This window comes from Muntiacus reevesi, chromosome 20 (assembly GCF_963930625.1).
Source record: "Muntiacus reevesi chromosome 20, mMunRee1.1, whole genome shotgun sequence".
Classification (NCBI taxonomy): domain Eukaryota; kingdom Metazoa; phylum Chordata; class Mammalia; order Artiodactyla; family Cervidae; genus Muntiacus; species Muntiacus reevesi.
This window is the reverse complement of record NC_089268.1, coordinates 26,463,414-26,607,592: the sequence shown is the minus strand read 5'-3', so window position 1 is coordinate 26,607,592 and position 144,179 is coordinate 26,463,414. Positions and strand designations below refer to the sequence as shown.

Sequence of the window (144,179 nt, the reverse complement as noted above, 5' to 3'; positions counted from 1 at the left end):
GGAAAAGGAGTGATATTGAAATAGAAATAAAATTGGAGGAAGTAAATGAATAAAATACGATAAATCCTAGCTCTACCAGTTATATAACGTTGAACAATTTTTTTACACCATCCTGACTATCAGTGTTCTCCATACAAATATTTATCTTATCCTTAAGAAAAATGACATTTATTTTTCTAGCTTGCTGGGTGAAATGAAAATAATGTTCTGGAAACGTTTTGTACAATGTACAGGTGCTCATTAAATGCCAGAGCTGTTTCTTCTGAGTTATGGGTACTTGGCAATTTATTATATTCCTTCTCAACTTTTCTGTATCTTGAAAATTTTTTATAGCAAGAAAAAATTTTAGTTCCAGCATCTTCCTTTTTTGGTCTTTGCTTCTTTCTGATTTAACCTATAATTTTGTGAATGAGGCTGGAGAAAGAGAACGTTAACTCTAAATGACTAAGTTGTCTCCACAAGGATTTTCTTAAGGGATGCAAGCAGATGAAACATGAATTAGGAAGTTCTCAACTCCACTTTGCACTGAGATGTGTCACATAAATCTGAAATGCAAAAGTCCAGATTAACAAAAGCAATTGTTTGCCTTTGTCCCCTGTCTTCTGGGACAGCTGCCTAGGATCCACACTCCGTGGTCTCCTTGCCTTTGCATATACACCCCAACCCGGAAGTGTGGGCTGGATCTAGGGTGTCACGTCTAATAAAAAGGATGCAAAAAAGGTGATGGGGTGTCACTTCTCAGATTAAGTTATAAACAACTGTGACTCTTCCTTGCTGGTTTTCTTTCTCTCTCTGGCTCTGCTCACCTGCTTGCTCTGGTGAAGCAAGTGTCCATGTTGTGAGCTGGACTATGGAGTGACCGACAAGTAAGGAACTATAGGAAGCCTCCGGCCAACAGCCAAATGTGTGAACTTGGAAATGAATCCATTTATAATTGACCTGGAGATGACTGCAGCTCTGCTGACACCTTGATAATAGAAAGCCTAAATCACAGGATCCAGATAAGCAGCACCAGATTCCTGACCCAGAGACTGAGGGATGATATACATTGTTGTTTTAAGCTGTCAAATGTCGGGATACTTTTTTATACAGCAATACACAACTAATATACCCATGTCTTTACAAAAGTAATCACTGTAGAATGTCTGTGAAGATCTTCTATGGATTCAAAATAAGACTTTCCAGAAATCAACTTACACTCAATTTTTTGGAGAGCTCTTCTATTGCAGAAAGCATATTTATATATGCTTTATAGGAGTATATAGGAGTCACACTTACCACCCAAATCATTCTTATAAAATTTAAAGTTTAAATTAAAGTCACTTTACTGAACACCTGAAACTAACACAACACTGTAGGTTAACTATACTAAAGTAAAAAATTTTAATTTAAAGTTACCTTAAGATTCTCCTTGTCTATTCATTTTTCCCAGGCAGTGTTATAGTCCCAGTTCTTTTACAGTAGGAGAAGGGAGAGGAAGAAGGAGGAAGACAAGGAGGAAGAGGAAAAGGAGGGGAAAAAAGAAGAAACAACCAGAGAAGGGAAACAATGAAGCTTGCATGCCAAAAAGATTCACTGAGAAAAGTAATTTCCTACATTGATGCTTATTCTCTACCTGAATCATGAAGAAACCTCCTGAATCTTCAGGAACAGTCAAAATTTCAAATCTTCTGCTCCGCGTTCCCTTAGGTCTACCTGTACTTGACAAATCACGTGTACTGATTTGATTTGGAAATAACGGGTCTCTAAAATCCTGAATTGCTCTTGAACTAGGCTTGTGTCATTGGCGGGCACAGTATATCAACTTGCCTATTAATTATTCAGCAAGTTCCTCTGATAGTTTCAGCACGCTGCTATGACAGCCAAAAAATGAGTGGAATCTTACAGAAGCATATAGTATATTTGGGGAGACTGAAAAGCATATATGAAGGTACAGAGCAATCAATTAAGTGGCTTCTGGATGCAAGAGATAGCTCAATATTTTGAAAAAGGAAGATATCTTTGAGAACTAAAGAAATCTGAGGAGTCTCTATGGGGCAGGAGGAGGACTTGAGATGGAATGAAAGAAGAGTTGACTTCAATTTTGCTCTTCATGGGGTTCCCTGGTGGCTGAGACAGTAAAGAACCTGCCCGCAATGCAGGAGAGGTAAGAGACGTGGGTTTGATCCCTGGATCGGGAAGATCCCCTGGAGAAGGGCATGACAACTTACTCCAGTATCCTACTACAGTATTCTACTGTGTAGCACAGGGAACTCTGCTCAGTGCTATGTGGAAGCCTGGACGAGAGGAAGTTTGGGGGAGAATTGATACATGCATATATGTATGGCTGAGTCCCTTTGCTGTCTACCTGAAACTACCAAAATATTGTTCATCTCCAGTACAAAATTAATAGTCTAATAAAAAATAAATTTAAAAAATTATATTTCACCAATTACTATTTAATACCGTGCTGCTCACTTTGGGTTTAAGTGCAAAGCTTCAAGACAAAATGGAACCTCTAACTTACTTTGCAAAGGAGATAAATGACAGAAGACATCTGAATTTTTAAGAACCTAGAAGGCTCGTTTCTATTACTCCTAATTCAACTCTCACACTTCACCTGGTGGTGTTTAAGACATTTCTATAAAGAGAAAATATCTCACCATCTCCAGAGACTTCAATATTCTTTTATTCCAGAGAAACCAAAATACTTCTTATTTTTACTAGTTGGACATATCTTCCCATTAGCTTATTGTTTGTTTCTGTCTTGCTTTGTTTTTCACTGATTGATTTTTTGAAATCAGTTTCATAAAATCCTCTGAGCAATAGCCCCCAAATGCAGTGCTGCGTTTAATCTATTTCTATGACAAAGTAAACTGTTTTCCTTCATATTTCAAGTGTAAATGTTTTCTTACTGTCTTCATCCCCTATATTCATTTCTAGGATGTTATTACTCATGAAAGCTCTTTCTCATTACAGAAAATGAGAAGCACAAACATCTTGGATCTCCTAAAGTAGAATCATGAGAATGTTCCAGAGTACATGTGGTTAGATTACAGATAAGTCTTCTACATGTAAACGTACACATTATAAGAAACTGGAATGGGGCTTGAATTTTATTTTCTTCCAGAATTTGTGATCCCATTCTCTGCATTCTTCTATTTCAGAATTTAGAATACTGAAGGAGAACATTTAGTCAGAAACTGAAGGGTTAGAGACTTTACCTTATTTGCAAGCTAACTAGTAAGGCTGCTCAGAGAAGGCAATGGCACCCCACTCCAGTACTCTTGCCTGGAAAATCCCGTGGATGGAGGAGCCTGGTAGGCTGCAGTCCATGGGGTCGCTAAGAGTTGGACACGACTGAGTGACTTCACTTTCACCTTTCACTTTCATGCATTGGAGAAGGAAATGGCAACCCACTCCAGTGTTCTTGCCTGGAGAATCCCAGGGATGGGGGAGCCTGATGGGCTGCCGTCTATGGGGTCGCACAGAGTCGAACACGACTAACAGCAGAAACAGCAGTAAGGCTGCGATGTACGGTTTTATATACGAAGAAAGATAGAGGAATATACACCCTTTGGACACAGACAAAAGTCTCTATTAATAAGAAAGAATATAAGAAAATGAACATCCAAAGCAATATCTTACATCAGTTCCTAAAGCCCCAGTCCCCACAAGGTGACACAAGTGGGGACCAGATGTCATATAGGCAATCACTGGAGTGCATCACAAGAGAGAAATCCCCCAATTAGGAAAAACTGATTTTTTTTTTTTACTATTTTATTTCTTTTTTAATAACTCAATGGTATTCTTTACTATCTTTACAAAAACAAAAATCTCCAGCAGGAAAAAACTGATTTATATAAGGCTTCTGCCGACCTGCCCATTGTCCCCTTCAGAGGAAGAAAGAGGTTTTATTTTTCCTCTGGAAGGTAAGCAAATTGCTCCAAGGGGAGGAAGACTTTTTACTAACCTGGAAAGGATCTGGGGAAGGAGACATTTCTAAGCTTTCATATCTCTAGCTTCCAAGGTCATTTGCTCTTCAGACATCCTTGAACAGATGGTCCAAAAAGTATGAGAAATACCACAAAGAACTGCCTTCCAAAACAGATAGGGCTGGGGATAGAAGTGAATATTGCCTCAAGAAAGCAATTCACCCCCAAGAAAGCCCCCAAGTCTCAGGACTGTCTCCCAGAACAGCCCACACCTGCAGGCTCTGGACTCTAGGCTGCAAGTTCACGTCCCAACACCAAATCAGGGAGAAGCCAAATCCCAAAACCTGATGGACTTATCAGCTGAAAACCAGAAAAGATCTGGCAGAGAGGGGGAAAATCTAAATACAAAATCAACAGGACAGAAATTAGAAAAAAATCAAATAGTAACTGGTACTTGGGAGAGAACCAGATAATTTTCTAAGCTGATCTGAATGCCTCATTACTTTCTTAAAGGAGATGCATGGCCTCAGACAAGGCAGGGATAAAGTGGTTTAAAGTGCTTACACTGTTGGTGGGAATGCAAACTAGTACAGCCACTATGGAAAACAGTGTGGAGATTTCTTAAAAAACTGGAAATAGAACTACCATATGACCCAGCAATACCACTTCTGGGCATACACACTGAGGAATCCAGATCTGAAAGAGACACGTGCACCCCAATGTTCATCACAGCACTGTTTATAATAGCCAGGACATGGAAGCAACCTAGATGCCCATCAGCAGATGAATGGATAAGGAAGCTGTGGTACATATACACCATGGAATATTACGCAGCCGTTAAAAAGAATTCATTTGAATCAGTTCTAATGAGATGGATGAAACTGGAGCCTATTATACAGAGTGAAGTAAGCCAGAAAGATAAAGAACATTACAGTATACTAACACATATATACGGAATTTAGAAAGATGGTAACGATGGCCCTATATGCAGGGCAGAAGAAGAGACACAGAAGTACAGAACAGACTTTTGAACTCTGGGAGAAGGTGAGGGTGGGATGTTTCGAAAGAACAGCATGTATATTATCTGTGGTGAAACAGACCACCAGCCCAGGTGGGAGGCATGAGTCAAGTGCTCGGGCCTGGTGGGCTGGGAAGACCCAGAGGAATCGGGTGGAGAGGGATGTGGGATGGGGGACCGGGATGGGGAATATGTGTAGCTCTATGGCTGATTCATATCAATGTATGACAAAACCCACTGAAAAATAAAAATAAAAATAAAATAAATAAATAAATAAAGTGCCTATCAGTTTAGACAATATCCCTAGAGTAGAGAGATTGCTCAAAGAGCCTTCAGGTAAAGCCAAAGGAGAAATAATATTATCCAAGATGGATTCAGAGGGGAAGAGAATTTATCCTGTAATGTGCCTGTCCACAGACCATACGGTCAGACTAGTTATGTAGACAGTCCTTCCGCCAAAAGGAGCTCGCATCAGTAGGCCCCTCCCCAGCACAATTATGATCAACTAAGACACTTCATTAGCATATCTTCATTTCTCAGGGTGAAAAACTGGCCTGAAATGGGACAAGCTATCATTGACACCCCAACATACCAATCCATGGATTGCTTAGAAACATCAAAGTGGTTCTCTGACAAGAATAGCTTTGAAACTGGGCTATGCTTTCAGCAACAAATCACCGAGTGTTCCTGAAAAATTAAAAGCTTCTTGTCTGGGGAAGAGGTATGACTTCTATTTTCTAACTGAGGTATTTTCTGGCGTTCTGGGGAGGCAAACAGCCAAGATGCAGTCTCTTCAGGCTTTCATTTGCTGAGAAAAATAGCCCTTCAGACTCCTTGTGATATTTTGGGAACATTAAGCTGAGTAAAATTTGGGGTCATCTAACAGGTTAATGATCCAAATCATTAAACTGACTACACTAATCTCCCTTCCCACAAGAACAATGTCAGTCACTTGACTTCTTAAAATGAGGACACTGGGAAAGAGAAGCTGAGATGGGAAAACTCTGGACAGCTAGTATGCTCTTTAAAGTTCACATACTAATTTGAGAGGAAGAAAGTTTACAGGGGTCTTCTCTCTTCATGCAAGCTATATATTTTTATATCACACATTTTAAAAATTATATATATATGTTTCGGCATAAATATGTATAATTAATAATTTCTGCAGAAATTATATATATATGCAGAAATATATATATATATATACATACATACACACAGTTATATCTGAGTCTTTGCAACCCCATGGACTGTAGCCTGTCAGGCTCCTCTGTCCATGGAATTTTTCAGACAAGAATACTGGAATGGTTACCATTTTCTTCTCCAGGGGATCTTCCAGACCCAGAGATCAAACCTGCATTCCTTGCATCTCCTGCACTGGCAGGCAGATTCTTCACTACTGAGCCACCAGGGAAACCCCCAAACTACACTTGATCTTAGCCAAAAGGTCCAGAAGCTATATATAGATATACAAAACTTTTTGCTTTGCTTTTAGAATACTAGGGCTATAAATTAAGCATCAACTGCTTTGTTTATTGTCCACCTCTCTTGTAGCTAAATTATGTTTTATTGACTCTGATTACATTAAGCTCCCTTGGTAAACCAGCCATTATACCTTTGCTTGTATATCTTTACTGCATACAATGCTGTATTCACAATCCTCCCAGTCTTCTAACCTTTAGAAATATTTACTGAGCCTTTATATTATTCAGACTCAGATTTTTCCATGGGTATTGTTCAATCCCGGAGAAGGCAATGGCACCCCACTCCAGTACTCTTGCCTGGAAAATCTCATGGATGGAGGAGCCTGGTGGGCTGCAGTCCATGGGGTTGCACAGAGTCGGACACAACTGAGTGACTTCACTTTCACTTTTCACTTTCATGCATTGGAGAAAGCAATGGCAACCCACTCCAGTACTCTTGCCTGGAAAATCCCATGGATGGAGGAGCCTGGTGGGCTGAAGTCCATGGGGTCGCACAGAGTCGGACACAACTGAAGCGACTTAGCAGCAGAAGCATTGTTCAATCCTTGAGATCTGGGACAAGGTTAAAAGTGTTAGAAACAATGCTTCTAAGTCGTTACCTTTCCCTATTTCCTATGTGTGTTCAAACCATTAACTCTTAAGAAAATATTTCTCCACTAAAAATAAGATTTCCCCAGATAAGTTTTGATGGTTATCCAAGGTGGACAAACCCAGAGTAGCCACGAGCAGGTCAGTCTTAACACAAAGGACATACCACAAATGAGTGGTGATTCTACCCTGGAAAATAAATTTCTACCAAGAGCAGTGGTACTCAGGCATCATCCAATATTATAAAAGAAGGAAATCCTGCCTCTCAAATAAAATCCAGAACCTCTAAAGTTCATAGCTGGGAAGTGAAAATCCAGATAGGAAAGGTCTCGGGGAAGTGACTTGTGTTATTACTACTATTGGTGGGCAGAATCCTAAGATGACCCCTGAACAGCGTGTAATCCCCTCTCCTTGGAGTATGGTAGAATTTGTGAATATGATGAGATATTACTCCTGGGATAAGGTTATATTATATGGCACAGTGGACTTTTTAAAATTATATTACATAAAATTTACCATCTTAACAATTTTCAAGTGAACAGTCCAGTAATGTTAAGTATATAAACATTGCTGTGCAACAGATCTCCAAAACTTTTTCTTTGTCTTTCTTTAATATTTATTTATTTGACTGCATTGAGTCTTAGTTGTGGCACGTGTACTTCTCTCCAGCTGTGGCATGCCAGCCCTAGAGCACAGGGCTTAGCTGCCTTAAGGCATGTGGAGCCTAAGTTCCCTGACCAGGGATTGAACCCATGTCCCCTGCACTGGATGGTGGATTCTTAACCACTGGGCTACCAGAGGAGTCCCCAGTCATCAACTATCTTGATTTCAACTTCATCTTGATTTCAACTGAGTCCTCAACAGAGGACTCAGTCAAAGCTTTTCAGACTGCTGACGTACAGAAATGGCAAGATAATAAATTTCTGTTATTTTGAGCTGCCAAATTCATGATATTTACTACACAGCAAGAGAAAACTAATACACCTTGATCACACCCTCCTCTTTCAATGAGGTCATTTTAATCACTGAGGCCATTAGCCAACTGGACTTCATGGCTCCTTTGTCCTATCCAAAGTTGAGACTGAATGAAACATTTCTCTCTTTTTCTCTTTTTTTAGATTGCATTTATTTCTTTGTTTCTGGCTGTGCTGGGGTCTTTGTTGCTGAACATGGGCCTTCTCTAGTTTCAGCAAGCGGGAGCTACTCTCTAGTTGCAGCGCAGGGGCTTCTCACTGCAGTGCCTTCTCTTTGTGCGGACCACCGTCTCTAAAGCACTCGGGCTTCAGGAGCTGTGGCACGTGGGCTCAGCAGTTCTGGCTCACACGTTCTGGAGGGCAGGCTCAGTAGTTGTGGCCCATGTGCTTGGTCTCCCCACCATGTGGAATCTCCCCAGACCAGGGATCAAACCCATGTCCTCCGCATGGACAGGTAGACTCTTAACCACTGGACCACCAGGGAAGTCCTCTCTCTTTACTTATGTTTAGGGAGAAACTTTTAAATCAATCTATAAAGTTTGTGATAGGTAATATGTATACAAGGTTCGCAAATCAAACTATGTAAGAGCACGTATACGTCTCTCTCGGCCACTGTTACCCCTCATCGCCCTTTGCAGGCGGTCATCTGCAAACCCTCTCCCCAGGGAGCCATTGCTACTAGCTTCTTAACATCCCTCCTGAGTTATTTTAAATGTATATATGTGACCAAAAAAAAACTGTTAATTACTCCCAATATCAATTCTGTTCTTCTCAGATAGCAGTAGAATTTTTATTGGAGCAAATGAGTGCCAGGAATAAAAACTACACAGCCCAGGGTTCAGTGTAGCTAGGTGTGCCCAGGTGTGGCAGGTTCCAGGAATCTTCTTTGCCCATTGTCCCTTCTTCTTCTCATCTTCCATCCCACTGCCTGAAAGGGGATGCTCCCTTGGACCAAGGACAAGGCCATGCCCCAAGAATGGAGGGCAGGTAAGTTAGAAGGAAACTAGCCCTATGAGTGTGTCAAGTAACAGGGCCCTGTCTCCATTCTGGAATACCTTCCTCCAGATATTTACAGGGAAAAATGATTTTTTATCTTTTTTTTTTTGCCACACTGCAAGGCAAGTGGGATCTTAGTTTCCCAGCCAAGGATCGAAACTGCACCCTCTGCATTGAAAGCACAGAGTCTTAACCACTGGACCATCAGTCCCTCAAATTTTATCTTTTTTAAGCCACTGTTCTTTTTGAGTATTATCACTTGAAGCTAAGTCTGCTGCTGTTAAGTCACTTCAGTCACCTCCGACTCTGTGTGATCCCATAGACAGCAGCCCACCAGGCTCCCCCATCCCTGGGATTCTCCAGGCAAGAACACTGGAGTGGGTTGCCATTTCCTTCTCCAATGTGTCAAAGTGAAAAATGAAAGTGCCTTAATTCCTTAATTGCCTTAATTCTTAGCTAATACAATATTTTTAAAACTATGAAGGTTAAGTCTCCCTTACCCTTTCTGTTACCAAAATAATAGAAGATTACATAATTCAATATCACATTGTTCCATATTTTGCTTCTTTGACTTAAGGACTTATCTTGTAGGTCTTTCCATTTTGTATTGCCAGGGAAGACAAGAAGTAGATAGCACACTACAAACAGGTGTTTAGGGAAAAATAACAGCACTGTTTATAAAGATTTGGGGAGGCTCAGAGAAGGCAACGGCACCCCACTCCAGTACTCTTGCCTGGAAAATCCCATGGACAGAGGACCCTGGTAGGCTGCAGTCCATGGAGTCGCTAAGAGTCGGACATGACTGAGCAACTTCACTTTCACTTTTCACTTTCCTGCATTGGAGAAGGAAAAGGCAACGCACTCCAGTGTTCTTGCCTGGAGAATCTCACGGACGGAGGGGCCTGGTGGGCTGCCGTCTATGGGGTCGCACAGAGTCGGACACAACTGAAGCGACTTAGCAGCAGCAGCAGCAGCAGGAGAAATCAATAAGGGAAGAGGAAGCCATGGTGGGAAGCCACTAGTCAGCTTAGGCCTGAAAAGACAAGTCAATGGACTGGTTGTAAGAACTCAGATTTAGTGCTACAGGACAGGGCTACCCAACAGAAGTATGGTTTTTGATTAAAAAAATAGCTGCTTCCAACCTTCACCTCAGCAGGGAAGGAGCCTGAGGAATATCTTAATTGCTTTCTTCCTATTCTCCAATCTCCTGCTGGTGCCTCCTATTTCCTGAATCCAAGCAAAAGCTAGAGGGCCAGGAAGTTTGGTTGATGCGTTTCACAGAGTTCACCGCCCTGGAGCCCAGAGCAATATGGAGAAAGTCAGAGTGCATCAAAAGGGAAAAACAGGAAATATATAGTGCTACTCACCCATGTTACTCCTCAGCAGTTTCATTTGTTTAGAAGAGAAAAACTGTCCCCAACATGGGGAACATAGAAAGTCCCCTCAGCTACCATGCATTCATAAGGTAATATTATTCAGTCATATTCCAATATATTAAACTTCAGCCACTACATTGCTCTCCTAAATGAGCAATTTAAATAATCCACAGGGTGATCAACAAATTCAATGCAATTTCTATCAAAATTTCAACTGTTTTTTTTTTTTTTTTTTTTTTTTTTTTCAGAAATGGGCATGTTGATCCTGAAGTTCATATGAAAATGCCAAGGATCCCAAAGAGGAAAGAAAACCACTGAAAAAGAAGACTAAAGTTGAAGGACTCACATCTCTTGATTTTAAAACTCATTACCAAGCAATAGTTATCAAAATACTATGCTACTTTCATAAAGATAGGTATATAGACCATATATATATCACTGGGATATTAATAGATCAAAAGTCCAGAAATAAACCCATACATTTATATTCAATCAATTTTTAACAAAAGTACCAAGACCACTGAATAGGAAAAGAATAGTCCTTTCAAAATGTGATCCTGAGTGAAGTGACTATCCACATGGAAAGAATGAATTTAGACTTTTCCATCACACCACATACAAAAACTAACTCAAAATAGAAAAAAGATCTAAACAAAACAGTTGAACCTATAAAACTCTTAGAATCCTTTTTGTAAATCTCTGAGACTCTGGAGTAAGCCACAGCTTCTTAGATATGACACTAAAAGCACCAGTTTTAGAAAAAATAGATAAATTGAGCTTTATCAAAATTTAAATTTTGCTGTGTGGCAAACAATACCATCAAGAAATTGGAAAACAAATTCATAGAATGGGAAGCAAGATCTGCAGATCATATTTTGGATAAGGGTCTAGTATCTAAAATACATAAAGAGCTCTAATGATACAACAACAACAACAAAAAAAAAATTCCATTAAAAAAATTGGTAAGAGTGTGAATAGATATACAAGTGGTCAGTAAGCATATGGAAAGATGCTCAACAATAGTCATTAGACAGGAAGTTTCCTGGTAGTCCGGTGGTTAAGACTTTCACTGCAGCAGGATCTGGGTATCATCCCTGGTAGAGGAACTAAGATTCTGCATGCCGCACAGCCCAGACACACAGACACAGACACACACACACACACAGAGTATGCAATTCAATGGTTTTTAGTATACTCATGTATTGTACAAACATCACCACTATCTAATTCCAGAACATTTCTGTTATCTCAAAATGAAATCCCATACCTGCTAGCAGTTTCTCCCAATTTCTCCTTTCTCTAAACTTTGTCAATCACTATCTACTTTTCATGTAGACAACCCACCTTTATTAATTTGTCTATTCTGGACATTTATATTCATATAAAAGCAATCATACAATATGTGGCCTTTTATGACTGCCTTATTTTACTTAGAATAACATTTTTAAGCTTCATCCCTGTTGCAGCATGTATCAATATTTCATTCCATTTTAAGGTTGAATAATATTCCATCGCATGACTATACCACATTTTGCTTATCAGTTAATCAGTTGATTAAAATTCATATGTTGAAATTCTAGACTCCAGGGTGACCGTCTTGGGAGGTGGAGCCTTTAGGAGGTGATTAGGTCACAAGGTGATGAGTACCTTCATAAAAAAGGCACCACAGAGATCTTTCATCCCTTCAACCATGTGAGGGCAAAGCAAAAACACACTGTGTATGAACCAGAAAGTGGGCCCTCACCAACCTCTGAATATGCTGAGGCCATGATTTTGGCCTTCCTGGCTCCCTAAATTGTGAAAAATAAGCATTCATTGTATAAGCCATCTAGTTCATGGTATTTTTGCTATAGGAGATATAATCTCCTAGCCAAACCTCATTCCTATAGTACTTTGGTCTTTGGGGGTTTTATTTTGACCGCTCAAGTGAATACCCTGGGTTTCAAATAGAGTCTCCCTCATCTCCACTGTGTGGCAGCAAATGGCATTCTCATTATTAATTGAGAGTCATCTCCCCAAACAGTAGAATCACCTCTTCTCTGTCTTTTTGAAATCAAGACATAGCCCAGTTTGACTTTCAAGGAGCCCCATTTGATGATAAACAGGCATTGGGAACATATGTGAATACAAGTAAACAGAAATCAAAGAAATCAAGCATAGACTTTGAATGAAAATCTGTATATTCATTGGAAATTATAGCTGTAACCATTAAGTTGACTTATTTATTTGATGTTTTGAAAATTCCAGTAATTATTTCTGCAATGAATACGGATACTACATAGAACTTTAGTACTTTGATGTTACCTGGTTTTCTTTTTACTTTTGCAGAATTTTTATTTTAATGTGAAACTCTATATAACAGAAGAAAGAGTGCTAATCTCAGTGGCTTTCATGATTTGCCATGGAGGTAAAATCTTATAAGAAACCCATTTTATTTTCTTTTCCATTTATTTTTATTAGTTGGAGGTTAATTACTTTACAATATTGTAGTGGTTTTTGCCATACATTGACATGAATCAGCCATGGATTTACATGTATTTCCCATCCCGATCCCCCCTCCCGCCTCCCTCCCCACCCCAGGCCTCTGGGTCTTCCCAGTGCACCAGCCCCAAGCACTTGTCTCATGCATCCAACCTGGGCTGGTGATCTGTTTCACCCTTGATAATATACATGAAGAAACCCAATTTTAAAAACAATGTATAAGAAAAATAAATAAATAAATAAAAGCAATGTATAAGGACACAAATGAACATATCTATGAAACAGAAACCGACTCACAGACATGAAGAACTGACTTGCGGGCATTTCAGTCAATCCGAATGAGGTGCTTGAACCGACAGTCTATTATTCAGAGTGAAGTAAGAAAGAGAAAAACAAATATTGTATATTGATGCTTATATATGGAATCTAGAAAGATGGTACTGATGAACCCATCTGTGGGGCAGCAATGGAGATGCAAACATAGAGACCAGACTTGTGGACATAATGGGGGAGGGAGAGGGTGGGACAATTTGAGAGAGTAGCATGGAAACATATACATTACCATGTGTAAAACAGATAGCCAGTGGGAATTTGCTGCATGACACAGGGAGCTCAAACCTGGTACTCTGTGACACCCTAGAAGGTTGGGATGGGGTGGGAGGTGGAAGGGAGTTTCAAGAGGGAAAGGACATATGTATATCTACAGTTGATTTATGTTGATGTATGACAGAAACCAACACAATATTGTAAAACAATTACCCTCCAATTGAAAATTAATAAATTAAAGAAAAAGAACTGACTTGTGGTCACCAAGTGGGTAAGGGGTAGGAGAGGAAAGTATTGGGAGTTCAGGATTAGTAGATGTAAATTGGTATATATAGGATGGATAAACAACAAAGTCCTACTGTATAGCACGGGGAACTATATTCAATATCCTATGATAAGCCATAATGGAAAAGAATATGAAAAAGAGTATATATATATATATATATATGTATAACTGAGTCACTATATTGTACAGCAGAAATTAACACATGGTAACTCAAATATGCTTCAATAATTTTTTTTAGAAGCTGAAAACAATGTTTAGTTTTCATGAAAAATTGGAAAAAAATATGCACAGTTTTCATGATCAAGTAAGATTTATCTCAGGAACCCAAGGTAGATTTAGCACTCAAACATCAATCAATATAGCTAGCATTTGATGATGTTTTCTGTTTTTAAAAAATAAAGTTTTTTGGTTCATTCAGTGAATGATTTATTGAAATTTAAAAAAAAAAAAAAAAACAGGAACCAAAAATGGGCCAGAGCGAGGAGGTCTCCATTTTCAGTTTAACAAGACTGCCTGACTATGTGACCTAGAAAAGCATTTCTTCCTCGGATAACTAGGCCTCCAAAATCCTGAGTCTAAGGTTACAGAGATAGAGAAAATTTTGAAAGTGATTTCTAAGGAATAATGAGAGAGGCCATTTCTATGTCTACCCTTTGGTTCTTTGAGCCCTGGTTTCTGACTATAACGCTGGGTCAAGGCGAGTATTACATACAGCACCTCAACTTTCAGTAGAACTTCTACCATTCTTTCAAGGTATCTGCTCTGGGTGATAGACCACATAAGACCGGCACATTCTGAGAGTGTTAGCCCAGTGGGTCACATCTTTGTCTTAAGATGTGACTCAGGTCAGGGTCAGGGCTGAATCAGTACTGTGATAACTGATAAAATCTCCTTTCAGCCAAACAAATGCCAGGAGAAGGATTGTGAAAACAGAAAGTAAATCCATAACCTGAATATGTATCTGTTCATCAGGAACAGATTGCTGCCTTCTCTGTGATGAAAGGAGTCTCACGTAATCAGCCTGTACCAGATACCTAGCTGACCCCTCGGGAATGGACCATGTGAGGAGCTCACCTTGGTGTCCGCTATCAATAGGCTGAGCACTCCAGCCATAGTGACCACGTCGCCTGGGTGGGCGACATCCCCGCTGCCACGGTGGTGTTGTACACTGCCCCCTTGAGCAAGAACAGGAGTGACTGGGGAGGGGGGATGACCGACCTGCAGAGCAATGAGCATCTCGTCCCCCAGATTATTGAGAAACTCCTCTGCAATGCATGACCTTTGCAGAGCTTTCGCTCGGGTCAAAAATAATTTCACATTCTGTGTCCACTCACCCCAGATAACTCTTTCCCTGGATTTCTTTGTCCCCAGTCTTGTTCTTTCCCTGAAAAGCAGACCCATACATTAACCACTGCCTGTAAACTAGGATTGATACAAACCTAAGATCATTTCTTCTCCCGCGCCAAGTGGACAACCAAACGTCCACCTGATGCTCCTGTACACTGGGAAAATTTGCCCTGAGCACACTTTCAGGGCTACCTCTAACCGAGGCTGAGAGTGCAGTGTCTGAATCTGCTGATGTCAGCAGGCCCAGATGTGAAGCCGGCCCGTGTCTTTACTCCTCTGTTCACTGTTCCTAGGGAATCCCCAGGTGGCCCAAGGCATAAGCTGAGTGGGAGCTAGCAACACACTAGCCCAGGCATCGTGGAAGTCTGAGCTGCCTTCCAAACCTCCTCCACCTGGTCTTCCCTATTCCACTCCCATTTAACGTTGGAAGGCTGCCGCACACGTCCAATCTTGTGATTTTGTGACTCTGACAACAAGCAATCCATGGTAGGTAATTTGGGACATAGAGTTACCTGCCACAATCAGATAGTCATCCAATCTTTACTAAGTCCCAGGAATAATCCAGGAGCTGCTTCTCAAAGAGGGAACAGTTGTCCAAAGGGACCACACCCCAACCCTGTCACTCTAGGGACCTGGGTTGTGATGCATTCCCTGATCCTACCAGAGGCTCACTGCAGCATCCCCATCTGCCACAGACACTTCCAAAGCCACCAGGTCTGCTGGGTTATAAGGCTCAAGTGGCAGGGCATTGTATACCATAGCCTCAAGCCTCTGTAGGTCTCTTCTCAACAGGGGGATCACAATGACATTTTCGGTTTCCTCATGTTAGAGCCAGTATTTAGTAACTCCAGGAAGGTCTGGGCATAAACTTTTCCTGTTGCATCACCACTCAATAAGTGACTGCAGGTTTCTCCATGGAAGGTTTGTGGCCACATTTCTGAGTCCTTCTGTAATAGGTTTTAGGTCCTTCTCAGTCAAGCGGCTCCAAAGCCTGTGGATTGTCTTAGATCTGGAAACTGAACAAGAGACCAGGGCAGATGTCGGCCTACCTTTTCAAGAATTTTTTTTTTTTCTGCACATCAGGTCAAGCAGTACCTTAGAAGTCTGTCCATCTATTTCACTCCTAAGGGTACCACAATTGGCCACTATCACAGATCCCTAGAGGTCCTTATTTCCTGTAAAGAGCCCTCCTGGCTTGTTGTCGTAATGTACCCTCCTTGTCTGTTGTTGCCCCCTTGCCTTCCATGTTCCCAGATTCCATTATCCTCACTGCAACATCTTCTACCCTCATTTCCAGTCCACGGAGAACAGCCGCCTCAGGACTTTCAGAGATGCTGGTGCTCCTTTCACTAAGAATGTACTTCCTAAAGTCTCAGGAAACAAGCCTTCTGGAGCTCTGGCTGCCAGTGGCTGTGTTCCTCACCCAAAGACCATGCTCCTACTGGATAGTGTTCTGGCAACCTTACCCCCCACCCAGGTGGGGAAGCTGTAAATTTCCTGGGGTATATGATTAACAGGGAGATTCCCCGCTGGCTCAGCAGTAAAGAATCCACCTGTAACGCAGGAGACGCTGGTTCAATCCCTGGGTTGGGAAGATCCCCCGGAGAAGGGCATGGCATCCCACCCCAGTATTCGTGCCTGGAGAATCCCAAGGACTAAACACCCTGGCAAGCTACAGTCCACAGGGTCACAAAGAGTCAGACACAGCTGAAGCAGCTGATGACGCACACATCATTAACAGGTGGCTTTGTAGATTGCACATAAACAATCCATGGAAGCATTTCTCTCTCCGTAAGCCTTGGGGCTCTCTGTACAGAATTCCACAGAAATTACAACATATCACTCTCAGTGACTGCATGTTGTTGATGAGTCTAGACTTCAATAAATGATCACCACACCCAACGAGGGACGGTGCAGAATGCCAACGCTGGCGACAGTGAGAAGCTTCCTCTACAACTGAACCTGGGAGGGGGGCAATGTTGCCAGAACCCTACCCAGTAGGAGCTATGGTTTTGGGGAGAGGAACACTGCCACTGGCAACCAGAGCTCTAGGGAAGAGAGAGCCAAGGAACCAATGCCTGCTGATAATTCCCCTGGGCCTCAACAATGGAGGGAAAGGGCAATGGGGCCCAGTAGATCCATTCAAAAAACCACAGCCTTCCAGGGACCAAAACGAGGCAGAGAGGGTGAATAGTGAATTTGGAGAGGAAAATAGACAATATTGAGTACATATGTCAATGTACAAAGAACTTCCTTTTTAACAGTTGCATAGAATCTCACTGTAAGAATATACCAGTGAGCTGCATGTGGCCAGGTCCTCTGCTGATGGATATTTAGGTTGTTTCCAATCTTGTTATTATAAACAATACTGTTATGGATACTGTACTGTAATGTGATGTAACATAAATAGTGGATAATATCATGAGTAACCTTGCACATAGGATTTTTTATTGTGGTAGAATATACCCAACATAAAATTACATTTTAAGTGTATGGTTCAGTGACATTAAGTACACTGACATTATTGTGCAACCATTACCACCACCCGTCTCCAGACAGTTTCATTATCCCAAACTGAAACTCTATACTCATTAAACAATAACTCCTCATTCCTTCCTCCCCAACAGGCCCTAGTAACCATTATTCTATTTTCCGTCTCGTCTCTATATACTTGACTACTCTAGGTACCTTATATAAGTGGGGGAATATAATGCTTGTCCTTTTGAACTGTGCCGTTTCACTTAGCCATTTATTTATAAGCTGTGTATGTGCATATGCTTAGTCACTCAGCATGTCCGACTCTTTGCAACCCCATGGACTGTAGCCCGCCAGGCTCCTCTGTCCATCGGATTCTCCAGGCAAGAACACTAGAGTGGGTTGCCATGCCCTTCTCCAGGGGATCTTCCCAACCCAGGGATTGAAACCAGGTCTCCCACATTGCAGGCAGAATCTTTACCAGCTGAGCTACCAGGGAAGCCCATTTATAAACTAGTTATGGCTAATGTCACTTACTTCATTGAGCCAGGGTTCATCCATGTTGTAGCATATATCAGAACTTCATTTCTTTTTAAGGCTGAACAGCATTTCATTGTATATATGAATATGTGATATTTTGCATATATGTTAACAGACAAATGATAGAACTGAAATTACTGGATCCAAGAATATATACAATCATAATTTTTATGTTTATTGCTGAATTACACCCTCCCCCACAACCCACTGAAGAATTTGGACCAATTTATACTCTCATCAGCAATGTAAAAGAGTTATCTGATTCCCATATTCTTGCCAACATAGTGTGTTGACTTTTGGATGCTTGTTAACTGGATAGATGAAAGAAAATAAAAGATAAAAAGATGGTATTAGAAGTCTCTTACTATCAGTGAAGTTGAGGATGGCACGTTTTAGGTGGGCAGTGGGGGGAACTTTCAAGTACTAAATATTTACTAAATATTAAATAATGCCTAAAGGAAATTAGAAGAGGGCAATAAATATTTTAAAAATTCACCTTAGAGAGCAAAGATTTTTTATGCTTTATTTGCAGGCTTCTGATTGTTCTATACTCCAACCCAAAAGGACTAGCACAACCCACAAGGCTTTCACACTGGTCCCTGACATTCTACATGGGGGTCTGTCAACAGTGGCAAGTGCCTTCTGGGTGGTCCCCACCAGGAATCCTTTTTTTAGATATCTGATCTTTCTAAGGGAGAACGAGTGCGCTGCTCCTTTCTAAAGCCTTCTGTCATGACTTTGGTTTCTGATCTGAAAAGCACACCATGACCAGGTAATTGATGCCATCAGCCTTCGAGGGAGAGGAGGGGAGTGGTTGGCAGCAGCTTCTGTCACCCCAGGACGACAAGGGTGATACTGCCAATCTAGCTGATAAGATGCTATCATCTTTCTCAAGGCTGCTCACAAATCTGTCCAAAGCTGGACACGAACATAGATGCAAGAGGTTAACAGGGTAAATGTGTCTTAGCTGGAATCACAGATAACCCTGGCAGAGCAGTAATTTCATATCCTGTGTTTCCCAAACTTGCTTGTTAATGAGAATCATTTGGAACATTTGTTAAAAATCCAGCTTTCCAGCCCCTTTCCTTGCAGATTCTGTTTTAGTAGGTCAGAAAGTGTGAGCAGCATGTCCAGGTCACATGACTGGTGAGTGGCAGGGCCAAGGTGCCATGAATCCAAAACCCCACTCTTACACACTCTTACTATCTACATTTACTAGCCTATCATTTGTTGTTGTTCAGTCACTCAGGGTGTCTGACTCTTTGAAGCCCCATGGACTGCAACATACCAGGGTTGCGTGTCCTTCACCATCTCCTGGAGCTTGCTCAAACTCACATCCATTGAGTTGGTGATGCCATCCAACCACCTCATCCTCTGGTCTATCATAGATATCTGCTATCATAGACAGTAATTAGGTAGATAACAAAGTCTATTACTTGCCCAATTACTATCTACATGTGGGCAAGACACTAATAATAACAGCCATTTACAGAGAGCGTTATATTTCATGAAACAATTTCATACCCATTATTATTTAATACTTACAACCCTATGAAATTGATAAAATTATTCCCAATTTATAGAGGCTCAGAGAAGTCAGGTGATTGGCTAAAGCAGGGGTCACATATTCAAATGCCTCTAGAGACCAGGCAATTTCATCCAGTTTTTAATTATTGATTATTTATTCATCTCTTTAGCAAGGAAACATTCACTCATTCATCCATTTAAAAAGTACTTACAGAGTCCTGATGACTGGGCACACAGTGGTGAATGGTTTAAAATCTCTGCCCTCATGAAGCTTACATTTTAGGAGTAAAAACAAACAGTAAGCAATAAAGAACAAATAATAGGCTCATTTTAGATTGTGGTAAGTGCTACAAAAGCAATAAAACAGGGCTTTTGAGTTGGAAGGTGGCAGAGGCTTTGCATAGGGTAGTCCAATATAGTTGCCACTAGCTTGTATGTGTCTATTGAGCATTTGAAATATGGCTCAGACATGCTAAGATAAGTCATAAGTCAAGATACACACTGGATTTTGAAGACTTAGTACCAAAAGAGAATGTAACGTATCCTAGTCACAATTTTTATCTTGATTACAAGTTGAAGGGATATTTTAGACATACTGGGTGAAATAAAATAGGTTATTAAAAATCATTTTCACCTGTTACTTTTGACATTGTGTATATGGCAAGAGAAAAACTTAGAATTACATTTGTGGCCCCCATCGTAGGTCTTTGAATGGTGCTGACTAGAGGAATCAAGGGAAGCAGCAACACTAGAGCCAAGACCTCTGTGAGGAGGAGGCAGCTGTAAGAACTGAGAGAGGAGTCTCTGCAAGGGAAGCTGGTGAAGTCCAGGGGCAAATCTGTAACAACAGGGAGTGAAGGAGTGCAGACAGAGGAGAAAGTGTGTGCACCACAGCTATTCCAACTCAAACTATGAGACACTGTGATGGACACCAAGGGAGTGGCTGAGTTATTTTCTCCCTGGGCCAGCCTGGTGTTTTTGCTGTTCAGTTGCTAAGTCATGTCCAGCTTTTTTCGAACCCATGGACCACAGCATGCCAGGCTTCCCTGTCCTTCACTATCTCCCGGAATTTGCTCAAACTCATATCCATTGAGTTGGTGATGCCATCCAACCATCTCATCCTCTGTCATCCCCTTCTCCTCTTGCCTTCAGTCTTTCCCAGCATCAGGGTCTTTTCCAATGAGTCAGCTCTCTGCATCAGGTGGCCAAAGTATTGGAACTTCAGCTTTAGCATCAGTCCTTCCAATGGATATTCAGGGTTGATTTCCTTCAGGATTGACTGGTTTGATCTCCTCACAAGCTAAGGGATTCTCAAGAGTCTTCTCCAGCACCACAATCTGAAAGCATCAATTCCTTGGCCTGGAGAATTCTGTGGACAGGGAAGCCTGGTGGGCTACAGTTCATAGGCTCACAAGAAGTCAGACATGACTGATCCTGATGTAGGTCATACCTTTCCCATCCTTAAGAGGAGGGAACCAGATCAGCCGGATCAACTCAGCCCACTCTGTTGAGGAGCTGGGCAGCAGTCTCCCTCAACTCCATCACACAGCCAGGAAAGATTTGGGTGATTTTCTTTTGCTTCCAGATCCCACATTCTTTCCACTTAATCTATTTGGGACAATATATCCCTTTGAGAATCTGATGAAACCGTGGTCCATGTCTTGGAACTGTCATGGCACCTGTGGGTGTGTCCTTTAGCTTGCTAATGTGTTACAACAAGCATATATTGAGGTTCAGGGTCTTGTGGAAGTTGACATTCAGCCTGAAGCAGTTTTGTCAGGGTTGGAAATCAGTGGTGGGCACCGACATCATTTGAGTGACAAGTTTGGTGAGAGTGGAGGGGTAAGGATCACAAAGAAGCAAAGGGAGCGCCTGACTAGTCTAGATGGTTAGAGAGTCAGTAACTCAGGGAATCAGGCTTCCTGGGTGGTTCAGTAGGTAAAGCATCCACCTGCAAAGCAGGTGTTGCAGGGATGTGGGTTTGATCCCTGGGCTGGGAAGATCCCCTGGAGAAGGGCAAGGCAACCCACTCCAATATTCTTGCCTGGAGAATCACATGGACAGAGAAGCCTGGTGGGCTACAGTCCATAAGATCACAAAGAGTCAAACACAACTAAAGTGACTACACACGCAGGCAGGCAACCCAGGGAATCACCTTCTCTGGGTTTAGTCACAGATGGTTAAGTTGCCATTCTTAGCTGCAATGGCCTCTTCTCCAACTTGGCCAAGGAAAGGCTCTGTCCAGTGCAACAAGGGGACTGTGTGCAAACCCCAAAAGACTTTTGTGCATCAGGAAGAGGGGAGTTTAAAAACACTGAATTAGCGTAGCTGGGCTCATCCATATGCCACTTTTGTGTGAGACCCTTGGAACGCAAAGGACTTGAGTCACTTTGAGGATGAGGGTGGAGGTAGAAATGCACTTTTTTTTTTTTAACTTTTCAGGGTTTTTTGTTATCTTTGGGGCGGGGGGGGGGCGCATTGTGCGTATGTTTTTTGTTGTTTGCCGGGAGCCGTTATGGGGGGTCCCACCCATGACGAGGTCATGAAGAAAATACCGGGCAGGCAAGGCCGTCTGGGACCCCATCCATGAAGAGGTCATGAGGAAAAAACCTGACAGGCAAGGCTGTCTAGGATAAGGGACCCTCCAGGTTGGCCTTGGCCTCTACCCCACCCTATATCCTCCCCCCTTTTCTGCTGTTGTTCTTGTTTGCCCTGTTGCAGATTCTTGTGTTACCTGCCGAGAGCTCTCCTGCTCCTCTTTCACTGAATAAAGACCAACTTAAAACCCTAATTAATAAATCTTCTGGACGCTGGAACCCTATGAAGGGGCCAAAGATGAAGGAAATGCTTCCATTTAAACATTTTGCTGGCATTCTGGCTTGTTTGATAAATGTGTGATCTCATTGCACAAAATGCTCTTGATCGTTCTAAACATCCTAAACACAGTAGGCTAACAAAAGAAACTATTAAGCATAGGCCCCTTCGTGGGGTGAGAAAAGCTCCACAAATATAGCCACAAATGTGCCTAATAGAAAATACTTTAGATAGAGATTAGCTGGCGACTTCTTGCAGGTAGTTAACTTTTAGACTAAGAGCCTGTTTTGTGCCATATCTGCTGTTTTTGCAGTCCTTCGCATTTCTGTTCTGTAAAAAATGTAATCCTATCTAGTTCCCATAGAGATGACGCTTATTAGAAAGAAAATAGATTAATTATAAGAAAAACAGTGTCGGCTACTGAAGTTGCTTAAGTCACACCAGGTGCAAGCCATAAAATGTTAGCAAGCCTGAAGGCCAAATGATAAGAAAGAATCTTGTGAATGAAAAAGTATGTGGGTGACATCCAGTTTCTGTTGAAGGTCAAGTTGTTGTAATGTTTTGAGATGACCTGTGTATAAGCAATGTGCACTTCCCCCAAAGATGTTGTTAAGGGTATAAAGGGGCCGTGCAAAAATAAACTTCAGACTCAGCCCCGAGCTTTGTCTCACTCTCTCTCTCATTCACCGACGCTGTTCATCCTGAGGGTTCCCCTGGATCCTGCTGGGGCTGGACCCCGGCAGTTGTTCCTCCCCTAGTCTGCCTGGCTAAGACCACAACCTGAAAATTGTGGTCTTGACATTCTCACTGACCCGACAATACAATCTGTAGTTATCTATAAACACTCCTCTGAGCACTTTCCCAAATCCTTGAGTCCTTCCAATCACTTTACTTCTGAAATATCTCTAAACGCCTTAGAAGTGTTACTTCATTTCCAGAGACTTCCTAATTCAGATCTCCAGCAACACACACCATAGTCATCAATCTCAAAAGTTTCTTCATTGTTTCCAGCTCTCCTCTCCATCCAATGTGTCATTCACCTTCTATCAGAATCACCTAAGACACAGACCTGATCTTATCACATCCCCAGTGAAAATCCCTCAGGGTCTCCCCATTTTTTTATCTGATAAAGTACTCCAAACCCTCAGCACAGAGGCACAGTCTGCCCCAAGACCTTCTTCTGCCTCCTTCCCTCTCTGGCTCAAGTCCCTGTCCCGCCTTTGAGATGCCAGAGAGTTGCCATGTTTCAACTGTTCTCAGCACTTTTGTTGCTCCATATGATTATTTGTATGGTTCCCTCTGCATTATGCCTTCAATCCTTACACCTCCATGTCTGACCAGCACTCTTTGCATACTTTCAACTTGAGCTTAACTGCCCCTTCCTCCAGAAACCACGGCAAATTTTCAAGACAAAATAAATCCTTCCCTCTAGTCTGCTCCCCAGGCCCATCCCCCTACTGTAATTCACATTGCTTTGGTCTTTATTGAACACTGTAAAGATATCATTTGCTTAAATAGTCATCTGTCCATAGAATTCTCCAGGTGAGAATACTGGAGTGGGTAGCCTTTCCCTTCTCCAGAGGATCTTCTCGACCCAGGGATCAAACCTAGGTCTCCCGAATTATAGACAGATTCTTTACCATCTAAGCCACCAGGGATGCCCTTTATGAGATTATAAAATCCTAATTATGAAGTTACACATATAATTCGACACATAATAATGTACTGCCTCAAACTATTTCCTTTTTCCTTATATCTTCTCCTTCCATCTTAGATTGTAACCTTAAGGAATCAAGTCCTTCTATTCCTCCTTAACTTTTGCAGCTTTTGTGATGAACCTAAGTTATCCTTTTATTCGTAAAGGATTGATTAGATCACCTAATGGGTCCTGTATCTTGATATAACATTTGATCATTATAAAAACAAACAGGAGGAACCCAAGAAATACATTATACTGATTATACAAGGGCTGCTTAGGTGGTGTTTATATTTAAGAATTGAATAGTAATTACCTTTTTTAGGCAGAAAAGGGGCATAGAATCAATGAAGATCCTCCTTCTGCATGCTCCTGGTTAGCTATGACCTACTAAGTGCCCAACACTGGTCTAGGCACCAGAGATACAATAGAAAACAAAGCCACATGAAGGCCTGCCTTCTGTGGAGCCTGCAGTCCAAGTGAGGAGACAGCAAACAAAGATGTATATGGTACCATCAAGCGGCAGTGATGCTAAGAACCAAAGTACCACAGTCCCACAGTTAACAATAACAGTGATGATATAAAGCTGGTTAAGGAGCTACAGGGTGATGAAAGACAGTGATATTTAGGAACAACAGTCAGAGAGACCTCTCTAAGGGGTTGTTAATGTGTGCAGGAAACACTGCTGGAGGTCCCCAAGACTATCCTCACCAGTCTTAAGAGGAAAACTCTACAGTATATATAGTTAGAGCTCAGAGTATGGCCAAGGACAGGCAGATGACATTGTATGTCTGATAAAGGAAAAACAGCTAAGAAGATCAGTGGAGGGAATTCCCTGACTGTCCAGTGGTTAGGACGATATGCTGGCACTTCAGGGGCACGGGATGAATCTTAACCACTAAGAAGCGAGAGATGTGCATGCAAGTTTACCACTAGTGCCATCTGGGAAGCCCTCAAGGACTGGAAAGAAAACTCCCCCAATTTTGTCTCTCCTGCAGTCGACTCAGAGGCCCAGCTCCTCCCTCCCTCTCCCTTCCCTTCTCTCCTCATCCTCCAGTCTCAATGCCAGCCCAACCACCAGCTGAGTCCCTTTGCACTTTATTACGAAAGATCAGCCAGTGAGAACTGCTGTGTTGCTTCACAATTTTGCTGGCCTTACCTACCCTTTACTCCTCACCCTCAAGTCCTGGGAACTGCAATTCCAAATAAAGAATCAGCACTTTTTTTTTTTTTTTTTTTTTGGCCTCTGACTGCTTTCTAGAGGATCTGGGATAAAATGTATCTTAAAACAAAAAAACAAGCCTTTTTTAAAAAAATAAAACAATTGCCCTGTAAGGTGGTTTTAGGAAGAATTATCAGAAATAGATGAGGTCCTGTGTGTGTGTGTGTGTGTGTGTGTGTGTGTGCATGTGTGTCTACATTTATGTGTACACATGCTCACAACACATGAGTGTAACACCAACTTTAATACCTCTTTTTCATTAAAAAATAATAAATGCTGATTATCATTGGTTAAGCAATAAAAGAATCAAGGCTGAAAAAAAAAACCCTTGTACAAACATACATACACACACACCTTTCCTTTTGCAGACACATATGTAATTATATACATAATTTTGTGCATGAAATATCCAGAGGATATTAATAGTGAAAATACTGGGTCAAGAGATAATGCATGTTAGAAAAGTGTTACAATAAAAACATGCATATATCTCTTGACCCAATATTTATTTATCCTCTGGGTGTTTCCTTGTAGTTCAGCTGATAAAGAATCTGCCTGCAGTGCAGAAGACCTGGGTTCGATCCCTGGATTGGGAAGATCCCCTGGAGAAGGGAATAGCTACCCACTCCAGTGTTCTGGCCTGGAGAATTCCATGGACTGTGTAGTCCATGGGGTCACAAAGAGTCAGACATGACTGAGCGACTTTCACTTCACTCACTGAGTATTTCAAAACATGCACCACCACTCTCACCACTACTATTGAACATAGTTTTGGAAGTTTTGGTCACAGCAATCAGAGCAGAAAAAGAAGTAAAAGGAATCCAGATAGGAAAAGAAGAAGTGAAACTCTCGCTGTTTGCAGATGACATGATCCTCTACATAGAAAACCCTAAAAACTCTACCAGAAAATTACTAGAGCTAATCAACGAATATAGTAAAGTTGCAGGATATAAAATTAACACACATAAATCCCTTGCATTCCTATACACTAACAATGAGAAAACAGAAAGAGAAATTAAGGAAACGGTACCATTCACCATTGCAACAAAAAGAATAAAATACTTAGGAGTATATCTACCTAAAGAAACAAAAGACCTATACACAGAAAACTATAAAACATTGATGAAAGAAATCAAAGAGGACACAAACAGATGGAGAAACATACCGTGTTCATGGATTGGAAGAATCAATATTGTCAAAATGGCTATTCTACCCAAAGCAATCTATAGATTCAACGCAATCCCTATGAAGCTACCAACGGTATTTTTCACAGAACTAGAACAAATAATTTCACAATTTGTATGGAAATACAAAAAACCTCAAATAGCCAAAGTAATCTTGAGAAAGAAGAATGGAACTGGAGGAATCAACCTGCCTGACTTCAGACTATACTACAAAGCCACAGTCATCAAGACAGTATGGTACTGGCACAAAGACAGAAATATAGATCAATGGAACAGAATAGAAAGCCCAGAGATAAATCCACCAACCTATGGACACCTTATCTTTGACAGAAGAGGCAAGAATATACAATGAAAAAAAGACAACCTCTTTAACAAGTGGAGCTGGGAAAACTGGTCAACCACTTGTAAAAGAATGAAACTAGAACACTTTCTAATAAATGTAAGACCAGAAACTATAAAACTCCTAGAGGAGAACATAGGCAAAACACTCTCCAACATAAATCACAGCAGGATCCTCTATGACCCACCTCCCAGAATATTGGAAACAAAAGCAAAAATAAACAAATGGGACCTAATGAAACTTAAGAGCTTTTGCACAACAAAGGAGACTATAAGCAAGGTGAAAAGACAGCCTCAAATTGGGAGAAAATAATAGCAAGCGAAACAAGAGACAAAGGATTGATCTCAAAAATATACAAGCAACCCCTGAAGCTCAATTCCAGAAAAATAAATGACCCAATCAAAAAAATAGGCCAAATAACTAAACAGACATTTCTCCAAAGAAGACATACAGATGGCTAACAAACACATGAAAAGATGCTCAACATAACTCATTATCAGAGAAATGCAAATCAAAACCACAGTGAGGTACCATTACACACCAGTCAGGATGGCTATCCAAAAGTCTACAGGCAATAAATGCTGGAGAGGGTGTGGAGAAAAGGGAACTCTCTTACATTGTTGGTGGGAATGCAAACTAGTACAGCCACTATGGAGAACAGTGTGGAGATTTCTTAAAAAACTGGAAATAGAACTGCCATATGACCCAGCAGTCCCACTGTTGGGCATACACACCGAGGAAACCAGATCTGAAAGAGACACGTGCACCCCAATGTTCATCGAAGCACTGTTTATAATAGCCAGGACATGGAAGCAACCTAGATGCCCATCAGCAGATGAATGGATAAGGAAGCTGTGGTACATATACACCATGGAATATTACTCAGCCATTAAAAAGAATTCATTTGAATCAGTTCTAATGAGATGGATGAAACTGGAGCCCATTATACAGAGTGAAGTAAGCCAGAAAGATAAAGACCATTACAGTATACTAACACATATATACGGAATTTAGAAAGATGGTAATGATAACCCTATATGCAAAACAGAAAAAGAGACACAGATGTACAGAATAGACTTTTAGACTCTGTGGGAGAAGGCGAGGGTGGGATGTTTTCAGAGAACAGCATCGAAACATGTATATTATCTAGTGTGAAACAGACCACCAGCCCAGGTTGGATGCGTGAGACAAGTGCTCGGGCCTGGTGCACTGGGAAGACCCAGAGGGATCGGGTGGAGAGGGAGGTGGGAGGGGGGAACAGTATGGGGAACACATGTAAATCCATGGCTGATTCATGTCAATGTATGACAAAACCACTGAACTATTGTAAAGTAATTAGTCTCCAACTAATAAAAATAAGTGGAAATAAAATAAAATAAAAAACGTGCACCAAATTCTGCAGAAAGAGAAGAATGTGGCAGAGGATGAAATGACTGGATGGCATTATTGATTCAATGGACATGAACTTAGACAAACTTCAAGAGATGGTGAGGGACAGGGAAGCCTGTCGTGCTGTAGTCCTTGCAGTTACAGAGTCAGATACAACAGAGCAACTGAACAAGAAGAATATGAGAACTTCTATGACAAATAGATGCTGAGGACTTCCTTGGTGATTCAGTGGTTAAGAATCCACTTGCCAGTGCAGGGGACACCGGTTCAGTCCCTGGGTTGGGAAGATCCCCTGGAGAAGGAAATAGCAATACTCCAGAATTCTTGCCTGGGAAATCCCAAGGACAGAGGAGCCTGGTGGGCTACCTACCGTCCATGGGGAGGCAAAGAGTTGGACACGACTTAGCAACTAAACAAGAGCTAATCACCAAGAAGTAATGCACACAGCATAAAGCATGACAGCCTGTGTTTGTAATCAAGAAGACCTGGGCTCAAGTCTTGGCTTTGCCATTATAGGCTCCATGACCTTGGAAAAGCCCTTAACCTTTCTTATTCTACAAAATGGGGATTATCATTCTAGCCACCTTACAGGACTGTGATGAAGATGAAACACGGTAAAGAACATTACGGTGGTTAACACAGCACCCTGAATGTTGACATATTTGATTAATTTAGCTATTATAATTGATTAATAGACAGCTATTGCTACTCTTCTTCACAATCATCTAAAGTAAGGTTAAAGAACTCTGAAATCCACAAGCTGTAGTTACCCCTAACCTCAAAGTACTTATGCCCTCATCTTCTGACTTACCTTGGTTAACCATATCTCAAGAAGCAGGTCACAGATTCAGTCCTAAGGCATTCAGATTCAGAAGTTTCCAATTTTAGAGAATATTTCTCTTTGGTATACTCTACAATAACATATTTTTCTGGCAGAAATTGAAGCACTTTTGAGAAAACACTACACAGCAAAACAGTGATTAAAACAAGAAATGTTTAAAACACACACCCAAGCTTTTCTGCTTAAATTAGCTCTAAGAGTATTTAACGCCTACAACAGACAATTGAATTGACATGGGGTTGGGGGGCGGCTATGGATTTGGAGATGTTGGTAGTTGACATCAGAGTTAATTTCAGCTAATCAGGCTGTTCTTTACAGGACAAAAAAAAAAGTCTTTTCTGAAATTTCAGACACATGTCTTTAATTATTGACCCACCTTAGTGAATTCCACAGATGTCAGTGAAGTTTAGAAATGATTTTTCCCTCTTCCCAGCTGACTCTGATAAGAACCTATCAGAGTGGCCATTTATATATAGTTTTCTAGAAACACAATTGAAGTTGTAGGTCTAGGTTACACTGATGTGGCCACAAGCAATGTTTCAAAAAAGAAAGAAAGTGGAAGAGATGGTGGGTGATTCACTCTTTTAATTTCCTACTTCCTGAATGCACGAGTCTTTACTCCTAGCTGCAGCCAATCTTGAACCCTAGAAACAGCTGGGTTTATATGAATATGAATATGACTGCAGCAACTGGAGATTCTGAGCATTTGACCAAATGAGGATAAATTCTGTGAAAGTAATATTTAAGGCCTTCATAGACCACTGCATGGGTATATTTAATGGGAGGGCCCCAGGTGGGTCCAAATCTTTTATGAAACAGCTTCTGGCACAACTTAGAATCGCTCATTTCTATCCAGTCTTGCATTAGAATAATCAAACTATACACTAGACTATTGAAATGAATGTATATGCACTAGGATACTCTAAACAAAATTGGAAAAGTGGCATAATTCTCCCTCCTAGGCATCTGCTGTACTTAATGAAATGGGGTCAAAGGTCCCATGCTGACCAGACGTTAGGGTTCTTGTATCAAGTAAATGTGTAACAGAGGGAAACACAGGCAACTCCAAAGTACAAGGCATTTATTGTTTAAACATTAAAAAAACACAAAATTTGCTAAGCAAAATTACAGTGAAAATTTAGTATGTTTTATATTTATAAACATACATACATACATGAGCTTCCTCAGCAGTAAAGAGTTTGCCTGCAACATAGGAGACCTGAGTTTGATCCCTGGGTTGGGAAGATCCCCTGGATAAGGGCATGGCAATGCACTCCAGTAGTCTTGTCTGGGAAATCCCATGGACAGAGGAATCTGGCGGGCTACAGTCCATGGACTTGTGAAGAGTTAGACATGACTGAAGCAACTGAGTATGCATGCATGTATATATGTGTATATGTATATACACATACTAAAGTAAATGTGTATAAATTATGTTTTTATAAACAAAAGAAAAAAGGAAGGCAATAAAATAAAACATTAATAGTGAATTGTGATAGCATGGGTAGGTTGGGTTATTTTCTTCAAACTTTAACATTCTACAATTCCAGTTTTCTACAATGAATCTGCATTACTTTTATAAACAGATACATACAAAAAGAAAGTAGAACTTTTTTTAAACTTAGATTCTTAAGCCAAACAGTTGGAACCAGCATATATTTCAAAGAAAACTCTTATACACTGTTGATGGGAGTGTAAATTGGTGCAGCCACTACGGAAGACAGTAGGGAGTGTCCTCAGAAAGTTAAAAATAGAACTAGCATATGATCTAGCAATCCCACTTCTGGGTATTTATCCCAAGAATACACAAACACTAATTTGAAAATATATATCACCGCTATGTTCACAGCACCACTATTTGCTATAGCTAAGATATGGAAACAATTGAATGTTCATCGACAGATGAATGGATAAAGAAGCTGTGGTAAAGCGGTGCTCTGTGACATCCTAGAGGGGTGGATGGGGTGGGAGGTAGAAGGGGGTTCAAGAGGGAGGGGACATATGTATACCACAGCTGACTCATGTTGATAAATGGCAGAAACCAACACAATATTGTAAGGCAATGATCCTTTAGTTAAAAATAAATGTCAAAAAACAACAACAATAGAATAGAATAAATAGAACCCACTGGCCAAAGCAGGAGACAGGTTTGATCCCTGATCTGGGAAGATCCCACAAGCCTCAAAGCAACTAAACCTGGGCACCACAATGAAGAGTAGCCTACACAGCAATGAAGGCCCAACACAGCCAAAAATTGATAAATGAATAAATAAATAAAATTATTAAAAATGTCTAAAATATCAGCTAAGCAACATTAGAGCCCTCAATATAAAAGGAAGACAATGATTCGCTCTCAGTATTATAGATTAACAAATCAAACTGTCCTTTAATATTGATCTTGTACCTTTTTTGTCACCCTGTTTATTTAACTTATATGCAGAGTATATCATGTGAAATGCTGGGCTGGATGAAGCATAGGCTGGAATCAAGATTGCTGGAAGAAATATCAATAACCTCAGATATGCAGATGACACCACCCTTATGGCAGAAAGCAAAGAAGAACTATAGAGCTTCTTGATGAAAATGAAAAAGGACAGTGAAAAAGTTGGCTTAAAATTCAACATTTAGAAAACTAAGATCATAGCATCTGGTCCCATCACTTCATGGCAAATAGATGGGGAAACAATGGAAACAGTGACAGACTTTATTTTCTTGGGGTCCAAAATTACTGAAGATGGTGACTGTAGCCATGAAATTAAAAGGCGTTTTCTCCTTGGAAGAAAAGTTATGACCAACTTAGACAGCATATTAAAAAGCAGAGACATTACTTTGCCAACAAAGGTCCGCCTGGTCAAAGCTATGGTTTTTCCAGTAGTCATGTATGGATGTGAGAGTTGGATTATAAAGATAGCTGAGCACAGAAGAATTGATACTTTTGAACCGTGGTGTTGGAGAAGACTCTTGAGAGTTCCTTGGACTGCAAGGAGATCCAACCAGTCCATCCTAAAGGAAATCAGCTCTGAATATTCATTGGAAGGACTGATGCTGAAGCTGAAAGTCCAATACTTTGGCCACCTGATGCGAAGAACTGATTTCGCTAGAAAAAGACCCTGATGCTGGGAAAGATTGAAGGAGGGAGAAGGGGATGACAGAGGATGAGATGGCCGGATGGCATCACTGACTCTATGGATATGAGTTTGAGTAAGCTCCAGGAGTTGGTGATGGACAGGGAAGCCTGACATGCTGCAGTCCACGGGGTTGCACAGAGTCGGACTTGACCGAGCGACTGAACTAACTGAACCTTTCTTGTCAATTTGAACATGCATCCTTTACACAGTTGTGCAATTTTGGTTCCACCTTTTATTTTTGTTTTTTTGGCCTCATCACGTGGCATGTAGGATCCTAGTTCCCTGACTAAGGAGTGAACTCGTGCCCCCTGCAGTAGAAGCTCTGAGGCCTAACTGCTAGACCTCCAGGGATTTCCCTGGCTCTACTTTTTCTTAACCTTCTAGTTAACAGTAATGTTTTTCCATTGCTACATTATCTTTTTATAAAATGTCCATTAAATGACTGCACCACAGCCATTGCCTAAGTCATTGATGCTCAGGGCAAATTGAACCAAACCTATTGAATTCAAAATACAGCTGACCCTTGAACAGGGAGGGAGGTAAGGCAAACTGATGCCCCAAAGTCCAAAATCCAAACATAACTTTACAGTGGGCCCTCTCTAACCCAGCTTCCTCTGCATCCTTGGATTCAACCAACCTCAGATCAATAGTACTGTGGTATTGACTATTGAAAAAAATCTGCCTTTAAGTGGACCCATGCAGTTCAAACCTGTGTTGTTTGAAGGCCACCTACACTGGGAGTTGAGCTCAAGAACCCATTTTTGCTTTACCAAAAGCACTCACCGAGTTTGGGTATCAGGGAAGGAAACAGACACAAAGGCCTGCCCTTCCAGAGTCAAAATGCATCAGCACCTTTTCGCTTTCTAGGAGTTTGACGCTCCTATGGAGGTATGCCCCGGGCCAGATGTTAAGTGTCTCTGCTTGTAGCTTCAGTCCTGTCCTCTTACTGGAAAGAAATGTATGACCTCTAATAGCTAAAGAAGTTTGACACGGCCCTTCTACCCCTTTCTGTTAAACTTGAGTCTGCATAAATCTGAGCTTCAGAAGAAGTTTTGGAATTTCAGGGAACTAATTAGGGCAACAGAGAATGAAAAAAAGTGTGCAAAATTTTGACAGCAGGGTACTGAGTCATGTGGCCAGAATGAGGTTTGTGGAGCTGAAAGCTGCACGTTTAGGCCTGGTTTGAGACCAGAGCAGAGGATTTTGGGAGAGGCCATTTAAGTTTTGGATAACTGAGAGTGTTTTGAGGTTTTTGAGGAGGAAAAATAAGATTCTACCTGGATTAAGAAGTTACTTTGGCAGTAGTGAGAAGGAATCACCAGATGGGAAGAAGATGAATCAGAGGGTGTTTACACAGGTCCATAATGAAATTATGGACCCATAGCTAGTAAAAACAGAATGTCGTGGCTGCAGAAGGAGAGAATTCATGAAAGTGATGAACATCTGGGAAATGTTTGATAACATTCATTATCTTAAATTCAGGGCAGGGGCTTCCCTTGGTGGTCCAGTAGTGATGACTCTGTGCTCTCAATGCAGGGGATACAGGTTTGATCATTGGTTGGGGAACTAAGATCCTGCATGCTGCTTGGCACAGCCAAAAAAAAAAAAAAATTCAGGGCAATAAGCAGGCTTTTGACAGATATGAAGAACATAATGAAAGCAATTTTGGATATTTTGTACCAGTTATCTAGGACAGCACAACTCATATCATTTATGCCAAGTAATTATGTTCAATTCAGGTCAACCTGTATTTCCAGAGGTCCTACCACTTGTTACGTGTTAGAGATCATACAAAGATGAATAAGACAAATCTTGCCTTTAATAGCTTTCATGCTGATGAAGTGAATAAATACAAGCAATGATAAAAGGTGAAATACAGTATTTTATGAGAGGTACAGGAGCCATCCAGACCTGAAGAAGGAAAAGACTCTATAGTCCTTTGGGGGTGAGCCCTAATGGTTAGAATAGGATAGGCTAAGAAAATATTTTTTTTAATTAAAAAATGTTTGTTTCTTAAATACCAAAAATATCTATTGAAATCATCAAATTCAGAGACATCTAGTAAGTGTTAACTCAATGTGCACCCAAGTATGATGAATATACTACCAAAATCTTAGTGAATTTATTCCTAGGGAATGACATGAGATGTGTAGGTGAAAATACTTGCCTAAAAACAGTGAAGAAAAACATTGACAAAGATTATTTGGGATACTTGGACATACTGTAGACTATGTTTGAAATTCCTAGGTGGCTCAATGGTAAAGAACCCGCCTGACAATGCAGGAGATGTGGGAGACTCAGATTTGATCCCTTGGTCAGGAAGATCCCCTGGGAGGAAGACTTGGCAACCCACCCTGGTATTCTTGTCTGGAAAATCCCATGGACAGAGAAGCCTGGCAGGCTGCAGTCCATGGGTTTGCAATAATCAGACATGACTGAGTGAATGAGCCACAGACTTTACTTATAGAATGGAGATGTGCACACTTTGGTGATCTCTCATTTCTGCTTCTGAATGATCTGAAATACCAAGTCAGTAGGCTTTCTCTGGCGCAGTCAGTTTCCAGGCAGCTTGCCAGTTGAAGTCAGTTTCTCTCTCTCTCTTTTTTTTTCCCCTTGACTTCACTGCTGGGCATGTGGGGTCTTAGTTCCCTGATCAGGGATCACACCCAAAACATGGAGTCTTAACTACTGAACCTCCAGGAAGTCCCCAGGACAGCTTCTTTAAATGCTTCAGTGACTAATGGGAGCACTTGCACAAACGTCTTTTGCAACTCCTAGATTTTTTAGTACTACTCTTTTTAGTTTATTGCTAAAAACGAATATGCATTTTCTTCCAAACCGTCAGCGGCAAGTTCTCCGATAAGTGGAACGTGAGAGCCAGGCTGTGCAGCAAACTGATCAGTGCCCATCTCCTCCCACACGCCAATCTTCCTTTTTCTTTCCCCCTGGAAAGAAGTTCATGCCTGGTGGAGTCTGGTACAATTACAAGTAGTGCATATTTGTAATTGTAAATGAAAACTTTTTCATTTTTCCTTAGAATATCCGATCGTTGCCCCAGAGGAAGCAAATACTCCCCCAGCATCAAGTACTACAACAGCTCCCGCTCTTTCTGACCACAAACGTTTATGTTTTCAACCACACGCCTTCTTCTCTCCTCATCCTTTTTTGCAGTTTCCCTTTTCTTTGCATAGTAACTAGCTGCTTCCTGTCTCCCAGCTGGGCAGTATTTTTTTTTTTTTTTCATATCTCTAGTATCATAAGAGTTAGGACTGTGGCCCATGATTCTGTTGGCTCTTTTTCTTTGTTGTCGATGATAACCTTTGTCTTGTTTTCATCGTCTGTGCTTTATTTACTAATTCTGAGGTTGGCTTCTAACAGCACATCATCATTAATTGCAGAGTGAGACAGCTCAGGAAGTGTGACTCTGTGTCCCTTCAAGAGAGGTGATGGATCATCGTTTTCAACTTGAGCATTCTCTGACTCAACAGGAACACCTGTATTCTCCTGCTTTTTCTCAGGATTAGGAGGGTGACTGGAACCGCCAGCCACAGCAGACTTCCCAGCATCTCTCAGCCAAAGCCGCTGCCCTGTCCCAGAGTGGGTGCTCAAGATGACCTAGGATCGGGATAGGATCTACTCAGCACGGAGTGTTGATGTTGTCTGCTTTTATCTTTAAATTTTTTTATTACAGTCACATTGGCTTATAACATTGGTTTATAACTCAAGTTTCATGTGTACAACATTATATTCCACTTCTGTAACATGCCCTATAGCATGTTTTCCACCCCAAATTTATTGATAGTTTCCATCCATCACCCACTGTTGGTAGCCCTCTCACTTGGCCCTCCCTCCCCTCCTCCCCTCTGTGCCCCTTCCTATGTTGTAACCACTACCCTATTCTATGTTTGTTGTATTCTATTTTGTTCCTATTAAAGTTCTAATTAACATTACTATGTAAATATTCACATGACTTTAGGAAGATGGCTTCTTGTCAAGAGACAAAGACCAAGAAACAATACAAAACTATAACTATTAATTTTGCTCATAAAAATCAATGACTACAGTAACTACTACCATAAGTTTAGAACCCAGAAATGTCCACATCAGGACAATTTAGTGTGCACACACTGTAATCACATTACATATAATATCACTAGAGCTTTCCCAGAGCCACTCAAAAAGCTAAGGAAACTTGACATTTATATGATGTAGTTATTACTAGAATAAAGGGTTTAGATTATTCCATAGTCCCTTAGTATCTCTTGTTGAAATGTATTCTCTAGCATTACAAATAAGAAATGAGTCAAGAAACTTGCTAATTTATATAATAGTGATTTTTCATAGTCTCCTGTTTTGCGCCATATCTGTAAGGTTAATCTCAGACAATAGAAGCATTTAATAGGAATGCTTCTTCCCCATGCCTCTTCATTTCTCTGTAATGCTCACATTTTCCATTGAAGTGGGAGGTGATGGATGCTAGAATCATTATCAAGTTAAATTAAACCAGTTGTTACTTAAGAGACTCCAGTCAAAGCGGATGATTCTCTATTTTCAGATAACTACCTCTAATTCCTACATGGTCAAGAGCAAATATAGCCATGAAAGTGAAAGTGTTAGTCACTCAGTTGTGTCTGACTCTTTGTGATCCCATGGACTGCAGCCCACCAGGCTCCTCTGCCCATGGAATCCTCTGTCCAGGCAAGAATACTGGAGTGGGTAGCCATTCCCTTCTCCAGGGGATCTTCCCGACCCAGGGATTGAAACCCCGTCTCCTGCGTTGCAGGAAGATTCTTTACCGTCTGAGTCACAGTCATGGAATGTCTTAAATAATGGACAGAAATAGCTTTCTTTTCAGAACTGACAAACAGGAATAACTCACATTAGTAACTCAAGGACTTGTGATATCTAAAAACATAATGCTAAGTCCTAGCCATGATCTGACACAATAGAAGTTAAGGGTAAAGTCCCATCAAAGACACAATTTTCATTGAGATTAGGATGTGGGAATTTGGATAGTATTGAAAATATACTCCTTACTCACCCCCTCCATACCAGCAACAAAACAACAACGCTATAGATGGTTGGTCCAGGTACTAAATGCTGATAACTATTGAAATAGTCAGACAAGGATATAATCTTGGACCTTACAGAGATCTTTAAAAAGAACCAAGCTACACTAATCTAAAAACAGCAATAAATATAAATAGAGAGGATAAAACTTATTTGGTACAAACAGTTTAGCATTTACTATGCCTCTGATTTCATTTGCACAGAGAATATCCCTGCATTTTTTTGTAGAGTATTGAATTCATATTCTAGGCATAGAGAATGAACTTTTCTTCTGTGAACTTGAGTTTTCCCCCCTATATTCCCAGGGTTAGAGTCAGTTTCAGCCCAACTCAGATGAAATCTCACTTCTGTAGATGCCTACATCATTCTGCACAGGCTGGACCTGGTATGCAGCCCCGGTGATGGCCATCCTTCATCTGGGACAAGCTCAAAGACCTGGGCTCTTTCCTAAACTGTGTGGAGGGCTGTAAGGATGTGCTGGTTGTTGCTGCTGTTCAGTCGCTCAGTCCTGTCCAACTGTCTGCGACCCCATGGACTACAGAACACCAGGCTTCCCTGTTCTTCACCATCTCCCAAAGCTTGCTCAAACTCATGTCCATTGAGTCAGTGACGCCATCCAACCACCACACCTTCTGTCATCCCCTTCTCCTCCTGCCTTCAACTTTTCCCAGCATCAGGGTCTTTTCCAATGAGTTGTCTCTTTGCATCAGGTGGCCAAAGTATTAGAGCTTCAGCTCCAGCATCAGTCTTTTCAGTGAATATCAGGGCTGATTTCCTTTAGGATGGACTGGTTGGATCTCCTTGCAGTCCAAGGGACTCTCAGGAAACTTCTCCAACCCCACAATTCAAAAGCACGTGCTGGGGTCAGGCTCAAATCCCTGAGAACCCACAAGATCAGCCCTGCACCAGTTCTGGGTCTTGGGTCTCACACTGGCTTCTGAGTGTCAGACAATGTCCAATAGTGGAATTTGTCTTAACTGGTGTCTCTCCATCTACTCCCATACGATTTGTTCTCGGGGCTAGTGCTCATTCTGTGTTTGGGTCAGTACTTGCATGGCTTCTGCATGGTTGAAAACCTCACAAATAGGACAATGTTGGACACATGAAGACAGTCATTCTCCAAGAACATTCTTAAACTTAAAACAGTACAATGTTTGGAAAAGTGAGTTTCTTTTCTCTTTTTATTTTGGCCATGCCACTCAGAAAGCTGGATGTTAATTCACCAACCAGGGATCGAATCTGTGACCCCTGCAGTGGAGCCATGTAGGCGGATCCACTGGACCACCAGAGAAGTCTGGAAAAGTGGGTTTCTATAGTTGAAGTATCAAGGAGTCATAACAAGTGAAACTTCTCACAGTTTTACGCAAAAGATCAAACATGTGGCACTGGTAGAAATAGCCCCAAAGCTTAAGCTTCTCTCCAGAAGCCAGAACAGATAGAAAGCATCACTATGGTCACAGTGAAAAAGAATCTCATGCTTGTGATTAACATTACTTGTGCCTCACCTATATCTCTCACCTCACTTGAGCCTCTTGCCTCAGATTAGAGAGCTCTGTCACACTAGGTACTCATTTGATCCCATAACAATTAAGGAACATTACACTGGGCTTACTGTCAACTTATCCTGTTACAGTAAAGGAAATACTATCTGCAGAAGGTTCTCATTTCAGCCACAAAGGAAGCCCCACCTATATTGAATCTTACTGTGCACGCTCTCCTTCCACCCAGGCTTTTCCTCATATGCCTTTTTATACATAGCATATTCCACCAAATTCTAAATTCTTGGGTTCATCAGTATCTGCTACCCTCCTGCTCTCCCTGTAAAACAGACATCCTGGTGTCATGGACATTAGTGAAATCTCCATCGCAGAAATTTACTCATCTTCCCCCAGGGCTCCCAATTGTTTCACCTAGTGCCATCTAATAGAACATAAGGAGAAAGCCACTTATATAATTTTAAATTTTCTAGAAGTCATATTCTGTGCGTGTGTGTGTTTTTAAATTTAATTTTAATTGGCGGATAATTGTTTTAGAAGCCATATTTTTAAAAAGCAAAATCAATTTTTCAAAATGCACTGTGGTAAAGTATACATAAAATTCAAACTTTAACCACTTTTAAATGTACAGTTCAGTGGCATTAAAGTACACAGTATTGTGCAACCATCATCACTGTCCATTTCCAGAACGTTTTCATCATCCCAAACAGAAATTCTGTACTCATTAAATACTAACTGCCCATCTCCCTCTTTCCTAGACCCCTATAATCTTCATTCTACTTTCTGTCTCTATAAATTTGACTACTCATGTGAATGAAATCATATAATATTTTTCCCTTTGGCTTGTTTCACTTAGCATAATGTTTTCAAGGTTCATCTCTGTAGTACCATGTGTCAGAACATTATGCCTCTTTGAGGCTGAATAATATTTCACTACATACATCACATTTTGGTTATTGAGTCATCTGTTGACGGAAATTTGGGTGTGACCATCTTTTGGTTATTACAAATAACACTGCTATGAACATTGGTACACAAGTATCTGTCTGGATCCCATTTTCAATTCTTTAGGCATATTCCAGAATTAGTGAAACCAATTCTAAAAATATATTTTGCTTAACCTAATATATCCAAAATATTACGATTTCAACATGTAATCAATAGGAAAAAAGGAGATACTTTACAGTATATTTGTGTGTGTGAGTTTACAAAATTCAAGGTATTTACAGTACTTCTCAATTCAGATGATAAAATTTTCAGCAAAAACTGATCTCTGTTTACATTTCATAAAATTTACAGCTGAAAAAGTAAGATTCACATACCCACATTGTTCTAAATATACTTTGTATGTGTGTTAAGTCGCTTCAGTTGTATCCGACTCTTTTCGACCTTATGGGCTGTAGCCCACCAGGCTACAGGGATTCTCCAGTGGTTAGCTATGCCCTCCTCCCAGGGATCTTCTGGACCCAGAGATCAAACATGCATCACTTTACATCTCCTGCACTGGCAGGCAGGTTCTTTACCACTAGCGGCACCTGGGAAGCCCAAAATATACTTTAAAACATGTAAATTAATTAAAATGAAATAGAATTTAAAATTCAGTTCCTCGGTCACATTTCAAGTACTCAATACCCACATGTGGCCAATGGCTCCTATACTAAACAGTCGCAGGTCTAATCAACTGAGTAGAAACGCCTCTCTTTGACCCACTCAGTCTGCTCCATCCAACCTTACTCAGCCTCCTTCCCACTATTTCCCAACAACTGACCCTGATCATTAACTCAAGAAATATTTAATGAGCACTGACAATGGGCCAATTATTGTGCTAACCACTGGATATAATGAGAAACAAACCCATATCTGCACAGAGCCCAAAAACAGGTGGGGCCAGCAGACACCAAAAACAAGCTATAGTTATAAACTTTATGGGGGGGGCGGGAAAAGGTGTGATTACAGGACAAGCAGATGTCAAGAGAGTCACATGAAAAACAATATCTTAAAAGTTTTGATAAGTACCTGGAGAAAAAAAAAAATCTGAAAGGAGTTATAATAGTGGGCTTTATGTAGAAGAGAAGCTTCTCCGAGGAAGAAACTGAATCTGAGAAGGAAGGACAGATGAGTTGGGAATAGAGAAGAGAAGAAGGCAAGGTAGTAAGGTGACAGGCAGGGGGTCAGTATGCGTGAAAGGCCTGGGGTGGAGAGAAAGCTCCAGCTCCGTGAAACAGAGATAAGGACGGTGCAAGTACAGACTCTGTAGCCCTGATGGGGAGGTAAGTTCAACCCAGTGAAGACAGAGGGGCAGATGGGCAGGTAAGCAGGACCCAGCTTGTACAGGTATTTATATCAAAGTAAAGATTTGAGATTTTGTACTAAATGCAATAGGAAAGCTGTTAAAAAAAAAAAAAAAAAGAGACGTGTTTAAGAATTAGGCTGCATATAAGTTAAATTGTTGGACTGGCATTTCTTTCTATTTTTTTAAGATTTTTTTGGATGCAGACCATTATTAAAGTCTTTATTGAATTTGTTACAATACTGCTTCTGTTCTATGTTTTGATCTTTGGGGCATGAGACATGTATAATCTTAGTTCTTAGCTCCCTGATCCCCCTGCATTGGAAGGTGAACCACTGGACCACCAGGCAAGTCCCTGGCATTTCTTTAAAGCCCGCCCTGACTGTTTGGTGAAGAAAATTCCTGACACTTCTGCTTGGAGCCTAAAGAACCCTTCTCTCCTTCTTCAACCTTTTGCCCTACAATGCTTGGTCAAAGCTGAACTGTAATTCTTGCCTCATATTTATCTATTGTCATTGTGTGTACTGCCTATGTTTACTGTTATTCATTCATACACTCAGCTCATTAACGCACCTCACTCTAATTGCAATCTTTCCCAGTTGACAAGAAAAACTTCTCACCCATTTTTTGTGTATGCATAGCCTGGAATGTGGAGCAGTCAGCCCCCACCCTGACAATTGCTAAATCAGCTTGAGGTCAAAATCGAATCATAGTTTGCTATTTTCTCCAAAAATCATTCTGTGACCTAATTAACTCTTTGATCCAACTTTTCTGTACTATGTTTGCCACAAAGACTGAAGGTCCTGAGCAAGATCTGGGCAGTCCTCCCGCATTCGGGATGGCAATACTTAATTATAAAAAGCGCTTTTGTTTCAAGTCAGGCTAGGATAGTAAAAGGCATCAGCTCACATGTGACCTAGTATTTCAGAGCTTCAAGGAACTCTCTCCTTCTATGTTTCAAAGTTCTGGAACAGAAACTCTGTACTTCACAGAGTTTGCAAGCAATGAAAATCCAACTCTAAGAAGTGCCAGCACTGGACTAGATGTGCCAACCTTAGCTAAGGGCACCAGAAGTGTTAGATTCCTTTCTACTTTCCATTTATTGTGGATTCCATCATCTGGGGGTGAAGAAGTGTAGAAAGAGCCCAGACTTTGTGACATACAAACTGACTTTAGCCAGATTAATATCTGAGCCTGTTTTGATGTCTAAAGCAGGTGATAATATCTATCACTACAGACTGGTTAGGGGGATTAGGTGAGAAGTGAAAGTATCTAGTAGCATTTGTTGACAAACTGCTTTCTGTGCCTTAAGGTTTTGGGTGAGAGGGAGGAGAGAGGGGGAGGAAGGAGGGAGTGACCTTTGCCATCAACAGAAAAGCCACTAGTTTGCCTCTTAATCCTTCACCTAATGGTGAATAAGACATTACGGTAGATAGTTCAGAAGAAAACCAAAAGCCCATTTATGAAACATACTAGGAGAGATATTGTCAACATCATCAATTTTTGAAGATACAAAAATAAACGTAACTTTACCTGAACAGAAGCAGCCTTTTGTTTTACCCCACTTTCAGCAGCCTGGACAAGCATTAGCAAAGTCTACGATGCAGGCTAATTCCTGGGTTATAAAAGATGACTGTGAAAGATGCCTAAGGACTTCAAGCTTCTCCTCTAGCCCTTCTCTAGCATCACACTTGGGTTGAGCTGCCCAAAGACATGTTTTCTTGTTCATTCATCTTCCCGTTTTCTCCCACCCCACGCAATTCCACCCAATGGCCCATCTCAGGACTGGGAGCATCCTCTGTGCCAGTCTGGATGCTCCTCAGGGCTCTCTGGGTCCAAGGGGCATGGGACCACTGCAGTCAGGACTGAAGTAGGAAACAAATGGGACCCTGGGTCGGACAGCTGGTGTTTTGTCAAGTGGAGTAAAACAAACTTTCTTCTTACCCAGATACTCCAAGAACAAAGAGAGTGGCAGAAACCGAGCTCTGCTGAAGTAAAGAGATAAGATTACCACTCCTGAGGTCAAGGAAAACTTCCTTAGGCGCACATCTGTGGTAAAGTTCCATGGGGATCAAAATGGGAGAGGACACCACCCCATAATAACGGTGGACATACCTCCACAGGCTTCTGTAGTGGGATCCATCTTAGCAAAAAGATGCACACACATGTTGGCAAGTGTCCTAGGACTGGTCACGTGTGAAAAACAAATAAGATAATTGGTCAAAGGTAAACAAAGACCCAGAAGGATTATTCTATACGAGGGATTTAAAATACCTCTTTATTTTGCTACTGCTGCTAAGTCACTTCAGGCGTGTCTGACTGTGCAACCCCATAAACGGCAGCCCACCAGGCTCCCCCGTCCCTGGGATTCTCTAGGCAAGAACACTGGAGTGGGTTGCCATTTCCTTCTCCAATGCATGAAAGTGAAAAGTGAATGTGAAGTCGCTTAGTCGACTGTTAGCAACCCCATGGACCTCAGCCTACCAGTCTCCTCCATCCATGGGATTTTCCAGGCAAGAGTACTGGAGTGCGGTGCCATTGCCTCACCTCTTTATGGGACTACCCTAAAGATCCACTAGTTAAGACTCTGAGCTCCCACTGCCCGGGGCACCGTTCCATCCCTGGACAGGGACTAAGATCTTACAAACCATGTGTCTCAGCCAAAAAAAAAAAAACAACTTTTTTTTTTTTTTCAAATGTCTAACTGGGAAAATGAAATCCTTTAAAATAAACATGAAAATCATCTCTTTACTATGTTCCTCCTCACCAGAGAGGATGCCCACACCCTTTTTCTCGGAGTATGTATTTCTGTCTTGCTTCTGACTTAAATAAATAAACTGCTTGTCTGTGTGCTTTCCCATATGTTGCGCTGTGTCCCTAACAATAAACTTTGTACGTGTGTCTGCAGTGTTTGCCTCTTTGAAACATTTTTTGCTTTAGGGGGGGTGGGGAGGGTGCGGGAGGACGAGGAGGCGAGGAGAGAGCCAGAGACACTTTGTTTCTAGCCTCCAGCCCTGGAGATCCGGAGGCTAGGATTCCTGACTTTCATCCAGGATGTCCATGTTCAACTCCTAAGAAGGGATCTTAGGGTTTCTCTTGAGGGGCTGGCTGCTGCGAGATGAGGACCACTTTCCATTCTTCCTCCGAGGCCCTGACTACCCTCAGAACCCAAGACCCCGCCTTCCAGGCAGCGCCGCTCTCCGCCGCGTCACCCCGAGCCTCCTCACCCCCACCCAAGTCCCCGCAGGGTCACCGAGGGGCGGAGGCTGGCCACTGCCCGGGAATGACCCCGGCCTGCTCGAGCCCCGGCGGGGAGAGGACGAGCGCGCGCCGGGCGCGGCCCCGCCCACCGCCAGATGCGGCGCCATGGGCGCGCGGTGATTGGCGGGCACGGCCGCTGGATGAATGGGGTGACCGCGGCGGCCGAGCTGGGCGGGGGCTGCGGAGGGCGCCGGGCGGGGGCGGCACCGCCCTGCGCGGCTGCGGGCAGTTAACGGTCCCCACGCCCTGCGAGTGGAGGAGGGGTCCGGGACGGGCTCTGGTCCCCGGGCCGGGTGAGGGTGCGGGGGCCCGGAAGTGATGGAGGATCGGGAGGGGTGCGGTCCAGACTCGGGGGCGGGATGTTGGGGTGGCGGAGGAAAAGCCGCGCCCGCCCCTCTGACTGGCGACACAGCGCCTGTCCACCCCCCGAGGATCCCTCCTGGAGGCTCGGAGCACGTTGTGTAAAGATGGCTCGGAGCCCTACGGAGGAAGGGCTATGTTAGGAATCCATGTCCGGACACGCAGCGTTTTTCCATCCCTCCACCAGTACCCTGTTTTGACTTCACATTTTACACTGGGTCATCCAGCAAGTGTCTATGGAGCACATACTTTATGCCTGGCACACCCCAGTGAACAAGGAGGACTTGTTTCTGCCATGCCGAAGTTTAAAGGCTAGTTGGGAAGGGAGGGATAAAATTAGCAAGCAGAACGATCGCAGGTTGTGTAAAGTGCTGTGAACTCAGCGTAAACTAGTGGCCGAGGCAAGAGCGACTCCTGAGACGGGACTGATTTTAGCCGGGGTAATAGGAGAGACCTATCTGAAAAAGGGTTTTTTAAGTTGAGACGGGAAAGGGGGAGATGGGCAGTCTTTTAACTACAGCCTTTGCAAAGGCTCTGCTGCCTCAAGACCCTTTTCTCATTCTCTCCAATATCTGAATTTCTGTGGCACCTTTTAAAGCCCTTCTTAAGGTACATCATCTTTTATTTTTAACCAAGTATTGCAGTTTTATTATCTCAATTTTTGGCACACACCATGTTCTCTAAAAACAGTAAGTATCAACGTGGTATCCACTGACTTTCAGATACCCTGCAAAATGCCCCAGTTAATTTAAAAAGTGAACAGGCTATTCATGAATGTACCTTGAATATTCATTTTTTTCTTTGTTACTTGTGCTATAGCACCCCCTAATCCCTAATCTATGGGAATTTTTCCTGATTTATTTAACTACAACCCAACTTTCCAGGCTTTCATGCTTTCAGAGCTTAGTTACTTCTTAATTGGCTGATCCAGTAAACTGAATGGGTACACTCATTAGTGAATGAAAGTACAATACATTATTCTTACCATATAATGTTTGTGTTTGTTTTTGTGCTTGTGTGTTAATAGTAACCTGTAATGCCTCAATTCAAAGTTTTTGTTGTTCAGTGGCTACCTCGTGTCCAACTCTGCAAACCCATGAACTGCACCATACCAGGCTTCCCTGTCCATCACTGTCTCCCAGAATTTGCTCAAACTCATGGCCACTGACCCAGTGATGCCATCCAACCATCTCCTCCTCTGTCTCCCCCTTCTTCTCCTCTTGCCCTCAGTCTTTCCCAGCATCAAGGTCTTTTCCAATGAATTGACTTTTCGCATCCGGTGGCCAAAGTATTGGAGTTTCAGCTTCAGCATCAGTCCTTCCAGTGGGTATTCAGGATTGATTCCTTTGGGATTGACTGGTTTGATCTCCTTGCTGTCCAGGGGACTCTCAAGAGTCTTCTCCAGCACCACAATTCAAATGCACCAATTCTTCTGCACTCAGCTTTCTTTACAGTCCAGCTCTCACATCTGTACATGACTACTGGAAAAATCATAGCTTTGACTATATGGACCTTTGTCGGCAAGATGATGTCTCTGCTTTTTAATATGCTGCCTAGGTTTCTCATAGCTTTTCTTCCAAGGAGCGAGTGTCTTTTAATTTCCTGGTTGCAATCACCATCTGCAGTTATTTTGGAGCCCAAGAAAATAAAATCTGTCACTATTTCCACATTTTCCCTAACTATTTGCCTTGAAGTGATGGGACTGGATGCCATGATCTTAGTTTTCTGAATGTTGAGTTTTAAGCCAGTTTTTTCACTCTCCTGTTTCACTTTTATCAAGAGATACTTTTGTTCCTCTTTGCTTTCTGTCATTAGAGTGGTATCATCTGCATATCTGAGGTTGTTGATATTTCTCCCAGCAATCTTGATTGCATCTTCTGAGTCATCCATCCCAGCATTTCACATGATGTACTCTGCATATAAGTTCAATAAGAAAGGTGACAATATACAGCCTTGACATATTCCTTTCCCAATTTTGAACCAGTCCCTTGTTCCATGTCTGGTTCGAACTGTTGCTTCTTAACCTGCATACAAGTTTCTCTGAAGTTTCAGAGAAACTTGTATGGTGGTCTGGTATTCCCATCCCACAAGAATTTTCCACAGTTTGTTGTGATCCACACAGTCAAAGGCTTTAGTGTAGCCAATGAGGCAGAAGTAGTTGGGGTTTTTTTGCAATTCCCTTTTCCTATGATCCAACAGATGTTGGCAATTTGATATCTGGTTCCTCTGCCTTTTCTAAATCCAACTAGTACATCTAGAAGTTCTCAGTTCAGGTATTGTTGAACCCTAACTTGATGGATTTTGAACATTATCTTGCTAGCATGGGAAATGAGTGCAATTGCACTGTAGTTTGAACATTCCTTGGCATTGCCTTTCTTTGGTATTGGAATAAAAACTAATTCAAAGTAATAAATAAAAATTGGAGGCACTTAACTAACCCCCTGACTTGAAAAAAATGTTTATTGATGTCAGAACGAAAATGAGGGTCTCTTTCCAGTAACCCCTCATTCAATGCAGTAGCAGCTTAATTCGTTTCCAGGATGGCCTCTCTTGATCGCTATCTCCTCCTTTTCAAATGTGGCAGCCTCTCCCCATATGTGTAAAATTGTTTTGTGTGATAACAGAAAACTATAATGGGAAAGGCAAGCTCTTGCAACTGGAATATTGACCTAGTTACCAAAATACTAGGCATACCTAAATTGTTCTGACAAGTAAGGTAAATAGATTTTATTTCAATTCTTCTGTCTCTGATTTCTGTTTTTAGAAGTAAACTACTGATGTTATCTTCATGTGCACGTGCTCAGTTGCTTCCGTCGTGTCTGACTCCTTTGCAACCCCATGGACTGTAGCCCGCCAGGCTCCTCTGTCCATGGGGATTCTCCAGACATGAGTACTGGAGTGGGTTGCCATGTCTTCCTCCAGGGGATCTTCCCTACCTGTGTCTCATGTGCATTGGCAGGCAGATTCTTTACCACTAGTACCACCATAGGATGCATATCTATTGGTTTGTAACAATTATCTCAAAACAGTGGCTTGAAACAACAGTTTTTTGGGGGTTTTTTTCTTTTTTCTTTTCTGTCAAGCCACTTGGCTTGAGGGATCTTAGTTCCCCAACCAGGGATTGAACCCAGACCAGAGCAGTGAAGCAAAGAGGAAAAGGGGGTGACAGAGGATGAAATTGTTGGATAGCATCATCGACTCAATGGATATGAGTTTGAGCAAACTCTGGACGATAGAGAAGGACAGGGAAGCCTGGTGTACTGCAGTTCATGGGGTCACAAAGAGTTGGACATGACCTAGCAACTGAACAAAAACAACAATATGGCAGTGAAAGCGCCAAGTCCCAACCACTGGACTGCCAGGGAATTCTCACATTTTTAACTCAAAGCTTCTATAGATGAGAAATCAGTGTGTTGCTTACTTAGGTGGGTTCTCTGCTCTAGGGCTTTTCACAGACTATACCCAAGATGCCCACAAGTCAGAATAAAAGATGCCCTCAGAGCCTGTAATCATCTCAAGGTTTCAGTGGGTAAGGATCCACTTCCAAGCTCACCCAAGTGGTTGGTGTCAGGATTCTGTTCCTTGTAGACTGTCACATTGAGGATTTGAGTTCCTAGTTGTCTATTGGCTAGAGGACACCCTTAGTTTCTTGTTATGTGAGCATTTCCAACATGGTACTTGTTTCAAAAAAGCCTGCAAGTCAAGAAGCTATATTTATTTATTTGGTGGTGCTGGATCAAAGTTGCAGCTCACAGGAGCTTTGATCTTCCTTGCAGCATATGGAATCATTTGGTTTTGGCATGCAAGCTCTTAGTTGTGGAATGTGGGATTTAGTTCTCTGACCAGGGATCAAACCTGGGCCCCCTGCACTGGGAGCTTGGAGTCTTAGCCACCAGACAATGTGGAAATCCCAGAAGTCACTTTTTTCCTATCTAATCTTGGAAATATCATTCCTTCATTTTTGCCATGTTCTTTCTCTTAGGAGCAAGTTACTAGGTCTAGTCATAGACATGAATATCAGGTTCCAGAGATTACTGGAGACCTTTCAGAAGCTGCGTACTACATTATGAAAGAACATTTAACTGCTGAAATAAACTTGGGCCTTCCCAAAGTCTCCCATGCGTATCCTGAAACAGCCTACCATGTTTTATTTGATGTCTTTATCAATAAGAAAGTAAACAGTCTTTGGAAACCTTGTTCAGTAAACATTCATTGAATATCTACTATGTTTCTGGCATAGCATAATGCTAGAGGAACAAAAATAAAGGACACATCTTCTGGCTTTAAGGAAGAGAAGTATAAGCAAATGATTACAATACTAACATTATAAGTGATAAAACAAAGGCCTGTACAGAATGCTCTGATTACAGGGAGAATAGGAAAAACACATTTTGTCCTAGGTCACATCAGAAAGTAAAAAGGGTGCAGGAAGTTGCAGAGAAAAATGAAAAGATTAGATACAAATTAAGACTATGTAGAAATTAATCTTACTGATCAGAAAAATACACAAATAACAAGATATTATTGTACTTCTAATTTTCTAGACTTTAAATAACTTTATGTGTACAGGGTGCCAATCTGACAATAGGATGTATTCATTCTATTGAAATACATCTGATGCAAGTCAATGCATCATTTAAACATTCAGATCAGAAGACAATACTGCAAAACCATTAAACCCGAAAGGGAGTTGACTGAGTAAACTGGACATTAGGGAATATATGAAAAAAAATTTTTTTAATGTGCTTCACCATCAGACGCCAAGCAATAGTTTGCAGACATAACTGCACAGCAACATACACTTGTAGATTTAATTTGAGACTTAAGATGCCACATTCATTCTCAAGGAAATTTGAGTTTGTGAAATGAAATGGCATTGCCAGTTTTTGACATGTAAGAACACGTCTAGCTCTGTGGGTACACAAAAGGAATAAATTTTATGATATGTTATGCATAAAACTAATACATTGCATAACCTAGAATAATTAAACCAATTATGGCTAATGTTTGGGAAACTTGTTTTATAAATGTCAGAATTAGAGCAAAGTATATTCTGTACTATATCACCAACATCCAAGCCATCTAGAACACTTCTAGAACCCACTGCTCAAGTAGGACATAGTCCACACAAACATGCTCTTAACAACAGAACCACATCACTGCTCTTTGCCAGTTGCACATAGTTTTTAGCTAGAAGTGTGGTTATCGTCTGCTTTTGTCTCCTTTCTAGAATTCTTTAGCTCTTTCATATGTTGTAGAATGAAATATATCAATTAAGACATTTCTCTTTCAATAACCAGAAAAATAAAAGACACATTGAGAAGCTTTCCTGGTATAAGATCATGTCTTTAGCATAGCTGAGCTTGTAAAGAGGTTGAGGACTGAGACCTGAATTCAATCTTACTTCTGCACTAACTGCCTTTGTAACCTTGGGTGTGTCACTTAAGTCTTTCCTGGCCCACTTTTCTCATCACATTATGGTGCTGAAAGGATAAAAGGAGAGTGTAAATGGAAAAGGTTTTAGAAATGTATGAGTAGTAAAAAGAGAAAGAACTGGTACCCAATTTGACTCATCATCTAAATGATTACCATAACAGTCTCTATTTCAAGAGAAAGTACTTGATATTCAAGATAACTGATACATTTATAGAAGAATCAGTCAACCAGTCAGTTCAGTCGCTCAGTCGTGTCTGACTCTGTGACCCCACGGACTGCAGCACGCCAGACTTCCCTGTCCATCACCAACTCCCCGAGCTTACTCAAACTCATTTCCATTGAGTCAGTGATGCCATCCAACCATCTCATCCTCTGCTGTCCCCTTCTTCTCCTGGCTTCAATCTTTCCTAGCATCAGGCTCTTTTCCAACGAGTCAGTTCTTCGCATCAGGTGGCCAAAGTACTAGAGCTTCAGCTTCAGCATCAGTCCTTCCAATGAATATTCAGGACTGATTCCTTTAGGATAGACTGCTTTGATCTCCTTGCAGTCCAAGGGACTCTCAAGAATCTCCAACACCACAGTTAAGACATCCCAAATTCATACCAATTTAAGACAATGGTATGCCTTTTTCATCACAACCAGAGATACAGTCTTTTATCCTCTTTTAAAACGGTGCTTTTAAAAGGTTAGGTATTCTCTTAGAATGTGTTAACTTCTCAGATTTTTTAAAATTTTATTTATTTACTTATTTCTGGCTGTGCTGGGTTTTCATTGCTGCATGTGGGCTTTTCTCTGGTTGTGGAGAGCCCCGGGGGCTACTCTCTAGTTGTGGGGCTCGGCCTTCTCATCATGGTGGCTTCTCTTATTGTGGAGCAGTGGCTATCAACACGTGGGCTTCAGTAGCTGCGGTTCACGGGCTCTAGAGCACAGGCTCAATAGTTGGGGTGCACGCACAGGCTTAGCTGCTCCGCGTCATGTGGGATCTTCCAGGACCAGGGATTGAACCCATGTCCCCTGCACTGGCAAGCAGATTCTTAACCACTGGACCACCAAGGAAATCCCTAACTTTTCAGATTTTAACATTTCAGAAAGGTGGCAGGAAAAAACAGAACAGAAAAATAATATCCATCGACAGTAATTTTTAAAATTATTGTACTTGGTATTTTTTTTCTTAGACTTCATTTTTGGCCAAGTGGTACCTAGTACAAACATATCTTACGGATCTGCATTTCAATTTTCTATTCATTTGTTCCTCAATTTATCCACTGAATAATTGTAAGTATTACCAGAGGTCCTACCAGGTGCCAAGCAGTGTTCCAAGTGCTGAGGTTTCAAGCAGTGGTGAAGAGAACAGTCTGTGCTCTCAGTAAGTTAATGGCATGAAGATAAAGAAATATTAAAAGTGAACCTATGCTATGTCTGACAATAAGTGCTAGGGAGAGGGAAAAAAAAAGAGGAAAAGCTTCCAGAATGGGGGAGGCAAAGAGGGAGATGTTACAAATTTAGAGTGATCAAGGAGAACTCCCCAAAAAGGGAACGTTTATAGAGATCAGAGTGAAGCCAGGATGCAAGACTCGGAGATTTCTGGGTTATATTATTCTGGGCAGGATTTTGCTGATGCATGGAGATAAGATGTGAAAGAGAGAGAGAGAAGTTAAACATAACTCTAAGGTGTTTGTCTTGAGAACACCCCAGGGGGAGCAAGTCTGGGGAAAAACCAAGAGCTCATTTTTTTATTATTCTCAGTTTGAGATACCTTTTAAACAGACACCCAAGAGAAGGAGTCATTAATAGGCAGTTAAGAATATAAGTCTGGAATTCAGGGGAAAGGTCCAGGCTGGAGAAAATACATTTGAGAGTTAGCAGATTATAGATGGAATCTAAAGCCATTAAAGGGGTAGTGATAACATCACCTGGGAAGTAAAGATAAAGATGAGGACACAGATCCTTTCTTTCATTATCCAGTTGCTCCTAGAGAACTAAATATTCTAAAATGAAGTGGAGAAGACAAGACCAGAGAATCCAGAAATAGTTTAAATTGTTTACATTCGGCAGATATTTATGAGCATCTGCTATTTGCCAGAGGTTCTGCTAGCTGTTGGGTAGCAACATGGTAGCCAGGCCTGGGCAGTCCCCTCCAGTAGCTCACATCCATCAAGGCAGGACTAGAGATAAATCTGGGTACATGTTGGCCAGCAATAAAGAGGAGTGGCAGCAAAGTAACAATGGAAGCATAGAGCTAATTCCAAGGTCTGAGAAGGAAAGGAAACTGCCTTTTAATCTCTCTCCAGCAAAGACAAAGCAGGCCAATGGGAACCCCAGCAACAAGATAACAGAAAACACAAATTAGAAAGGAAGAAAAAAGTAGAATCACAGGGAAGAAAAACAAAAGGCAGAGATTGAATAGCATCACCCTTAACTATAAACTAGCTTACCAAAGTGAAAATATTAGTCACTCAGTCATGTCTGACTCTTTGGGACGCCATGGACTGTACCTTCCAGGTTCCTCTGTTTATGAAATTCTCCAGGCAAGAATATTGGAGTGGGTTGCCATGTCCTCCTTCAGGGGATCTTCCCAAACCAGGAATCAAACCTGGGTCTCCTGCATTACAGGCAGATTCTTTACCATCTGAGCTACCAGTTAACTAGCTTATACCTGGCCTATATTTTAATCAGAATTCAAATGTCCAGAGGCAAACAAGGGCTTATATTTTATTACAAAGGACAGGTTTCACTGAGTTGTGCAAATACCTTCTCAGCACATATAGTATTTCATCTTTAAATCAAACAACACTCCTTCAAATGGTATGCTGGTGAAACTTTCAATCATATTTCCTAATTCAACTTCAGATGCTGTAACAATAGAAAAACATCTCCAATATTTCTCAATACTGAAGCAACCTTCTGATACAAATGGAAGTGTATGGTTGGAGGAGGTCTGGGATCACTGAAGGGGAAATGTTGCCAGAATTTAAAAAATAGAGAAAAGCAGGAGGAGCAAGAGGAGAAGGAATAAAATAGTCAACTATTACATGAAGGTAATTCAACAATCATTTTTTGGGGGATTACCATGGATGCTTTATGGAATCAAGCAAGAGTTACAGGGCTTTGTATGGCACCTACTTGGGTTCACTTTTGACAGATTGGTTGTTAGGTTTGGAATGACTTCACCACAGGGTGTAGGACCCAACTTGGCAAGGAAGTTGATTCTGACACTAACATACTTTTCTTGAACTCTGGCATGGAGTTCTAGCCATTCTTTTGATTTTGAAAAAAAAAAAAATAGCCACAGTTAAGTTGGAGAGCCAATTCTTACAACTTTATCCATGAATATGATGGTACAACCAGATGGAGTAACTCATACTGAGGTCATGGCAGCCAGTTTACACTGCAGGGTGTGAGATGAGTTAGGTGGGGGCAGAAGTTCCTCCCTGAATTATATATGTATTGGGAACCCTAAGTCTCTGGATGGGGAGAGAATAAGAGCACGACCTTACTAGCTTGAGTTTGAGAGGAGTCAACAGTCTTGGGACATATATATCTGAGAGAGTTTTCGAGTTCTGGAGCAGGAAATGGAAGTACCAATGTGATGATGGTGAGGCAAGGATAAGAGCTCACATACTTATTAAAACATATTTACTAAGCTCTTATTATTTTTCAGGACTGTAATATCTGAGAATAAATAATGATCAAAATTCAACACACAGTAAACTCCCTTTCAATAGACTTTACAATCTAAAGTAGGGGTCTTCAAAGTGGAGGTACAACCACCCTACAGACTGAACACGATGTGACAGTTAGGAAATTACAATGCAGAGTGAAAAACGCCCTAATGGAAACCAAGATACACAGATAATAACTAAAACATCTGTCAAGAGCATGTGAAAAGACATCCTTTGGGAGATAGGAATAAAATTATAATAAACTTTATATTTACTTTTATCTTAAAATGAGAAAAAAATATTTAATATTTAATGTATGATGACAGTTACATAAGTCCATGTGCATGCATGCTAAGTCTCTTCAGTTGTGTCTGACTCGGTGCAACCCTATGAACTGTAAGCACATCAGGATCCTCCATCCATGGGATTCTCCAGGCAAGAATACTGGAGTGGGTTGCCATGTCCTTCTCCAAGGGATCTTTCCAACCCCACAGATCGAACTCAGGCCTCTTATGTCTCCTGCATTGGCAGATGGATTCTTTACCACTAGCACCACCCGGGAAGCCCATATAAGTCCATAATTAAAAATAAATACAGATTTGGTGGCTCAGATAGTAAAGAATCTGCCTGCAATGCAGGAGACCTGGGCAATGGCCCAGTGCCTGGAATATACCTGGCACATGATAAACATCACATTGTTAAGTATGTAAAATAAATTTACCTGCATTAAATAGGTGGCTGTGTTGGATTCATGGTCATTGGGTAACAGAAATACAATTAGAGTGCACTGGGAGAAAGGTTTAATTTCTGAGACCTGATATGAAGAAAGCATAGGATACTAGGATGATGAAGGCCTTAAATTATCCAAATATCAATGAAAAACAGCAAGGATCTACTCATGCCCCGAACACAAAGCACTTTGTCTTTTGTGCTTGTATTTGTCTAGTTGAAACGATGTCACTTACTCCATCACCTTATTTCCTACAAAAAGTCTTGAGAAATGGAGTTGGCAGTGATCACTAAGGGAAAATCAGAATCCCTAAGAAAAATCACGGTAAATCTACCAACAGGGAGTTAAGCTATAGCATCAGTTTCCAGCGCTTTTTTTGTTGCTGCCCTATTTAGTTAGCTCTGTTACTCTCCGTAGGCATTTAACCCTTTCACCTGAAATCAAGAACTGGCTCCCTTCCAGAACCCGCGAGGAGACAGCACCACAGTGGGCGTCTTCCGTCCAAACTCAGCCACACAACCCTGCCACGCCTGGCAGGCACTGAGAGAGGCAGAGTTCAGGGCATCAGGAACTTCACCGGTGCTATTGCGCAGGCTCTGCGTTCCACGCAGGCTTATTAGGAAGAAAGCGGATAAAATTGCCCAGAGACACGTGAACCAGAGGGGACCAACCCGGACCACGGCTCTCCACTGCATCGGATTCTGGAATTTACAATCACGAAAGTTCTATTGTCTCACAATTGGCTCCCGGGCCGCATGACATCATAGCGCTAGATTCGGCCTCCGGACGGCGATTGGCTGGCCGCGCCATTGTGACGTCACGGTCAGCCCACGTTCTGATTGTAGATACCCAGCGCCTTCCTCTTCCCATCGCCGCTGCGCCTGCTGGCCGATACCTCTCAAGCCTCCTCCCCGCTCGGCTGGTCCCCGGGCTCCGCCGCCACCGCCGCCTAGCCGCTTCTCCGAGCCGCCGCTGCGCTCGGCCTAAGAGGTAAGCGGGCGGCTCCAGAAAACTTCGGCCGGCCGCCGCTCGGCCATGACACCCGCGCCGGCGCGCGGCCGGGACCGAGGGATGCAACCCGGCGGTTGGGTTCTGAACCGGTGCGCACGAGCGACTGCCGGCCCGGCCCGCGCTGCGACCGCGTGGCGAAGGAGCCCGCCGGACCCGGGTCTCAGGGCGCGATGGCAGGCATCTCGGCCGTTTCGGCGCGATGCTGTCTCACCTGTTCAGCGGTGGAAGCCGCCGGCAGGCGATGTGCCCACTGACTGGCGCGGCGGGAACGCACCCGGTTCGTCTACGGGAGGCAGTGCGGGTGGGCTCTGGCTCGGGTTCACCCGCCCGGATTAGAGGAACGCGCGGCCGGAGGTCCAGGGAAGAGCCCCGAGAGGGATCACGCTTCCTCGGAGAACAAAACCCGCGTGAGCCGGGAGAACCACCGCGGGGCCGCGGGGTCGCGGCGCGGGTCGGTCCCCTCGGGCCTTTCGTTTTCTCTCTTGCCCTCCCGCCTCTGCCCGCGCCCCGGAGGCGAGCCCGCTAGTCTGGGAACGCTTCGGTTTTTATTAAAACCAGATAACTGTAGCCAGCGGTCCTCGGAGAGGATGAGGCCGGTGGGGAAGCGCGGGGGGCGGGGACTCGGGAACCACCTGGGCTACTCTTGAGGGAATCGGGGCGCGAGGGCGGTGGGGTCGCGGGCTGGAGCGCCTCGCGGCCGGGTCGTGTCTGCTGCGAGTAACAAGGAAAAGTCCTCTTTTACAGTTTAAACGCAGATAAGACTCGCCCCCCACCCTACCCCAGCGTTCACAAGCCCGCCTCGGGGTGGAGGGAGTCGTGCCTGGAGCAAGACTTGTTCTTCAGAACTGTGTCTTGCAACCAACCGTTCCGTGCCCTTGCACTTTTAGGGTGATGGTTTCCCCTGCTCACGACTGTAGTTGAGCTCAGCTCTTGGCTTCTTGATTGCAAATTTGGATAATGCACTTGGCCCACTTTGGGGTGGGGGTGGGGAGTCCCGAATGGAAGAATCCAGCTGAGCTGCGGAACCTAGGGTTGCGACGGGAGAGTGAGCCTTAATTCTTTAAGAGCGGGACCGGTGGCAGGAAGTGCTTTCTTTATGGGGTGGCACGGAAGAGCTCGTGTTGCTTGTTAGGTTTTGTAACTTAGGTTTTGTTTCCCTAACCACTCAGTAGATAACCTGTTGGTTTGCACTTGTTTTGCTTGTACCTCTCAGCCAACAGCACTTGGGGCAGAATCTAGAGATACGGACACAACCTGTTTGGCGTTCGGTGGCTGTGGATGAACCCTATAACTTTCCATCCGCAGTGAGGGGACAAGCGCATCACTTTTTCAGTCCGCTTGGATGCTGTTCGCGATTCTCCAGGGAAATCTCAGTACTTGAAAGTGAAATGTCACTCGTGTCCCTTTTACATTCTTACCCTAGATTATAACTTTTCATCGGCAGGAAGTTTTTCTGGACAGATTGGTTTTCGCATTTCTTTTTTGCTTCTAACTGAAAACAAAAGGAGGAATGTTACTGATGGTTACTGATAGCTAGTTTTACAGAATATAGAACAGAACTTAGCTGAAAGTGAAAGTAGAGAGTGTATTAAAATTTGATGGTCAGATTTTTTTTTTCAAGAACAGTACCTCATTACTTCAGATTCTGTCCTCAGCTTCTTGACTCAATGTCGAAATCGTTTCTGTCCACGGGTTTCATGTTGCAGAATTGTTAGGGATTCCATGATATGATACAGTTGAAAGTGCCCAGGATGGGGGCTTGCCAAATAGTGGTTTGATAAATGTTTCTTCTTCACTTATTTTTCTTGGGGAAGGGGAAGTGAGGTTTAGCAGATGTGGCCCGGAATAAAGCTGGAGAATCTCAAATAACTGAGAAAATATTTAAAACTAGGTTTTCACAGACATATTCCAGCAAAGCCGCAGTTGAAAATGAGGTGAGTTATCCCTTTCCCTGGGATCAACTGAGCTTTTTCTTTGGGGGGGGGGGGTGGAGGTGTCAGAATTCTTAATTTGGGGGTGTTTGCAAGGATCTCTTTGCCACTACCTCCTTGTTTTCTCTCAGCATAACTGTTGATTGTCCTCCTGTTTGTAGAAGTGAGTATCTGTCCTTGGGTGTCTTATTTCCAACTTGAATTACAGAAATCACGGCAAAGCTGTTTACCATCTTCTAGGGTGACTTTGATGCCTAAGTAGATAGTAGAGAGTATGAATGATGGTTCTACTTTTTACTCAGCCCCTCACTCAGCCACATCCTGTCCCTCTCCCCTAAGAAAATTTCTAATTATTTTTAAGCCCTCCTTTGTGCCTACCAACTCTTATGTTACTGATGGGAACAGTTATTCTTTCCATTAGTTACCCAATGGGTTTGTCTTTGCATACGTTCAGTTTCAGGTGTTACTGATGTGGGCACCTTCCTATTAGTAGTTGCTTTCCATAGATAATTCTTACAGCCTCCCCGTGGGAAGTGATATCCCCTACCTCTTTTATAAAGAATTGAGAACTGAGGCCCAGAGATGCCAGGTGACTTGTCCAAATCTTGGAGATCTTTCTCCTGCAACTTACCTGCCCCGTCCTCTGTCCTTGTGCTGCTTGGATTTGTTCAGTGGGCCCTGCCCTTTATGTAACTCTGTTACTCTGTAACTTAAAAATCTAACCTCATGATTAAAGGTTCATCTTCAAGCCATCCAAGATTAACAATTTGCCATCTTTCATATCTGTAAAGTCTGTTCTTTCCTTTTAGCCCACATTTGATTCACTCTATTAATTTATTGGCTTGTCAGTTACTGAGTGTGTGCTGTGTGTGTGTCTTGGGGTTGTATACAAAGCTGAACAACACAGTGTCTGACTCCAAAGGGCTTTCTGAAGTGGCTTATACTTTAATCCTTTTACACTTGTACTTAATCTGCACCTTAGACTAGAAGGGGATCAGAAGCAGATTTCTGAGGGGGGAGGGACTTGTCTTACTGTATCTGGGAAAGCTTTATGGCAGAACTTTCCAGGTTATCAACACCTCACACTGCCCAGTTGGTTAGGATGCAAGAGACAGAGAACCCAGTGCCAGATGGACTTAAATGACCACCCGACCTGAAAAGTCCCAGAGGCAGAACTTATGTTCTGTTTCTCTGAAGTCTTCTCAGATGTTTGTTATGTCCATAGGCTGATCTTGCAAGATGACTGCCAGTTACAGTCTAGAACCCCCTGTTACCATATTCACATATGGGAACTTCCCACCACTTTCCAGAGAGGTTCCTTGGCCTTGATTTAGGCCTTGGTTACTTGAAGTAATAACTAGAAGAGTGGAAATCTGATATCCTGGATCCCATCTCAAACCGAGGATGTGGATTTAAGTTTCGCCTCACCTACCCGGCTGCTAAACTATACCTTCAGGGAATGTCTCTGTGGATATAGTGGTGTTTGCCAGTATCAGCTATAAGGGCCTCCAAGGATGTCAGGCCCCATCAAAGAGAGGATTGAATTAAATGAAACAGAATGGAATCCACATTTGAATTTCACCTTACCCATCATAGAGGAATCTTACAGGTGCACAGAGGACGGACATTCTAGGAGAGAAAGTTTAGAGAGCAGACAAGTGCACCGTTGGACATTAAAACAAGTAGCCCAGATGCATGAAGCTGACAGGCAGAAGTGGAAAGAAAGGTTAGAAGGACAAGTTTTTGATAATAAGGGCTAACTTTTATTAAACTATTACTACGTGTCAGACTCTGCACTAAGCCCTTACATGGAGTTTTCTCAAGTACTATTAGTTGGTACTCTAAGCATTCTCACTTTACAGGTGAGGAAATGGAGGCTCAGAAGTTTAGATGCTTGCCCAAGGTCACAAAGCATTCTAGCCTGGGTGGTCGTGCCCTCCTAGCCTGTTGTCTTTCCTGAGATGTCACAAGACCACTGAGGCTTTGGGACTGGAAGGAGTGTATCGTGAATGTTGTGCTCCAGGGACATGAGTATTGTCAGAATGCGTGGGATGGATTGGTGAGGATGGACACAGGGGATATGAGGGTGGACTTGGAGGCTGTTGGAGTAGGCCAGGGCAGCGATGAGGCCTCACCTGGAGCCATGGCCACAAGCACAGGCTGGAGCATGCTAATCTTTTGAGAATGTCTCTAGGAGAAGATCTATGCAACTTGAAGACCAGCCGGATTGAGGGCCAGCAAGAGGAACGGTGCTCTCGGGCGTGGGGGTTAGAAGAACTGCAGTGTCATAGAGGGAGGGACAGGAGGCTTTGTTCTGCAGTGGAAGCATCTCAAGGGCCCCTGATCCATCCAGACAGGCCCTTTCTCCCCCTCTGGTCCCCATTCCTCTTTGCAGCCAGTGTTTGTCTGCTACATTCGAAGGACGTGTTTCCACCACATCTCATCAATTTTCAGACAGTTTTTCACATTTTAACATACCTGGCTAGTGATCAAAGCTTGTAATCAGTCCATGGTAAAATCACACGCGCCCTCTTTCCCATTTTAATATTACTGAAATCAGGGTGTTTGTGGATGAGGAAAGGAAAGTCTCCGTATTGGTGAGCTCGTGGAGTCAGTTGCTGGCAGAGTAAGAACCAAGACCTCTGGGTCCTCTCATCCAGTGAATTACCTAAACACATAAAATAAACATTGCCTTGTAATACAGGATTATAGTAAAGCACATGCGTATTCCTTTGTTTATGGAAACGGAAGTAATCTGAGAGGTTTGGAAGGCACAGTGGTTTGGGTAGGGTGCCTCATTCTTGTATAGAACCTGGCTGCCCTGGTTTGTTATCCTAAACCGGCCATCAACCTTAAATCAACTCTGGGTGTTGGTCCTTTACTTTTAAAACTAAACAATTATACCAAGGTGAATTTCAGGATCCTTTCAGAACAGAAATTTTTTATTTTCGCTTTTGCAGAGAGCAAATCCTTTGCTTCTGTTTGATCAGGGATAGAGAATGAAAGTTGAAATCCTTTAGGTCTTTGAAAGGAAGATGTCAGAAATCAGGGGTGGAAATTACAGTTTTCTCTTTAAGAAGTTAAACATAACCGCTGGAGTTATTCTGGCCTAGCAGAGTTAGTTGTTCAGAAAGGTAGATCCTCCTCATGTTGGGGTTTGTGTCATAGACACGCCTTCCCATCCCATCCTGATTTCAACCCATAAATGTTACCCTTACCAAGCCGCTTGATTCCTTCTGGCATGTTTCCTCCATGAGGATACTTTTATTTGACTCGAAAACATTTGCTTTTAAAATTGTGTGGCTCCTGGATTGAAAATAGTCACACTTGCTGAGTTTTTAGGAAGACTGAATCCTGTCCTCCCTGCCCGCACCCCTTCTGGTCCCATTTGAGCGCAGTGGTGTGTGATAACCTCTGTTCCTTGTATCTTGTTAGACTTCAGTACCTTTTGTTTGATGTCTTCTTGCTGACTGGGGTTTAGAGAATAGTTTTTCACTTAAGATTTCTAGTGCTGGGACTCTCATGCTTTCTCTGGTTAGAATAACCATTTTCTTGAAACAACTGCAGCTTCAAATGACAGTCCTAATACTAAGTTCACACCCTCTTGTGAGCATATGCTAGTTACAGGTTCCATCTCTATGTTACAATTCTTCCCCTGTTGTCAACACTTTCACCCTGTCAGAGCTAACCTCTGATACGTGCATACTACGCAGGCCTAATTAGAGCCACACTGGAGACTTGGCCACTCCGGTCCTTATCTGAGTTATCCTGAACCCTGGAGTACCTGTTCCTTTTGTCTTGGCACGGCACATGCTCCTACAAAGTAACTATTGTGAATTTCTCCTTCCCCAAAGAATAGTTCTCATGACACCGAATTCAGTAATTATTCATTTGCTTCACTGGGAAGTTTCGCCATGTGCTAATGTCCCTTGTGGGTAGTGTTTAGGGTACCTCTGCTTCAGGCTTTGGCAGAAAAAGTACATTACCTTAATATTTATAGGAGCTGTTGACACTTGTGTCTACCCTGTTTTTGAGCTGATATGTACCTTTGTGAAAGTTTGAGTTTACCTCTTACAAAACTTCCAAATGTTTACTATGGATCTAAAGTGCATTTATTAAAAGTATCTACTACATGCTTTTAAAAGTTAGAGCAGTAGGAAGGGGACTGGAGAAGAGGCCTTTCAGGTTAGCAGCTGCATGGAACCAGGGGTCCAGCTGTGCCCTGAGAATTGGGCAGGCATTGGTGGGCCAATCGCTCCACCCCTGAGACTTCTGTGCCTACTTTGGGGCGGAGGGGCTGTTCAGACTATCAGTATTATACATAAAAGTTAAGTAGGGGACTGACTGAATTTGGTGAGCATCATTAAAAAAAAAAAATCTCTCTATTGACCAGGACGTCCACTGAAGCATTGTTTATAATAGAAGATTGAGTCAGCTGAATAATGTTCTTCAGAAGAATAAGTGATGCTGCAGCTGAGCAGTGTAATACTTTGGGACTTAGGAGGAGGATGAGGCTGATCTGTGGGTGCTAAATATACTACATGTTAGGCTACTTATCTAACGTACTTCACCACCAAAGCCCCCCCATGAGGTAGGTACCCCCAGTTTTACAGATGAGGAAACTAAGGCACAGAAAGTTAGGTGACTTGTTCAAGGCTTCCCAGCTAGCAGGTGGCAGAGGCAGGGTTCAGATCCAGCCTGAAGGTGTCCAGCATCAGTTTACTTGTCTGGCCCCAGGCCCACCTGGGTTTGATCTACAAGGTGTGTAAGACCTGAGCGATGTGGGCTGGGAGGGAAGGGCACTCTCATCCTCTAGGGAGCCTCCTGCTTTCCCTTGGGTAGAGATGTACATCGTGTGTGTTTTGAGAACATCTAGGTCGTTCTGACACGGGCCTGATTTAAAGGCTGCTTGTTCAGGTTGTTGAGACTAACACCTTCCCACCCCTTTAGTTCTCCTGGGATTCTTTCTCTTTTAGGACTTATTAGTTTTCTTTCTGGGTGTGGGTCCCTAGGTCTGACAATATCATGATGGCTCTAAGTACCATAATCCCTAAAATACGAGGATCACAGAATTCAGAATGGTTTATATATTAGCATAGAATGTAACCAGGTGGTAAAATAACCGTTGGCTGTAGAGGAGATGATAGATCATTACTGGGTTGTGTTTGCTTTTAAATATGCCACATGATAGTAGGCTTTTTTCTTTTTTAAATACATTTTAACTCTGCCTGTTCCTCTTATCACCCCCCTTGCACCCCGCACCTGAGTATTTATAAAATGTGGGGGTTTAGATTGAATTTTTTTTTTATAAAAAAGAAATGTGTTTTCCTGTCATATCCTTACTTATGTTACACTGTTTGAATTTAAAATCTAAGACCTTTTCTCTCGAGGAGGTGCATAACTTATCTCTGTTAATTTTGTCCCTCCATTCTCTTTTCATTTCAGCTGAGGCTGTAACACTGCCTTTGTATATTTTGTAATGGATTATCTTGGAGAACATAATAATTTATTTTGAATATTCAAGGAATCACATCAGTTAAGAGGCTGCAGTCAGATTTAGAATTACAAGCAGCTGCTCACAGCAGATGATGTTGCTTAAAAGCCTCTTAAATGTTTATCTCCCGGCCACTTGCAATTGCAGTCTGATTTGTATGTTAGAAATGGGGTTGAAGTAGAGCTCACTCTCCTGAAGCCGGGTCTTTAAGGGACCAGTTAGAGACTTGCAGAGGATCGCCTGTCCTCATCAGTGCAGCCGTTGATTGTCTGCAAGTCTGCTTCATCCAAGAAGGTGGTTGCCTTGTGAAACAGGTCAGAGCTTCTCCAAATAAGCCCTTAAATACAGTGTTTTGGGACCTCATGTCCTGGAGAATGCTTTATGTACTGTGCTTGTTATGGCAGCTCCTTCCTGTTTGCTTTGCAAGACATGGTAGTTTGGAAGAGGCTCAGTAACCCCAGAGGAAGGTGGCTCTGAATACAGAGTGATGGTGGGTGCCCTACATCCGGCCCTGGTACGGAGCTCCATGCTTGAGTTTACCACCTTTTTACAAATGGGACTGGCATGTTATAAAGGACTTCCAAAATTCAAAATGTAGGTGAATCATTGCAAAGTACTGTTGGAAACCCAATCTCAGTGGGTGATTTCCTTGTCCATGGATTCACGTATCCACCTGCTGTCCATCTCAGACATTTATTTCTAATCCACTTCTGTCTTCTGAGCTCCAGATTCATCAGAAGCTCCAACTTCTCATCAGCTGATTCACTTGGTCGCCCTCCAAACCTGTCTCCCGTCTGCCAGCACGACCCGGAGCATCCCCGTCACCAGTTTGCCCAGGCCATCGATGCCAGGGTCCTTCTCCCATCAACCACATCCTTCCTCCTTTCCTCTATCAGTCAGTCACCAAGTGTTGTCCATTCGGGCTCTGCTGTGTCCACTGCCGCCCTGCCTTCACAGCACACCAGCTCTTGGCAGCTGGTTTCCCCTGACTCCTTTCTGCCTCTGTGTTCAGGTCCCAACCTGGCTGTCACGGAGATCTTCAGACACGGCAGTGGGATCCACACACTCCATACTGAAAGCTTCGTTTACTTTCCCTTAGGGCCATCCTTGATCCCTCTTCACTTCCTGCCTGCACTTCTCACTCTGAACACCCCACAGGCTCACTTCTCCCCACCTGCCCTGTCAGCTCCATCTCTGCTCAGCACTGACTCCTCGATTGCTCCCCACTGACAAAAACACACGAAAGCAGAGCCAACTAAACAGCAGAAAAGCCCTGTTCCTTGTAAGTCAGACTCACACACCCTGGAACCTCTGATGCTGTTTATTCAGTTAGCTGTTCCTACCCCTTCTGGCTCTTGTAACCTTGGTTATAGCCAGCTGACCTCTGTGTGCGCCAGCCTCCTCCTCAACAGGGGAGGACAACGAGGGCTTTCCTCCCCTCTCTGCTCCAGGTCTGGCATGTTCCCTATGTATCCTTGGTACCTGTGTGCTGTCTGGCATGTGGTAGGTATCTGGCAATTATTTGCATAAATGTTTCTCTCTCTGTGTACCTTCTGGGTATAATCAGTTCTGGAATCTGTGCTAATGGCTTTGTGAAGGGTGAGTATGCCTCAATAGCCTGAGGAGTTTGAGAGTTTGTAACACTGCACAGATGAGGAGCCCATCTGGGGAAGCCGGCCCTGGGAGACAGCAGCCTTAGGGGGCTGGAGTCCCTGCTTAGGGTTGCTGTTCCCCCAACCAGGCTGAGGGAATAGAGCAAATTGCTAGACGTCCCCCCGCCATCTGCCAGGAGCAGAGGTTGCTGTTTCAATGTGCTGTGTTAAAGGGCCTTGCTTATTTTATTTGCATGTTACCTGGTAGAGCTTTTAGGTGGAATGAGCCAGGGATTTATTGTGGCAGTGTGTCCAAAGAAGGAAGAGAACGCATGCCGGTGTCTAACCTTTCGGCTATTCCCTGGTCAAATAATGGTCGAAACTGACACTCTCTTTTTAACCTAATTTTGGTTGTCCTCAACACTGAGCCAAGTTAAGGTGGCCCATGTAGGTTGGACGGAGCCTGTCTGCTCCAGTTGCCACGTGGTCACTGATTCACTGGCCATACGCACTTACTCCCCATCGTGTTCTCTGCTGCCCTCTGCTCTAGCGCTTGGATCCTGCAGAGACACACGACAGTGCACCTACTGACAGATCGTAACCCAGTGGGAGAGGTGAGGTGTGAAGCTGGCGCAGCAGATCATTGTTGGTGCTGTGGGTAGGGCTGTGTGCTGCCACTAGGTTTAAGTGCAAGTGACAGAGACCCCAGAATAATGGCATCTCAGAACATGGTGCTACTTGTATTTTGCACAAAGGGCTGGAGAGAGGGTACAAGGATGACCAGCGCAGGCTCCTAGCTCACTGTGTGTCAGCTCAGAGGCAGCAGGATGGAGAAGGAGACACAGTAGAAGGGGCTGAGGATTCAGTTTTCTCTTAAGGGAAGTTCCCAGAAACCCACCCTCGACAGTGTCGCTTATGTCTCCGTTAGCCAGGACTTTAAACATGCAGCCTCACGAATCTGCAGACAGACTGAGAAATCTCATCTTGGTTCTGAGTGGCTGTGGGCAGCTCAGAGTCCTGCTGCTGTGCCCGGAATCCTGGTGACCGCCCCCCGGCCTGTACTAGGGTGGACGAGAGTGACTGTGCCGCCCACGTGGAAGTTGGAGTCTGTGGAAGAGACCAACAGGGAACAGATGCTGGTACCATAGTGACGAGCACTGAGAGCGCAGTGTGGGGTGCTGTGGGCAGACAGGAGGGGAACCCCTAAATCAGACCCAGGGGGGGCCGGGGAAGGGTGCCGGGAGACTGAGCAGACATCTGCCTGCTGGAGAGCGGAAGCGGGCGTTCAGGCAGAGGCTGTGAAGGAGGAGGCAAGGTAGCACATGAGGAACTGATTATAAGGAGAAGCAAAGGAGCATGCAGGGGCCTGAGGCGGCACTGAGGGATCTGAGCATTGTCCTAAGAGCCTTTAACTGGTTTTGAGAGGCGTAACCTGGAAAGATGCTTTTTGGGAAGTGGGAAGCAATGCCCAGACCAGAGGCAGGGACCCTCCATCAGGAGGGAATGCAGTAGTTCAGCTGATGTGATGCTGGCCTTGATTGGATAGTGGCTTTCAACTGGGAGCAGATTTAGAAATAGTTTGGGCTGCTTTTCACCGGACAGCTGATGAAAGCAAGGCGGAGAGATCAGATGGCGGGGCCGGGCCGCACAGTCAGCTGGCGGCAGCGCTGGGGCACCCCCCCTGCCTGAACTCTTTGTGTCCCTGCCGAATGGCCAGCTGGGGCCACAGGGCTTTGTTGGGCGTCGGAGAGGGCAGGTGGTGTGTGAGCTGGAGCGTGGAGAGCGTCTGCCGGGGCGAGCACGGTGCAGGCCCTGGAGTGGCTGTGAGCAGAAGTGGGTGAGCTGGGTGCTCCCAGTTCTGCAGGTTGAGATCAGTACGAGGGAACTTCAGGGAGATAAAGTAAATCCCTCGGGAGTGTTTCGAAATCAAGGAAGGCTTCCCTGTAAGATTAAGTGGTTTAGGCTGAACTCTTTAAGCACTGGGGGCCAATTAACATTTGGTATTAAAGGACTGACTGGAGCTTGACGGCAAAGTCTGCGTTTCATGTTGGCCATGCCCAGATCCTCATGTCAGGTGCTTGTGGGCAGGGAATAAAGTCCCTCAAAGATGTGTCCCAGTTTCCCATCACTTGTGACTGTGTGGAGAATTAAGGCTGCAGATGGAATTAAGGCTGCCAGTCAGCTGAAGTAGAGCGTCCTAGGTTTTCCAGTTGGATGCAGTATAACCAACCCCCAACGGTCCTTAAGGGGCTTCCCTGTGGCTCAGCTGGTAAAGAATCCACCTGCAAGGCAGGAGACCTGGGTTTGGTCCCTGGGTTGGGAAGATCCCCTGGAGAAGGGAAAGATTACCCACTCCAGTATTCTGGCCTAGAGAATTCCTTGGAGTATGTAGTCCATGGGGTCGCAAAGAGTAGGACATGACTGAGCGACTTTCACTTTTCAAGGGTCCTTAAATGTGGAAGAGGGGGGGTTGGAAAGAATGAGAAGGATGGGGTGTGAGGAGACGGGGCCCTATGTTGCTGACCTTGAGGACGGAGGAGGTAACTGTGAGTGGAGTGATAGAAGGCAGCCTGTAGAAGCTGGAAAAGGCCAGGAGAAGGATTCTCCCATAAAGCCTCCAAAAAGCAGTCAGGCCCATGCCTTGATTTTAGTCCAGTGAGACCCGTTTTGGACTTCTGACCTATAAGATACACTTGTGTTCTTAAAAGAACTTCTGGGGCTTCCCTGGTGGCTCAGACGGTAAAGAATCTGCCTGCAGCGCGGGAGACCCAGGTTCAATCCTTGGGTCATGAAGATCTCCTGGAGAAAGGAACGGCAACCTGCTGCAGTATTCTTGCCTGGAGAATTCCGTGGACAGAGGAGCCTGGTGGGCTGCAGTCCATGGGGTCACACAATTGGACACGACTGAGCGACTAATACAACAACAAGCCACTAAGTTTGTGGTCCTTGGTTACCTTGGTTACTAGAGACACGGTCAGTAAGTGTGTGCTGATTGAATGAGTTGAGCTTTAAGAGATCAGTGTGAAAGATGTATGGATTGGATGCGGGGAGGTTCTGGAGGCCAAGGAGTTCATAGAAGACGGTTCTCTGGCAAAGAGGTGATAGGACAGGACAGGATGGGGGTAGTCACAGGGCTGGCCTGGGATCCATGCAGCGGGGAGCGTGCTTTCAGGACTGGGTTCCTGGAAAGTGATTGGGCAAGAGCAGAATCACCTGGTTGGAGTCAGGAGGCAGGGAGGCTTGGCTTGTTGGGACTGAGGTGCAGATGCACCATGTATATGTCAGTGGCACAAGCGCGTGGAAACAGCGCTTGAGTGTGGGGTTGGGGATACAGGACTGGGTGTCATTGGTCATGACTTATCTGTTCCTTTTCTTTAAATTTTTTTATGGTGAAGAAACTCAGCAGCTCTTTTGAAGGATTTAATAGGTCACATTCCTTAACATTAGGAAGTTTTTTCCTAGTGTTTTTTGTCTACCTTTTTTTTTCTGCCACTTGAATTCTATGAACCTTTAAAAAAAATTTAGCAAATAAAAATAAGTCAATACTAAATTATTGTTTTAAAAAACTAGAACTACGTGCACCCCAATGTTCATCGCAGCACTGTTTATAATAGCCAGGACATGGAAGCAACCTAGATGCCCATCAGCAGATGAATGGATAAGGAAGCTGTGGTACATGTACACCATGGAATATTACTCAGCTGTTAAAAAGAATTCATTTGAATCAGTTCTAATGAGATGGATGAAACTGGAGCCCATTATACAGAGTGAAGTAAGCCAGAAAGATAAAGAATATTACAGCATACTAATACATATATATGAAATTTAGAAAGATGGTAACGATGGCCCTATATGCAGGGCAGAAGAAGAGACACAGAAGTACAGAACAGACTTTTGAACTCTGTGGGAGAAGGTGAGGGTGGGATGTTTCGACAGAACAGCATGTATATTATCTGTGGTGAAACAGACCACCAGCCCAGGTGGGATGCATGTGTCAAGTGCTCGGGCCTGGTGGGCTGGGAGGACCCGGAGGAGTCGGGTGGAGAGGGAGGTGGGAGGGGGGACCGGGATGGGGAATGCGTGTAGCTCTATGGCTGATTCATATCAATGTGTGACAAAACCCACTGAAAAATAGAAAAAAAAAAAAACAAACAAACTAGAACTAACATAATCTCACGACCCTTGCATAGTTCACCTTGTGTTGCATGTCATCTTCCCAGAAGCCTCTGTGGCTCCCGCTGGTGTGTCAGCCAGCCAGTCACTAGTGGTCACCACACAAACACACCCCGGGTCCTGACCCTATCAGATCTCACCTACTGAGCTGGGGAGGATGGAGCCTAAACAACACTTGGCTTGTCCTAGCAAAAGGGAAATGGATGGTACTTGCTAGAAAATTGGTTTTTTAAAATATCAGTTTGCCACTGAACTATATATACACTTGTTTTAGACTTGGTTATGTCCTGAAAGTCCTTGGTTTCTGAATTCCTTTGTTCTTTATAATGAACTTGGTTGCAGTGGTTGAAGTGACAGGTGTATCGGCGATGGAGGTGTTTTCCTGTAGCACCGCACTCATTGCCTTCCTACTTGTCCATTGCTGCCGTTTTCCCTCTCTGATCACTGACCTTCTACTTGGTGGCAGTTGCACCATGTAATTTGCATTTACAAGTTTTCAGTGAAGATTGTACTAAATTTAACTTTGACAAAAATTTAAAGCCTATAAGATGAGTTGACTGATAATGGTGGCGCTAGTCATAAAGAATCCACCTGCCAGTGCAGGAGACGTAAGAGACACGGGTTTAATCCCTGGGTCCGATCCCTGGGTCAGGAAGATGCCCTGGAGAAGGGCATGGCAACCTACTCCAGTATTCTTGCTGGGAGAATCCCATGGACAGAGGAGTCTGGCAGGCTGCAGTTCACCGGGTCACAGAGAGTCAGACACGACTGAAGTGAGTTACCATGCACAGTGTTCATAAACCACATGTGAAGAAAATCAGTGTAATTTCAAGGAGTTCCATTTCATTCTCCAGAAAAGGAAATAAGATGATTTCCTACTTCTTCTTAGAATGAAGATCCCATTCATTTTAAGTTAACCAACTCAACTTTCTCTGCTTCCCTTTGCCGGTTGATTTGGTTAAATAAGACTTGTGGGTGCTACCTCGTGCATTGTCTTTGACATCAGTTGGTACCCCGGTAAGACAGAGCCCCCACAGTATCCAGGAAGTGTAACCAAGTACAGCAGAGTTAAGCCGTGTTGATCAGGAGGTGGGAGAGGACGTGTTGGTCCCATCCCCAGAGCCACTTCTTGACATTTCAGCTACTGTCCCCTCGAAACAGTCAGGATGTTTCTTTTCTCTTGAAATCAAATTGTTTCCCTTAATGAGATGGTCAGCTTGGCGTGCAGTCATTTTCTCTGATGTATTCCAATCTCAGAAAGCAAATAGAAAAACATTTTATAGAGAAACCTGCAAATAGCTGTTCTGTGGCCTTGACCTGAGGTGAATGCCCTGAGCTCTAATCTGAAAGCCCTGGGTTTCTTCACAGACAGATGGGAGGGCGTGTTGCACCTTTATAGCAACTGAGTGTTCAGCGGCACATGGATTTCATTCTCTGGTTAGCACTGCTCTCTGTCAAAGGAATAAACAATGGCAGTCATGCTTGGAGCTCTGTAATGTCACTCTCAGATTCTTATTTTGGAGAGAAGGGTGTGGCCTGTAAATTTCTCCCTCTTACTCATATTCATTCTGTCCCTGCTGACCTGCTTTTCTCCATTCAGTGGGGACCCTGCTTTCCTGTTGGTAATTGCATTTCCCAGGTGATGTCAGGGACGTACCTGCCACTGACACACGGTTTAGAGGAAGAAGAAAGTGAACCCCGGACAGGGAAGACAAGCTCCCTTGAGTAGGCTGGGAAACCTCCTGCGTGAAGCTCCCTTGAGCCCGTTAGCATCAAGAATCAGAGAACTGAAGACCCGGTGACAATTGGACAACTGAGATGATAGGCAAATGGAAAGTGTGGTTTTTTAAAAGGTATTTTGTTGTGGCAGAAAAATGCTGATTCTGAGCTTTCTCTTTCTCTCATATATATATGATACATGTGTTAGTACTTAAACTCTTTAGCATTTGTATACGGGCTGATGAGTTAATATATTCTACCTAATGTGACTTCACCACGGGATGCGCAGGTCTTATTTATTACTTAAAACTTTAGGTTTTGGTGAATGAGTTTCCATGAAAAGTATCTTCATTGAAAAGGAAAGTTAGTATCATGCTAAAGAAACATTCAGAGGTTTTAGCCCATATGCTAATGTGAAAATCAGCCCAGCCTGCTATATACAGTCTGATTTACTGGGAAATCGGTAAGAACTTACTTCACAGAGTGCTGTAAATTATCTATATTGTACGTTTTATTCATTGTTGCTCACTGGTGCTTTTTGAGGTATTTGGGAATTTTGCATATAAGTTGAGAAGCCAAATTTATAATGCCAGTTTAAAGATGAAACCTTACAGAGGAGGAGAAATTCTGTATGCAATTTTTAACACAGCAGCTCTCAGACTTTTTGTTCTTAGGATTTGCACTTTTAAAAGGTGAGAACCTCAGAGAGCTTTTGTTTATGTGGGTTTTACCTGTTGGCATTCATCCTATTAGACAGTGATTTTTAAAATAATTAGCAACATCTAAAAATAGCCGTTGCTCATTACATGGTAACATGATCTCTATTTTCATGAAAAAAAATTTTTTTTCAAAACTTTAGTGAAAACAATTTGAGGTTTTTGTCCAGCACTTTGGTGTCTGGCTTAATGAAAGACAGCTGGCTCCTCTTCTCTGCTTCTGCATTCAGTCTGCTGAGATATCACACGTCCTGTAGCTTCTAGGTCACTTAATGATGAGATGAGATTGAAAAAGTCATCTCTTGGTAACATTACAAAAATATTCTTGATCTTACAGAACCCCTGAGCAGGACCCAAGAACCCTTGGGTATCTGGCCTACAATTTGAGAACCCCTGTTCTACCTAGACCCTATTTACTGTATTTTAAAATAAGAGCCAACCTTCTACTTGGCTGTGAAAACATCCTTGGGGTGGAGGGTGTTATTTCATCAACTTTAGCCTCCTGAGTCCGTTCGCCTAAGTAAATTTCTTGATTTATGTCACAGGAGGATCTCTGAAGGTCACCTTCACATCTGAACTTCATCGGGTATACTGGTTTTGGTCATTTTAAGGTCTGTAAGTACCACCCTCAGGATAATATTTAAAAGTAAATTTATGTCCTCTGACAATGCTGGTTGCTTGCATAAATGCTTTATTGTCAGTTTTTAAAATTAAAATCCAGAACGGAAAGGAGTAACTTAAGAAGGTCTCAGTGTGGTGTAAATACCTTTTTAGATGTTCACTTTATTTATTTTTTAAATCTCATTCTCTTTGCCCTCTGTACATTATTGTATTTGGGCCTTCCGATTGGCTGTCTTTTAGAATAGTTTTCAAAATAGCTAATTTCTTTTTTGTTTATGTCTGTTTGATAGATACTTAACTTTTTTTTTTTTTAATTACTGTTGATTTTAACAGTGATTTTGCTTACCGTCTGAGCCATCAGGGAAACCAAGCATCACATCCCCACATCTCCACCTTGTTCTGTGTAACCATTTAAGCTTTATTGTTTTCTTGTGTTACCAGAAGGTCCTTCTGGCCTTCTTGTATGTCTGACCATGTAGCGTTCTGCTCTTGGGAACTGTCAACACGGCATCCGCCTGCCCTATCCTTCACTCTGGGGACTTCCAGGCTGTTTATAACCTCAGTTTCTGTGATGTCTTGAATCAGGTGCCATGCGCAGTGAGCCGCTTGCTTCCATGTGCTCAGGTGTTTCTGTGGGATATGTTTTGCATTGTCCAGAATAGTAGTCACCAGTCATGGGTAGTAGTTACTACAGCACTTGCAATATGCCTAATGCAACAGAGTTTTTCCACTTCCTTTTAATTTACCTTTAAATAGCCCTGTGTGGCTCCCGTCTCCCCAGAGGATACAACTCCCAGGGAATCTGAGAGCTTCCTTTTACTGACTCATGCCTGCCTCCATCTTGACCTCAGAGTTTCTTGCAAGTTCGCCCATGCATTTTTATAGGAGTTTTGTGTATATCTTACCTGTCACTTTTAGAAGTGTTTGTAACATGTAGATTTCAGCATCTGTAGACTGTTTTACCACCAGAAACGGAACTAAGAAAGTGAAGGCTGTTTGAAGTTGACTGCTTTTAATGAAATCTTGAGATGGTTCTAGGTGATGTTCAAGGGTAGAATAGAGTTGAGAGAAGGATTTTAGGTTGGGGAGACTTGAACAGACTTATCAGCTAATAAAAAATTGAAGATAAAGGGGGAAGTAGAGTTGAGCAGTCGGTTCTTGAAGGAGGCAGGCAAGTAGGAGATGCTGAGCCTCCCTTTATGGATTGGGAGGAGAAAAGTAGCTTTGGTCTTTTTTTTTTTTTAAGTATTTGAATTTTTTTTTTTTTTGAAGCAAAAATCATATAATAGGAAATAAACTTTTTTGAAAAGATTTTTTGGCCTCACAGCAGGGCATGCGGGATCTTAGTTCCCGATCAGAGATCAAGCCTGCATTGTGCCGCCTGCAGTGGAAGCTCAGAGTCTTAACTGCTGGACAGCCAGGAAAGTCCCTGAAATGGACCATTTTAAAGTGACAATTCAGTGGCATGTAGTTTACCCACACTGTGGTACTCCAGCCACCTCTGTCTAATCCCAGATCATTTTTACCCCCCAGAGGAGACCCTGTGCCCATCAGCCATTCTCTGCCCTGCCCTTCCCCACCCCCAGCCTTTGGGCAACACTGATCTTTCTATCTTTAGACCCTGATGCTGGAAAGGATTGAAGGCAGGAGGAGAAGGGTACGACAAAGGATAAGTTGGTTGGATGGCATCACTGACTCGATGGACATGAGTTTGAGCTGCTGTAAGGACAGAGAAGCCTGGCGTGCTACAGTGCATGGGGTTGCAAAGAGCTGGACACAATTGCACAGCTGAACAACAAAGTCTGCATATTTTGTATAAAGAGAATCATACAATATGTAGCCTTTGGCGTCTTGTTTTCTTTCACTTGGCATAATGTTTGGAGTTTCATCCACCTGTAGCAGGTAACAAGCACCTTGACATTTGAAGGAGAGTGAGTTTCAGGGAATTCATACTGACAAGCCTGAATCTCAGTAGAACATGTCAGTTCAGCTAGTTAGATTTGTCCAGGATGAAGGCTCCACAGGGGAGGATGTGGCGGCAAGAGTATCTGTGGGATGGTTGACTGAAGACGCACCCCAGGAGCCAGCGCTGGGATGGAGGGGGCAGGCATCGAAGTTCTGGATCTGGTGATGGTAATCGCCACGAGTGAATTGGCTGCCAGGGGGGTAAAGGGGGAAGAGTGGGTAGGGAGGAACCTCCCTTAAGAGGGGGAGGAGTGTCCTGTTTCTAACTAGGATAAAATTTGGGGCCCTGAGTCTGAGCCCATCTGTAGCAAGGGACTGTCTTTCGCATACAGACCAGGGGCACCATCCCGCCTGCTGCATGAACCAGTGGACAGACGGCGCTTCCAAGCCAGCGCAGTGGAAGCTGTGTCGTCCTGCTGAGCTAGGTGATGAAGCAGTGTTGCTGGCCTGGGGGCTTCTCACACGGCCAGAAGCAGGGGGGTGGAAAGCAGACCCAGCCTTTTTTGCTGCTGCCCTTTGATGAAGGTCTTAAAGCTGAGTCAGCTGCCCTGGTTGGTGCTGGGAGCAGTGATGGAGACTGCGGTGTTGCCAGCGAGGCCACGTGGGACCAGGCTGTCTTTTGTCCAATGACATAAAGGTCAGAGGACTTTCAAATCTTCCCCATCTTGTCCCCAGTCTGCTCTCCAGCCCAGCGACCATGCACCACTCATCCATCCCACCTTGTGATGGGCCCAGCGCCAAGCTGTCCGTCCATGTGAACCTTGCCCTCGAGGGCTGATTGTATCTGGGATGTGATTCGAGTGTAAACAGGGGAACCTCACCAAGCCTGGGGCTTTGGGGGAGAGGAGTCAGGGGAGATTTCTCTGAGGACCTTTATGCAGAGGTGAGGGCAGGGGGATGAGGGGCACGAGGCGGAGGGAACTTTCCCTGCTCAGGGCCTGCGTGCAGAAAGGAGAAGGTGGCAGGAGGCGGGTGTGGTCGGGCTGTGGGCAGGGCAGGGAGGGTAGACTTGGGCTGGAAGCCGGGGTGAGCCATTGATGGAGTGGCCCTAAGCAAAGGAGGGGTGTGGGTTCTCTGCAGAGAACAAGGGGCACAGTCGTGGAGAGGCTTCAGGCTGTAGTGGGCCTGTTGGTTTTGGTGGCTCTGGTGCAGGGCGGAGGTGGGGGGCAGCAGACGGCGGGGACAGGGTGATAGCTGAGACTGGCCATCTGGGGAACCCGGAGGAAGAACACGGTCAGGGGTGGTGATGTGGATGTGTGTGAGGTGCGGGGGAAGCATCAGCACACTTAGAGATGGTGCTATTGCCCACGTGCACCGCGCTCACCCCCGTATCCTTCCATGCCTCCTTGCATGCTGTGTTTCAGCCTCAAACAGCCATCCACATTCGGCCTCTTAGGTCTTTGACTTGTTAACCCTTAATAACCTGGCCCCATGCCACCTGTATGAAGTCTGCCCCCATTCCGCTGAGAATCAATTCATTTAACATTTACGGAGTGTTCACATGTTTCAGAATGCTTTAAATCACTGCTGTCAGCTTTCTGGTGAAGGTGGAATCATAGCCCAGGTGACCACTTCATCCTTCTCAGGGCATGGCAGCCCCTTTTCCCCTCTGCTCTTGGATCGTGTCCTTCCTTTGGCATGAAGTGGGGTGAAGCGTTAGTCACTCAGTTGTATCTGACTCTTTGCAAACCCATGGTCTGTCCATGGAATTTTCCAGGCAAGAATACTGGAGTGGGTTGCCATATCCCTTCTCCCGGGGATCTTCCCGACTCAGGGATCGAACCCGGGTCTCCTGCATTGCAGGCAGATTCTTTACCATCTGAGCTACCAGGGAACCCCTTTTCCCAAATCCCTTGGCCTGACCATTCCCACTGCTCTTTTAAGGATGGGCCCCAGCTCCACTCCTCCAGGGAGGTCTCCCTGGGTGCCCCAGCCCCAGATCTCTCCCTCCCCCACTCTGTGCTCACCCCTTTGGTGCTGCTTTTCTTTTACCAGGTTCCTTGTGGTCTTAATTTTCTACATGCATGTGATTCCAGATAGACTGGACAGTTGTAGATTCCTCCCAGTCCACTCCAACAAGAAGAGTGTATGTAAACGGTTGGGATCCTTGTGCATCCACAGCGGGCTCCTATCCTCAGTTCCCGTGATAGATAAGATGTGGGCACTGGAATAGATAAGGTTTGACACTTGGATGTAAGTATCATGTGCCTGGTTTGTGACACAGTAATTAGCTGTCTTAAGCTAGAATTTGTTCTGAAGAGTAATACCCAAATGATTCTCCAGTGCTGTAGTTTTTCTCCATACATGATTTTGTTCTTGGACAGGACCCTAAACCCCTGAGGTTGGTCAGGAGTAAACAGAGTGTGATGCACACGGCATCCTGAAGGACCAGCTGGTCACCAACCTTCCTGACAGAAATCAACCCGCCGCTGGGATCTTTACCTTGGAAACCGGACCTGGGGGCAGAGCAGAGTCAGGAGACCTGGCAACCTTTAGCACAGTGCCTTTCTATCTTTTTCAAGAGAGTGGGGTTATTAGTGTCCAAAAAATAGTCCTTGGCCTCAGGTTAATCTGTACTTCCAGCCTTTGAGGGAGAGTGCTTATTTATGCAATGTCCCCACGGGCCATCTCTGCTGTTTGCACATTTCTGAAAGTTCTTCTGTGTCAAACCTCAAGCTATTTCTACTGTTTCTTGATCCTCTTCGTAGATGGAAACATGCTGATCTGATGATAGAGCATTCCTCAGCTTTTTCTCTTGGTCTAAGACTACATTATTATCCCAAACTCTTTGCTGTAGGTGTCTTTATTTTTTATATCTTTTACCTGTATATCCTTCTAATAGACTGGACAGTTGTGGATTCTAAAAAAATGTATATTTTAAATTATATCAGTTGATGTAATATCTAGAGATAGATCCGTAACTGATTATATGTTCCGTTGTTGTTGTTTGTTGTCCTCCAGTCACTAAGTCAGGCTTCCCTTTTAGCTCAGTCGGTAAAGAATCTGCCTGCAATGCAGGAGACCTAGGTTCGATTCCTGGGTCAGGAAGATCCCCTGGAGAGGGAAATGGAAACCCGCTCCAGTATTCTTGTCTAGAAAATCCCACGGACGCAGGAGCCTGGCAGGTTACAGTCTGTGGGATCACAAGAGTCGGACATGACTGAGCAGCTAAGCATACACAGTCATTAAGTTTTGTCCAGTTCTTTGCATCCCCATGAACTACAGCACACCAGGCTTCCCTGTCCTTCACTATCTCCCGGAGTTTGCTCAGATTCATGTCCATTGAGTCGGTGATGCCATCCAACCATCTCGTCCTCTGTCGCCCCCCTCTCCTGTTGCCCTCAACCTTTCCCAGCATCAGAGTCTTTTCCATTGAGTCAGCTCTTCACATCAGGTGGCCAAAGTATTGGAGCTTCAGCATCAGTCCTTCCAATGAACACCCAGGACTGATCTCCTTTAGGATGGACTGGTTGGATCTCCTTGCAGTCCAAAGGACTCTCAAGAGTCTTCTCCGACACCACAGTTGAAAAGCATCAATTCTTCGTTGCTCAGCCTTCTTTATGGTCCAGCTCACATCTGTACCTGACTCCTGGAAAAATATTTTAAAGAAATTTGAGGATTCATTACTCATCTTGGCTCTAGAAACTGACCAGGGCTGCACATGGTAGACACATTTCACATTCCATATCATTTTATCCCGCAGGGGACTCAAACCAAAAGTTTCCATGTGAGATTTTTTTTCAGTCATAGCCTCACTGAAATTACTTTATCACCTTTATTTGCTCTTCTATCATTTCTAAGCAGGCTTGCTACATGAGATTTAATAGGACCACACTGATGCTGCGTGCAGGACGCCAAACTTCTTTCTGGTTCATTTGAATGGGAAAGAAAAACAAAATCAAGTGTGTCGTAACCATGGGCCCAGGGACATTCTGCTTTGCACACGTCTGTCTTGGTAGTTAGGATGCCTTGGGCATAAATCATTCCTTACAAAACCTTAGTTTGTTAACTTAGAACCCAGCAGTGTGTTGTACATATTTGTAGGTGGCTTTGGGATGCACTTTTGTATTTTCCTTGCAAAGTTAAACTTAGTCTGATTTTAGTTTGAGAAGTAGTTAAGAGCTTAGTTTGTATCCCCTGAAGCAAGTACAGGCTCTGTCATCGTTAGAGTACCTTCCAGGGTGTGAGCCTCCATTCCCTCCTCTGTAAAATGGGCAAAAGACCCTTTGCAAGGTTACGAAAGATTTGAAATAAGTAGTGCATGTCAGGGTGCCTGGAGTGACACTTAAACACACTGAGTGTTCAGTGTTAGTTACTATTCTCATGGTCATCATTGTGTTTTTTATATTTAATGATCTTACCACCCTGATGGCAGGGATTCTCTAAAGGAAGAATATCACGATGTTTGTAACAAAATCCTCTTAACTCATTAATGAGGCATTACAGCCTGTGATGATCCAAGGTTTGTTTGATCCTGGAACAAATCAGGCCAGAGTTAATGCTGTTTCATCCTGTTAGACCTGGGGTAGCTTATCCCACTGCCCGCCTGACATTTTGTGGATCGAGGTTTTCTTTCACTGGGGCTTCCTTTCCCCCAAGGGTGGCCCACTTATCGTCAGGAGGATTTTTATGATGCAGGTAACAGTTAGTTGATTCTCAATTGAAGCTTTGGGTTCAACGTTTTTGTTCTGGGTGTGGGTGAGAGGACTTCTTGGGGCTTCTCATTTGTATCCTGTGAAATGCATGGGCACTTTCTCTCTGAGCAAGTCAAACTTTTTCTGACTGCTTGCTCAGTGCCTCCACATAGGGTTTGAAAAAAAAAGCTGTTTTATGATGCTTTTTACTGACAATAATACTAATGATGTAAACTGAATTTGGCTGGCGTGGCTACTAATGAGCAAACAGTGACCTATCCTCTCCAGAATGTTATGTACACAGTTAAAAACCACCTGGAAGCATCATCTTACTTAAAGTTCTTAAACACAGAAAACACTTAGTTTTTTAAAAGCTAGTTTTATGAGCCTCTGTTATTAGAACTGGGTTTACTGGTGTTTTGTGGGGGTCCTTTGTGACTGGGTTTGTAGATTCTGTTTTTTAAGAAACAGCCCATGTTCCTAGGCAAAATAGATACTAAAACACTTGGTGTGTACTTTTTTAAATGCAAGATCACTATTGTGTGTGTAAGATGCATGCTTCTCTGGTTTAAAAATTGTTAGCTAGAATTAATTCCTGGGCTTACGGGAGGATCTTTGTGGAATGCAGACAGTTCCATTTACTAATAACCTGTGTGAGTTAGTAGTCGTGCCCAACTCTTAGCAACCCCATGGACTGCAGCCCACCAGGCTCCTCTGTTCATGGAATTTTCCAGGCAAGAATACTGGAGTGGGTTGCCATTTCCTTCTCCAGGGAATCTTCCCAACCCAGGGATCGAACCTGGGTCCCTTGCACTGCAGGCAGATTCTTTATCAACTGAGCTACCAGGGAAGCCCAGAAAAACTTTAAGTGACCAATTAAATGCCAGTTTATATTCACAAATCAATCTTTCAGAAAATAGATGATACACAGAATTTATTATTCATTTTTCTTTTATAACCATTAGCCAGAAATGACTGCATACATATATTTGATGTTTATTCAGCTATTGGGCTTTCTGTATGATTTATATTTTTAATAACATAGAACATGTTGTATCAGACTGGAAAAAAACACCTCTTTTTCCTTCATAACATTACCCAGTCCTGGCCAGGATGCAGTTTTATAGACTACTCACAAATTCCCTGCAGGTGGGAACATTAATAGGTGAAAATGTTTTGGAAAGAAATTTTGCAAGATATATTATATGAAGACTCTTTGACATAATTGGCCAACTTCTGGGAATCTCATTCAAGAAAATAATATACAATTAAAGTTTTATGTGCAAAGATGTTCATCACAACCTTATTTAAGAATGCTAAAGATTTGGAAACAGACTAAATGATTAATAACAGAATAATGAAGACATTTATGTAAATATTACTTACTCCAAAGCTCAGATTAGGTTTATGAAGAAAGTAATTGCTGCAGTGTTGAAATGTAAGATTATACAAGTATATGCTTTGTTAAAGCACAGAAAAAAGTGAAATATATTTATATTTCATTTCTATATTTATTATATAGTGTTAGTATCAGTTCAGTCGCTCAGTCGTGTCCAACTCTTTGTGACTGCATGGATCACAGCACACCAGGCTTCCCTGTCCATCACCAACTCCCAGAGCTTAGTCAAACTCATGTCCATCAAGTCGGTGATGCCATCCAACCATCTCATCCTCTGTCACCCCCTTCTCATCCCGCCTTCAATCTTTCCCAGCATCAGGGTCTTTTCAAATAAGTCAGTTCTTCGCATCAGGTGGCCAGAGTATTGGAGTTTCAGCCTCAGCATCAGTCCTTCCAATGAATATTCAGGACTGATTTGCTTTAGGATGGACTGGTTGGATCTCCTCGCAGCCCAAGGGACTCTCAAGAGTCTTCTCCAACACCACAGCTCTGTGCTATATGCTACACACTAACCATTTCATTCAATTAGATATTATTTTTACTTCCATTTGAAGGGAGTACTTCAGGTGAGCCGATTGAGGCTTTCAGAGGTTGACTTGCCCAAGATCACTCTGTTTGTAAATGGCAGAAAGAGGATCATAGATTTTGCCACACTCTCAGAGGCTTTTTGTTTCTACTTTAAAATGAACCCCTTCCCCTCCCCCTCAAAAAAAGCCCTCTTCTATTTTTTCAAGTTTCCGTAATAAACATCCCTGTTTTATTTTTACTGTAACATAGGAACTAGAGTGAGTGGTTAAGAGAGCAGGCTCTGGAGTCAGTCTGCCTGCTATGGACATGACCTTGGATAAAGGACTTAACTGCCCTCTGCCCCAGTGTACTCCCCTGTGAGAAGGGGATGTGGAAAGGGCTGGTGGGGGTCAAGTGAGGCCATCCTTGTACAATTATAGCAGAACGACTGGCACATAGTAAGGACTGCTAGTTGCCATTAGCATCATCATGCTGCTCTTCAGAGAAAAAGACTTGAAAATAAGAAAAATCATTTGAAAAGGTGAGCTGGTCTGTCCTAAGTGGCTTTCAGATTCTTTTGGAGAGATGGGATGGGGGAGTAACTTTGGAAAACTTTTTCATAGCCGTCATTAGCACACCATTTAGTGGAGTGAAATAGCAATTTGCTAAATATTTCAACCTCCCTGAAGTGTGTAATTCATGTTAGAGCGTGGCTGGCTTGGTGTTTTCCTAGCAAGAGCACAAATCCCTAAACACATGTGTGGCTTAGGTCCTAGCTTATTTAACCTTGAGCTTCTTATACTTAACATGACAGACTTAGTGCCCAGTTCATCTTGCAGATTTTTCCCTTCAAGAGAACATGTCGTCACAGAGAACATTCACTTGTTTGCACTCAGTAACTCTCAATGCACGGCCTGCCTCCTGACTCAGCAGGCACGATGGGTCTGTGATGAATAAAATTAGTAGCTGGCAGTACATTTCTAACATCCTCAGAACTTTCCCTATCTCCCTTCTCCCCTCCCCATGACGCTATGCTCCCTGACTCATTGACTATCGTGCCTGTGGTTTGCAGAGTCAGAACCCGTGGGTTTCCTCCTCTCCCTCACCTCGCTTTCCCGACATCTCTCCTATGGCCCCTGCCTGACTCCCTGCCCTGCTGTGGCCTCACAGTGCCCTCCATCTCCTGCGTGGACAGTCTTCTGACAGCCTTGATAATTACCCTCTTTCTAGCCTTCCACTCACCCCCAGTTCAAAAGCAAACACTAGCGCTCTTACCTGCTTCTCCAACATAGGTTTTCACTTTCCTCTCTCCTCCTCCCATCCCATATCCCACTGGCAAGCCTCACACGTGCCCCTGTGACCCACCGGTCCCTGCGTAGACTCTGCACATCCTTCGTCAGGGCCTCTCCTTCGGCTTGTTAGTTACCACTTCCGTCTCCCTGGTGAGACTGACTTCTCTGCAGGCGGCTCTACTGTCCAATGGTCCGTGTCCCAGTGCCTCCCAGAATGCCGGGAATGTCTGGTGAGCATACAGACAGCTGCCACGTGTGTCTTGACAGCTTGGAGTTGAATTGAGGTGCCCATGCATTGCCCCCAAGTGTCTCATAAAATCTCACAAGAATCCTGTGGGGTGAAGGCATTATTACACATGTTATGGATCAAGAAACTGAAGTCTGTACAACTTACCGAAGATCGCACTAGACTGTGAAAGTGTCAGAACCTGGAAGGTAGTAACTCACGTGACAAACGTTACACGAGATTATTTTCCTGTAGGAATAGTTGGCACTTCATTATGAGTTCAGTAATAGTTTAGGGCTCAGCTGGAGATCTGTCAGCCATTTACAGCGAGGGTTCCTAATTTGGGAATTGAGGGTTCCTAGAATGTGGGAGACTGTCAGTTTTACCCAAATTGTCTGTCATCTGGGGATAGAGAGAAGGTCACCTTTTTCTTATTTTTTTTTTTAACTTTTGCTTTAATTGTATTTTTACAATTGGGGTGGAATCCCCAAAAGGTCTAGAGCTACAAATATCACAATTTCTGTGGAAAATAGAATACAGAAAATAGAATTTTCCAAAGGCCAGTTGACTAGTTTATAAATTAACATCAGGAACACCGGGCTTCCCAGCGTGGCACAGTGGTAAAGAATCCGCCTGCCTATTCAGAGAACGTAAAAGACAGACTGATCCCTGGATTAGGAAGATCCCCTGGAGAAGGAAATGGCAACCCACTTCAGTTTTCTTGCCTGGAAAGTTCCATGAACAGTGGAGCCTGGCAGGCTACCGTCCATGGGGTCTTAGAAAACTGGACACGACTGAGGATGCACGCAAGAACAGCAACTATCTGGAACGCAGCCCTTTTGTAAAGTAGAGATTATGTGTTTTGATAACTTGAGGGAGTGAATGAATGAAAATGATTCACTTTAGAGGCTAGGTTTTTTATTTTTTTATTTTTTTTTTGAGGCTAGGTTTTTTAAAAGTAGCAATTTTCTTTAGACTCTTAAACAGCCATTCCCTTTATCTCTTAAAACCATCTCTTTGTTATTATAGACTGAATGTTTGTATGTCTCCCTTCCACCCCCGCCCTCCCTTCCATGGTTCATATGTTGAAACCCTAGCTCTCAGTCTGATGGTCTTTGGAGGTGAGGCCTTTGGGAAGGTTTCAATGAACCTTGACCTTGGTCTTGCCAGCCCCTCAAACTGTGAGAATTAAAAGGTCTGTTGTTTAAATCACCTGTCTATAGTATTTTTGTTATAGCAGTCTGAGCTGATCAAGACACACTCCCTTCCCTTCTTCAACCTGAGGGCATATATTAAATTGTTCATGTATATGAAGATCATCATTGGAGAAAGCCATAATACATTTACATGTCACTGCTTCTGTAGTCCTATTAATTTTCTTCAAGCGCATTTATTTGGTTCTTTCTAGGAACATGTGATAATCTTCCCAGATCAAAGTAGGATATCATGTGTTCTTTTATATCTGTCCTTCCCCCCCCCCCCCCCCCAGTTAAATGTCTTGTCTTGGAACATTTGTGTTTTTAAATGAGCTAAGAATGTTGAATCCCAGCTGGACAATAGCTTGATTTCTGATCAAAGGACCACATTGCCTATCTCTGCCATTTCTATTTACTGTGATTCCTTAAACACATTTGATGCCCACGAAAGGCCTGTTGCTAAATAGTAATGTGTGCCATTTTACCGCCTAAATTCTTTTCTTGAAATTTCCTGATTGAGCTCTCCTGGAAAGATGTCTTGCAAGTTCTATACGTAAGTATGTTTTTCTCCTCCTTAACTGTGTCCTTCATTTTCACTTTCAGACCTGTTAGTGCCTCTCTTTCCATGTTCTGGCTGTAGGTGGGCACCTAATTGACTTCATGCTAATTCAGTCACTGGCTTCTGAATCTTCATTTTGTTACAGCACAATGGCTTTTATGACAGCTTGGAGTTGAATGCTGTTACTTGGGGAGAATTGAAATGAAGGGAAAATCTTGTTCTCAGCCAGTTGGAATATTCAGTTACACTCATGTGACTTGCTGAAATACTTGGAGTTCCACTAAAATGGAATCACCTTAGGGCCTCATTCTCTGTATTTCACCTTTAATGGTCGTCAAGGGGGTTTTAAACACAGTGGCACAGTCGTTGAAAGTAGCACTTGGTGAAAAGGAGAAAAGCTTTGCTCAGAAGAGATCTAATCTTGCTGGAGAATTTCCAGAGAGGGTTACAAAAGTACCCACAGCCCTTGCTGGCCAGTGTCTCTGCTCTAGGCAGCTGTGGGCGTTGAAGCCTCCTTCCCATCCAGGGGCACCAGGGCCCCCTGCAGAACACGATTTGCCACCTACACTGCACACACCCAGGGAACTGGAATCCCAGAATGGTAGAACTCCTCCACTTTATAAAAGTGCTTCTTCACCTCTTTGTGTTTTTCACTGGATTGACAAGAAAATGGCCCCAAAGACAGAAGAAAGCAGTTTTTATTTTTCATGATGGAGTAAGCTTTTCTTTATATTTTTTATCAAAAAACATCTGGAATGTGACAGCTCAAAACTATTGCTACCTAAAGTTTTCTATGTTCTATGTAGGAGAATAGAAAATGGCACAGAAATAACGGAGGACATGAAGTTCTTATTTAAAACCAGAGAAGCATAATAGATTTACAGATGTATCCCAGTTATCTGTGCCTGCTCATCCATGGTTCTGTTAGATGGGATGGGGCGTTCAGAATTCTGACACTGGAACCCTTCAGGATCACAGAATGTCCCCGAATTATCAAAGCTTTGATTTTATTCGGGAAGATTTTATTTGGTATGCTTAATGATTTTCTTACTCTCTGAAAACAAGCCTGTGTGAGAGGTATGGTCCCTTGAAGTTAGTCAAAACATTAGACTGGGGACTTCCCTGGCAGTCCAGTAGTTAAGACTCCATGCTTCCACTGCAGGGGGCATAGGTTCAATCCCTGGTCAGGGAACGAAGATCCCATATGCCTAGAGGCACTGCCAAAAAAAATTAAAACATTAAACTGCTCAGAGTACTCCCATCACCTGAGTAGTCTGGGTAAATCATATTGGAAAGCTAAATTAGACAGATATGAAAATTAAAATAGTGGGAACTCCAACATTTAGGTGAAAGATTAAGTTTTCATGAATGAGGTCACAGTTCACACTGTTCCCTTCTGGCAGGAACTCTTAGGATGCCAGAAAGTCACAACTCTGTGTCAGTAGGAGGTGCGAGGGAGGTGTTTAAATTTTTTAAAACGTTGGTTGCTTACTGTTGTTTATTGGGGTTTTTTTTTTTTCCTCACTTTTGTGGATCTTTTTTTAAAAATGTAATTTGTTATGTTGAGGTAATTTCAGGTTGATAAGCAGTTATAAGAAATAACACACAGATCCTAGATCCCAAGTACCCAATTTCTCCTCCCTGGTAACATGATGCAGAACTGTAGTTTGGTACCACAACCTGTTGCTGACATCCTTAGAGAAAAGTAGAATGTTTCCATCTGCCCATGTTGCACTTTTATAGCCACATCCCCTTCTTTCCTGCCTTCACTCCATCTCTAACCCCTGACAACCACTTATCTCTTTTCCATCTCTGTAATTTTGTCGTTTCAAAATGTTGTATAAGGGGGTTGGCTTTTTTCCACTCACATTAACTTTCTGGGAATTCATCTGGGTTGTTACATGTATCAGAAATGTGTTCTTTTTGTTGCTGAGAAGTATTCAGTGATGTGGATGTACCCAGGGTTTGTTAATTACCTTTTGAGGACCACCTTGGGTGTTTCTGATTTGGTGCTGTTACAGATAAAACTGCTCTGAGCATTCATGTACAGGCTTTTGTGGGAGCGTCAGGCTTTTCTCTGGGATAAATGCTCAGGAGCTTCATTTTAATAACAACATACTGTTTAATTGTGTGCCTGTCCCATAATTTAGCAAATTTCTTTTAGATGGATATTTAAAGCCCCCCCCCCCCCATTTTTCTGCTGCTGATATCACTGATGACAATCATATGAGTAAATCCTAATGCACTTCTGCTGTTATTTTACTAGTATAAGGATTTCTACAAGTGAGCTTGAGAATGCAGAATTTTAAGGCTTTTTTAAAAAGTATCTCTGGTTTTTTTCATGTTTATTTTTAATTTTAAGTGCATCTAATTCCAGAGCATTTTCATTACCTCAAAAACCCCAATATGGGCAATTATTTCCCATCCTCCCCTCCCCAGCCCCTGGCAACCACTAATGTACTTTGTGTCTGTATGGATTTGCCTATTCTGGACATTGCCTACAAAATGGAATCGTATAATATGTGACCTTTTGTGTCCGACTTGTGTAATTTAGCATAATGTTTTCAAGGTTCATCTGTGCTGCAGCATGTATCAATACTTCGTTCCTTTTTATGGCTGAAAAACGTACAGTACTGCCTTTTATTTATTCATCAGTTGGTGGAAATTGGGGTTTCACCTTTTGGGGGAGGCTATGATAAATATCACTGCTGTGAATATTTGTGTGCAGGGTTTTATGTGGACATCTGTCTTCATTTCTTCTGCGCTTATACCCAGGAATAGAATTACTGGGTCATATGGTAGCTCTGTGTTTCACTTTTTTAGGACCTACCAAGCTATTTTCCACAGCAGATGTACGATTTGACAGTCCCAAACGATGTATGAGTGTTCCAGTTTCTCCATGTCCTCACCAACAATTGTGTTCATGATTACAGCATTCTGGTGGATATTATGTGAATCTTCTTAAAGGTGAAAGAAAGGGCCAGAGCTATTGGGATGGTACTACCTTGCTGATAGGTGGGCCCCTGGCCTCTCACATAGGGAGATCCCTTGGGCATTGCTAATACAGGACTTCCCAGTGGTGTCAGCAGGCTCTCTGGGCTGTGTAGAGAAAGAGGAGACTGGCCCTGCCTACACCTCATGCCAGAGCACCTGCCTTGGTTGCATATCTGCAAGGGCCCAGGAGGCTGAATGGGGCGAGCGGTTGCCTACTCATCCTCTGTAGACCCAATTGCAAAACTCAGGCTGAAAATTTTCCTTTCTGGCTTTTATCATAACAACAATTGTTTGACTTTTTTGTGGGGGAAAAAGTCTTTCTTGGATCCTGTGAGATTATAGGCTAGAAAGGCTTGTGGTTTTCATTTTCATTGGTGACATTTCAAAATTCATTGCAGATCACAAGCTGTCAAAATGATAGCTTTTAAAAAGCACTTTAAAAAAATCAGCTGTGTGGTGGTTTGCAGAGAGACAAGATTCATACAGAGAAGAGTAACCAACTCTTATCCTAAGTGCCTTTTTTCCCCCCTCATATCAAGTCCCAGGAAACCAAGTTCCAATAAACCAGGACACTTGGCCACTTTAAGTCATATAAACCTGCAAATAACTAAATGGATCTGTTTGTTGTTTGGCCAGGTTACTCAAAGTCTCTGAACTTTAATTTCCTCATGTAGAAAATGGGGATAAGTCTCCACTGAGTCTTTGAAAATCTGGGTGTGTAATAGATAATAAATGTTAGATCCCTTGTCTGTCAAGCTTCAGACTAGCAATGAAAGTTTTATACTCTTTTCATAACCAGATTCTCTGCTTTAGAGTATACAAGCCTTTTCACTTCCTTCCCTAGTTAAATCAAGGTGTGTGTGTGAGTGTGTTTTAGGGCCGTGTTTCTAATCAATGCCTCGGTCGAGTGTGGTAACCAGAAGGAAAATCAGCAAGGGAAAGGGGAGTTGGCTTTGAAACACCCCCTGTAACCCCCACTGACCTGTTCGTTTACTCTATTGCTAAGTAACAGGTTACTGCAGAATGCAGCAGCTTAAAACAGCAGACATTTATTATCCCACGCAGTCTCTGAGGGTCAGGAGGCCCAGAGAGGCTGAACTGGCTGGTTCTGGCTCAGGCTCTGTGATGAGTTGGCTGTGGGGCCGCAGTCACCGGCAGGCCCAGTCCAGAGGGTCCGCTTCCTTACTCACGGGGCGGTCATTGGCAGAGGCCTCGGTTTCTTTGTGCATGCCCCCCACCCCGAGTAGAATGGCTCACGACAGGGCAGCTGGCATCCCCTGGGGCAGCTAGTCATCTTAGACACACACTGACCACGATGCCAGTCACAGTGGCTCTTATAACCTCATCCCAGAAGTGACACCCCATCCCTTTTGCTGTGTTCTGCTGGTCACGCCCACGGCCCTGGTCCAGTGCAGGGGAGGATCGCTGGGGACCAGCTTAGGGGCTGCCTTCCGCAGATGCCAAATTCACGTGAAGACATCTCAATCCTCTAATCCAGGAAATGAAACCGATCGGAAATGTCTCAGTATAGGACTGACAGTAACAGAGCCTGAGCCTGCCACTTGGCCAGGAGTCTTCCCATTGTCCACCTTGCGTCCTTCCAGGCAGGACGTCTAGTTGGCTGTGGGCAGGTATGTGCCATGAATTCTGGCATTGGCAGCCACTCGGTGACACCTTTGTATTACCCAGATCAGTGTGACCAGGCACGTGGTTACTGAATCCGTCCTGTGCCAAGAACAACTGCTGGGGGTTACAGGGAGCAAGGCAGATGCTCCCTGGCTGAGCTTTGCAGACCTGGCCGCCATTGACACCTGTCAGCCTGGGAAGTGCTGGTTACGAGCTTCCCTGGAGGCTCAGTGGTAAAGAATCTGCCTGCCAGTGTAGGAGAGTTGGGTTCAATCCCTGGGTCAGGACGATCCCCTGGAGAAGGAAATGACAACCCACTCCAGTATTCTTGCCTGGGAAATCCCATGGACAAAGGAGCCTGATGGGCTACAGTCCATGGGGTCGCAGAGAGTCGGATATGACTTAGCAACTGAACAACAGCAACAACCAGCTACTACTGGGAAGTATTCTTTATAACAGCATTCCAGAGTGGACACGGATTTTACACTACTTAATACCTGCTGGCTATATGGTATATATGCTATGTGATACTATGTTTTAAAAATATAACTGATCTCTATCTTAATGGGCTTAGAGATGACCTCCCCACCCCATCCCCTGCTCCTGCTGGTAGAGCTAGAACAAACAGGGAGTTGTAACTTAATTTGTAAGAATCAAAAACATTTTGTCCTTGACTACTGTCCTAGTCTAGACTGTCATTGTGATACGTAATATGGATACTGTCTGCTGCAGATTTCATTAGTGTCCAAAAGCCCAGTTTATATACACAGAAGTGGTTCCCAGAGAAGGCTACTCATCAAAATTACCTAAGGAAATTTAAAAAAAAAAAAAAAATTTCTCAGTCCTTTGACTGCTAAATCATTTTCTAGAAGTGGGTCCCTGAAAATTTTGTTTTTTAAAGCTTCTGGGTGATTCTGAGATGTGGGTTTGTTCATTCATGTTTTCAGCCAGGAATTAGCAGTTTGTCAGGCATAACTCCAGGCTCTGAAGATACAAACGAGAAGGCCAGAGGTTCTGCCCTTGAAGAGCTTGGAGTTTAATGGGGATTGTGAACAAATGAGCACATAATTACAGCGTGACTGACAGTCACAGCACTTTAAACGTAAGCCTGTAATTTTAATTTCACTGATTAAGATAGTGAAAGTAATGATGGGTATTTGAAAATGAGGCCAAGGTGAATTGCCACCATTTTCCTACTGACTTCCCAAATAGGTCCTATATCTTAGTTGCTCAGTTGTGTCCCAACTCTTTGCAACCCCATGGACTAGCCCTCTAGGCTCCTCTCTCCATGGAATTCTCCAGGCAAGAATAGTAGAGTGGGTTGCTATTCCCTTCTCCAGGGGATCTTCCCAGCCTAGGGATCAAACCCAGGTCTCTTGCATTGGCAGGCAGATTCTTTATCGTCTGAGCCACCAGAAATTTCTAGGGTCTCTTATCCAAGCATCATGGGTGAATACACTGCTTACCACTTTGTTTCAGGAGGACAGAGGGATGTCCATCTCTGCCGTTTTCCTAGCAAGCATACACTGCTTGGCACACAGTAGGTGCTTGTTAAATATTTGTTAACTTAGTGAGTCAGCTGCCTTTCCAGTGACTGGTGGTGTGAAGGGCAGTCGTTGTCTGCATCGCTGCGAGCACAGAAATCAAACCAGTCACCGGACGACCTGATCCCGACACTTGACCTTTTGCCTTGTCTCCCCGCAGCCTTGTGCGGATTGACGAGTTTCTGTTTTCTAAGCTCTTCGGGGGAGCAGAGCTATCCATCCATCCACAGCAGCCCAGTCTGCAGCCACAGGCAAGGGGCTTTCTGTGTCTAGATTTGCTTTGTCTTCTTCGAAATGACAGTGTGCTTCAACCCAAGCCAGATGTCACCTGTCTTATTCTCCTGATTTCAAATGAAAATTAAGTCATCCAAGAGTAATTTTCTACAGTGAACCCTTCTCCAGATGCTTGTGGGGTAAGTGGGTTGGTGTGTGGGGTCTTTAGTAGGAGAAGAACTTTGATGATATGTTGTATTCTTTAGCTGTGAACAAGAATACCCCAGAAGCTACCAGAGGCCAAAGGGAAGTCATTTGACATCTAACCTGGGCCTTGGAAAGAGCTTAAACAGAAGGGGGAGGAAGGACCACAGATGATTCATTTAAGAACAGAGCCACTGGGTGCTCCTCCACCGCTTTAAAAGAATGGAATGTCCTAAAAAAAATAATAAAATAAAAAAAAAATGGAATGTCCTTCTCTGGCAGTGGTTAGAATGGTGCTTTTCAGTTAACTGGTGGCCAGTCAAGGAGCTGGAGACAATGGAGGGGGCTTCCCTTTTAACCTAATTTTTTTTAATTTAAAAAAAAGTTTTTATATTTATTTACTTATGTGACTTAGATGGGTCTTAGTTGCCGCAGTCAGGATTTTTCCTTGCAGGCTTCTCTAGCTGCCCCGTGGCATGTGGGATTTTAGTTCCCTGACCAGGAATCAAACCCGTGGCCCTGGCATTGGAAGGCAGATTCTTAACCACTGGACCACCGGGGAAGTCCCTAACCTGTCTGATTTTTGTGTAAGGGAATACTTGAGTGTGGCAGCACTTAGTTTCCCCTCGATCGTCTATTTCACCAGAACGAGGGCCTCAGCCTTCAACCACGGTGCTGACCTGCAGCCGGAATTGGCGGTGCCCCAGCTTTGCAGCGACTAGTCTGAAGCCCAGACAGAGCCGTGTCCTTTCTGACGTGTACAGTCAGAGAAAACGACTCCATCAGAGCATTAACAGGAGTTGGGCATGCCCTTAGAACAAGGGTAAGAAAGTATGAGAAGCCTGTGGAGGAAGGAGAAAAAGCATAGATTCCGGAGTTGTCAGAGTGAGGAGGCCACTGTTGATGTGGCAGACAATTTCTTCCAAGCCAAGATGTAATCTGGAGTTAACATCTATTTAAGTGCTGGCTTTGTGAAGGGATTCTGTCATCAACTTGCTTGCCTATCTGGAAGTACTTCGATGTTTTTCCCCCGAGGGTCTTTAGGATAGTTTTATATTTGAACATTTCTGAGCAGGTGTGGTTAGCTTCCTCCTCTCACTCCTAAGCTGATTTTCTCCAGCTGAGAAAAACCTTTGGAAATTCAAGAAACGGTGTTGTAACTACCAAATTAAAGCACCATTTAATGTTCTGTGGTGTTGGCGGCGACCTGAACAGCATTCCCCTGCCTGCTTGACAGGAGTGGGCTGTCTGTCTGTCCACTCATCCCCCATTAAGGGGGTGATCAGAGAACAGAAAGTGGAGGGAGACTTCTCCTGACCCCTGGGAGCTGGAAGCTTGGCTTAGCTGACTCATTTTTAGCCCGGCCGTGAGATTCTAAATGAGTAAACAAATAGAACAGGGCATGATGAGGAAGTTAACAGTAGTTAAGTGTTTGCTATAAACACACTTTTAAACCGGGAGCAGTGTGACTTGACTGATTTTTACAGGAAAGGGGGCTTTCAAAGCAGACTGGCTGCTCCCTGCTACCTCTGCCTTGGCAGCAAGAGAAACCAAGCCTTGACCCTGAAAATAAATCTTCACTGCTAAGCTTTAGTGTCAGCAAGAAGTCTAGCTGTGGGTTTAAGAAAATTAACCTCCTTTACTATAGTAATTTTTAAAAAATCTTGGTAACTTTTAAAGCAGATTTGCCTTAAGATCCTGGTACTTTTCATGTGCTCAGCAGCTTTCTCGCTTTCTCCTGCTCCAGGTATAAATGGCCAAGATGATTAGCATTTACATTCTAACTGAAACTCATAACTTCCATCTCGAGAACTGTGATGGAAGCAGCTCTCTTTAACCCAGCCACCTTCCCTTGTGACCACCCGCTCCGCCTGTTTGCTTGCAGTTTGTTGTCCCTCTCCAGGGCCAAGTGGGAAGGGAGAGGCAGGACTGGTTTGCTGGGAAACTTGTTGTAATATCTTATTTCAAGCCTTCAGCAAATTGTGTGATTCTAGATCATAGTGAAAAAAGAATGCTTGTTCAGCCTCATGCAGGTGACTCACCTGGCACGTCTCCTGGGCAGAGCTGACTCCTGGACAAATGGATTGTCCACAGGAGCCCAGTTCTCTTTAGGGGGTTCGGGTTTTGGCCTTTTGTACTCTGCTGTCTATTCCAGGTTTTTTAATATTCTGAGCTCTGGCAGTTTCGACACATCTCTTGAAGTTAGGCCCTTATTAAGGCTAACCTCAATCCTGAAATACTTAGCAGGTGTTCCAGAAACTTGCCCGGGGTCAAAGAACTAATCCTTGATTTAGGTGAGGGTGCACTAAACTCTCACATCCTCTTTTTAATACAGAGTAATTCCTAGCCCTAGTTAGTAATTTCTTTTCTTAGTGAGACACATACAGTGAGACACAATTGTAATACAGCCACGTGGTTACCAGAAACACTAGAATTTGATAGTGGGGGGTGATGTTCAACAGAGAGTGTCTTTTGGAAAATGTGCCTAAGAGGGATTCTTCAAAATCTGTTATAATGTACCCACCTCTGTTTCAACCCTTAGCGTGTTTTCCTTGTCCTCGTTTTGTGTGTGTGGCCCTTGACCTGATGAAGAACTCGGGGATACTGGTGAAGATACTCGGTGTTAGATTTTTTTTTTCTTTAATGGATCCGACCCCTCCCCATCATGACCTGTGGTTCTGGAAGCCCCCATAGGTTGGGTGGGTGCCAGAGACTCCTGGTTAAAGAGGGTGGGGAGGTGATGCTTGGCCCGGCGTCAGCATGGCCAACCTCCTGGAAGGGCTGGCATCCCCTTTTCCCGTCTCAGTGTGGGGAACCAGTCACATCAAAGAATGGCTTATTCTTTGCTGAGCTCGGGACCAGAGCTCCTCTCGCGTGGCCCAGTGCCTGGGCTTGGTCCCTGCCAGTACGATTGTCCAGAGCAGCTGGGTGCCTGCGTGGCCGAGCTCGCCCCGGGCCGCCAGTAGGATGACTCTGGTGGTGAAGTGACGTTCCCGGCCCACGGGTGGCTGAGAAGATGGGAATCTGCCGTGGGTAGGCGGGCCACAGACCCGGCCACGCACTTGGACATTGTGCAAAGTGGGTCATGCCGTTCCCGTGATCCCCGATCACCAGGCAGAGTGTCAAGGGTTTGGCAGGGCCCCGCGCCTCTCCTGTTCTTTTAGAAAAGTACAAAAGAGTACAGCTCAGCCCACAGGCCGCTCAGCAAGTGCCCAGTTCACCAGCGGGGCGGGCCACCCGGCGGGAGGAGTTCACTCGCTGGGACCTTTTGTCCTGCTCTGCAGTGGCTGGGCAGCTGGGGAGCTAGCTGCAGGGGGATGTGGGGACAGGCTATGAGCACAGCTAAGGTGCCGCCTCTCCGGCCAGCCTCTGGCCACGTGCTGCCCACGCCTTGGGGTTGATTTCTGTGAACCCCGGTGGGCGGGGAGGGGGGGACAGATGTCTCCCGGCCACTGCCCCCAGCCAGCCCTTGAACTGGAGTGCCCTTTCTCTTTGCTCTGTGGTTACCTTCTGCAAGTGGCAACTTCATTTTCCAAAGGAAATTTTTGCTCCACAATCCCATCCCCTTTACTGTGCTTTATTTTTTCACGCAAGCATTTACTTTACGTATTTTACACGTGTGTGTTCCTGCCCCAGCCTGGAATTTTTGCCCCCAAGGGGCAATTATTATTTCCCACATGTGGCAGGTAGGAACATGGGAGGGACTTTCTGTGGTGTCTCAGCAGTAAAGAATCCTCCTGCCAGTGCAGGAGATGCAAACTCAGTCTTTGGATCAGGAAGATCCCCTGGAGGAGGAAATGGCAACCCACTCCAGTATTCTTGCCTGGAGAATTCCATGGACAGAGGAGCCTGGAGGGCAACAGTCTGTGGGGTTGCAAGAGAGTCAGACACAACTGAGCGGCTCAACAGCAACAGCAGCAGCTAGGAGGTTAAATAACTCCTGTGGTCCCAGGTCATGTTACCGGTAAGTGGAGAAAATGGGTTTCAAACCCAAGTTGTCTGATAAAGAGCCCACATGGAACCGCTTAACGCCCTGCCAGCCTGTCGTGCTTATCTATCTGGTTGTGTAACTGCTGAGGGGCAAAGGTGGCATGTCTAATTGTTGGCATTTCGGTGTGTGGGGAGCTGGTGGCTTCTTGGCTGAAAGGAGTCCGTGACCTCCTGAGTCAACCCCCAGGGAAGGACAGATGCTGGGACAGAACCCAAGTAGCTGTGGCTCTCAAGATGTCATTGATGGCTGTGCCCATGCCTCTCCCAGCCAGGCTGGGTTGACTCAGCTGTTGTAACTACTAGAATCCATTAGGTAATTCCACACTAGTTAATCCATGAAATTAGACAAAGGATAAGACGTAGGCTTCAGCGTGGCCAGCCAAGGGAGAGACATTGCATTAAACTGCTAGTTGATGAAACCTATTTTGCCTTTGCCCTTGGAAGGAAAAATACTTGTGGTTATTTCTGCAATAGTAATGACCAAGACAGTTAAACATGTGCCTCCTGACTTTCATATAGAACATATAGTAAATAAATGGCACAGATGAAAAGATGCTTTGCTAACTTGTAAATGTAAATCTCAAATGGGGGATAAGTAGGGAGTTATAAAATCTTTGAAGATGAAAAAAAAAAAAAAAAAAATCTTTGAAGATGGAGGTAGGTCTCTAACCACTGTTACGAGACAATCTCCAAGATGTCGTAATACTTGCAGTACTCAGTGTACGCATTTTTTCAACTTTTTTCTTTTTGAACTTAACTCCGTAAGAATGTAGTTTACATCATACCCATAAATAAAGGTACAGTAACACTGAAGATTCATGGCAGTATTTATTCATTCTCCCTAAGGAGAGAGCACTTGGATTATTATGATCAGTTTGTTATTTTTAATGCAAAGTTGACTTGATCATGTATCAATTTTAATGGGTTGCAACCAACAATTACAGAAGCTCTGATTCAGCCTGTGTCATCTTTTGTGCGTAGAGGAGAGAAACCTCCAGAAGTATACCTAAGAAATGGTACCAGTAAGCTCCTTCTAACAGTGGGTCTGAGGGATTGTGTTGGACCAGAATGATGAGATTTTCCTACTGCCTCTTTTCATTTTAAATGTTTGCATTTTTTGCTGTGGACAGGAAGTATGTTAGGACAGTAATTAATAAAAACACCCGGCAGAGGAACCGTTTTCTCCCCATGATAGTCCTGTTTGCCCTGATGGACTTTCCCCCTTCTGCCCACTTTCTATCCGGTTCTGTCCTCCCGTCTGAGACTTCAGCTTCACAGAGAGAATTTTTATGGAGCTGAGAAAAGAAGCACAGAAAACTGGCGCTTCACTTATTTATAAAGTGAATTCACAGGATTGTGTCTTTCCTTTTGCTTTTCAAATGAGAACTTAGCACTTTGTGAGTTTTGTGAGTTTAAAAAAGAAGTTGTTTGAGCATGCGGAACTTAACCTTGTCCACAGTGTCTTCTCTGAAAAGAATTTTTTCATGTTTTATGGGGGAGAAAAAAAAAAAAACTACAGAAAGCATTTTGAGTAGAGATTAATCAATGTCTCTTTTTCTTAATAGGTTTTAAAATGGAGCACTTCGATGCTTCGCTTAGCACCTATTTCCGGGCATGGCTCGGCCCTCGAGGTAAGGTGGTTTTGAGTCTTGCTCTCCCATCCTTCCTCCCACTCCTTGTTATAGGTAACTTGTGAATATTGCATGAAGACAGTCTAGAAACCATGCGCATTTTCCAGTGATTAAATACCAGGGGCTTGGAGTCCTGAGGTCGTGAACAGGTGCAATGTCCCCTGACAGCTGGGGCAGAGACACAGGTGCTGGGACCCTCTGCTGACTTCAGTGGAGGTTGGATTATGTTGCAAGCTTACAGCCTGAGCATGCCACAGATTTCACCACTGTTGGTGGCACAGGTTGCTCAGTTCTTGTGAGTCTCCAGCTGAATCCAATTTTCAAAATGCACTGCTGCAATAGGGGTTTAAAACCCTTCCTGTTTTACAGTTCTAAGGCTTTCTAATGTCTTTTTATGATATGTCACATCACTGGATAAGTATATGTGCCTGAGCTCACTTCTTACCCTCCTCATCTTTCATTGTCCTTTAGAACAAGTAAGTCAGCTCCAAATATTACACCTTCTTCTTTTTTTTTTTTTTTTTTTTTTTTTTTTTTTTTTTAAATTTTAAAAATTTTATTTAAAAACTTTGGCTTCCAAAAAAAAAAAAAAATGTTGCTTCCTACACCTGTGACTCAATTTGTTTTGTAAATAAGTTCATTTGTACCATGTTTTAAGATTCTACATATAAATGATATCATGTGAAATTTGTCTTTCTCTGACTTAGCTTTCTACCAGCTTTAAGATTTCATGACAGTACCTATTACTGCCTGTGATTATGCTTAGTGCAAACTTATGGTTAATATGGGGGAAGAGGGAGAGGGATAAACTGAGAGATTGCAAATGCAAAGTGAAGTCACTCAGTCGTGTCCAACTCTTTGCGACCCTACGGACTGTAGCCCAACAGGCTCCTCATCCATGGGATTTTCCAGGCAAGAATACTGGAGTGGGTTGCCATTTCCTTCTCCATACACCTTCTTCTAATGTCATCTCTAACGTCTCACCTGTAAAGAGGGAACTTGGGAGGTTCACAGAAAAATTCATAGAAAAACTCCCAGAGGCTTTTAAACAGATAGAGTCTCCATTTTACTCATGGTTTTTAAAATACAAAGAAAACAGTAAAAGGAACTTCATCTGTTAGTAAGGCAGAGATGCAATAAGGCTTTTGCCATCTGTGATAATAGATAATAGGAAGTGGAGAAAGTCTTAACAGGGTAACCTCTCTGGAGGGCAGTTTTGTTTTCTGTTGAAATTAAAATGCACATGCCGTTTGACTCAGCAGAGATATGTATAAAGAGGCTGCTTAGCGGCATTGCATGTCAAAACTTGTTCCATAGGGAACAAGCTCAGTTACTGTGTGTGGGCCCTGGAAAAGAACAAGCCAGATCCATTTGTCTGTGCTCATGTTGGGATGATGCCTTCTTTCAGTGTTGTGGGATCAAAATTCCAACTTTAAATGGCTGAAACAGTAATAAAAATTATTAGCTTACATTGGAAGGACTGAAGCTGAAGCTCCAACACTTTGACCACCTGATACAAAGAGCCAGCTCATTGGAAAAGACCCTGATGCTGGGAATGATTGAGGGCAGGAGGAGAAGGGGGTGACGAGCTGAGATGGTTGGATGACATCATGGACTCAGTGGACATGAGTTTGAGCTGTTGTGAGGACAGGGAAGCCTGGCACACTGCAGCCCATGGGGTCGCAGAGAGTCAGACACAAGTTAGCGACCAAACAACAGCAAGAGCAGCATTACGCGATCTGAGTTACTTTAGGGGCTCTATGATGTTACCCAAGGACCCTGTTCTTGTCATTTCCTGCCTTACATCCTCAGTGTGTGAGCAGCTCTGTGCTCAGGTCAGGTCCCCCAATCTCTTGTGGTTGCAGATTGGCTGCTGAAGCTCCAGGCTGCTCCTCCAGAGGAGGAGGAAAAAGTCTGATCCTTTGCATGGTTTTAAGAACCAGAAGACTCTTCCCCAGAGCACTTTAAGCTCAGTGGCCACAGTGCTGCACATGCTCTTATCTGAACCAGTCCCCCAGGGGTGAGATAGGGCTTCATGATTGACTAGCTCCCTAAGGATTTACCACCTGGGGTTGGGACCAGCCACCCAGGAAGTACTTTGATACTTGGTGACTTAGGAAAATGAAGATCTGTTAGAAAATTAAATTTAATTAAAATTAAATTTGCAAGATGCAAAATAGCTTTAAATAAAAGGAAATGGGGGGTTTTCATAGGTGCATTCACTGTGTTTGTGTTATGTACACATAAACATACATAAGGGTCTGATGTTAGTTGCTAAGTAGGAACTTGTGTTCTCAGAATTGACAACTTAAGGCCCAGAGCTGAGAACCAAAAGGTGTTAAGAATCCTCTTGTTACTAATGAGTTTGCTGGGGCAGCCACTTCCCTACAGGGCTTCTGAGAAGCACTTATCAGTGAAACCACCATCATCACCCACCCTAGCATCAGTGGGGAGAGGGTGGAGGGAGTCTCCCTCTGAAGCCAAGAAAAAGAGACACTGGGAGAACTTAGGGTGTCTGCAAGAAAGGAGACTGACAGTGGTTCCCCAAGTGGACGTATGTTCTACTTAGGCTGTGCTTGTCCTGCAAGGTCAAGGAAAAGAGCCCTGGAGAGAGAGTAGCAAGATGACGGAGCCAGGAGGTCAAAGAAGGGGCTGGTCCTCTGTCCTTTTCCTCCTCTTTCCTGCCGAGGGGAGGGGAAAGAAAGGGAAGTAGGAGGTCCCTCTGCATCAGTAATGTCCTTGAGTCAATAAAGTAGGTCTCTCTCACACTTCTGCTCTTCTCTTATCTGGTCGTTGCTGCTTCACTCACTTTTTAAAAAGTTATCGCCCCTGCTGCTGTTGACCATGGCACTTCTCAAACGAGGCCTGTTGAATCAGGGACGATCTCTGAGTTGGCCGAGTGACACGTTTTCTGAGTCCGCACATGCCAGGAAGACTGGCTGACAGTGGGCTGACATGGAGAGCTTCGGAGCTCAAAGATTGCCATTTCTAGGGTTTCCTTGACCCATGAGTAATTTAGCAAGCCTGGTTAATCAATCCAGTTAGTGAAAAATTGAGCTTTCTCATTTTCTTTAAGATTCTTAAGAACAGATTTTATAAGAGTCATTTAGCAAAGCCCCTGATAATATGCACATTATTATTTAGAACATGAATGAGAGCCTCACCTTGAGCTTACATACTGAAGACTCAGTTCCTCTTCGAGTTGCTTTTTTGACTTGGGAACATTGCGGTTAGAGAAAATTTTTTCATGTTCAAAGCACATTGTTTATTATTTATATATCTACCTTATTATCACTGAATGTTTTTTCTTTTACAACTTTCCAGATACTCGAGTAAAAGGATGGTTTCTTCTGGACAATTATGTCCCCACCTTGGTCTGCTCCATTCTGTACTTGCTAATCGTGTGGCTGGGACCAAAATATATGAAGACGAGGCAACCGTTCTCCTGCCGGGGGATTTTAGTGGTGTACAACCTTGGACTCACTCTGCTGTCTCTCTATATGTTCTGTGAGGTAAGGCAGAAGCCGGCACGGCTTCCTCTTGCTTCAGGGTAGTTGTGTTACTGCCTGAGTCTCAGTCTTAACTGAAGAAGGCCAGCGGTGGGGTGGGGGAGGGGAGGACAGGTACAGGAATGCGTTTGAGGATGTTCTAAAATCAATTTTTCAAAACACTAGAGTTATTTGTACAGATGTGCCTTCTGAAATATCTAAAATAGAAGCCTTTGCTACTGATTCTTTTGTTATGTATGTTTTGTGTTATACTCAGAATTAAACATTTTCAGAAACGCTCTCATGCAAGCAAAATACAGAGTAGAAATTGAACAGAATGCACAAAAGCAGATCTGTGAGCATTTTATTAGGAAGCGTTTAGTAAATGCCTGATTCTTATTGGGAGGCAATGAGGGGAGGAAGTGGGCAGAGTCTGCGTCTGGTGTAATTGTGGTCAGCCTGCCTCTCTCCATCTTGATCTGATCACTGTCAACAGCTTGGAGATTGGACAAGTTATTTTTATCAAGAGCTGAGAAGAGTAGATGGTGAGGTTGGTGTTTAGGGTTTGAATGGTCTGTGTAAGTTCAGGCCAGAATGTTTCTTCTATAAAACAAAGATGTTGAAAACCAAATTTGATGATCTCAAAGGCTTAAGTAAGAGTGAGAGATAACATCAGAATCAGCACTTAGGCCTGCTGTTTTGACAGTACAGTCCGGCTTTAAAGTAGAAGGAGAGGAAAGCTCTCTCTGGGATAAGCACGATTTATATGCATTTTAGGAGCAGAACTACACTGTTTAGGTTTACAGCACAAAACGACTCCTAAATCTCTGGGGCGGAGAATGATGCCATACATAAAACAAAACTCCTGTTTAGATTTTTAACCTTTCGTGGTGACTTTAATTCTCCAAGGAGAGGAAAAGGAGAGAAATTAATATGAATCTTGCAGTGATTTCCCCACTAGCCTCGAGCTGTGATGGGGGGGCTCTGCCTGACTGTGTGGGTCTGGGCGGGGTCTGTGATGCAGGAGCTGGGGGGAAGCAAAGTGTCTGATGAATTTCACGTGAATTTCATAAGGCAAGGTAAAGGTTTTATGATGAAGAGTTCATAGATGCTATTCTCATTTCTTTTATGCCAACAGTCTGTGAAATGCTTACAACTCCCTTTTTTTGCTTCTTTTCTGTCCTGTTCTAGAGCGAAAGCAGTTTAATTAGCTTCCGAGATGGAGATTGCGGGCCTGGAGGCAGGGGCAGTGACAGGCCTGGGCCCAGCCCTGTGCTCATCTCTCTGTTCCAGGAACAAAGCCGCAGTGAGCAGTCAGGTGTCTCAGAGCGAACCGCATACTTTCCCATACTTGATAGATAAGAGAGCCATTTCCTTATGAAGGCTCTTATAGAGTTAATTATTACACATAGCAATATTCTAGAGAAAAAGTAAGACTGCTAAATCTTATAGAACTTAAGTTATCTGCCTTATATATTTCTCAAACCTAGAGATAAAATCACAACTTCATAATTTAACCTCTCAAACAGCTAATTGGCTGGTAAAGAGGGGAAGAAAATGCTGGGTAATTTGTTGCCAAGCGCATATGACTGAATTTGGGGGATCTGTTAATAAGAGCGTTGTAATAGGAAGGACCAGTTTTTCCTCCGAGACAGCTTGGTGGGAACATTAGAAAACGTTGAGCAGTATCTAATCCCTGAATATGGAGATGTAGGAAGTATACAAAGGAGGTTAAATATGTTTAGCTCACAACTTAGAATACATAGAGAGGTAATGGATAAGGGGACAATAATCCTTAAATCAAGTTTATAAAAATAGAGCCAGAGCAGATATTCTCGAGTTGAAAATTAACCCTAGTATCCACATTAGATGGTATTTACTTTGGATTTTGTCTGACTTTTTTTTTTCCTGTACTTACATAAACCCTTCAGGAATATCCTGATAACATATCTTTTGTCAACTTTTAAATTTGATCGTAGCTACTGGTTTTTCCCTTTTTTCTTTTCTTAGCACTTAGTCCAGTGAATACTAAAACACAGGACAATTATGGAGTTTTATAACCGAACAAATAAAAGGGATCCTGGAACCCACCTGGGCCCCTCACTTCAGGGAAATGTGCCAAGAGGTGGAGCCATTGCCTGGGGTCACACCATTGGTGTGGTAATGACCATTAGTCTTTATTTACTCTCCTGCTTATCTGTGTATTTGGGGCTGTAAAGAATTTTAAAAATAAATATGTAGCCATTGATATTTTTGTTTGTTTAATCCTGTGGTATGAATTCATACCTGCCTGGCAAAGTTCTGGGTTAATATAAATAAAGTTAACTGTTGCAAGTAGATAAGAGTAATCTTATTTGAAAGAGGGAGATGAAAATGAAAGGGGAGTCACAGAAGCTTTAAAATGACCCGAAGAAGGAAAATAACCAGATGACTATCTTAAAACCGTGAAATTCAGTTTAAGGTGTAGTTTATGCATTTGGTAGAAAGAAAATCAAAAGGAGAGACATGGCTTGCCTTTTTTTTAATAATTAAATTTATTTATTTTTAATTGAAGGATAATTGTGTTTGTTTCTGCCAAGCATCAACATTAATCAGCCATAGGTATACCTATGGCTTTACTTCTAATTACCTCATGAACTTGATGTTCATTTCTGGGAAAAAGGTCACAGATGTCTGAATTAGAAGTATTGTATGTTTGAACAACGGGTATGTTTTAGATTGGGATTAGGTGTTGTCTGAGATCACAGTCAGTGGTAAAGGCTTGAAAATAAAGTGTCGAGTTACAAAAGAGAAACAACTAATTTTGCATTACTTACTCAGTTTTGTAAAACTGTGTGCTCACAGCAGACACAAAAATCTTGCAAGCCTTTCTACCCACCCTACCCCCGAGGGGCAGGGCATGTTTCATCTGAATGGAAGCCCCACTGTGTTTTCATATCATCCATGTGTCTTTCCCCTCCCTCATTCAGAAGATCAGAGAATCCCCACCCACCAATGCCAGATTGTGACTTCTCCTTTATTCAGGGCTGCACTGGACTCGGGTTTCCCCTGTTGTTCTCAGCCAGCAGAATAACTCCTTAGTTAACATCTCAAACCCTCAGGTGGCTGCTCTGTCCTGACCTGGGACTTCTCTGGTGTGTCTGCCATGCTCTCCTGGGCTCTGGGCTCTTGTCACCAGAGCAGGGAAGATCTAACTGCTGGGTTTGTCACAGTCCAGGGGGGAGCGTCCCGTGCAGAAATCGTGGGACTCGGCACTAGGAGTGGGAAGCAGAGTCAGCGCGTAGACCTTGAACTTGAATGAGGAGAACTGCTGGCTGCCTTCCTGTATCCTGTCCACTCAAACCCCCAAGACCAGGTTCTTCCTTTCTTTGGGTCTCTGCCCCCTAGAAACTCCCAGTTTCTTCAGACCCAAGCCCGCCTCAGTTTGACAGTCCCTGTCTCATTTCTGAGGACCTGTCTCAAGGTCAGTTCCTCTGTGTCCTCTTGAGGGCTTGGCTCTGAAGCAGTGCTCCCAGCCTCTCCTGCCTCCTCATGGTCCCAAGGAGCCCTGACGCGTTCTCCCCCATCACGATGTCCTGGGGATGTGCCCTCCAGCCTGTGTCCTTCGCATGCACCTTACTGCTGTGGTTACAATGTTCCTTCCTCATCTTTTGTGTCCTGTTGTTAGCCTGGCTCCAGCATTGAGACAGAAAAAAGCAAATGTTGGAACCATGTTTTTTTAATACTGTAACAAAGATAAATCACAGACTAAAAACACGATTGTTTTTTTGAGTGTTTATTCCCTTGCAGTGAGAACTGTGTGTTGGTGAAGTAGTGTGAGAAAATTCAATGACATGAATCAAAGATTCAGACATTTAAAATGTAATTTTAGAAAATGATTGGTTGCTAACCGGATCAGTGATCTGAATTGGCATAGATTCACAACTTATTTTTTTTCTTTCCTTTTTCAATCTTAGAATTGTAAGTTTGAAACTACTTCAGAATATGGAAAATAAAATCACAGAAATATTTATCTAGGTACTTAACAAATACTGACATTACGGGTTTGAATTTTTTGTTTAAAAAGAAAACATAACAAAAAGGTATCAGAAGTGTAGCCCCTTCACAGATGTAACTTTCTTCCGAAGTGCATGTTTCTTTCCTGGCTATGTTTCTGTACATTTTCCACATATATATGTATATATGTGACAACTTACAGGATATTTGGAGACAGTTTTTTTTTAAACTTACATGAGTGGTGTATGGCTTTATATATACTCTTTTTCAAGTAGCTTTTTTCAGTCAGCATTGTGTTTTGAGAAGATATGTTGACTCTTAGGGATTTCATTCATTAGTTTTAACTCCTCTTTATTACTTAACTGTTAGAATTTATTAAGTCATTTGATCCATTTTTCTTTGGGCGGACATGTAAGTTGTTTCCAGTTTAACAATGTTGAGTTGAGATCCTTGAAGAATTATCTCCTAACACTATCTTTCTCCTTCACAGAAACTTCATTCTTATTTTGCATTTTGTATTTTTTTGATATAGTACATAAGCAGAGTTTTGTTTTTTTCTATTTATTCTCCTAGGCTGCGGTTCTCATGTGCTTTACTAGCTAGAAATAAATGTATATGTTGGTATTTGAGGTAAAGGGCTTTTGCAGTTAAGAAGGAACTAGAAAGTACTTTTTTTCTCTCTGATCAGAAACCTCCCCCCAAAACAAAAAAAAAATGCTGCATTGAATGTTCTTGAACATGTCCCCTGTGCCGATATGAGTGAGTGAGTGATTTTCGCCAGGCATACACTTAGGAGTTAATGATTGAATCTTGACACTTTTAGTGGGGAAATTTTAATCCATTTTTACTTAGTATGCTTATTATTATTTTTAGAATGATTTCTATCACCTTCTGTGTGTAAGTTTTCTTTGCTCTTTTGCTTTCTTTCTTGCTTTCTGTTGAACTTTTTTTTCATTTTGCTGATTTAAAAGTTACTTCCTATTTAGTAGTTATTTGTAAGTTTTCAACATGCACCTTTGACTTAATAAATTCTAAAGTGAATTGCTGTTTCTACTCCTGAACAATGCAAGGATCATAGATGATTTGGGCTTTGAGCCCCCATCATCCATAATATTGTTGTCAAGGTTTCATTCTGCCTCTTTTTGAGACCCTAAACAGTCATCATTACAGTCCGTGCTTACTGATTTTTTTTTTTTTTTGTACACTGTTCATCTGTAAAACCTCTTCTTTGCTTTGAGCTTCAGTTTTCTTCTGAAGTAGTTCCCTTTCTGTGAAAGGTAAACTCTTAGTCCTTGAGTATCATATATGTGTGTATATACTTGAATATATTTTAGCAGGGCATAGAATTCTAAGTTAGCAGTTATTTTCCCCCAGCACATTGCAGATTTATTCCAGAGAAGTCTGCCGCAGTCCCATTTTTGTTTGTTTTGTAGGTAACCTTTTTCTTTCAAGATGTTTCTAAACTTGTGTTTAAGAATAAAAACAAAATGTATCTAAATAGTAGTTCACTCTTACTTGTCTCAGGATGGTATGCATCCAAGCCAAGGATTCATATATTTCTTAATTTTGGAAAGTCCTCAGGCATTGTCTTCTCCATACTTCCTTCTCCTCCTCCATCAGCTCCATCTGGAGCTCCTGTTAGACGTGTGCTGGACAGTCTCACCCCTGCGTACTCTCTCTCGAGTTTTTTGCATCTTTCTTTCTCTTCTGCATTCCTCTAATTCACTTGTACTCTCAGCCATGTCTAATCTGCTATTTCATCCATTTCTAGCTTCAGTTACTATGCATCTTATATCTCTAAAAATTCACTGCTTGTTCTTTTTTCCATCTATAACCTGGAAACTTTTCTTTTTCATCCGTGGTTGGAGGTGACTGGGTCTCAAACTTAACCATTTGCTGGTATTGCTTTTAAAAATAGTCTTTAAAAAGTGTTCTTTCAGCTGTATCTGTGAGGTCATACCTCTGGGACAGTTACTATATCTATGTTGACCTTCTTTTTAAAAACTGGACGGTTTGTTGGGTGTCCTGTGTAAGCATCTGAAGCTGATATTGGTGGGGTCATCTCAGGTAAATGTATCTGCCCCAGAGAAGAGAGATTTTTTTAAAAGGACTTAAATATAAGCTCACTTCCTCTTTTCTGAGTTCTTTCTCAGGGAAGCAGCACTTTTATATCAGGGCTTCCCTGGTGGCTCATACGGTAAAGAACCTGCCTGCAATGTGGGAGATGCAGGTTCCATCCTTGAATTGGAAAGATGCCCTGGAGAAGGGAGTGGCTGCTCATTCCAGTATTCTTGATTGGAGAATTCCATGGACAGAGGAGCCTGGCGGGCTGCAGTCCATAGGGTCGCAAAGATTCAGACACGACTGAGCCGCTGACACTAGACTCCCCTTGCAGTTAGGCATCAGTGGTGCTGGAGCTCCTCTGCTGGTCCCCATAGCATTTGTGTGTTGTGCTAACAGTGGGGGTGATGGTTGTGCTTTAGTCCAGTTGGCTGCACTGCGAGAACAGAAGTCATTTTTTAATTTGAATCTTCTCATCAAAACGTCCGGGACTTCTTCACAGGGAAGATGAAAGACATCAAACATTTGATGGGACAGGTGTTTTATTTTCCAGCCTGTCTGTAATTTTGGAGGCAGTGCTGTCGACACGTCTCCCCAGGCACCTGGCAGCCCTGCCTCCCCGCCTCTGGCTTTGAAGGTCCTCAATAGAGCTGCAGAGCAGTTGCTCTGGAAACATTATATTCTAAACAACCTTGTTTTTCTTTCCCTTCAGGCTTTCCTAAAATAGATAGGTTATTGTGGGGAAAAACCGGATTTGGAAAAACACTTAAAAGACCTGGGCAAGTATTTATTGCATTTTATTTAAAAATGATTTTGTTTACAAAAATATTTTGAAAAAGACATTTAGTACTCTTCTGCTTTTGCCTATTGAACAGAGGTATAGAGAGGCTGAAATGTTGGTGATGTTAATACTTACAAGAAAAGCCTGACTGTTGCCTCAAACATTTCTCACACACAGTTCCCTGACAGCTGAAATTCCTTGCTCAGAAAGAAACCTCTCTCGGGGGGAAGCATCGCCTCAGTTACTTGCCCATCCATTCACCTGGCACTGCCCTAGAGAACGCCTGCAGTGGGCACTCAGAGAGAAGGATGCAGCCCAGACAGCCTCTGCCTGAGCCGTACACCCAGGGGACAGGGAGGGAAGGCCTTTCAGTAGAAACAAAGCTTTGGCATTGGTCCAGAGCCAGGCTAGACTCTTCTTAACTGACCTGCAGACCTTGGTAACCCGGCCTTGCAGCTGGTGTTAACAAGATGGTGGTAGGCTGTTCAGGCACCCAGTCATTTCCAACTCTCTGCGACCCCATGGACTGTACCCCGGCAGGCTCCTCTGTCCATGGGATTTCCATGAATCCTGGAGTGGGTTGTCATTTCCTTCTCTAGGGTTGCCATTTCCTTGTCTAGGGTTGCCATTTCCTTCTCCAAGGGATCTTCCTGACCCAGGGATTGAACCCACATCTCCTGCATTGCAGGCAGATTCTTTACTGTTGACCCACCAGGGAAGCCTGGTATAACAAGGTTCAGTTCAGTTCAGTCGCTCAGTCATGTCTGACTCTTTGCGACCCCATGAATCGCAGCACACCAGGCCTCCCTGTCCATCACCAACTCCCAGAGTCCACTCAAACTCATGTCCATCGAGTCGGTGATGCCATCCAGCCATCCCATCCTCTGTCGTCCCCTTCTCCTCCTGCCCCCAATCCCTCCCAGCATCAGAGTCTTTTCCAATGAGTCAACTCTTCGCATGAGGTGGCCAAACTATTGGAGTGTCAGCTTCAGCGTCAGTCCTTCCAATGAACACCCAGGACTGATCTCCTTTAGGATGGACTGGTTGGATCTCCTTGCAGTCCAAGGGAATCTCAAGAGTCTTCTCCAACACCACAATTCAAAAGCAGCAATTTTTCAGCACTCAGCTTGCTTCACGGTACAACTCTCACATCCATACATGGCCACTGGAAAAACCATAGCCTTGACTACACGGACTTTTGTTGGCAAAGTAATGTCTCTGTTTTTTAATATGCTATCTACGTTGGTCATAACTTTCCTTCCAAGCAGTAAGCGTCTTTTAATTTCATGGCTGCAGTCACCATCTGCAGTGAATTTGGAACCCAAAAAATAAAGTATAACAAGGTACCAGTCTACAAATACTCAGCTAACGCAGACTCAGCAGGAGTCAGTAGGTAAGCTGGAGATCTCTCTTTAAATTACACAGAGGATGCTCTGCTGGGGCTTCTGTATACAGCAGGAGCAGACCTAGTCACGAGCCTTCTAGTATTTGGGCAGGAAGAGCAGACGCTTGTCTGGAATCACAACAAAGACATATACAGTACCTGCCTTGTGCCTGGTACTGGTCCCACTCACTCAGTGTTCGTCACACGGTTACTGACCCCATCCTGCAGAGACAAAGTCCTGGGTGGACTTGGGATTCGAGTCTGAGATTCAGGCCATTGTGCATCACCTTCTCAGAACACTATCTCAACTTGGGTTTTCTCTCCCAGCCACCAGCAGCCCCATAAAATAATGAGTGTTTTTTGTGGGACATGTGGAAGCAGCCTACCAGAAACCACCGCTCAGGAGACTGAACAGTGAGAGAAAGAAACTGCAGCATAAAACAGAGCCCGAGGCTGAGGGACGAGTACCAGACATACTTGTGTCAGGCTGGTCTGGGGACAAGCTGTTTCTTCGTGCTTTGTTCTGAAGTCTCCTCTAGTGCACAGAGCCTGTCCTTATGACGTAACCAAGAGTATTGCAATCAGCTGTAACCCAGGGGGTATTCCTGTTCCTAAGTGGAAAAAAGCACATTTGGAGGTCATGGGTATGAAATTATCTTATGGGCATCCTTCTGCTCTGGACAGGAGAGATGTGAAATTCACACCACATGCTTTGACTTGACCCTGTTCCATAATAGCACTGTCAAGATTGACCAGCTAAACCCTAGAGAAAAGGTACTTTTCCTTTGGGAGTAGCTGATGGTTCATTTTATTTTTTTAATTTTTTTAGACTTTTCGTATTGGGGTATAATTGATTAACAATGTTGTGATAGTTTCAGATGAACAGTGAAGGGACTCAGCCATCCATATACATGCATCCATTCTTCCCCAAACTCCCTTTCCATCTAGGCTGCCACATAACATTGAGCAGAGTTCCATGTGCTGTACGGGAGGTCTTTGTGGTTATCCATTTTAAATATAGCAGTGTTTACATGTCCATCCCAAACTCTCCAATTCTCCCCCCCCCATCCTTCCGCCCTCCGGCAACCCTAAGTTCATTCTCTAAGTCTGTGAGTCTCTTTCTGTATTCTAAGTTGATTTGTATCATTTCATTTTAGATTCCACATGTAAGGGATGTCATATGATATTTCTCCTTCTGTCTGACTTACTTTACTCAGTATGACAGTCTCTAGGTCTTATGGCTCATTTTAAACCAAGCATCTGCTGAAGGTAAAGATCCAGTGAAAGGTCTGCTTTTTCGTAAAATTATTCATGGTTAGCGTATCTCTGTTGTGTTTTCATTAAGAACTCAGAACAGACAAAGGTCGTCAGAGGAGCTTGGAAGTGCTGTTGGAGATTACATTTGAACCCAGAGTCAGGATTTCTCGGGGGCTGATCCCACCAGCGCCATCGAGAGGTTGTGTGACTTCGGACCACACACTTCACTATTCATCTGTTTCCTTGGTCAAAACATGAACTTGTTCCAGGTCTAAAAAGTATACACTTGTACACGCCCACAGGGACAGTCAAATCTGTGAAGACATCAGCCTCACACACTATCGGTGGTGTTGCTTATTTTAGCAAAGTCCCTCGGGTCCTGGGATGGTTGAATTTCAGCATGGTTAGTGTCTGTTCTCATTACCTTTCATTCCATTTCTGCTTAGATGGATATAACCACACAGCTCATCAAACTCTCATCACTAAAACCATTAGCCCCTTTTCAAAAGGGATCATCTTGTTGCTCTGGGATCTTGGGATGTCAAGTGAGTGACTGATGACGGCCACACAGGATGACAGTTTTCTGCTTAAAGTGTTTCGGATGACCTTGTTTTCTTGAGATGCTGTGGTAGTATTTCAGTAAGTGCCATGGAAGTGGTTATCGTACTATAGGGTATGTGCCCCATTTGTGGTTAAATTGTGGTATTAGATGAGAAAAGTCATCTCTCGCCTAGAAAATCAACTCGAGATGGTTCACTCCATGAACTGCATCATCCAGACCCAGCAGTGATGTTTCCCTCAGTTTTCTTCTTTGAAAAGATGCATGAAACCACCTTTGCTTATTGAATTTACCTCATAAGGAGAGAAGAAAGCTTCTAGCTGGGCTTTAATTATTACTCTGCACATGCTCCTGGCCTGATTGAAGTTTGCTTTACTCCAGAGAAGGGGCCCGATGCTTCTCCGCAGTGCTGTGTGTGTCTTGGTTAATTGGGAAAAGCCAGGTGTTAGGGTACCTGGAGCTGCCTGGGTTGCTCTTGGAGTGGCTGGCGGGATCAAGGGCTGCGGAGGGTGGTGGCCAGCTGCTCGCTGTGGCCTGCTTCTCCATTGCAGCACAGCCCTGCCCTCTCAAGGTGATTCTCAGGAGTCAAGGTTGAGCCCCGCTGCCCCCACTTCCGGTGCCTCGCCGCTGGCCCCGCCCCTGGGTCCTCCCCCAGGCTGCAGAGTGCTGAGCCTTCAGGGACGGACCAGAGCCGCTCTTGGGAGGAAGCCAGGCCTGGCCAGAGCATTGTCTCCTCCGAAGCACTCCTCGCAGGCTGGAGGGGAGGCCAGGCCTTGGCTCTGAGAGCCTTTGGGCTGTTACTCAGACACACTGTTTTCTCCTGATGGGAACAGAGACACCAGGGTCCTGATACCGGCCACTTTTACAAAAGGTGGCAGAGACGCTTAGACAAGTCAACTCAAACTCCGGTGCTCGATCCCCATGTGTTAAGTTATCCTGCCCCCTGCCCCCCACCGCTCCTTTTTTTTATCCTATCTCTTTTGAAGCCAGGGACATTCAAGAATTAAAACTTTCCATGTCCCCAGTAGGACATCTGATGAGGACTGATTTCCATCTTGTGAACAGAAGACTTTTTTTTTCCTGCAAATAAAGCATCAGGTCTAGATTTAAGGAACAAGAAGCAGCACCTTGAACTCTGTGGTTAGTTGAGCAGATATTTGTTCAGCATCTCCTATGTATGAGCACCCCCTGTGCTGGATTTTGTGGCTGAGGAAGCTGCAGCCAGTGCCGCCAAGAGCTTAAGACAGCAGAGCGTAAGACAGAGCCAGTGACACAGGGCTTAAAGATCACATGAGCAGATAGGTGTAAGTCTTGGAAGGGTAGGCTCCGAGGCAGGAGACCAGGCTTGAGCTGGAGTGCTCATGGGAGCACTCATGAAGAAAATAGAATTTTAGCAGACCTTTGAAGGTTAGAGAAAATTTTGAGAGCTGGAGACAGCATTGCAGCTGAAAAGGATAAAGTAATGGTTTCCAGCAGTTACTGTGGTTATCTTTTCTACCAGGCTGGGTGAGATAAGCCTTCCACACTTCATCTCATTAACTTCCCATAGCAGGCGGAACAGGAGACAGTCTTTATCCTATTTGAGGAGTGAGGAAACGAAGACCTAAAGAGCTGCTGTCTGTTTTTGTAAATAAAGTTTTATTGGTTTCCTGTTTTATGGTATTTTAAGTGCACGCGCCCCCCCACCCCCACCGCCATTCATGATATAAAAGAACTACAAGTTTCTTTTTTCTTTAAGCCTACCTTTATTTGGGGGGCTTCCCAGGTGGTGCAGTGAAAGAATCTGCCAATTCAGGAGACTCAAGTTTGATCCCTGGGTCGGGAAGATCCCCTGGAGGAGGAAATGGCAACCCACTCCAGTATTCTTGCCTGGATAACCCCATGGACAGAAAGCCTAGCAGGCTACAGACCTTGGGGTTGCAAAGAGTCAGACACTACTGAGCCCAAGCACTAACTAACTTATTATTATTGTTCCTTAAAATTTCTTTGGCTGGGAGAGCTCTTCATTGTGACTTGGGGGCTTAGTTGCCCCACAGCATGCGGGATCTTAATTCCTGGACCAGGGATTGAACCACGTCCCCCGCTTTGGAAGGAGGAGTCTTAACCACTAGACCACCAGGGAGGTCCTTCAAGTTTCTGTTTTTAAGAGAAGGCTTCTGTGAACAAAGACTTTACATTCTCTTCTGGTGTATTTGAAAACATTTGCCCCTTCTTACTGTCAAGGGGAAAAAGTGCATGTACTTAGAGCAGATGCCCAGAAGTGGTGTTGAGTTCGCTTTGAAGTTTCTATGCTGTCTCTATTCGCTGCTCCTGTGATCAGAAACATCAATTCAGCAAACAGTCCACTGGGCTCAAGGTGCGGCGGAGGTGGGGGTGCGGTGCACTTTTATAGAAGAGAAACAGATTTTGCCCTTGGAGAACATATCCCGCCTGGGAGAGGATCACACCTGTGACCTGGGCTTCTTTGTCTCCATTCTTTAATCCAGTGGAGTTCCAAAAAGTTCTTTTTCCGTACCCTCCAGCGCAGAAGATAATTTATCAGTTCCCTCATAGGATAGAAGGAAGGGCAGCAAAGAATGCTGAGTTCTGTCACCCCTCAAGTTTCCAGCCTAGCACAAGTGCTACACACACACACACACACACACACACACACACACACACACACACACTCTCTCTCTGTCTCTGCTTTAAACTCAGGCTTTATTTCATAATTGCTGGGACTTGTAATAGGTCTGTATGCAGTATGCTTAACTGATATGACTTTAGGAAGGGAAAGACCAGAAAGATACTACACCTTCCAATAAATTCTCTGTGGGTCTGGTTTTTCGAAGATAGTAGAGTATAGCTTACATGTGACCTGTTTTCAAAAAATCTTAACGTAGTACTGTAAAAAATAAAACAGAACCTTTGAAAATAATTTAATCCAGCCTCCTCCTCTTAGAGTAAGACGTGATCAAGGGCTAGGGGGATTTAGGTGACTTGCTAAATTCTGCTCCCTACTCCTGGATTATTTTCATTATAAAATGATGTGCTCTGAATCACTGTGCTTGTCTTTGGCCACATAACTCATGCTTTTTTCAGGTGCAGAAGGTGACAATGCAAAGCAAAAATAGCAGAAAGGAAGTTAGTAGAAGGAAAGTCAGATTGAGGCAGGGTGTTGAGAGTGAGCACAGTGGCTACAACCACTGCTAGCTTCTATCTCTGAGGTCAGACTGGATGGAAGTTGTCCTCAGACCCTTGTGATCAGCTGATGTCCTTGTATGCAACCCCCGCCCCCAGTCATGCTCTGTAGGAGAACCTTGAGGTTCTCTTGTGTCTCATCACTCTCTCTCACAACACTGGTAGGCGAACAGTTTCTTACTGGAATCAGATAGCATGGAACCAGTGGCTCCCACTCCTAGTTGTGCATTCCAGTTACCGTGAGTGTGTTGTGAAAGGCCCCACAGTGGCCTGGAGGAGGCCAGGCATTAGTCATTTTTAAAAGTTCCCCCGGTGAGCCTATCATACAGCTGGGATGGGAACCACTGTTTAAAGCCAATGGTTGTGAAATATCAGTTGCATTGAAAATCACCTAAACAGCCTGTTTTTACACCATGGAATTTCACACCCAACGATGTCTGATTTGGTAGGTCTAGGGTTGGGCCCGAGATTCTGTATTTCTAGCAAATTCCTGGGTACTCCTGGGAGAGGCTGCTGTTGGGTGGGAACCACATTTTATAAACCACAGTGTTAGATTCTCTGGGGTTTTGGTTCTGACAGTCTGGCTGGGGTCCTGGTATTTGCATGTCACTTGAGTTCCCTTGTGATGCTCGGGCAGCTGGACTGGGGAACATGCTAAGAACCACACACTGAGGCCCCGGGGCCAGTTCCTCATGTGGGATCCACAGATGAGCTCAGGCGTGAGGTAGACCACCTCTAATTTCTCCTCCCCTGCCCTGTTGACCACCAGAGGGAGGGCCGCCAGGAACACTTGAGGACGCCAAAGCTTCAGAAGGAGGTGGTGAGGTGCAGTCTACATGGAGAAAGAGGCACATCTCATGGTGTCTGGCTGGCTGGAACATAGTGGGCAGACACTGTGGACATGCACAGGGGCTCGGATCACACGTTCCCTCTGGAACAGGTCCTTAGGTCTCCCCCAGCAAGTAATGACCTGGTGTGGCAGCTGAGGCCCCCACGGAGAGCTGGTGACCCTGCACTCCGCCCCCCCAAGTCAGGGTCCTCTCTGTGGCCCCACAGTGGCCACTCTGCTGCAGGTGAATTCTGCATTGTGGGCACAGCTCAGTTCTCGGAGGTCTGAGCCGTGGATCTGCAGGTGACGCAGGAAACAGTGAAGAGGCTGAGGCTGGGCTCAGTTGCCCCAGGCTGGCAGCATTGCTCCTCTTAAGTGAGAACTCTAGACCAGCCTGAGGTTCACCTGGGAACCTACGAGAAATAGGAATTCTTGGGCCCCACCCCAGACCTGCTGGACGCCCATCCCATCTGCCTTTCGACATGCCCTTGACTTCATTCTGGGCCTACACATTCAGGTTTGAGAAAGCCAGTGGTTTCCCCCGAGGCCGTGGCAGGGCAAGACCCTGATCTGATCAGAGAGGAGCCCACAAATGTTTGGATCCCTTGGGCCTCAGGATTGGGGAGGTGCTTGTGACGGAGGGTTCTGAAGAAAGGCGGCCTGGCCAAGCAGGCCTGTGGAGGCGGCTGCCGGGCTCTGGGCCCGCCCCTCAGGAAACTGAGTCCCTAGTGGACTCGCCCTGGCTCACCCTCCTGTCATCACGGTTTTCTTGCCCAGAGCACCCTTGACTCTGCACAACCCACAGTCTGCACAGACTCTCAAACTATGAAGTCTAATTGAATAGGGCGTCTTCTGGTTCTGATTTTGTTGGTGATTGGCTTTTTCTCTCTTTTTCCCTTTTTTCCCCAGTTAGTGACGGGAATATGGGAAGGCCAGTACAACTTCTTCTGTCAGGGCACACGCAGTGGAGGAGAAGCCGACATGAAGGTACTGGTTCTTAGTTTTCTTAATAAAGAAATTGTACAAGAGACAAGATGGCCGTCCAGGTAATCCCTGTGGACATATTTTAGAAAGAATTTTAAAAGCGGTGTGTGCCTGTGGTAAGGGAAATTAAGCAGCCTGGACAGTATAGGAGGGGAACTAAAATCTCCCTGTCTGCAAAAGTGAGTCCTGTTAACAACTTCCAGGGAAGACAGCGTGCATGCGCTTACCAGTATTTGCTCTCTGTTTACACAAACAGGTTCATCGGGGTGACGTCTTTAATCATCACCTGAGTGTGATCTGTAGAGTCCAGCTTCCACACTGGAGTATTTTTCAGGGTTTTGTTTTTAATAAAAGGCTGCAGTCTACCCTCAGCCTGGCAGTCACTTCCTCAGAGCCCCCATGAAGAGCCCCCTGTATGGCATTTAACTGGGCAAAACACAGCACTCGATATCTAGATTTCTTTCCTACTCTGCCGTGTGTCCTGTCACCTGCTCCACGCCAGCCCCTGAAATCAGAAGTGCCTTTCTCATGGTTTTCCTCCTCCCGATGGGTCCAGAGGGAACAGGCAGCCTACAGGAATTTGTTAAAAGTCGTGAAGGGCGTGAAGCCCTTGTAGAGCTTGCCCTGCCTTCACAACCCCCCCCCAACCCGCCCAATCCCCCCAACCCCCCAGGTGTTCTGGTCAAAGGCCATGCAGAGAGACTAGCTTCAGCGGGGCCAGTGGGGCGGTGAGGTCCTAGGGTGGGCGCACAACCCAACAAGAGATGCTGACCGCCCCTTCATCCTAGATCATCCGCGTGCTGTGGTGGTACTACTTCTCCAAGCTCATCGAGTTCATGGACACCTTCTTCTTCATCCTCCGCAAGAACAACCATCAGATCACAGTCCTGCACGTGTACCACCACGCCAGCATGCTGAACATCTGGTGGTTCGTGATGAACTGGGTCCCCTGCGGCCACTGTGAGTCTGAACGGCTTTGGGGACAGGTGTGAGCAGAAAGGCTGAGTTGAAACTAAAGCTCTGAGAGGAAAGGTGCTGCTTCTGCAGGTTTCTAGGTCAGACCTTTGACCGTGGTGTCCAGATTGCCTTTCATGACACTCCGCGTGGCCTGTGCACTCAGCAAGCCGACAGATCCTTTCTCTGAGTCACATCCTACGCTGATGTGGCAGGATGAGGGAAAGACCAGATTCCCAGCCTGGGGCACTTGAACAAATCTGGACAGAATTCTCTGTTCCAGGATGTTCATCCTTGTTTCTGCACACATTTGGAAGGTGTTTGACCAGCAGGGGCAGACCAGGAAGATGGAATCGCGCCAAGGAGTGGGCTCCAGAGAACACACTTTCGCTGTGGGACCTCGGCGTCTGCACATCCTCTGACATAGTGACCCTCACGTTTCTGAAGCGTGTTTAGCTGGGCAGCTTCTGGGACAAACACCAACATTTGAAGTAAATTCTCTAAGAAGGATGTGGAAAGCTTGGAAGTGTCCCATAGTTTCCTATGATTAAGTTGTCCCCGTCGAGTTCAGCCCAGGAGGGCTAATATGGCCCAGTCAGAGTTCCTGATATCCATCACTGACAAACTTGATCCTCGCAGTCTGCTCACGTGTTTTCCCGCAGGCTAGCACCACCCTTGGTTAACTTAGCCCACCAGGATGCACACAGGCAGAGGAATCTAGAACCAGCAAGGGCTTTCCAAGTACAGCTCCTTCCACTTTGGGAGAACCCTGAGACAGTAGAAGGGTTGGCAGAGCTCACGCCCCCTGGCTGTAGGTTTCCTGCCTTCACTTTCTAATAGAAACGGCACCTGCCCACATTTTAAAGTGTGTTAGTCACCCAGTTTTATCCAACTGTCTGTAACCCCAAGGACTGTAGCCTGCCAGGTTCCTCTGTCCATGGAGTTTCCCGGGCAAGAATACTGGAGCGAGTAGCCGTTCCCTTTCCCAGGGCGATCTTCCTGGCCCAGGGACTGAACCCGGGTCTCCTGCATTGCAGACAGATTCTTTACCGTCTGAGCTACCTGGAAAGCCCCACTGGAAGAAGGCTTTAACTGTCAGATCCCACAGGATGACAAATGAGAAAGAAGCAGAGAATGGATGTGACTCGTCCAAGGTCACACCCCCAGTTACTGTCACAGCCCAGCCTGACCACAGAGGGAGGGGAAAGCTGGTTGCTTTACTTGGTTGCTGGCTATGGGGGCAGAGGGCGGAGAGTCTGAAAAAAGACCGGGTGGTTCTACTGGAAATGACAAATTGTGACGTAAATAACGAGTCTCTCATCTCTAAGGAACTGGGCTCTAGACTCTCTCTTACTGATAAGAATATATGGCCTCTGCACCACAGCCCTCCTCCCCAGACCTCAGCAAATGTGTAGAGACGGCCAGCTTTGAGCATCCCACCCTTTGCGGCTGTCTTTCCCCAAGGCTTCACTGCCATATCAGAGGCACTTGGGCAGCATCCTCTGGGAGTAGGTGGGGGCCTGGCGGCAACGCCTTTAGCTGCCAGAGCGGGGTGGGTGGTTCCTGACTCCTGGCTGGATGCCCACCTGGTAGCTGACCCTGGGCTTAAAGCCTCTTGAAGGCTGCCAGCCCAGATGGAAATTGATTTCTGATCACACGCCCATGCAGTGCCAGCTTGCTGGTGCAGTGTTTGCCTGTTCAAAAACATTCTTTCTTTTTTTTTTTTTTTTCATTTTTGAATTTAAAAAGAATCTTGGGTTTTGTTACCTGTCACATACGGAACACTGATGTATCCTCCTCGCCAATTCCCTCTGTTCCTACAGCTTACTTTGGCGCCACACTTAACAGCTTCATCCACATCCTCATGTATTCGTACTACGGCCTGTCGTCCATCCCGTCCATGCGGCCGTACCTCTGGTGGAAGAAGTACATCACGCAGGGGCAGCTGGTGAGTAATGCAGCCTCTTTCTGCCAGGACTCGCTGCCTGGGGTACACCGAGCTCTTCTTCCTGGGCTGCCCTTGCTGCCCTCCTGGCTTCAGTGTTGTTGACTAGCTCCTGAGAGGTGCGTTTCCCATCCTCCCTCTCTCTCGATCCAGTTAAACACCTTGCAGTGAGCAGAGCGGGGAATTCCATCCATTTCAGTCGATGGAGACACCACGCCGGTGGGCAGGCAGCTAGTTGAATTGGGGAACAGAGACTAAACCTAATTCTCTGACTTGAAGTTCAGCCCTTTCTTCTTAGTTTGTGCACAGAACATCCATGTGTGTCCGTGTTTTCTAATTATAATCTAAATCCAAGGTGCAACCTGTGTACCTGTGTTTCCAGGGGTGCCAGGATTTGCTGGAAGAAGCACAAGTACAGGGTTTGCTAAGTCGATTCAGTCATGAATCGACTTTTTGCAACCCTATGGACTGTAGCCCACCAGACGAGCCCAGGGTGCTAGTAGGTTACTAGGCAGCAAGGATGCAGGTGCTGGGTGACCATTCAGCCCGTGTGGTGGCGGGGATGGCACTGCGGTGCCCCGGGTGACAGCCCCCTTCCTGGGCCCACGTCCCAGCAGCTGTTTGTACTTGATGGTTATTTCCCACCGTCCTTGTTAAAGCTTTCCTTGGTTGTCAGTACACTATACAGCCTTTTCCTCTCCTCTTGTGATTTCTTTCATAAACTGATTAATAATACTATCATTACTGTTCAAATCCTGACCTTCCTTGAGCTTACCACGTGCTCATGTCAAGTGAGCAGTTTTACAGGAATTGTTCTAGTAGCCTAATTTCATGTTATTATCCCTACTTTATAGAGGAGGATGCGGAGGCTATAGTCTAGGGCTAGCTGACTTGTTGACATTAGTTATTAAACTCTTAGCCCTGGTCTTGCCTTCTTAACACATTCTTTTCTAAGGAAACCAAGCTGATTCAGATCCCTCTGTGTCAGTTGTGATTCTTCAATACTGAAAAATAACCATCTGGGGAAAAAAGAAAATTTGAGAAGACCTTCTGAGCTGCTTATGTGTTTGGTGTTTCATTAGCACCTCTTTGCCGGCTGCTGGACAGTCCTTGTTATGTCCCCTCACCCACCTGTGAGGAAGGGGCACTGTTCATCAACCTCCTCCTTACACATGAGAAGTGATGCCAGGGTTGACTTGCTGCCCGTAGTGTGGTTCTGCTGAAGCCACAGTTAGAGCAGGCTGGAGAGCTGGTCTCCTGTTGACCTCTGCCCTTTGAAGTGGAAGATTGCAGCCAGTTTGCAGTATTTATTCTATGCGCCACTTACAGTTACTTCTCAGTCTAGAATACTTACCTTAAAAAAAGGAAACAACAACAGCAACAACAACAAAAAAACAGTTCCCTGCATAGAAACACTGAAAGGTGGCCCGAAATCCAGTGGGCAGAGCCTGGTCCTTCACTGTCACCCCTTAAAGATGCCCATCCAACAGCTGTTCCTTATCTTAACCCCTTCTCGCTGTTTCCCTGCTTCCCAAGATGTACCCATCAGAAATAATCTATGGAACTAGCATTATATCCTAGAAAGAGAGTAAGTCTGTCTCCCAACCCCAGACTTCACCAAATCAGAAGGTCCACAGATAAGGATGAGGAAAGGGACCCGTGGGATTGCACATCCTGCAATGAGGTTCCTGCTCCCTCTAAACATACACCCCATGCCCATCCTTCCTTTATGAAGAATAAACATCTCCTGTACTGCATTCCTGAAGTGTGTGTGTGTTGGGTTTTTTAAACATGTTTCCTTTTTTCCTCCTTCCAGCTTCATTGAAAGCTAAGTCACATATAATACGGTATAAGTATAGTGTACAACATAAGGATTTTGATGTGTGTATGTTGTAAATCTACTCCTAGCACTTCCAAATAAACAATGAAAGTGTTTCTGGCTATTCCCCGAGGTTTAGAGAAGGTGACTTAAGCAGTTGGAAAGGGAGGAGTGTATACATAAGACAAATACAGATGCATAACAGGTTTGGGATATGTTTAGCATATGCCTCATGATTTTGAAATGACCTCTGTACTACAGAAAGGTTAGTAAGTGTTCATTCCCAAACTCGGGGGTGCAGGGTAGAGTGCCCATTTGGCAGTTGGGCACCTTGACCATGGGCCATGGCCGCATATTCAGCTATGTCTGCTCCCCACCCAGCTTCAGTTCGTGCTGACCATCATCCAGACCAGCTGTGGGGTCGTCTGGCCGTGCACCTTCCCTCTCGGTTGGTTGTATTTCCAGATCGGATACATGATTTCTCTGATTGCCCTCTTCACAAACTTCTACATTCAGGTAAATCTCACTCTTCTGTGGTGGTTGGGATTTGGGGTCCTTGCAGCCAAGGCCCTCATTCATTCCTTTATTGAGGAGCCCCTGCCTTGGCGGGAGCGGGGTAGAGGTGGGGTCACTGACACTGTGGAAGGTGCTGAAGTCTGGCCAGACCTTGGAGTTCTGGGGCTTTGGCACAAGAGGCTCTGGGTCCCTGTGGGAAAGCAGAGCTGTCCCGTTCTGCTTCCCTGGGGCTGCTGCAGACATGGCATAGTGAGTCTCAATCTCAGTCTCTCAGCCCCACTGCCCTAAACTCCAGGGCTAAATTAAATATCTGAAGAATTTTCCGTTACAGTACCCAGCTACAGATAGAAATCAGCCCTTTTCTCCAGTTTTCTTACACTTCCTCTCCCCACTGCTCGGGCTTGGGGGTGCAAATCATTCCCAAGTGCATGATGTGGTGTAGGTTCCTGCCCACGGAAGGGTCTGTTTAGGGCTGATAGCTTGGGGAGCCTGACCTTGTGTGGTCACTGTTGACTCTCCTACGTCCCATCACACCTGGGTCTCGTGTGTGTCTGCTCAGCAGGGCCTGGCTCCCGGCAGGCACAGGGGCTGAACAGGAGCAAAATAAGAGGCCCTGAGCAGAGGCAGGAAAGCCAGCTCACATGCAGCAGCACCACCCCAATCCATGCCCGGCTGGGGGGTGCCCAGCACACTTGCCCCTCCCTGCGCCCCCTCCAGACAGACACCTTTTCCCAGACACATCTGGGGTGGCGGCTCTGAGTTGCATCTTCCTCCTGGCTGACTGGTAGCTCATGATACACTTCAGGGCAGTGACTGATACAAGGGAGGTTAAAGAAAAGATGGGGCCCAATGAAGCTGAAGTCACACCTGTTTTGACTGCCATTCATGGCAGAGTGCTTTTGTAAGTAAGGGGCCAAGACAGTTGCTGAAGCAATGAGACAGTTTTGAAGGCAGAGGATGTGAGTGACAGCAGGAGACAGCAGGGCAGAGCCGAGTGAAGTGTAAATTGTATTTTCAATCTAATTGTCAAATAGCATCCATACCTCTGCCCATGAGTCAGTGAGCATACCCAGGCTGAACCTCAGAAAATGAAAGAATGATTGAAACCAGTGGCAAAAAAAAAACACATTTTCCAGATCACTTGACCACAGACATTGCTTCTTAATATGGTAACACCGGTCCCCAGAGGCTCTAGCCCCAGCATTAGCGATGTGGCTGGGCCCCACCCCGACCCCCATCCCTGCTGTGGCCCCCATCTGCCCTTATGTGTTGCAGACCTACAACAAGAAGGGGATCTCCCGGAGGAGAGAGCACCAAAAGGACCACCAGAACGGCTCTGTGGCCGCCGTGAACGGCCACACCGGCAGCTTTTCTTCGCTGGAGAACAATGTGAAGCCGCGGAAGCAGCGGAAGGACTGAGGTCCGAGGGTTGGCGGCCTCTGAGCCGCGTCATCCGGTTGTAAGCACATCTGAGTTGTGCCGATGCTCGTCAACAGCTGCTGTAACTCGTCAGCCTACAATAGTGTGACTCACGTAGGACCTCTTCCATCAGTTCCAAACCCCTAGAAGACGTAGACCGATTATCCAATTAGACGTAAGATTTTTTAACATTTCTGGGCTCTCACCGACCCCTGCGCTAGACTGTGGAGGGCGTGTTATTGTAGTACACGACACTGCTGTTGCCTTATTAGTTATAACATGATAGGTGCTGAATTGTGATTCACAATTTAATAACACTGTAATCCAAACTTTTTTTTTTTTTTTTTTTTACTGTAGATCATGCATGTGATTGTAAATTTGTATAATGTTGTTACAGTAGAGAAACACACATGCCTTAAAATTGAAAAAGCAGGGCCCAAAGCTTATTAGTTCAATTAGGGTATGTTTCAAGTTTTTATTCATTTCTAATAGCTCCGTTCAGAAAAGTCAACCACCGTGATTTATGAAAGTTAACGTGTGACACAGAACTTCAGGTGACTTGTCCATGTGAAATCGGCACCTTCAGTTTTTGTAATGTGGCTTTAAATCAGGCAGGTTCAGATCTAGTGGAACAGTCAGTTTAACTTTTTAACAGATCTTATTTTTTTATTTTGAGTGCCACTATTAATAATGTAAAAAGGGAGGGAGGAGCTAAAGCAGTCTTGATGAAACTTAAATATATATTCTTTGTCTTCAAGATTTCAGGAAGTGTTTAGGATGAGTAGGCCATTTTAAATTTCCGAAGTGTAAGTGTTTTTATACAGGAAACAAAGCCCATTTTGCTTTCCGCTTAGAGAAGATGTATACTTTTCAAGAGACATGACTGAACAGTTAACAATTTGACAGAGGCCCGTAGATGAGCAGTGGGGGGACTGGTTGCCAGGATCCAAATTTGGATTGATTTCTATACTGCTATCTGTCTGTTTTGACACAAACTTCCTTTGAAAATGTGCCTAGCTTACCATAATGGGGAGGGGTGGGGTGGGAAGGACTTTAGAAAAATTCAAGGTAAAATTAAGCAGATAGCTGCAGCATGAGAGAACTGGAGAACTGAGTAGAGATGATTTGGTTAATGTGAATCTAATAGCACCTGTAAGGTTTTTTTTTCCTGCTCTGACTCTAAAGATTTGTTTAAAAATAAGACTGCTTATCCTAAAATCATGTCTCATACCCTAGAAGCAGTGGTCAAACAGATAAAGACTGTTGTGTGTGTGTCATTTTAAAGTGTTGGAATTTAGCCTCTGAATACCTTCTCCACTGGAGGAAAAAAACATTCATTGAACCACTCGTGACACATCTGAGAAGGTCATTGACAATGTATAAATGAATGGTTTGATATTTATGTAAATATCAGTTTATCATGCTTTAATTTTGCACATTCATATTACAGGGAGCCAGTTGGGTTCTCTTAATTAGTCTTGTGGGTTTTCTGTTTGGAAGGAGTCACGGCATCTGTTTACATTTACCTTATCAAATCTAGAATGTGTATATTTGTAAATGTATGTCTTCCTAGGTACTAGTTTGAGAATGTCTTTACATATTTCAACACAGAAACTATAACATTCAATAGTGTGCTGTCAAAGTGTGCTTAAGCTCATCTGGATATACCCACAATGTTAAATAATCTCTAAAATTAATCATTAAAACATTTTTGATTACCTGTGCTTGGTTTTACATTGTTAATATGCTACTATTTTCTGAAAGACTGGAGAAAAGTCTGTTTTCTTCACCATCTGGTAAGTCACCCGAAAAAATGATGTAAATAATTCAGTTTGGAAGGTTATACTGTGGCTCAGCTCTTATTAGGAGGGATCCCCACGTCGTTAGGCATGGTGGTAGCTGCACCCCACTTCCTTCCTCTAAGCCTTCCCTGGTTTCCATACTAAAGACCCCAGCTCTGAGCCCACTCCTTTTTCTTCCCTCCCCTCCCCCTTCCTCTCCCCAAGCTGTTAGAGTTACTTTCCTAGATCTAGACCAGAGGTTTGCACATTTTTTCTGTAAAGAGTCAGCTACTGCCTGTTTTAGGCTTTGCTGTCCACACTGCTCAACCACCTTTGGTAGAGCTCAAAAGCAGCCTATTACACAGGTAATTACACAGGTAATAATGGTGGGCCCTGGCTGTGTTCCAGTAGAACTTTATTTGCAAAACAGAAGACCTATGGCTGCAGTTCTGTGACCCCTAGTCTAGAGTAACAAGCGTCCACCTCTGTCAGTTTCTTTGCCAAAGACCATTTCACATCCCAGGTCCTGCCCCGCACCTCACCCCCCCACCCCACCGCCTTCCCTAGTCTGACTTACTGGGTCCGTCCATACCCACGATAAAAGTGAGGAAATGAACAGCCCCTTGTCCCTTCCTCCACTTCATACCACACGGTTCTTAGTGCAGGCCTGACCCTGGCTTTGAGTATGTTCTGGTTTGTCAATATCACCTTAAAAATGTCATCAGAAACTGAATTTAGTATTGGGAGTATCACTTGAAAAGTGCAGAGGACTGTTGGGGTTTAGTGGTGATGATTACTTACATCCTTGTCCTTCCCCTCTGAGACCAGAACAAATTGAAAAGACATCAAAACCAGACTGATGGAAATCAGCATAGCTTATCTGTCACTGAGGAGGCTGGCTGGGGACACACAGACAGCACCAGGGCTCTCCGAATACCCTGTTGACATACCACGGTCAGCTCCAGCTCACTGCTGGTTGTGGCTGCCCTAGTCTGTTGGTCTGGTGATGAATATCAGCTCTGGAATTTACCCAGCTTTAGCTACAAGCTCCCTTTCTGTGTCAAGTTTTGTGCCCTGATGCCTACGATGCTCAATAGTATCTCCAACTGGGGCAGCCAAAAAGTCGCCCTCTTCCTTTTAGAGAAGTGAGTGGGTCAGAGGGCAGAGCAGGCCAGATGGTTTCCACCCTTTTCTGTCGTCTGTATGGAAGTGGAAGGGCAAGTTAACACACCTGTATGGAAAAGGGAGGATTCCCACTTCCCCTTCTGAGCAGCCTTGCCATTTACAGGTAAGGCAGTGTAGCCTAATGTGGGAAGTACAGCTTGGAGGCCACACTGCTGGTTGGAATCCTATCAGTATGACCTTTAGGCAAACTGCTTTAACTTGGCCTCAGTGTTCTCATCTACCCAATTGGGATGATGTCAGTACCTTCCCTACAGACTCATTACGAGGGTCAAATAGATGAACAAAGTATACAAAGCTCTTGGAGCCAAATCCAGCAAAGCGTGAACGCTGTGTTATCTGTTACCTTCAGTCCATACCACTGATCGTTCTAAAGATCAGCTGTTGTTTTACTGTTAGTTCCTTGACTAGTTGTTCTGACAATCCTATCACAAAGGAGAGGAAGTTCTTGGGTAGGATACTTTGTTGAATCAGAAGAGTTGAGTAGTAGACTTCCCTGGTGGCTCAGTGGTAAAGAATCTGCCTTACAATGCAGGGGACATGCGTTCAATCCCTGGTGTAGGAAGATTCCAATAGGTCTGCATGCCTGCAATGAAGATCTGATGCAGCCAAATAAAAACAATTTTTTTTTAATTTATAAAAGTTGAAAAGAAACCAGCAATTGTTAGAAGTATGACTATTATTCCAAATTTTGTGCGAGTTTTACATTACACCACTATTTTGGAATTTCTGGAATCTGCTTTATTCCTTTTTGGGAAAACGGCAGGTTCTTCAACCTCTGGTCTGTCGCGTCATTCCTGCAGAGCCCTGCCGGTAGTTCTGTGACCCATCCACAGACATGGGTACATTTCACGTGAACTGATTTTAAACAGATGTCTCACACTCTTCCCTTATCAGTCCAGGATTTCAAATACTAATAGCTTCTCCTCTTCAGCGTCAATTTGGAGAATAGTGCCCTCGATGGAGATGGCAGCAGAATAGTGTTTGCCTTAGTTTGCTCTCTGCTCTCACTAATTCTCATTCCAGGCATAGATTTAAAACTCATCCATGTCATCCTTGGTATTTTTATGAGCTTCATTTTCTCTCTTTCCCAACATACTTATGGCACTTAACCAAAGCGAGAAAGTTCCCAGGCTGACTTTTGCCCCAGTTTGTGTGGGATGTTACACCCAGCTTATGAAGACATCTTGGGCTCCGGGACAGAAGTTGTAGGAACAGGCAGAGTGGGACCTCGTGACTGGTGACGTAGTGGTGACAGAGAGCCAACCGTGGTGGTCAGTGGGCATCCACTTCTCAGATCATCCAAACTCCTGCCCGTGCTCATCATCCCCTGTTGTCTCCCGCGTGTGTGTTTCGTGTTGACCAGCTGGTTCACTGGGAGAGCGTCTGGTGCAGAGGACTGAGGGGTACTGGGCAAACAGGGATGTGTGAGAAATGCCAGTCCCCAGAGGAGCCGTTTCTGGACTGGGATCAAACATACACACAGATGACTCCCGCACAGGATGGTTTGTGGTGGGAGCATGACGTTGACAGGAACCGTAAGAGTCCAGGGAGAGAGAATCCTTCTAGCAAGGTGACTAAGAAAAGCTCGTTCAATCTGAGTCTTCAAAGATGACCTAGATTTCAGTAGATGGTGGCTGAAAGTTGCTAGGGAGACAGCATTCCAAGTTCAGGAAACAAGTACGGAAGAGACACAACACATTTCACAGAACCATTGGATGTGTGGGAGAAACAACTTATTTTTAAAGTAAGAGGTAAAGTGGGAGGAGAGTATAATTTGGGTGTTCCCATTGATAAAATGTGCAGAATGTTGCTCAGAGTTCCCAGGGCTCTTTCTCTGGAATTACTCCTTCCTTCCTTGCTAGTAATCAGCCTTAAAAGAACCATCAGTAGCCATGCCTCCTGCCCAGATGCCCACCTCCTCTTCTCCCTTTCGAGCAGAGCTAAGGAGAAACAGGAGGGTGGTTACAAGAATTGGCACTCATGTCATAAAATGAAGGAAGTCATGGGACTTCCCTGGTGGTCCAGTGGCTAAGACTCTCTGCTCTCAATGCATGGGGCCCAGGTTCAATCCCTGGTCAGGGAGCTAGATCCCACATGCCACAACTAAAAAAAGAAAAGAAAAACCTGAAGGAAATCATCAGAGAGAGCAGACTCAAAGAGGACTTGGACCTTCTGAAAAATTCCTCCAAACCAAAGACAGGGCTTTAAAGTCTGAAAACTTAGGTCATGGGCCTGATATTTGGAGACTATATTTGAGAAAGAACTAACAGTATGTTTTAAATATATCTCAGTACAGAAAAGAATAGATGGGCAGTGGTTTAAAGGTGGCCCTTTATGAAAGGAGGTCAAGGATTCAAGTACCTGCCAAGTGTCCACACTGAAACCCAAGATCAAAGTACATGTGTCTTATGTCCCAAGACCTGTGGTGGGATCAGTGATGAGGTTTCTGAAGATGCAGAGGCAGGAGAAGAGGAAAGTACAAAGTTCAGATTAAAAAGAAAAAGACTCGCTGATGGAATAAAAGCACCAGAGAAGGAGTGATGTTCTAAAGACAGCAGTTTGTCTTCCCATCGGAGCCAAGCAGCCCTGATGCTTCCAAATCACTGAAGGCACACAGCTTGGTTCAGATGTTCTAGAAAGGAGTCAGGTGGGGAGCCCTGCTGTGGTCTGCGTGTCTGTGTCCCTGTAAAGTTCATGTGTTGAAACCTAAGGCAGTGGGATTGGAAGGGGATGAGGTCATGAGGGTGGACCCCTTGTGATTAGGATGAGCGCCTTTTATGAAGGAAAGAGGCCCCAGAGAGCTTGAGCATCCCTTCTGCCAGGTGAGGTTATAGGGAGGAGATGACCAAATCTGCGCCTTGGTCTCAGCCTTTCCAACCTACAGAACTGCCAGCAAGAAATGTTTGTTGTCCTAACCCTCCTGGTCTGTGGCCATGTCACGGCAGCACCAACCACCTGAAACTTGCGTCCTGTACCTCGGCTCCACTGAGCATGAGACACACGTGTTTTCCTCCTCGTGTCAGGCAGTGGCGTCTGTCGGCCCCTTTTTACAAACGGGGAAGCTCAGACCCAGAGAGCCTCTGTGACCTGCCCAGGTAAGCATGACATCAGAGCTCTAATGGACCCACCTGTTCCAGGCTGGTGCACTCACCCTGCAGGGAGCTGCCCCGAAGGCAGCCCCTCAGACCAGCTTCTAAAGCACAGGATTACAGCTGCTTCCCTTCCCACCAGGGTGATCATTTAGCTCCACGCTATGTTGGTGTGACTTTAAATTATTCGGAACCTACACATTGTCTAGTGAGAGGTTTCAGTTAATGGATTAGAGATGCTGGGAGAGTTGTACAAAGATCCCCAAATATTAAACTATCTGATTTATGCTTATTATGTATATTTCTTCCTTTTGTGATGCCATTGAGTAAAGAAAACTGGCAAGTCCTAAAAGATAATACCAAATCATACCTATAAATTTTAATAAAAGTTTTTGTCAGAAAAAAAATCACATTTTGCATTATTACTGTTTTTTAAAGAACTGACCATAGCATATATTTACTTAGATATCAATACAGCACTTATTTCATCAGCATTACCGTAAAACTTTTGAGTCAGTTTCCCAGACACTGAAGACCATTCCAAATCGCTTTGGTCCCTGGTAGGAGTAAATGTTTTCTCAGAAATATGCCCTTCCCCCCACCCTTACTGATGATCCAGCTCTGCTCCGGGCATTTTGCCAGTTGCTGGGGAAACAGCAATGAAAAGATAACCTCATTTTGGAGGAAAGACAAAAACAAGCAAACCAAATAATTACATATTTTCGTGACTGTTCTGAAGGACACAAGCAGGGTACTGATGATGAGACTATCTCGGGTGCTATCATACTTGAGATGGTTTTGAGGCATATGGGAGGATATTGGGGTGTCTGCCTATGTGTTTAAATTGGTGGTTCTTATTTTCCTGAGTGGAATAAGAAGTTTCCCACATTCTCTCAGGAGCCATCTGGAAGGTCTTGACAGAGCTGTCCTCCACCTGAATGGTGGCCCTTGGCGGAGGGTGAGTGAGCCTCGTACTGGGCTCTGACACTTCAGTGAACACCCGGGGTTCCTGCTGTTCTCCATGTGATTGGCAGGCTTCCACACTGATACCTTATCATTTCAGCCCTGCACCATACGGTGAGCTCTTGTAAAATTTTTTTAAGTGACAAGGATCCAAAATTAAGCAATATCCAACATACCAATGTCATCTGAGGACAAATGGAGCAATGGGTGATTTTCATGCCTGGCAGTGGCCCATCCTGCCTGGCAGCTGCCAGCATCCTTTAAATGAGAAGAATAAAACAAATCTCCATTTCAGAAAATCCAAAATGGTGTGTGGGGGTGCCTATATGGGTGGTACAGGCTGTATTATAATCTCACTCCTTTCTGGGAGATGCAATATGGATTCTGAACAGCTCATTTGATTGTAAGACACTTGAGGACAGGAATTGTCTCTTAATTGTGTCCAATCCCTAGTGTGTGCCTAGCATAGCACCAGGCACAGCAAATGTTCAGTGTTTTGATGAATGAATGGAGGAATCAGAAAGGACTAGACATCATAGTGTATAGTAAGAAAAACAGGCTTTTCAGTCAATTAGATCTGAGTTTACATTATATCATGTGTCATGAACTGAATGTGTGACTCCAAAAAAGGCATATGTTGAAACCCTATTCCCCCTACCCCATGTGATGGTTTTAGGAGATGGGCTTTGGGAGGCAATTAAGATAAGATGAGATCCTGAGGGGGGAATCCCCATTTATGAGGTTCATGCCCTTCTAAGAGTCACAGGAGAGCTTGCTTCTCTGCCTTCCACCATATGAGGATGCTAGAAGAAGTTGGCCGTCTGCAGCCCCAAAGAGGGTCTCACCAGAACCCGACCATGCTGGCACCTGATCTCAGACTTCCAGCTTCCAGAGCTGTGAGAAATACATGTGCCACCTAGTCTATGGTGGTGTCAGAGCACCCTATGACCTTGTCCAATTACGTAACTTCATATAACTCAGTGTGGCAGTCCAGGATTGGGGAAATCACGCAGATCACATGGTCTACAGGGGAACACTGATACAAATGAGCTTACTTAGAAAACAGGGACAGAGGCATAGACATAGAAAACAAACTTGTTTATCAGGAAGGAAAAGAGATGGGGGAGGGTAAATTAGGAGGTTGGGATTAGCAGATAGCATTCAGTTCAGTTTAGTTGCTCAGTCGCTTTGTGACCCCATGGACTGCAGCATGCCAGGCTTCCCTGTCCATCACTAACTCCCAGAGCTTACCCAAACTCCTGTCCATTGAGTCTGTGATGCCATCCAAATCTCATCCTCTGTCATCCCCTTCTCTCGCCTTCAATCTTTCCCAGCATCAGGGTCTTTTCAAATGAGTCAGTTCTTCACATCAGGCAGCCAAAATATTAGAGTTTCAGCTTCAACATCAGTCCTCCCAATGAACACTCAGGACTGATCTTTAGAATGGACTCGTTTGATATCCTTGCAGTCAGTCCAAGGGACTCTCAAGAATCTTCTCCAACACCACAGTTCAAAAGCATCAATTTGGCGCTCAGCTTTCTCACATCCATACATGACTACTGAAAAAACCATAGCCGTGACTCAATGGGCCTTATTGGTAAAGTAATGTCTCTGCTTTTTAATATGCTGTCTAGGTTGGTCATAACTTTCCTTCCAAAGAGTAAGCATCTTTTAATTTCATGGCTTCAATCACCATCTGCAGTGATTTTGGAGCCCAAAAAATAAAATCTGCCACTGTTTCCACTTTGCCATGAATTGATGGGTCTGGATGCCATGATCTTAGTTTTCTGAATGTTGAGCTTTAAGCCAACTTTTTCCACACTCTTCTTTTACTTTCATCAAGAGGCTCTTTAGCTCTTCTTCACTTTATGCCATAAGGGTGTCAGAGGTTACTGATATTTCTCCTGGCAACCTTGATTCCAGCATTTCTCATGATGTACTCTGATATACTGATGTACTCTGATATAAGTTACATAAGCAGAGTGACAATATACAGCCTTGACGTACTCCTTTCCCCATTTGGAACCAGTCTGTTGTTCCATGTCCAGTTCTAACTGTTGCTTCCTGACCTGTCTCCCATTTGGAAGACTGAGGGCTTTTTCTCTTGCCTGGCACATAGAAGAGTCTCAGATGTTTGAATAAATGATTTTGTGAATGAATGGACAGGATATGATTAGCATGGAGGTCGCTCACACCGTCTCTGAGTGGGGTGGGGGCCTACAGTAATCTTGTTCTTCACAAGAAGGACACCGTCCTGGAAGAGAATGTAAAAGAAGAATGTCTATATTTATGTATATGTGTAACTGAACCACTATGCTATATACCTGAAACTAACACGACATTGTAAATCAACTATATTTCAATAAAAAAATTTTAAAAGGCACTAACACGTATGCATGGAATCTAGAAAGATGGCACTAATGAATTTATTTTCAGGGCAGCAATGGAGAAACAGACATAGAGAACCAGCCTGTGGACCCGGGGGGAGGGGAGGAGGGAGAGGATGAGATGTATGGAGAAAGCAACATGGAAACTTACAATACCATATGTAAAATAGATAGCCAACGGGAATTGTTGTATGACTCAGGGAACTCAAACAGGGCTCCGTTACAACCTAGAGGGGAGGAATGGGGAGGGAAACGAGAGTGAGGTTCGGGAGGGAGGAGACATGGGTGTACCTATGGCTGATTCTTGTTCATGTTTGACAGAAAACTACAAAATTCTGTAAAGCAATTATCCTTCAATTAAAAAATAAAATTTTAAAATAAATAAAAGTAAATAAAGGGGGAGGTCCCTGAGCTAAACAAATTCAAAAAAAAAGAAAAGTTCAGGAAAAAAAAAGGCATTGTGGTTATCAATAAGATATCTATGTCATCTCAGCAAAGTGGGCCCATATGTATTTCAGAATCGAACATATGATGGTAAACAGTCAAATCCCACCACTGTTAAGAATAAATGAGCTGTCTGTTCTCTTATGAACTTAATGGATAAATTCTGCTGCTCTGTGCTGTTCAGATTTAGAAGTGAAGACAAAAATAATTGTGAAGGTGAAGGACGGCGCTGGAAATTATTTTTAGAAGCCTGCAACCCAAGAGATTCCCTTTTTATTTTTTTTTTAATTTTGAAAGGTGCTCAGTAAAAAAAAAAAAAAAAAAAAGTGCTCAGTTAGGCCTTATTTGATTTTATGACCTCTCTTCAGCTGTTCCTTGAATTACAACTTGGAAATAATGATCAACCCAGTTGTTATCCCTGTTATTAGAACTCACCAACTAATAGTGCCTGATGAGAAGAAGATGTTAGCCTGGTCCATCGAGGGAATGAGAGGAAATCCCAAGGTCACCGTTGTTAATTACCCCTGGGCTTCCCACCACTTGCCAGAGTGACTCTGGCAGAGCAGTGGGCTGCACCTACAGGAAAACCAGCCGTACAGTGATTTGCCAAAGAGTTTTGAGTACCTGACTTTAGATACCGTGACAAGGATCCCTCAAGGACGTGCTGCTCTTAGAAATAACTTTTCAAGCACTGAGTTGGGACACAGAAAATATTCATCAACAGCAGGAGAGACCAGGAGGGCTGCGATGACAGTCATCCCCACCAGACAGGGACCAGGGGGGAGCGGAGGATGACAGCTGAAAGCAGTGGCAGCTACAGAGGAGGCTGACATGATGAATAGTGTGAAGGCCACGTTAGAGGAGCAGAATTGAGAGCACATCACAAGGAGGGGACTTTTACAGAGGAGGCACTTGAAACCAGTGGCCTCAATTCTCTCCAACCAACAAAAATCAAGCTAATGCCTAATACCTCTCTCTCTATCTGCCCCCATTTTAAATTTTTTGCAAACCAACACTCAGACAAATCACTGGGTGAAAACATCACTAAATTTTTTATAAGATCAAGGATGCCCATTGTGGAAGTTTTTTAAAAGGAAAAGAAAAAAAAGGTAACAATCTAAAAGTCCCTCCAATGGGTTAAATGAATTAGGTACTATCCATTCATAGGATAGTATGCAGTGGATCAAACGTGCTTTGAAAAAAACTGAATCATGTGATAAAAATGGTCACGGAAATGATAAATGAAAAAGCAAGTTATTCATCAGTTTATACCACATTTTTTTCAGTTTCTTAAAAGATGGTTCTAGGTGCCTGAAAAAAAAACAGGAAGGATATCAAAATGTCAATAGCAATTATACTGTTATAATTGTTATAACAAGTATATAACAATTACACCTGAATGGGAAATTACAGGTGATTTTTATCTTCCCCTTGATGTTTTTCTAAAATTTCCAGAGTTTCTGCAATAAACATTATTTGTAAAATGAGAAAGTCATTAATTTTTTTTTGGACAGAATCAGTCTATCACCCAGAGATTCAACTTATCTAACTAAAATGAGTGCTTTGAAACAAAAAAAAAAAGGTGGGGGGGGGGGGGAGAAATCCTCTCTCACCTTGAGGATACTTCTTTTGATATTTAAATTGTGATTTTATAAAAAAACAACATTCTGATTTTAGAGGCAGCAAGAAACTATGTGATCTTGCATTAGTCATTAGATAATTTCCAGGTGAATTGACAGTCCCTACTGTGTTACAAAGACCCGAGTTCAAGGTCCAGTTTCCTGCTGGGCCCCTGGAAACCTGGGACATCACGGTCCTTCGTAGCTTCCCCACATATAAACAGAGAGCATGCTTGCTTTTTTATTAAACTCAAAAGATTATTTTTGAGTCCAAACTCCTCACATTACAGGGAAAGCAAGACAGGGCCGTTCTCCCAGAAATGCAGTCAGGACTTCTTTCGACATAGGGCATCTCTCACTGGAATGCCAGAGGGGAGGCTGGTTCAGAAAGAGAAATCCCTGCAGAGATAAGCCGGGAGTCACCGGTGAGTCACAGAGGCCAGCAGCAGAGGAGGCAGGACCCACCAAGTTCTGCAGCAGAAATGTAAGTTCAGCCTCTTCCCAAACAGCGTGGGACTCACAGTAAATATTTTGAATTGCTGACCATCTGGCAGTATCAGTTCTCAGCCAGCCTGGTTCTGAACATCTCTTCTGAGAGATTCTTGGCCATCTCAACAAAGAAGGAGTGAATTGCTTTGCAGTTCTACTCAGCCAGCACTCAGGTTCCGGGTCACAGATACACAAACTGGTCAAGCCACCACCACCTGACACCAGCACCCTCAAATTTCCTGCCTTTATTCTTTCCCCATCTTCCCTTGACCTGCCTGCTTTCTCCGTCTGCCCTGCTTTCCGGTCCACATTCCTGCCTACCTTCCCTCCTCCCCCCAGCCCTGACTGCCCCCAGGCATGTCCCTTCCCTCTTACCTAACTTCTCTCTGAAGTTGCACAAAGACCCATCACTTTTGCTTAAAGACTTCCCAATGCAAATGTTCTCCAGAAGAAAACAGCTGTTCATTCTGCTTGAGGGTGGTAATAATACACGGAAGAACTATACAAAAAAAGTCAGTGATCTGGATAATCACTCACCTAGAGCCAAATATCCTGGAGGGTAAAGGCAAGTCGGCCTTAGGAAGCATTTACAATGAACAAAGCTAGTAGAGGTGATGGAATTCCAAATAAGCTATTTCAAATCTGAAAAGATACTCAATATGATAGCAAATCTGGAAAATTCAGCAGTGGCCACAGGACTGGAAAAGGTTAGTTTTCATTCCAATCCCAAAGAAAATCAATGCCAAAGAATGCTCAAACTACCATACAATTGTGTTCATTTCACATGCTAACAAGATAATGCTGAAAATCCTTCAAGTTAGGTTTCAACAATACGTGAACCAAAAACTTACAGACGTACAAGTTGGATTTAGAAAAGGCAGAGGAATCAGAGATCAAATGGCCAACATCAGTTGGATCATGGAAAAAGCAAGGGAATTTAAAAAAAAAAAAATCTACTTCTGCTTCATTGTTTACACTAAATCCTTTGACTGTGTGGCTCACAATAAACTGTGAAAAATTCTTAGAAATGGGAATACCAGACCACCTTACCTGCCTCTTGAGAAACCGGTATGCAGGTCAAGAAGCAACAGTTAGAACCTTACATAGAAAAACTGACTAGTGCAAAATTGGGGAAGGAGTATGTCAAGGCTGTATATCGTTACCCTGCTTACTTAACTTATATACAGAGGAAATCATGCAAAAATGCCTGGCTGGATGAATCACAAGCTGGAATCAAGATTGCTGGGAGAAATATCAATAACCTCAGATACATAGATGATACCACTCTTATGGCAGAAAGCAAAGAGAAACTAAAGAGCTTCTTTATGAGGGTGAAAGAGGAGAGTGAAAAAGCTGGCTTAAGACTCAACATTCAAAAACTAAGATTATGGCATCTACTCACATCATCTCATGGCAAATAGATGGGGGAAAAGTGGAAACAGTGGCAGATGTTATTTTCTTGGGCTCCAAAATCACTGGAGATGGTTACTGCAGCCATGAAATTTAAAGACAGTTATTCATTGGAAGAAAGGCTATGAGAAACCTAGACAATGTATTTAAAAGCAGAGTCATCACTTTGCCAACAAAGGTCAATATAGTCAAAGCTGTGGTTTTTCCAGTAGTCATGTACGGATGTGAGATTTGGACCATTAAAGATGGCTGAGGGCTGAAGAACTGATGTTTTTGAATTGTGGCGGTGGAGAAGACTCTTGAGAGTCCCTCGGACTGCAAGAAGATCAAACCAGTCAATCCTAAAGGAAATCAACCCTGAATATTCATTGCAAGGACTGATGCTGAAGCTGAAACTCCAGTATACTGGCCACCTGATGTGAAGAACCAGATCATTGGAATAGCCCCTGATGCTGGGAAGGATTTAGGTCAAGAGGAGAAGGGGGCAACAGAGGATAAGATGGTTGGATGGCATCACTGACTCAATGGACGTGAATTTGAGCAAACTCCAGGAGATAGTGAAGGACAGGGAAGCCTTGAGTGCTGCAGTTGATGGGGTCACAGTCAGACTTGACTTAGCAACTGAACAAAAACATCCTGCTTGATGCAAGTGAATTTATCAGATGCTTTCCTGGAAGCAGGCTTCAGTTTAGAGAAACAAAAGAGGACGGAAGGTCCTGGGGCTGGTGATTATGTACAAGAACCTCAAACAGAAAAAAAAAAAAAGTTCAGAAAGGTGGGATCAAGAGTAAGCTTTCATTTTACGAAACCAGAGCTTCTGTCTGCACTAATGCATCTCATCTCCTGGTTGGCTTAAAGACTGTGGGCAGCCCCGGCTCTGTCCTTCCCTTTCACCCTCAGTCCCTCAAATGCATCAAGAAGACATTGTTGGTGAGCACAGAAGAGGCTAGGCGAGCATTTCTTTATGGCTCTGAGTATCTGGGTACAGAAGTAACTCAGGCTCAGTCTCTGGGCCTGGCTCTGGACTGGGGTCCCCTCTGCACTCTTCCCCAGGCAGGGCCCTAAATGGACACTACAGGAATCCCAAAGGATAGAGGCTTGCAGAGGTTGAGACCAAGGCTCAAGTTCCCATAATCAAGCAACCTGCTCCTGTGGGGCCTCCTGGTCGATTGCAGTTTCCTCTGTGCACGGCTTAGAGTCTCTGCCTCATATTTGGGTCAGAGCACCAGGAGGGGCACATGACTTGCTTTAAAATTAACCTCAAAACTCATTGTACAACAGCTCCCATTGTCACTAAACAGAAGGTTTCTTGCGAGGATAAGCACAGTGTTTGTAATGAAGTCTGTCTGGAGGAATCATCTGGGAGAAAACTCTTTTGGTTCACCGAAGATTCAATGTTTCCACCTGTAAAATGGGGTAGCTTTGTGTGAAAGAAAAGAAATAAAAGGCAACAAAATAAAAATGGCCACTTCATCCAGATCCCCTTCCCCCAAGCACCACCACCACATATACTCTCTCATACACACACACAGATATTGGGGTCATCAGCTGATAGAGGGAAAAACCTTGTTTAATTCCCAAAAGTTAGGGCAAAAGCAGAAAAGGAAAGAAATACTTACTTTCTAAATCATGCCATCAGCAGTGTCCAGTGTTGACGTTTTGATAGCATAGCGAGCTCAAAGAATATATTTTAAGTCTTAAGAAAATAAACTTCTCTAACTATGTCTCCTGGGACATAGAAATAGTCTTCGTATGAATTCAAAATCAGCAAAAAGAAACCAACAAGAAACCATCCTGACGGCTCTCCTTCTCCAAGGACAGTTAGTTCCTCCAGATCTCTGATTCATGTTGGCAACATCTTCGAATGAACCCCAATGACCTAGCAGTTAAAGAGGTACAAAGAGCTATGTGTGTGCCTGAAATGTTTCTTTATAACAGGAAACGGTGTTCCCATGATCCACTGAGTTAGCATGATAGCTGGCTGTAATTTACACCCCACTTTGAGGTGGCAACAAAGAGCTTCCGGAGAGGGTTAGGGTTCGGGGAGAGGGTGCTAAAAGAATTGGGCCTCTTTTTAAGTAAGGAGTCAGGGTGGGTGGTGGGGGAGAATAGGTGACACTCAACCAGAAGCCACCAGACGAGGAGCTTGTCTCCAGGACAGCTGGATGAACCAGGCAAGGAGGCTCCTCTGAGTGCTTAAAGGAGGGCTTTGGAGTCAGACAGAACTGGATCCAAACCTAGCTTATAAGCCATGCAGCCTTTGGCAAGCTACTTTGCCTGTTTGAACCTCACTTTCCTCATCTGTAAAATGGGGATAATAAAAGCACATATCTTATGAGGCTTAAATGAGATAATGCTGGTTTAAAAAAATAAATGTCTCTTTAGCAGAGTGCCTGGCACATAATCAGGCCTAATAAATGCCCAACATTATTAGTAATTGTTGTAATGAGCCCTGATTTCCTGGGGCTGTCATGACAAATTAATACAAATGTGGTGACTTGAAACAATAGAAAGCATTCTCTCCCAGTGCTGGGGCCAGAAGTCTGGAGTCAGGTATGGGCAGGGCGGTGCTGCCTCTGAAGTCTCCAGGGGAGAATTCTTTCTTGCTCAACCAGCTCCCGATGGCTGCCAGCTTTCCTTGGCTTGTGGTTGCATCACTCTAGCCTCTGGCCTCCCCATTTCCTCCCTCTGTCTCCTCTGTCTTATAAGCACCCTTGTCCTCTCTCACCCCAGGCCCTACAAGTGTTGGCAGCTGGCCTGACTGTGCTTCTGAGTCTCCATCTAGAACACGGGGAAGCCTCTACACTTACTGAGAGTTTTCTTGATTTAGAATGTCTTTCTCTGGACCTTTGTCAGAATGATACCTCACTCGTCCAAGAAGAGGATTAGCACTTCTGGTTTTCCGGGCTCATCGAAGGAAATTCACAGAATGCACACAACTGACCATGGGTAGCTTTGGGGAACATCATCTCTTAAACTCGGACCATCGGAGCTTGAAACTCAGGAGTACCCTCAGTGGTCTGCCCTCACTCATAAAAGTGCACCGTATTATACAGAGTGCAGTAAGTCAGAAAGAAAAACACCAATACAGTATATTAACGCATATATATGGAATTTAGAAAAATGGTAACAACAACCCTATACTCGAGACCACAAAAGAGACATAGATATAAAGAACAGACTTTTGGACTCTGTGGGAGAAAGCGAGGGTGGGATGATTTGAGAGACTAGCATTGAAACATGTATATTACCGTATGTGAAATAGATGACCAGTTCAAGTTTGATGCATGAAATAGGGCAATAAAGCCAGTGCGCTAGGACAATCCAGAGGGATGGGATGGGGAGGAAGGTGAGAGGGAGGATCAGGATGGGGGACACATGTATATCTGTGGCTGATTCATGTCAATGTATGGCAAAAACCACCACAATATTGTAATTAGGCTTCAATTAAAATAATTAATTTTTTAAAAAGTGTACCGCTTTCATTCACCTCTGCAGCCTCCTCATCATCTAGGTCCTAAAGTTATAAATGGACAGGTTCATATATAGCCCCTTCTAGCTCTTTTTCCTAAACTACCTTTAACTCATTCCTACAGAATCATTGCCTTAGTTTCTGACCATGTATTGTTTGAAATTCTAATTCTGCTGGTATACAGTTGAGGATCTCTCCTAGTTGGAGGCTCCCCAGTGTCCCATCTGAGTCCCTAGGTTTTATGTGTGAAGGTCAGTCTCCTGGGACATGTGGGATGCAGAGTGGGAGGTGGAGCTTGGCTTCCCCATGATGGGCAGCTTTTGGCTGGGCCCCCTGCTGAAAGGGGCCAGGGCTGCAGGTCATATACCAGCTGGTCTCCTAGCCTTGCTCCTGACCAGCCCAGAGGGACACTCTTTTCTAATTCACCCACCAAGGATGCATTCTTTTCGATCTTGACAAACTCATCTGTGTAGGCTTGAGGCAACCCTGCTTCCATCTAGAGCCTCCATGGTCCTCCTCTCCCTCCTCTACAAACCTGGGGTCAGAAGGGGCTGGCATTTAGCCTAGATGAAGTAAAATAAGGTAATAGCTCCCAAGCTGTTTATACTGCAAACAAGCCTGTCGTCTGCCCGGGTGAGTTGCCTTTTGAAGCCTGTGCTTCCGTAGCAAATGAACAACAGCCAGAGTGCCACCCCTGAACAAATGATCCTGAGCTCTCCTGACCTGGAGGCCAACTTAGAGACCAAGATGCATACCAGCTGGACGCTCCTGGAGGCTCCTACCAGCCCACAAGCTACAGCCAGAGGTCCTGGGAAAGGCTCCCTCGCAGAGTGTACTGGCAGCCTAAGTTCTCTAAATACATTTTTTTTTAAATAATCTTTTATTGGAGTAGAGTTGATTTCCAAAGTTGTGTTAGTTTCAGGTCTACAGCAAAATGAATCAGTTATGCATATACAGATATTCACTCTTTTTAGATAATTTTCCCATATAGGCCTTTACAGGGTATTGAGTAGAGTTCCCTGGGCTATGCCGTAGGTCCTTATTAGTTAGCTACTTTTATATATAGTAATGTGTATATGTCAATCCCAATCTTCCAATTTATTCCTCCCCACTTACCCTCTGGTAACCATAAGTTTATTTTCTATATCTGTAAATATATTTCTGTTTAGTAGATAAGTTCATTTGGGCCCTTTCTTTTAGAGTCTACAAGTAAGTGATGTCATATGATATTTGTCTTTCTCTGTCTGGCTTACTTCAGTTAGTATGATAATCTCTAGGTCCATTCATGTTGCTACAAATAGCATTATTTTCTTCTTTTTTTATAGCTGAATAATATTTCACTGTAGGCTTCTCTGGTGGCTCAGGGGTAAAGGGTCTGCCTGCTGATGCAGGGGATGCAGGTTTGATCCTTGGGTTGGGAAGATGCCCTGGAGGAGGACAAGGCAATCCACTCCAGTATTCTTGCCTGGAAAATTACATGGGCAGAGGAGCCTGGTGGGTTGCAGTCCATGGGGTCACAAAGAATGGGATGTGACTGAGCGACTAAACACCAGCAAGAATATTTCATTATACGTTTGCAGCTTGGGCTTCACCTACTGGCTTACCACTTCTTCTCCCTTTCCCAGTCTGCACCAGTGGTTCTCCACTAGGGCGTTGTTGCCCCCCTGAGGGACATTTGGCAATGGCTGGGGACTCTTTTGGTTAACCTGAGGAAAGGGTGCTGCTAGCATCAGATGAGTAGGATGCAAGGATGCAGCCAACCTTCCTACAGCACACAGTTCCAAATGCCAACAGTGCCAAGGCTGAGCGAGCCTCCTTGTATACCCTACACTTGGATCCCTCTACTGGAGTTCTGTTCTTCCCATCTTACTGATCCCTGATGGACTGACATGTCAGCCACCCTGACACCTGACATGACTTAGCCACCCTTAGTCAAAAGCCCACTCTCAGCTTGGAAGTAAATGCCATGTACCTTTCCATTCCAAAGCCTGAAGCCATAAACACAGTCGAGGCTGCCCTCATCTCCCGGTTTTCCTATAAATTCTGTCAAATGCTGTCTGGGGCTTTGTGATGACTTCAGACCCTCCTCAGTGACCTTCCACCCCTAAAAGCCAAGCCAGGCTCTGCAAGACTAACTTAATGCTATTAATAATACAGGCTTGCTTTGTAAATGGTGTGAGTTTTAGATATTTAGTTTCGTTTTGTGGAAGGGTGATTCACAATAGAGGAAAAATAATCCTACACTAAGCCTCCCCTCTGCTCAATGCTTCTAATACTATTAACTGGCATTGTCCTATTTTGGTTAATGTTGTAACTTATCTTCATTCTTGGATTTTTTTTTTCACATCAATTCTCCCTACTTCTTTGTACCCCACAAATTAAGCCTAATTTCAATTTTTTTGTGACCTCCTTTAGTTTCTCAACCCATAACCCTTCTTTAAACAATAGATTTCATCCATGTGGTAGACAGAAAAATGCCCACCCCCCACTCACAACCGTCCACAGCCTCATCCCCGGAACTTGTAATGCATTACCTTACATGGCAGAGGGGACACAGCAAATGTGGTTAAGTTAGGGACAGTGAGATGTGGAGTAATCCTGGAGTGTCTAGCTGGGCCCAACCTAGACACATGTAGTAATCACACAGTTCTTTAAAAGGGGAGACTCTCTCCCAGTTGTGGTCAGAGAGGAAGATGTGACAGAGAGCATAGTCACTGAGATGCAGTGTTTCTTGTTTTGAAAATGAAGGAAGGGGGCCACAAGCCAGGGAATGTGGGCAGCCTTTAGAAACTGGAAAATGCACAAAGTGAATTCTTTTCCAGGGCCTCCAGAAAGGGACACAATCTTGCTGACAACCTTGCTGAGTCCAGTAAGACCCATGTCAGAGCTTGACCTCCAGGACTAAAAGATAATTAAGTTTGTTATTATTTTTAAATTTATTTTATTTATTTGGCTGAGTTATGCATGTGGGATCTAGTTCCCTTACCAGGGATGAAACCTAGGCCCACTGCACTGGGAGAACAGAGTCTTAGCCACTGGACCATAAGAGAAGGTCCTTGTTGTTGTTTTTAAGCCGCCAAGTTTCTGGCAATTTTTAGGCAGCCATGGGAAACATTTGCCATCCTTCACACTCATTAAGGTATTTTTTTCTCTTAAAACTATTCTTGACTTTTAAAAGACTTTTCTAACTTAAGCCTTTTTCTTTCTTAAGCCTTCATCTCCCATTAGCAAAGATTTATTTAGACATCCCTCCTTAATGTTTCTAACAGCCGTGAAGGTGCAGATTTTTAGTTTGTTGGGATGCAGCCTATTGACAGCCTACAGGTCGCATTTTGCACATAAGAGCAGGAACTTCAGTGAGGGCAAGCTCTTGTCAAGTTCACACAGTTTCCAGACGAACACCACATCCCACGTCCTGACTCACCAACTGCTCTTATTTTCATTTCCTTCCCCTTAGAAAAAATAAGACTATTCCATTGGTTCGAGAAGAGCATATTTGCTTCTTCTGCAGAGGGGGGCTCTAAAAATAAACCTACAATTGATACTGTATAGATCAGGGTTTCCTGGCAAAAGACTCATGGAAATTGGGTCAGGGAGATATTCCAGGAAAATTGTTTTAAAGCTTCTATTGTCAAATAGGCTGGGAAGCCCAGCATGTTTAGCCTTGTCTTAGAAAATCAATATATGCAGAAGCATAATAAAACTTCACAGAGTGTTGTAAAAAGAAATCAGTTCTAACCCTTTCATATCTAACCAGTTTACCCTTTCATATCACACTGTTTACCTGCAATGAGAAATTCTCATGTAGGGACACCTGCCTTTGGCCCTTCAGCTATTGCATAGTTGGTTTAACTCAGTATGTGGAAATGGCCTGAATACACAGTGTGGGATCCTTTGGGAGTCAAGCAAGTGAATGCTGAAACAGACTGCTGATTACCTTTTTCCTCATTTTATTGGGGTCAACAAGTATTGAACTAAAACTATTTGATTTCTCAAACTCCTTTGAAGTTAAGTGTGACCATAGACACAGTTCCAGCCAATGAGATGGAAACAGAGTCTATAGAGAGACTGCCAGAAAATCTCCCACATGCGTATTCTCTTTATCTTTCATCTTCTTCCTGCTTAGAGTATAGAGGCAATACCTGGAGTGCCAGCAGCCATCTTGTGACCATGAAGTCAATAGCCATTTACCAAGGGTGGCAAAGAAGAAAGTTAGCAAGAACCTGAGCCCTTGATCATGTGGAATCATCTCACCAGCTTTGAACAGCTTCTGGCCTACTGGAGAATGTGAGAAAATAAGAAACTGTTACCGGGTTAAGCTTCTGTGGTCAAGTTTCTCTTCCATGTAGTCAAGTGTCTTTCTAACTGAAATCAGGTTTCAATATTTATCTCTGAGTCTCATAGAATTTTGCTCTGTGAGTGTTGTGTTGGCTTTCTTTATGAAAGGCAATTAATTACTGGGGAGAGTATAAGAAGGTTACAAAGCAGTCCAGCACCAGTGTCAAGTCACCCAAGTCAGTGGTTCTCAAAGTGTGGCCCAGATGGGCGGCGTTGGCCCCGCTTGACCTCTTACTAACCCTGCACGTTCTTAGGCCCCACCCCAGACCTATTGAGTCAGAGATTCTGGGGACGGGGCCCAACAATCTATGTTTAGCAAGCCCTCTTGATGATTCCCTGGTGGTTCAGTCAGTAAAGAATGCCACCTGAAATGCAGAAGACCCAGATTTGACTCCTAGGTTGAGAAGATCCCCAGGAGAAGGAAATGGCAACCCACTTCAGTAGTCTTGCCTGGGAAATTCCATGGACAGAGGAGCGTGGCAGCCTATAGTCCACGGGGTCGCAGAGTCACTGACAAGTTAAATATGATAACTTCAGTGACTTCAAACCCAAGGCAGGAAACACTCTGAACAAAATAGTTGAGTCTGAACAGTAAGAGCCATGCCAACAACTAACAAAGCTCTCTGGGAAGAGGTGTCTTGCTGTGACCTGACAACTCAAACTGAGATAGAAGCCAAGATAATAGCAAGAGAAAGCGCCCCCGCTTGAGAGTGAGGTTAATCGTGGTTCCTGTCAAGGCTCCACGGAGCCCAGTTGCAATTTGGACAGGAAACCTTCACCTTACTTTCCTCAGCTGGTCAGTTTGTTCTCTTGCCTCCAGCTATGGTCACAGGGCAACCAGATCAGAGGGGAGATAGGATTTACATTGCTGTTGTTGTTCAGTAGCTCAATTGTGTCTGACTCTTTGCAATGCAGCCCTATGGACTGCAGCACACCAGGCTTCTCTGTCCTTCACCATCAAGCTCAGCAATTTAAAATTTGCATATGTATATGAGAGCAGGGGTGGGAGGAAGGTGTGAATAGAAATGATCAGTGTGTCTGGAAATGTCACTAGGATGCTTCAGGGTCTAAGATGAGATCACTCTAAACTTGAAAGCTCTAAACCCACTCTGTGCCTGTTTTCCCCCTTCAGTTAAATAACCAACAATACTGATCACTCTCAGTTTTCCAAAGATGCATACACTTGTTTAATGAGAATCTCGGGAGGCTGATCTTTATTGTGGACATTTGTTGAATTCTTGGAAGCAGAGGGGACAGGAAGTCCCCGTGTGTGGGACTTTCAGGACGCAGAAGTTATTTAGAGTTACTCAGAGTGGCAGCGGGCTAAGTCGCTTCAGTCACATCTGACTCATTAAAAGCCCGCCAGGCTCCTCTGTCCATGGAGATTCTCCAGGCAAGAATATAGGGGTCATGCTCTCCTCCAGGGGATCTTCCTGACCCAGGGATGGGAGCTGCATCTCTTATGTCTCCTGACTGGCAGGAGGGTTCTTTATCATCAGCACCACCTGGGAAGCCCAGAGCAGCAGAGGTGGTGGTGAGAATTCAGCTCTGATAGCAACGCCCAGAGTGCAGTGGAGATGATATCAATCCATTTCCCAACCAAACACATCCTGAGGCTTCAATCTTGCTTGATGTTGCTTGTTCCCTGACCTCCCTTCTTTTCTGCACATTTTATGAGCCTCAGTATGTCAGCCTCCTTTCTATTATGTGAGTTGCCCCCAAATTCATCCAATAAATTCCCCCTTTTGCCTAAGTAAAGCAGAGTCATCTTCTAACACTTGCAACCAAGAAGTGTGACTAATACATTATTACCCTCTTTTTCAGCTAAAGAAACTGAGATACGGAGGTTAATCTATTTCTGAATCATGTCGCAACTAAACAGCCTCCAGGATGGTCCAGATGATCCTCACCTCTTGGATGTTCACCCCTTTGTGTAATCTGCTCTTACCCTGAATCAGGACTGGTATGTAGGGCATGTCACAGATAAGCCTGCTTACCTTAGCTGCCTGTTCCTTCTTGTGGAAACCGCAATAAAAACTCCTGTCCACTTGTCTTGTAGTCTTACAAGAGGAGGAAATCTAAGCCAGACCTGTTCATCCAAGCCACTTGCAAATTCGCCAAA

General features: G+C 43.8%; 1 protein-coding gene across 1 annotated transcript; it reads left to right on the top strand.

Moving 5' to 3' along the window:
- Positions 1 to 55,225: 55,225 nt before the first annotated feature.
- On the top strand, positions 55,226 to 122,604 carry ELOVL5 (ELOVL fatty acid elongase 5). Its single transcript, XM_065912715.1, has 8 exons — positions 55,226 to 55,461; positions 95,643 to 95,708; positions 99,033 to 99,220; positions 114,153 to 114,230; positions 115,016 to 115,187; positions 117,005 to 117,129; positions 119,327 to 119,461; positions 120,737 to 122,604. The coding sequence occupies exons 2-8, from the start codon at positions 95,651 to 95,653 to the stop codon at positions 120,878 to 120,880; spliced, it is 900 nt and encodes a 299-aa protein (XP_065768787.1). The 5' UTR covers positions 55,226 to 55,461; positions 95,643 to 95,650; the 3' UTR covers positions 120,881 to 122,604.
- Positions 122,605 to 144,179: the final 21,575 nt, after the last annotated feature.

Bases quoted from the DNA above. Each gene is read 5' to 3' on its own strand.
- ELOVL5 (XM_065912715.1), top strand. From the start codon at position 95,651: ATGGAGCACTTCGATGCTTCGCTTAGCACCTATTTCCGGGCATGGCTC. The intron at 114,231-115,015 runs GTACTGGTTCTT...CCTTCATCCTAG, and splicing joins GAGGAGAAGCCGACATGAAG to ATCATCCGCGTGCTGTGGTG. The intron at 115,188-117,004 runs GTGAGTCTGAAC...CTGTTCCTACAG, and splicing joins CTGGGTCCCCTGCGGCCACT to CTTACTTTGGCGCCACACTT.